Source organism: Pholis gunnellus, assembly GCF_910591455.1.
Source record: "Pholis gunnellus genome assembly, chromosome: 18".
Lineage (NCBI taxonomy): Eukaryota > Metazoa > Chordata > Actinopteri > Perciformes > Pholidae > Pholis > Pholis gunnellus.
In genome coordinates this window covers 8,719,404-8,838,765 of record NC_136545.1, presented here as the reverse complement: position 1 = coordinate 8,838,765, position 119,362 = coordinate 8,719,404, and the positions used below count along the sequence as shown (strand labels likewise).

Sequence of the window (119,362 nt, the reverse complement as noted above, 5' to 3'; positions counted from 1 at the left end):
CTCTTCTTCCTCCCATGCGGACGTCACCGGAGACGGGGTCATTACCCCGGCAGCTAAAAACAGGTCAAGTGTTGTTCCGCGATGTCGAAATGAACGACTGCAGTCCCGAAGAGAAAGAGAGGAGAGGGGGAAGAGACGGAGGGGAGCCAGAGGAGAGACCGAAGAGGACAAGTGGTGCAAAGTGCTTAAAAGAGAGTATGTCAATTAGAGAGGGAGGATTCTTTCACTCAACCGTACTCCCAACCACTCAGCCGACTCCCGTGTTTCCTCTCCATCTCTCACATTACAATTGCAACATCATGGAACAACACTTGATTGTAATTTTGAAATCACAATGAGAGTCACAAGAGGATGGGAGCTAGTCCTGAAATAGTCTTCATGCGTAGTAAGCCGAGTTATTTCAGTATCAGAAGCATCTGGGTCCAGATCATGTCTACGCAAACACTTTAGAGAGGACTAAAAGTAGCAGTTACATTTGTGCTGTTTAGTTTAAATGGATCTGTGGGTTTATTGCATCTAATTAAAGCATTTGAGTGCTTAAAGTAATACATTAGTATTTTTTTTTATAGTTGTTCACCATCGACTCATTTTTCAACAGGATTATGGAGAGATTTATAGTATTTTCAACAACAAACTAGCAATGATGTGTGTTTTTTTAAGCCATGCTAGCAGCGTGGCTCTATAGGTCGCTCTGTCCGCCACCAAGTCCAGACTGAAATATCTCAACAAATACTGGATGGATTGCCAATAAATTTGGTACAGACATCCATGCTCCCCATAGGATGAATAAGGACTCCGCTGACTTTCCATTAAGTGCCATCATCAGGTCAACATTTTAATTTGTTCAATACATTGGTTGATGACTTAATACCTGCAAAACTATTCCCATCAGCCTCAGCTGTTCTTTCTGTTTCGTGCTAAATAGCTAAAGTTAGCATGCTAACATGCTAAACTAAGATGGCATGGTAAACATTGAACCTGCTAAACATCAGCATGTTAACATTGTCAGTGCGAGCATGTCAGAATCCTGATGTTAGCATTCAGCTCAAAGTATCGCAGCCTTTCTTATTAAAAAAATAAATGAAAAACAATGTCATAATCATAGAAGTTCAAATTTCAAATTTATTAAGCTGAATTCTAACATGAAGCCATTCACGGCCTGATGTCAGTGCTGTCGCCTGAGGACATGACTGACTGTAAGCTGCGTCTGCACATCCATCAACTTCCTCAACAAGGCCCCGGAAGTTCATTCGTATCCTACGGGGCGACCTGAAACTCAACTGACGCTACAGTGCAACTATAGCGCACCACTTCTCAACTTCTGCCAGAGACACTCACATCAGAACATATAGGACCAATTGCTGCCACAAATCATTACGTACTTATATTTGGCAGAGTGCTCTGCTCCTGAGGGCTGCCTGGTGAAACTGAGCGGCAGCGCGGAGTTCAGCAGCAGAGGGAAGATAAATGAGACAATTAAACTGTGCTTGATGGCACCTCAGTGACTAATGGCTTTTCCTTCCTGCTTGTCTGAGCACAGACAAACAGTAGTAAGCAGCAAGGAGAGTGTGTGTGTGTGTGTGTGTGTGTGTGTGTGCTGCTTTGACGGACACATGCTTGTGTGTTTATGCGAGTGCGTCTCTGTGTGTGGGCGGGAGGTTTGCTGCAGGAATTTGACTGATGGAGAAACACTTGTAGACATCAAAACAATGAGAATAAGATTACCAGGTGAGACAAAAATAAATCGGTGGCTGCATAGTTTTGTATACAATTTTGTAACAATTATACCGTTTGTTTACATTTTATTACTGTCCTGACTGTCCACAAAGCGTGTGATGCGTTTGTTTTGCATCTGTGTGAAAATTGATCTCATCCTAAAACTAGGGAACTATGCATCAGAAGGGCTAAAAAGACAGCCTCACTAAACCCCTTCGCAGTGTTTTTTACCGCTCTATTAGCTGCAAATGCTAGAATGTGTGGTTAACTAGTTTTATGACCTACAGTGGAGCTAACAAAATGTCAGTTACAAGGTGGGGTTAGGGCCTACCGATTACGTGGGGCTGGCCTATATGGCCAAAAATCTGCTACCACGATAAAGGAAATGTCATATCTTGAACACCATATATAGCACCATATAATGCATTTTCTGGTAATTCAATAAATAAATAAAGTCTATATGAAATAACCACATGGTTTTGCATACTCTTGTGTGAATGTAATACTTGACAAATGTCTTTTTTCAGAGTTTATTTTCATTTGATTAAGAACTTTGGTGCAAAATAATACATTTTTCAGATACATTTGAGTCAGAATGTGCTTCTTCTGTACACTATCACAAGAAGTCGACTGTCAGTCAACTGTGCCCATAAAGATGTGCTGGGTGCATGTAACACACTTTGTTTACAGTGACTCTTATGTGTGTGTGTATGTGGGAGGGGTAGGCGGTGGGTTTTTCCTGCCTTTACTTCCTGTTGTATACCCTGTTAAAGGCCAACAGTCCACTGGGAGTGGAGAGATAGGACAGTCATGTGGTAATTAGCTCTGCTCATTAAAACTGACCCCAGGCTTTGTTCCGCCATCTGGACACACTGTCCTACCTCCTGTTAGACATGTCTGCGAGTGACCGACATTACTTCCCTTTTTCTCACCACCCTGGATGGAAAATGACCCCACCTTTTAGTCTATTGCATTTTTCTAATCCTCTACAAATGAATATGTTCCTTCATCAAACATGTGCATGACAACACAGCTGTGTTGGTTGAAGGATCCTGTAGCGCAGAACATTTTTCCCATACACCGAGCATCAGGGATACCGATGAGGCCGGGTTTGTGAGCAGACTTTAAAATGTACAAATCCCCAGAGGGTCTGAGGTCCACCAACCACAGTCTCACACAACTCCTGCAGGAAACACTGAGAAGTATCTACCGAAACACCAGACTACAGAGCTGCTTCTTTCCTCAGGCTGTAAAACTCCTCAACCCATCCTTCTTTCTCGACCGTGGCGTTTCTTCTTCTGTTGTTGTTGTGAAGCATAAAGGGACAACAACTCAACAATTCGTTGCGCAACCCTGTGTTGTAAACAAACCTTCGAGCTTTGACCTCATTCTATAATGAACTGCATCTTATTGAAATCGACATGTATGAAAGAGAGCATATGCCGCCTCTGCTCATCACATTCTTGAAATTCACTGACTTTACATTCACCAGAGGAAATTCACTAGGGGCCATTGTTTGCGGGCGCGTGGTCAGCTGATTTATAAACGTGTAGGGGTGGACCACAAGCGGGACACACAGATAGCCGGTTGAGCCTGGAATGCAAGACATATGCCATGTGAAATGCTGATCTATCCATCGAGTGACCTAAAGGTCTCAGGTTAACGCCCTACAACAGTCCACGTGTCCGAATCCAATCAACTCCTGCTACTTAAGAGAGGAGCTCCACCTGATGTCGTCCACGGTATTTCATCGTTAATCGAATGTCGTATGATTTGTTGGTATTTGATCATTCAAATATCTGACAAATCACACTAAACTATAACACAGAATCCAATACTATGACATCACTTGTGACTGTAAATCGCTCTCGCCTGTCGTGCTTTGCTGCGAGTACCGGCAGCTAACGGACAAGTGCAGGGAGAGCAGTGAGTCATACCACTCTGTTCACAAGAGCCCCATTTTCTGCCTTCATCTTGTGTGATGTATGTCTGCAAGTGCGTGTGTGTGTGTGTGTGTGAGTAAGGGAGGGGGAAACAGAGACAACGGCTGAGTGAGACAAGTAAGAAATATGCCCGTCTGCAGCATAATTCATTGTGTATAGGAGGGAGTATAGTTTGGTGTGTGTGTGAGAGAGCAGCGAAGAGAACAAAGTAGGTTTGTTGCGAAGGACAAAAGCATCTTTCTGAGACACGGGCCTATAGCGGATTACAGAGACGGCGGGCAGCATTAACAGCATAGCTCACGTTTCATACAAGTTACACACTCGAGGCCTTATTCACACTGCAGCTGAACATGTTCAAGCTCACATTGGACATGTTATTGTTGCTGGGATAAGTTAAATGAAATATTTAATACAGCATTAATATTGCTACATGTTTATATATGTAATTTAACTGTAACTGTGAAACTTTATCTTCTGTCTGCTTTTTACTGTCTATTTTTATGCTATTTTATTAAACATAAACTGGGTTTTCCTTGAGAATAGTTTCACAATATGTGTTGACTTCCAGTCTTCTCCTTTAGATGCGATGTGGGTGAAAGCAATTAGAGAACATGTTTTATTTTAGCTGCTAGCTGCTTCAAACTGTTGGTGACATCTGAAATGAATCTACTTTTAGGTTATGCACGTGAGCTATGAGCAGTTCAACCAGAAAGGTACTTTTTGTTTTTAGAAAGTGACACGAGAAGGACTTTCATAGGCCTGGAGAGGCAAAAAGTATCAAGTTCATCAAAATAATTTTAGATAAATTAAATAAACAAATCATTTTTACATTTTTTTGTTGTTTATTCTTATTCTTTTGAATCATCGGATGACTCCAAATATACTCCAAATGTCATATTCTTTACAAAAAATATAGCACACAGATTAATAAAAGAACAATGTGGTATTACAGTGGAGATAAAATACTAAGTAACGTTAAAAGAAGTTCGACACTAACCCATACGTCAAACCATTAGACAACATTAAAAAAAGGAATTGAACAATTATGCACTTACACGACTATGACAGACAAATGCAAACAATATGTATTGTAGTATAATCTGTCACTTCAATATTAACAAATACAATTATAATATATATAATTTTATGTTTCATGTGATATAGGCACAGAACAACTCTCGTTTGGTTTATGATTCATGTGCTAGAAATCATTCAGGTTACGAAGGTTATTTAAAATGTAGGCGTGCGATCTCAAACGCCTTCTGGCAACATTTACATGTGACTCAGATGGTGTGTGTATCACTGCCAACTGCTTTCAAAAATAACCAGTTTAGTGCGTGTGTGTGTGTGTGTGTGTGTGTGTGTGTGTGTGTGTGTGAGACTTGCATACTAAAGTCAGTGTCAGTATGACGAACTGTTGCTAAGCAGTGGCGGTTGCTAGGTGGTGGAAGGGGGAGGGGAGACAGGTTTGCAGTTAGGTATTGAATCTGAAGGCTTACCTCTGCGTACGTGTGTGCACGTGTGTGCACGTGTGTGCACGTGTGTGTGTGTGTGTGTGTGTTCCCTTGGATTTACGTGGTTTAAATATTGATATTGCGGAGTGGGGGGGGGGGAATGCAATTTCTACCAAACAAGCGCTGCAGTTTTGGAGGAAATTTAAATTTTTGTTCACAGTAAACTCCACCACGGGAGAAGGGACGGTGTATCTCTATTCGACCTATAAGCAGTATCTCATGTCTAAGACAGATTCAGTTGGGAAAAGAGTTTCATGTTCTGGATCTGGTGAATCTTTTTGGCCTAAATGACTCATTAAAAAAACAGACAAAAAAAAAAAATGCTGTCTAGCAGTGTCAAGATTCAGCAATAGGAGAATGATTATGAGTCATCTAGTTTGTGTTTTGTTGCAGATTCCTCAAGCAAAGCTGCCGAATATCTGGCAGAGGAACACAGAGTGAGACCAGCACACTCCTCGGCTTTCCCCAGGACGATTACTCTATCATATGCAGCGGGGGGGGGGGGGGGGGGGGGGGGGGCCTCTGCTGGCTTCCCTCTGGGGCATATTTTGCCTCGAGCTAGTTTTTAGTGCTTATATGTATTTCTTTGTCCCCCCCCCCCCCCCCCCCCCGAACTTATCAGCAGCTACATCACTAAACATACTGTGCATCCCTAGCTGGTGTCGCTCCTGTCAGATGTGGTGTGATCGAGTCGGGTAAAGGAGACGGTGGGGTGGTTGGCCGGGCGAGACACGGGCAGCCATTTGTACTCAAGGTCCTGTGATGGAGGGTCCAAACACCAGTCGTAGTTCTTTAACAGGTACATGCACGCTTCCTGGGAGCAAAACAAGAAAAGAAAGATTTTTCTGTAGAAAAATAAAAACGAAAAACTTACTTTCTGCCTGATGATATTTAGAGTGAAGAGCAGTGGGGGTGGCAGTGAAAATGTCCTAATTTTATAGCATTGCAAAGACAAAATGTTGAACCGGGAGGCACTTGGCAGAGCGAGAGCCTCCGCCAACGCTTGTAAAAAAAAAAAAAAAAAGTCAAACTTGTGAAGCTACAGCCTCCATAACACTTGTTGTGTTTGTTTGTATGTTGACTTCCAGATTTCAAAGTAGGAATGCAACGCAACACCTTTCCGCAGCCAAGTGGAAACAGAACATTAGGTCATTGGGGCTCAAACACTTTCTTGATATCTGTGCTAATTTGATCATCTAACAGAGAGTGTAGTTTTCAAATTTCCCCGATTAACATTACACTCTCATTTCCAGTCTACTATTCTACATACTAAGTGCACTCAGAGCTCCATGGCTGGCAGCATTCCCCCATTGATGGAAACCCGGCCACCGAGCAGACCAATCGCATTCACCAGTAACAGCCAGTTGCGCTGCCTCCCTCCACTTTGTGAATGAAGATTTCCCTGATAGAGGGGGAGGAGCCGGATGAATAAACAGGGATGGAGTAGGCTAAGGGAGGAAAGAAGAAGAGGGAATTGGGGAAGGATGATGATGGTGAGGGTGGGTGTGGGAGGAAGGAGGAAAGGGGAAGGATGAAGCAAGGTGGCGATGACTCACATCTCTGACCTAGATCCCTGTGGTCTCATTTTTACTCTGGTCACACCCTCTTATATATGTATGTGTGTGTGTGTGTGTGGTGGTATGTGCAAGTGGTCAGTCTGCTGAGAGCCAATCAGACACACTCCTAAGCTAGCAGACGGAGGAGCAGGGTTGACCCCGTGGGTACGGATGACATCATGTGTCTGAATTCATTCAGTGAATGTCAAAATATAATATTCATCAACATATAGGAGTGAGATAAGGAACTAGACTGGATTTAAAATATAAATAGTTATATATATATATAAATATATAGATATAGACATGCAGAATGCATAGAGAGAGAGAGATGATTGCTCATTGTCCATTTGGAGAGCGAGAGTATGAGAGCAATGTACTGCCTACCTACCTTATCCCATTCATGCCACTTTTTTAAACAATAAAAAGCAAGAAGCCGCTGGATATCTACAATCAGTAATCTAGTTTTAGATAATGAAACCTGATTGTCCTGCTGAACAATAAGGGGAGCTGAATGAGGAGAGAGAAGATCATTGAACTGCTTTGAGCATTTCACCCGGGCTCCATTCAATCAGACCCAATAATTACAAAGACTCATGTGTGTGTGTGTGTGTGGGATTGAGTCATACCTAGCATTTGCATTAACGATAGCTTTCAGTAACACATCGTGTTGCCGTTTTTGCTCTTCACTAATCTCAGACATATAGATTCTGTTTTAGTGACTGTAATCTACCAGCGTAGGTTAAATAGGTTAAGTAACGTATATTAAGTGGATTAGTTTGACTCAACGGACGTGAGCTGCTGAGATAAGCCTGTCATTAGTTGACTGGTGGAATCTGCTTCCTTCCCTCCCACAAACACACCACAACTAGCATAAGTGCATAACAGCCTTATATCCAGCTTTAGGACACGTAACGCATTTAAAACCCTTTTAAGGGTATCTAGTTTCAAAAGGAGTCACCTGGAAACACAATATTTTCAACCAAATCATGGAGCTAGCTTAATTATCTAGTTAGCTACAGGTGATAAAAACTGCAAGTCCAAATCGCCAGCCACAGGCCAGAAATGAGAAGCTTGTCTTTGTGTACCACTGTGTGAAAATCATGGACCTATTATTCAAAAATTACAAAACAATGCGATGGTAGATGCTCCCATTATCAATGTATCAATGCTATGCAAGTACACAGTAAAAGCTTACAACAGTTACTGAGTACGGTCGGGATTTGGTAAGTGTCACTTCATTGATTGTAACAAAATTATGAAATAATCCATCCTTTTATCATATGTTTTGAACCTACACAAAGGTTTGTCTGTGATAACTGAAAAGAAGAGGGAATCCTTCCATTTAGTTTCGCACGTTTCCAATTAAAACCTTGGTGATCCACCAGCTCGCTGTGGTTGTTTTCAGGTTGGCGTCACCCTCCAAGGCTCACAACACATACATAGACACAGCTGATTCCAGAGGTAACATCCCCACATGGGAAATAAATATCTGTGCCTTCCTGTCTTCACACCTGGAACATGTCTTGTTCTTGTTCTTTCCACAGGCTGTGTATGCATGCATGTGTGTGTGTGTGTGTGTGTGTGTGTCTCCTGAGTATAGGCAATGGTGGCTATGGTGAGGGCTGCCGTGGGGACTGGCAGGTGGTTTAAACAGGACAGTCTGTACCTGAGCTCTCCGTCTGTTATCACTAATAAACACACACACACACACACACACACACACACACACACACACAGCTAAGCATTTCATCATTTCCATGAGGAGTGCTCATGGTTCAGCTCTCTCTCTGTCTCTTTGTTCTTTGTTTATATGCCATATTATGTCAGTCAGACAGTTACAGTACAGTAGTTCCATCTTGGTTGCAAATGTGTTCTCCCATTAGAGAACACATTCACTCATAATGCAAAAGATTAGTGATAGTGGTTGAAATCAGTTTTTTAAATGGCTTTTTTCTCAGCTCAAGTAAGGTTTTACAAACATACAACCACAATATAAAATATAAAATTCACAATAGAAAGAGTCATAATTGAGCTCGTTTGTGAAACTGTTGACACCTCGAACTGCAGAGGTGTCTTTTAAACTGGTGGTCTATGGGGAAATGCTTTTTGGGGCACAGGCCTTTTTCACTGCAATACTGGTGAGAAAAAAATTGGAGTAGCTGCGGATCCAGTTTTTATTATGACTGCATGCAAATTACTCAACATCTCAGGATTTTTAATTCTTCATTGTGTCTGTTTTTTTCATTACACGCAACCTTCCATACATCTTTGACCTCCTTAGCTCAAAAAGAAGACAATTCTAAAGACTATGACACTGAGGAGTGGACATGTATTTATGTGTTTGTAGATGGAAGTGTGATGAGCAAAGAAATAGAGTCACCTTCAGGAAGAAATCATTAAGTTTAGTTCCAATGCAGCTTCTGGGCCCGTTGCCGAAGGAACACAGGAAGTGCTCCTGGCCTGCATTCCTGCACATACAAAAACATAGTTACATGTTAACACAGAGGGCTGTGCAATACAGTTCCATTTCAGTAGATATTGATCATTTTATTTACATTACAATCCTCATTTTTAATGAAAAGGTTGAATTTAACCACTTTATTACCTAGTTAACCACCTTACTTTGAATGTGTCAGATATAGACCGTGACTGACGACATGTTGCGTACTCCAAAGGGTGGAAGCGGCTATAGTGATAAAATAAATTATTGCCCAGGCCTCGTTACACACAAATCCAAAATGCGTGCAAAGAAATCAGAGAAGCAGAAACCAATATTCTAACAAGCTTCAATAATTGGAGGAACAAAAAACTTATAAATCCGAGTGCTAAGCCTGTATTGTTGAACAAGACAGCATTTGAATTCCATTCATAGTCTGTCCCTCGGCAGAATAATGACCACTTCATGCCTCTGTTGCGTGCATATAACAAAGCTGTCATAGAATGCGCTGTTAGCCGCGGGATGATCATCCGATGTGACATCAGATGATGATCCGATGGCGACGACATGATGGAAACATGTCATGTCTCTCAACCAATGAGATGACCTGAATGGTGGCCAGAGGTCACCGATCATATCAGTAAACCTCGTTCATTTAGAAATACGCACAGCAATGCACTGCTTGTGTTTCACTTGTAATCTGGAACATAGTAAGATACTGTCTGTTCCAGATATGTGTCTGTTCATATATTTATGGGTTTATTTGCATTTTACACTGATTTTTGGAGACTTCTATCACTGCCATCAATATTTTTAGCCATTCTATCTGCAGTGTCGGTCTGTCCACCACGTTCCTGATTGAAATATCTCAATAACTGTTACATTTATTGCTATGCAAGTAATTAGAAAATGTTAGCATGCTAACATGCTAAACTAAGATGGTGGACGTGGTATGAACGGATCCAATTCTGTCAAAGCGAGACAACATGCAGAGTCTCTAAACAAAACGGTTGAAGTCATCGACCATGTTGAATGCAATGCCTTCGTAATAAAACATTTGCAAATACAATTGTTTTTGAATATTTAAAATAAATCAATGTTTGCTAGCTTGCAGTCTTTTTTCACAGCTTTTGCGGGCACATTGCAACGCTCCTTTGCGCGTCACCCTCCACAGTCGATCAGCAGAATAGCATTAAAACCGGCGGCAGGAATGTGTAGCATGCGTGATACAAAACAAACAGGAATCTCCATAGTGCTACTAGTGGTCAGAAATTCTGAACTGAAAATGCATCTTTGAACAACACCTAGCTTGTTCCAGCTGATTTCGGGCCTCTCGAAATCTCGTTGACTAAACTGAGAGGTGGGCGATAACACAAGGCGGGCCTGAATCATTGAAACATCTCGACACGTGTCGTCGGTCTGACTCTCTTTGCCATACCTGCTGTAACATTACAATTTCTCCAAAAAAAAAAAACATAGAGATACTGGTCGTTTCCAGCCGTCAGGTTTGTCAACAGACTGCTAATGCAGGACGTTTCTCCCCATCTCACCACTAATGCATCCTGTCTTCCTGAAACCTGAGCTCTGATTAAAGGCAAACAGGAAGCATTAGTGGTGTGTGTAGTCTGGGTCCAGTGTGTGTGAGAGGCTTTGTGTGTGTGTGTGTGTGAGAGAGAGTTAGAGACAGAGAGAGAAGGGAGAATATTAGTGTTCTCTGCAGCATCTGTCTAATGGTCTAATGGTACTTCTAGGCCCATCCTGAACCAGCAAGACGTGTCGTGTACAATGCAGTAACACTGAGACAGGAAGAGAGAGAGAGGAAGTCTTACCAAGCAGTCCGGCTGAAGTCCATATTAAATATGCTCAATAGATGGGAAATAAATCAGAGAGGTATAATCTCGTGAACAGTATAATTAATTGTTCTACTCTAAAGTGTAGAGAAACGCCATGACTGAGCTCTGAGGCCGAGATGGCATATCATTCATCCAGTTAGCTTTCATAAAGAAATAGATGTGATGTTGCGCCCGTTGATGACTTTTGCCCACAATCAGCAAAACAGTTGACCAACCAGAGCTTAATAGGCGGGATTAAGAAAGAGGACATCATGTGCTTTCATAGCCAGTCAGCTATCTAGCTACATTCATGAAAGATAGCACACATCAATGCAGCCGTTTCAGTTATGTTAATGAGAAATAAGCCACCGATCAACATATTTCCATAATTCTTCCGACTGACGCTTCCATGTAAACTAAAAAGGACTTTGGTAGGAAGTATAAATCACTCAACAAACTAATTGAACTAGCTAACATGTTTAAGAATGCAATTTTTCCTATAATAAGTACTGTACCGCAAACTTTTAGTGAACTATAGAAATGACTAAAACATCCAATCTACTATCAAAACTATGGTTTGAATGAACGGAGTAATACCTACGTCTATTTGTCCATTAATACCCAGACCAAAACAAACCTCAGTTATCTTCAGGGACTTGTATTTCTCAGTATTCATACACATTTCTTGAAATGGGGAAAACTCTAAACCCGCAATACAAACCAATACTTAAGATTTGCTAATAATTTCCACTTCAAAAGAAAACTGATGCATGTCAGCGTGTATGTAGACGAGCAGGAAACCCCCTGTTCTCAGACTTATCTAAAACCAGCAACACAACCCACTGCGGTAGCTCAGATTTGTATCTGTGTTTGGTAGCGTTTCCGATTCATTTGTCTACGGGCCGGAGCTTGTGTGGGCGTCTGGCTGATAGGACGTTAACTTGCCAGCTCGACCGTTTGCTTCCAAATGGAAAAGCACACAAACACACAAGCTGACGATACAGTATGTCCTGGGACACACAGCGGACAATATACGCAATTATCGCACAAAAACACACACACACACACACACACACGCAAACAGATGATGTGGTTAAACTGTAGTTATTGTAGTTGGGCAGGACTGCAGCCATTAAATTACACGGCCAGGTGGCAAGGAAAGGAGCCAGGCAACTATCAAGGCAGACCGGAAAATAGTCTCCAGGAAGACTGACGGATGGAGATGCAGAGAAAAAGACAGGTAGGAGGAAAGAGAAACAGACCGGAAGATAAATAGAGGATTAGAAGGGTAAATACAGTCAACACGCAGAGAGACAAAAATACAGTTACATCCTGAGGGAAGTTCACTAGTTTGAGCAGCAATTAAGACACACACACACACACACACACACACACACACACGCCAAGTATACACGTATTGAATCTCCTACACCTATAATTATCTCTCAGCACCAAGTCAAGCGGGTCACAAATGCAGTATGTAGTTTCATATTCATAAAAAGGCTTAACACCTTCCTAAAACCTAGTTTTTAATAAACAACACAAACGTGAATAACTATTTGTGATAAATAGGCTGGGGAGTCATTTTTAGCGGGTGAATTCGGTGCACTAGTGAGAATTTTTGGCAGCAACAGGGTGTGTGTGTGTGTGTGTGTGTGGGACCAACTCAAAATAAACTGCAGTACTGAGGCAGTTCATTGTAATGAAGAGAGAGATCCACGGCACAGCAAAGATGGAGGAGCTACAGATCTGTGTCTGGTTAGGCTACACGGACAATTCTTGTCGACAAGAATAAGTATTTGTTGGTTTTAGTCTTCATGGGATATCGTAAGTATTTTATGGACAACATTTCAGGCCCCTACATTGTACAATTTTTTGATGGTATATTTTTTATGTTTGCTCGATTTGACATCATATTGTCTCAAGGAAAATCTCCTCTGACTCATTCGTCAACCCCATCTCATCCTGCAGAACAGGATGTACACACACACACACACACACACACACACACATACACAAGACCACACAGGGAATCCCCATTGGTAAAAACCGGTATGAGGTGGACAGTTACCATGGCAGCAGTTACCTGTCTATTCATTCATGAAGGGTTGCTTTTACGTTCACTTCAGTCCATTTTAAATGGCACCCATTACTTAGTTAGCATTGTGTTATGCACAAGCCGATCATCACATTGTCACAATAATCTGGTTTTAACTCATTTTGTCCTTTTGTTATTGTAGTGAAAGGTCACATACAATAGAGACTATTTTAGCGAATTAATGGTGTAACTATAAAGATTAGGAAGGAGGTAAAAGAACATATCTAAATATACCCGTACCTACCGTTCCACGGTCACCCAGTGGACATTTCTGTTGTAGAAAACATAAAATTACAATAGAATGGTAAACTGGTATACACGGCTAAATCCTCACATCCACAGAAAATACACTGAGACATTGAGAGTTTGTCTATAAAAAAAACCAAATCCTTCGTCATTTCTTGATGATCGTGGTCGAAGCGGCAAAACAGAGCGGATAAAAAAAAAAAAATGCTTTAACTGTTGCTATTAGACATGTGTGTGCCTGTATTTTATTTGTCTTCATTGAGTTAAACTGTCAGTTCCACTAAAAGGGATTTTATAACGGTGGATATATTTAACGGATGGGGGGGGGGGGGGGGAGCCCCACACTCAAAGACATTTCATTTTAGAGGAATCACCCTCTTTTTGTTCCGAGAGACACACACACAGAAAAAAAAAAGAAGCAAGATATGATCGTCTCTGACTCATTTTCTGTATACCATCCCACTCCACAGGGCATCATCCCCCACCCTGCACACACACACACACACACACACACACACACACACACACACACAGAGAGAGGGAATCCCTATTGGTAAAGACAGTGTCAGATGACTAGTTTCCATGGCAGCAGCTCCCTACATACATACATTCATAGATCCCCCCCCCCCCCCCCCATCTCCCCCCTCTGCTCTGTCGCCTGAATGAACAAGCATGAATGAGAATAAACAGGTGAATGGAGGAAGTGGATGAATGAAAAACGGTTGACTGTGAGAGTGAACTGGTGAAGGAGCCAGATCAGGTTACATTTTCACCAGAGCAGGTAGAGAGATAGAGAGGAGCGGCCGTATACAACCTGATTTTACAACATAGAATAATAAAGCAAACTGCAGTGTAGACCCCAAGACCAAATATATTACTAGTTAGCTTTGTGTGGAGGGATTTATACGACAAAATGAATCTGTTATTTTCATTTATTTATTTAGAGCAGACACGATTTTGGTCCCAACCTGCCCTACATTCAGGACTTATACAGCTCCAGAGATAGGAAAGGGGGCAGGATCACTGTCCAATATAAATGTAAGTATGTAAGTAAGTGTGAATACACTGTATAGTAATCATTCCATATTAGATTGAGCATCCTTTGCACTCTGCACCATTGTCTTAGTGTTTTAAAAATGTCATTGTTTTCTTTCTCTCATATTCATCAACAGCTGTCAGATCTGATGTGTTGGCCATAAACCAGCAGCCTCGTGTCACTGTTACCACTTTTAGCTTCTCTTCCTCATTTCTTCACCACTAACTCTGATAGAAATCATGCATTTTACAGAAATCTGTCCATTACCTCTTTTTCATACAGCCATCAATAGAAATGAATCCATCATCCATTTGATTTCTCTTCTGTTTAGTATAATTCATTTTTATTTCTTCTTTTGTTTTTAATGAAAATGGCGTTTCCTGCTGCATTTCCTCGACCCTTAATGTGTCAATGCACTGACAGCTTCCTCCCTCTTCCTCCATCTAATGGTCAGTGTGTTTGTGTGTGTGTGTGCATGTGTGTCAGCGTATGATACCACAGTTAACTGTTAACACAGGTAGGATGTGTGAACAGAGCTGCACACAAGACTGTATTTAATTTTTTCAACCATTTCAGGATAAGCCACTTATTATATGGACACAAAAATGTCACAGGTTCAGTTTCCAGAGATAGTAAATGAGAAAATCCCTTGAACAATAACCTGCATCATTCTGCCGCTTTTTCACGTTTTGAGAAGAAGTGACTTACTCAAAATTTAAATTTTGTTGACACGTTTGTGAAACGTTTCAACTTTATAGAGATTTTAGACTGTCGTTTGAGAAAGAGCAGATTTGCTTTGCATTATATGGTGTTACAATACCCACAGAAAGACAATATACAGCACATAATTAATCCGTTCCTCCTTGAGTCCAATTTGATGTTTGTGCCAGATGTAATTGAATTCCCTCCAGGTGTTCCTGAAGATATCGCTTTCACAAGAATGGGACAGACGTACGGTCACAGTAACCTTGACCTTTGTCCACCAACATCTAAACAGTTTATCCTCGAGTACGAGTGGACATTTGTGCCAAATTTGATAAATGACCTCCATGCGTTCCGTCGCGGCACGCTAAACTAACTTTGAAACTCCTAACTGTAAGGAGGGAGCAGCTAGGACACTTGAAGGATCACCGTGTAGGATTTAGTGACATCTAGCAGCGAGGTGGCAGATTGCAACATACTGATTCCCCCAAAACCCTCTATTCCAAGTGTGTAGGATAAACTACGCTATCAGGTGCAATTTGCGGCACAAAATTCAAGCTGCCACAAACGTGAAAGGCACCTCTCTAGAACCAGTGTTTGGTTTCTCCATTCAGGGCTACTGTAGAAACATGGCCGCGCAACATGTGCAACATGTGCAACATGGCGGGCTCCGTGGAAGAGGACCCGCCCCTTATGTAGATATGAAGGGCTCATTCTAAGCTAACGATTCCTATTTTGAGGTGATTATACCCTAACGAAAACATAATAATGAAAATGATATTCATACATTTCTGCCAGAAGATCACAATCCTACACATTGCTTCTTTAAGTCTGTTTCCGCAACGAGGTCTAAGCTTAATAAACAAAGACTTAAAGACAAATCTAAGATCCTTACTTTCCGTTCCATCTCTCTGGCAGGAAGTTGTCCGGCTCCTGGAAAACCTCGGGGTCGCGGTGGACGGAATGGCTGATATAGATCAAACCATAGTCCTTTGGGACGGAAAACCCTGCGAGCGTGGAGTCCTACACATACACAAGGGGGAGAAATCACATTGTCATATCTCATCATAATTAAATGACAAAGCGCCGAGTGAATCCTGCTTCACATCTACAACGGCTATGTATTTTAGAAATTGTGGATTTTGAAAGTAGTGACATACGACGAGAACAAAATGTGAGCTGGGAACACTGCAGTGACGCAACTTTAGGAACACGCTATTAATACCCATTTGAACCAAAATGAATGGGAGACTTCTTCAACACTGATGTTTGGCTCGAATTGTGAATTGCAGTTCCATTTTAAACAAAAGCCCCGGTGAAAGGAGCCACCTTGGGGCAAAAAGACCACTTACCCAAAGACCCAATTGTTGCCCTTTTAATTCACCTATTCACTACATCCATTAGTAGCTGCACTAATGGACTACCACAGAACAGGATCACCGTTTCCGTTTCCTCTCCCCCTCTTTCTCATTTTTCTTTCACTGCTGGAGTGGAAAATCTTTTACAATTCTCCCAGTTCTCACTGAGAGACGCCTCTGCCATTGCAGTTCATTTCTCGGTCGCACATGCACGCACGCACGCATGCACGCACTAACCCTGAAAACGATTGCATATCTTAGTTCCACCTGGATGGAGCATCTACTTTTTCCACCCAATTGTGAATACTAATAATCTCTCTCTTTCTTACACACCTACCTGCACACATAAACATCTCATCAACATCGTTTCACTCTGGATCCATGCAGCACTTGTCTCCTGCTTTTCTTTGTATTAGCATTGTGTTTGAAGTCGGCAAATTATTTGCCTGGGATAGGGGGTAACTGCTTCTGCTTGAGTTCCTTGTTAATTATTCAATATAAAAAAAATCCATGAAAGCATAGGCTAGGATTTCATGGACATCTGCCATACATCTCTACATTGAATTCAACTTAAAAAGTATAATATACAAGACTTCAGAGAGTTCCTGTCAGGATGCCATATTAGCACTTTTACAGTGGCAATTTGTTACTACCTAACTTGCAAGTCGTCGTCAAAAGAGCTACTTTTATACTAGCGACAAAAATAATCTAGTCAATTTGAGTCAGCATAGATATTCTAGTATTCTTTCCTCCCCCAATACTAACTAATCCATCTTGCAAAAACACATTATCTTTGAGTTCTTTCGTCTCTTATGTTCTCCAGAACGCCCACGCGTCGTGACCCCGCGTCCCACTGAGGCCGTTGGGAATCAAAGAGTACTGATTCGTTTCCCAGAAGTGACAAATTACTTTCCGCTCGGCCTCACAGTGCCACCAGCACACATCAATCCCACTGCCAAACCCTACACCCCCCCCCCCCCCCCCCCCCAACACACGATCATTTCCTTCCGGGAAAGCGGAGCCAATCAATAGCAGAGATGGATCAATGCCTCCGATTGAGCTGTTGCATAAGGCAGTTTGATGAGGTCATAATGATAAACACAGCCGATGCGGAAGGAGGGTGGAGGCAGCCCTCGGAGTAAGCAGCCGGCCAATCAAGAGACAGGGAGTACATTTGGGATTCTATTGGCTGACCTGATCAAACCTGAGAGCACTTGTTTTAATGAATGAAAATGGATGTTGTAACATATACAGTAGGCCAACGGGATATAACACGGTCACATGTCCAGCACACAGGTTTACTCAACAATGGATAGATAATAAGTCACCAGTTTACGAAGCAAGTGGAAATAATGGCTGCATGGAACAATTTAGAATAAACAAATGATGTACAACATAATAGAAACACCTAATAAAACAGGCCTGCAGTAAATACCAGTTCAATGAATTCCAGTTGCATGCCTCTGTAACGACATATCATGCTGCCATTAAAACGCATATGCTGCTCAATGCAAAGAAGCTCATGTGCTTCTTGTCCAGCCCCTGTATCTCTTCGTACTGTTCAGTAAACACAAGAGAGAGGACAGTGACAGCAGAGCAGACTTCCAACTATAGGAATGTGTCGCCATCTAGAGGAGAGGAGTGCAACACGGCAAACAGAATCCTAGACTACAGGAACATGAACCTATAAAAAAGCTACAACAATGACTTTCATATATCCTTGAAAGAGTACAAACATGAAAGACATTTCACACAACAGTGTATATCAGCACAGGGTTTACTTAGGAGGGAATTGAGTTACCCTGCAATGGTAAGACCTTGAAACTCTTTTTTTTAAACGGCAGCCTATTGTAAAACCTCCAAACAAAAAGGTTTTGCATAAAGATAGGATTTTTTCTTCATATTTATCACTGTAAGTTGTAAAATGCTAAAATACCATATTCAATGGGTTAAACTTATGTTTGCTCTCTATATTGCTTATAATTTTAACGATCCAGGGATTTGAAGCTACTCCTACTTTTGTACTGATTGTTAAGATGTTTAAGGCAACTATATATATATATATACACACTAAGTACAGCAGCCGAGAATGGACATGCTAGCTACTTTTTACCGTTATGTCGAGATCAAAAGTTAATTATTTCATTATCTTGAGAACTAGATAAAAAAAGATAATCAAAACATATATAAATACATAAGATACATTTTATTATGTTTACTAGAAGTATAAAACATGTTACCTTACCTTACCTGTTCTCTTATAAACTAAAAAGATAACATTTTATCAATTTGGAGATATTGCAAAGTAAAAGTGCTACATTTATACCAATAATCATATTAATCATATTAATCTTATTACCAAATGGATAGAGTCCTATTTCATTTGGATCTGAAAATCCGTCCCTATGAACAAATCTGTGATTTATAATGACTTTAGAGACGAGAAGGTCGACACCGAATCTCTCATTTAAAACACAAGATAAGAAATACCCAACACTCATTCAGTGCTTATTAATGAATAGGATGCAACCCAGTCCTACCTGATCAGCTATTCTGCGTCCACCAATGAAAGGAGGCCAAAGTCTCTGAACCTCCAGCAGCACTGTGTGCAGGTAATCAGGGTCTTCCAACGCTCGCCGACGGGTCTTCTCATGAACACGGGGAAAGGTTTTGGTTTGTAAATCATATTTAAAAGCAGAAACAACTGGGAAAGAAAAAGTTTTAATTCAAAGAAATGCCTTTTTCTGTTAGATACTCTATGTTATCAAATTCTTACGCTACAAAGCCTGTGTACATTTTGAATCACACCTACATTTGCCACCTCTGCACATCTGACTGCTTACATGATTAATGTGTACTGAAGATGTGTATTGTTTTCTTGCATCTGGTTGCTGTTTTGTCTCATCAACACACACAATGTTGTCTGTGTTCGTATACCTGTTGGTTTCCACTGAGCGCCAGTGTGAAGGAGGTGAGCAGCGACGCCAGCGCTTTGGGGATCAGAGCTGAGATGAACAGCAGGAGATGCTGGGAGGCAGAGCTGGAGTCGGGCAGCGGCAAAGAACCGAGCGTGCCGACAAAACTAGAGCCGCGGAGAGGAGAGAGCAACATTGAGATTACGGTTCCACATCAACAACATCATCAGTAATAAAAAGCATGGGAGCCATAATCAGAGATCAACAGCCTCTACTAGAGAGCTTTACGCATAAGAATATCAATGCAAAGCGCAAACGTCACCACAGTATTCAGGGGGAAGTGTTGCTGTATTTCAAAGGCATAACAAAACATATAACCTGAACCAATAGGATTTGAGAGTAGCAAAAGGTTGCGAAAGATCACCCATTAGGTGACCCAAAAGCCCGGCCGAGAGACCAAGCAGATCATCATCAAATCAAAGTTCATCATTACTCAATGTCATAAAAAAAAGGAGACAGAAGTCGGGACACTAGCCAGGCAAACAAAGAACGCAGACTTATGGAGGCAGGGATCAGACAAAACGGTGGAATGGAGTCCAAGGCTCAGGCGGAGAGTCATGCGGGCAAGCAAACAGGCCGGCAGGAAAGACGGTATTTTATTTTGAAGAACTTCCAGAAATGTACTTAATTAAGTTAGTTTAACGAATTTGTATTTAACTAAACTACATTTTTTTTGTGCAACAATCTAACAGAAACATAAGTACTGGCAAGTCTTCAGCAGACATAAACAAGAGGTAGAAGCTCTGCTTTTGAGAATGATTGTAAAATGAATACTGCTGTGTGTGTCTGTGTACAAGATAAAGATATAAAAGACAGAGAGAGACACTGACAGGGGAAATAGAGAAGCAGTGGGGTGGTTCCTTCCGTCTCTACTAGGAACTGTGTGTGTGTGTGTGTGTGTGCGATCCTGCGTTTGTGTGTATCAGACAGAGAAAAAGAGGTACAAAGACAAATGCAGTCTCACCCCTGTGTGTCATTCTCCAGTTTGTCTTTGATGATTTCCATCAGTCTGTCTCGGGCGTCCATAGCGGTGGAGAAACCCGACGACCACAGAGGAACTTTCACATTGACCGGAGCGGAGATCAGACCTGCAGGGGCACGAGAGGAGTCGGTCAGGAAAGATACAAAGAAGTGCAAAAACACACACACACAATGTATCATATTTACTGAGCTGAATTAAAAGGGGAAGTGGAAGATTTTTGCAATACTATTGTAGTATTGCAAAACAACAGAGCTGAAAAACATACGTCTGGAAAACATAAAGAAAAAAATGTCAGAGTGAGTTTGTAACAATAGCAGTGCTGCAGTTAAATAAAAGACAATTTTGGAGCAGTGTAAAGGGGTCAGGGGCACCCCTGCACTTGTGCGTCTATACTTGGCTGTATAAAGGACTGTTGGTTTTTGTGCTTTGTGTGTGTAAACAGCATATTTGTGTGCCCCTACCATGCCAGTGCTGGGTGCACAGCTGCATGATTTCCTGGAAGAGTTCAGGTTGCTCTTCTGCTCGTACGTTCAGAAAAAGGCCCAACACCAACTCTGTCCCCAAACGCTTAAAGGCAGAATACACACACTGTGGCTGGCCACTATACACACACACACACACACACACACACACACACACACACACACACACAGATCACATATCAAATAAATAAAATAAATACATATCTACCACACATCATGTTGCTGGTGTTATTGCGTATCTATATGTCTTTTATATTTTAGTTTCGCTTTTTTTTATTGATCGCAACTGCTGGCATGATCCTCTTGGCAGAGATAATGACACATGTACGTGCTTTGAGTGCTGGAGGTTTATGTGACGTGTTACCTGAGAGAGAGGTCCTTCAGACAGCGCTCACACACACTGTTGAGTGAAAGAAACACAGACAGTCACACGCACTACTCAGACCAGATGAAGTCACTAAATATGTCCTGGCAGTGCATTTTGAGACATTGTGCTCATTGTGACAATAACATAGGGCTACATTCACTTGTTATTCAAGCATTTTAAATATTATATTACACACTATGTCATTATTTTAGGGATTTTTCGCTCCATAGAACAGAGAGGCGGTCACTTCTTGCTAAAGAAGCCTTTGACTTGGACGGACACAATGTTGCAGCAATACAGACTTTTCAGGCCGTGTCACGAATGTCGTTGCCACTATTTGTATCCATTGCACAAGAGACTTAAAAAGAATGTGTAATTACACAACTAGAGTAAACATGCCAACTCAACTCAAGTCTGAAGAACCCTGTGGCTCTCCAGCTCATAAAATACATAGCAACACACATATTATACGAATGACATTCCTTTCCCTACCTGGTGATGTAATCATTAGATGATTTCAAGCAACTTCCTGTGAACAGGCTGGTGAGAGACAGACGGAGAAGACACGCCTCCTCACCTAAAACGCACAGATACAAGTTACTCGTGTTTACTGCTCCGTGAATTTGAGCATCATCAGTGCCTGCGTCTTGGAAAGAATTATTTTGTTGCTTTTTTTCTTGTCTTATTACACCTTATGTATAACATACATATCTGCCGTTTGTGTGTGCATGTGTTTACCGTTAGTGGTGACCAAGGTGTCTCCATACATGTTGGTCATCAAATCAGTCGGATCCTTCAGAAACACGTTGGACTTGTCTGAAACACACAACATCAACTTTATTACAAACACATATATATATACGTACTACACAAAACAAACCGACACACTGTGGGGGGAGATAGATGGAAGTGTAACAGTATCCAGTTTTAACGTAATAAAACACCAGGATTCAATTATGCATGAAAATCCTCTTATCAAATGCATGGGGGGGCGGGGCTAACACCTCAACACAGTGTGCTACTATATTTGTCATTTTCAGTTATACGTTCAGATTCTAACATGAGGTGTTCTTGTTCATCGTTATTAGAAAATGTAATGACATTTATACTGCACTGAGGAGTTTGGAATGTACATTTATATTTTATATTGCTCAGACTATGGCACTATACAGGTATTAAAAACAAATGTTTTGGTGTATCAGTATATAGTACTGGCACCAATATCTAAACATTTCAAATAAACGTCCTTGTTTAAAAGCTGTGTCTAATTAAAAACTTCATAATAGTTCTAGAATAAGATGCGTTGTACTTTAACGTGAGTTGAACTATATTTGATATACTTCAATCTCATTTGAATAGTTCTCCTGAAACCTCTTTTAATATGTATAACTTATGTTGACATTACAATTAGGAGAGTAATTATTATATCATAACGGTATCATGTTTCATTTTACATTGACGGGTAGCAGACTACACCCTCTCTCCCACTTCTCATGTAACATCACGAGTGTCTCCCATGATCAGACTAATCCCTGGGGTGAATTTTCCTCCAAATAAGGGGAAGTTTCCTTTTGTTCCTTTGCCTGAGAGCAGAATCTGAGGAGACAAGGTCACTGTGAGCTCACTATAAACGCTAATTCCCCTGTAAGATACATTTGCACACCAGCAAAGTGTCACATCTAACACAAATGACCAATGATTCCCTAAGCAGAGGGACTACACAATATATTAGTCAACATTGAAGTAATACTGGTGTTTGTAGTCATTGGGGATAAAACATGCAGCTTTACTGCTGAACTCCACGATGCGCGCGCTCACCTGTTGCGTCCACACACACACACACACACACACACACACATAGATACAAGTGTGTATAAACACACAACCGTGCGCAGACAACATACCGCACAGCAGCTCTCTCATCCCCTGCACGGAGCAGACGAAGGCGGTCGGTCTATTCAGCACGCGGGACTGAAACACTCTGCTCCGGTGTTTCTCGAGCCTCTTCCGGCAGAAAATCACCGGATCCCGGTAGAACTCCAGCGACTTGTCCCCGAGCACCGGCACACCGGCATTTCCTGGTAGTTTAGCCATTCAAGGTCCAACGTTGGAGACGCACTTTCGCTTGAACAAGAATGAATTGGTTCACCAGGTGGATTCAGCGTCAGTGACCCCCTTTTGACGACACAGGTCGAGCGTGAATGCCGCTGTCATCGCCCGCTAATCATTTTTTAATCCGCGTGGCTCTACCTGTGTGTCAAATTACTGCTATCTCATTGTCGTCACGGTTCTCTCTGAGGTAATCGGACGTGTCTGTAGCGCAGGGTGACGCGTTCAGGGGATGTCCGACATTTGGCCTCACATTGCCTTACTGTTTGCTCTCATTGCTACTGCTGCAGTTTCACTTCTGTTGCCAGGCTACTCTGCTACAACAGCTATGTGGTGACACCACCGTAGCGTGATCGTCTGCATAATGGGCGAGGTGGTGTTTTGGCTAATATTAAAGGGCCAGGACAGGTCATTCAGGTTTTGTTCAAGTTTGCCTCAATGCACCAATCATCACTCAGGGATTTTGTTGTTAAATTTTTGTTCTTTGTTTTGTATGAACATGTGCTTTTGCAGACCCGTGTACGTGTTCTGCTTAATCATCACTTGTTCCCAAACCAATTGACAGGACTTTGTGCACGAGACCCACATTGTTTAATATTAAATACATAACACATTCTGGAATAAATGAGCACATGAATCAATGCAGATAAAATATGAATAAGTAAAAAAAGTATGTTACATGACAGATGCAGGATTTAAATTGTAAGACGCTTTCAAGGCCAAATAATTAATATTATACTGCTGTTAATGCAACGTCTGCTGCTACTACCTCTAATAGTGCTAAGGGGCCTAAACAGATGACAGAGCAATGCAAACAAATAAATAAAAAAATAAAAGTCTTTTGTGTTTTTTGACTTAAACATGTCCACCTCCTGTGGTGAACTGATTATTGTCTCTCAGTAACAGAGGGGAAGTCTCTGTATTAGGACATTGCACCCCTGTGATAAACATGCCGGCTGGTTGAGGGGCAACAGCAAGGCATACTTTAGCATGAGGAAGTGTCCCAGCAGCCACGAGCATTGGGGGAGACGGGTGAATCCCTTGCAAGACCACTGCAAGATCCTGCTTGCCTTACCTGATAGTGAGCAGCAAGGATAGTGCAGATGCAGAAGTGTAGGTTAGTCCTTCCAGAGGCGTGGTGGACTGAGATTCGGTTATAGCAGGGTTGGGAACCCAACATGTGGGAGTGAGAGTGACGGTTGCTGTGGTAGAAATAACCTGTGTGAAAAAGGAAAACATGTAGTGTCGCAAGACTGTGACAAGACTGCATGGTATGTAACAGAATGTCAACATGGCATGGTAATTATGTTATTATTAAATGTAAATAAGCAGCATTTAGCGCAACAATCAACCAGAGTCGAACAAGATGCTTTAATACAACACGCAGGACTATCATTACATGAATATTATGTCAGTCAAACAAATATAGAATGAAACCCACAAACACGATTCTGGGCTTTAGTAAACTGTGACTCTTTCAAGCACACCGGCCCCCCTTTCACAAGCTACCGGTGCGCGCTGAGGGCAGCTACTGACACTCTTTGTCGCTCAACTGGCTATGCGCACACATTAATGCTGCTTTTACACCAACGACATTATATGTGAACATGTGGATTGCAATTAATTAAAGCAGTCATCGGCCATTTTAACGGGGTATATGAGGCCTGCTGCCAGTGCTGAAGCTTGTGCGTGGCGTGACATCATTTTCAAGTTGTTTTCTTCACCCACTCTCGTTAGCAAGGCAGTACCGGAGCATAAAGCAAAACACCAGGAAGAGCACCAGGCTTTGAAGCCAATTTCCATAAGGGCCAAACCGTGGAATTACAACTTCCGCGTCCGTATGTGACGCCATTGGCCCCCAAAATACTCCCCCCCAATAAACTTACATTGGGATAGAGAAATTAGTAACTCAGCTGATTTTTAAAATTTTTTTTTTAGGTAAATCAACTTCCCAGTGCCAACACTTAATAAAAAGCCCTTATTTAAATAACAAGTTATCCAAAGTTATTCGACCCTGTTCTTCCAGCGCCCTTGTTAAATGTATGTGGTGGACATATATAATCCATCAGCATGAACATTAACATCAGCAATATATCCTATCTTTTATTCACTGTAGAAATTCAGATTTTCTGATACCGGCTGACACCCCAACATGTGCACATGGTGAGTAGGTCTACTATCTACTGGCACTTCTTTATTTTCTTGGAAAGCACCAGTTTCAGTCCGTCAAACTGTAACTGTGAAACTGCCACACGATGGCAGCATCGATCACCTCTCTCTCAGTCTCTCTCTCTCTCTCTCTCTCACTCCCCCTCTCCCTCTCAATGGCACGAGGCGGACTGTCGTCGAGTGTCACTCATTTGCTGCTCGTGCAGATCGGACTCCTAGGGTACGCAGCAGGTTTTTTCTTTCTTTCTAGTCCTGTTTTCAGCCGTGATATGGGAGCCACCAGCACTCACTGGGGCGCCTGGAAGGGAGGAAGGGAGGCGAGGAGCCCGGCACAGGTGAGCAGGTTACATCGATTTTTATTTTTTAAAGTTTTGACAGACAGAAGACAGAAAGATAGAAACAATGTTCATGAGACAAATATCAATTATTAGAATGTTTCAGTTATGCTTTGCTGTGTGCAGTTTAACTTTAAACACACGGGTGCCTTCCAGATAATGATAATTAATGAAGTAATTTAAATTATAAACAGAACATTTTAACTAAGAATGTTTTCTCTGATTACTAACTTGAAAGAGACAGTTCACTGTGTATTGCTGCCAGCCAAGAGTTACACACTTTCCTGATCGTCACTATCTATTTATTGACACTGATGTGGCATGCAGGTGTTAGAGGTGAGTTCATCTGGTTTCCATCCTCCTCCTTGCTGATGCATCAAATGCAATACACACTTCAATTTGGCTGTTTATAGAATGTTGTAATTATCATTCACTGTATTTGACTCATTCATTCGCCCAATTATTTTTCACAGTTTAATGAATTATGATTTACAGCAGCCCACTTGAACATAAAAAAGAACGACGAGGCCTGCCTTTGAGCTACATTTGATTCTCATTTAAAATGTGTGTTTCCCCACTAAAAAGACTACTGCATTCAGTTTCATATTAAACTGTCAAAATGTTAAATAGCTTATGTGCTACTATTTCCCTCAAACCACACAAAAAATCTAAATACGAGCCGAGACCTTAACAGACAGAAATATAGTGAGCAGGTATTTTCAAGAACTTTGATACAAGTAGGCCTAGATACATGAAGGTTAGCTTTAGAGGAAACAAAGTTGATTGCTGTACAGGAGCAGAAGGTTATGGTCTCTACAGGCAGAGAACTTTGCATAAAGACAGATAACATTTTTATTTAATATTTAGTCTACATTCTAAGAAACTTGGGCCCAGAATAAGTGCTTAAACTGTAGCTGAACTTTAGTTCTTATCAATTATTTTATTAGAGGTGTGTCCATCTGAGTGTATGGATGGGTAAACATACAGTAGATATGGAGAGGAGGAGAGTTCAGGGTCAACGCAATACAAGTCAATTTAATTTAAGTCTAATATCACTAATCACAAATGTGTACAGGACTACACCCTCTGTCCCTAGACCCTCGTTTCCACGAAGGAAAAACTTTCCTCCCCAAAAAAAACCTTTATCGGGGGAAAAATGGACGAAACTGTATGTCGTCGTATGTACGGATTAACTAACATCATAAAATTACAGTATAGACCATCCAAATGGCAAATAGGATGTGGACATATATTGAAAAATTGGATCCAGGTGGATGTTAAGCAGCTTCCACGTGTCGCCAAAGAGATACTATAACCTGAGCCACAGCCAGGAGAGAGAGAGAGAAGGTCCCAGGACGGCCAATTGGCCTGCCCGGGCCGGGGGAGGAGAGAGAGAGAAAGAGAGAGAGAGAGAGAGAGAGAGAGAGAGATAGAGAGAGAGAGGGATGTGCTCGTGGGACACGAACAGCTGAGGGTTATTGAGATGCAGTGGCTTTCAGAAGTTTACATTGCTCTCGTCGTGGTTTATGGAGATTGGGCTGTAGGTTATCAAGACTGTAGGTTATCAAGAGCACCATAAAGTCTGATCTGACATGAGTAGGGAACTAATAAAGGGAAGCTAAAACTGTTGTAATATAGTTTTAGTTAAGGTTCTACCTGCAGCGTTCTGAACCATTTGAAGACTTTTAGTAGACTACCAGCATGTGGAATAGGCCTGACAACCAAATGCAACAATAATCCAAACTGGATAATACATGCAAGATTTAGGGTCAGCCGTGAATAAAAAAAAGTCCAGGTGCATCTACCTAGTCGTTGCTGGGTCTGTTGTCCCGCTGAGACCTCCACGAAAAGATTATTAAGAGTTTGTTTCACGTCAACATCTCAAAAAATGTTTGCCGGAGGTCTGGACACTTGAAAAGGTCTGCTGTTGTTCAATTATCCCGAACACAGGGAACTGATTGCTGACATTTCAGTGCTGACGTGTTGCAATTTCTCCCTCCTTGTTACTTTATAGCAGTGTCTATTAGGAACATGAGCCACACACACTCACTTATTGCTGTATCCACACAGGTGCTCAAGCACACACAAATACACACGCCATCCATCGATGCAAATGCACCTCAGCAGGGATATGCGGCTGCTGCCGCTGCTGCTGTATATTTGGCTGCTTTTCAATTGATTAATCTTTTAATTGACTGTAAACATCGTAATAGTACTGAACTACAGTAAGATAACTGCCCTAATACACTGCAGATTGCACTGTTTGCACTATGTGAGCATGTGCGTGTTTGTGCACGAGAGACAGCGAGAGAGAGAGAGAGAGAAAGAGATAGAGAGAGGGATACAAAAAGAGACAGTGAGAAGTTGTGAAAAGAGCATAATGTTCTCAGTAGAAGTGCATTGACAGTCACATGGTGTCGTATTCTAGCAAGTGAAGGTGTAGACATCAGGTGGCAAGTGCAGGAAACACCTAATGATGTGTTTTAAAGCTTTTTTTTAAACTCCTAATCTTGACCATGGGTGACCTATACGCTAAGCCTGCCTAACGCTTTGCTGAAAACAAGAGTTGAGTCTGTCAGTCTCCCACTCAATCCTGTTGTTGTGAGCAGAGAGAGAGCTTCATGAGATTCCATCCAACATGTCGTGTTACTGAAGGATGAGGCAAGTTTGAATCAAACAAGTATTGGCAAAAAGTGGATAGTGGATTAAGGGTCTCATTCACTGATCCCTCTTGAAATACTTCCCGTTTCAGTGATGTAGTCAAACATAAATCAGAAAGAAATGGCAGCTCACCATGACGACCCACAGCCCACTCCTTCTGGTCTAATTGTTTGCCTGCAGCTTTTTTGCTAAAGCACAGAGTATTACGGATATTAAGAAGAGATCATATTTAGTTAGACTGGCGTGTGTCGAAGCTATCACATGAGATGTGTTGTTTTCAAACAAGGCTGATGTAGTGGTGTCTTCCAATAGCAATTCCCGAGGCCGCTGTTCAAATCCCCTCTCTGGCGCTCGTCGCTTTCCCTTCACATGTCTCCTATTCTCAGTAAATCAAACCAGCATTAGCTTGCCAACATCTTTTTTGGCTCGTCCAGAGGTATTAAACATATCCCATGGAGTCCGCACCGTGTAATCCGTAAAACACACACCATTGGTCCTATTTTGCTTTGATATAAGAACCGATAGATCCTCATCGCTCAGCTTCCCATAAATTGTTTCCCAGGGATAAATAGTCCCAAGTGTGTAACCCCTGCCGCATCTGGGAAAGAGACAAAATAAATTGAAAGGCAATTTGTGAAAACAAGCAGTCACGGTGATTCACCATTATTAGGCCATTCATTGCATAATATGTCGAATCTGGATAAAATGCAAATCTGATTTTGATTATCTTAGGAGGAAATAAGCACCCCTGCCTCATACAGAAATTGAAAGGCTAAGAAAGACACACTTCCAGCACTGGCTGGCAGCCATAAGCAGACCGAAAGCCCTGGCCACTTCCCAGGTATGAGCATCTGCAAGTGAATCAGGGAGGTGAAATACACTGGTGTTGAGAGACGGGGAATGTACTCAAGTAACCTGCCCCGGGCAAATAAAGGTAAAACCGTCACTGAAAAAGTCATTTTGTGGAGCCCTGGTCTTTGCGTTAAACCAGAAACAGTTAACTTCTTGTCCCTGCACTGTCCTGTCCTTATTAGCCCTCCCTGTAGACATTTAGGAGAGAACCACCGCCTTCGGGCTAATTTTAGGCCGTCTGCACCAACGGCAACTCATTAGCCTGATTCCCAGGGCAAGTCAGGCCTTATTCATTATCATCAAGCTCACCTCAACCCCGAAGACACATATCCGGCTACACTTTTTGCCTCTCGCTTATCAGCGATACGTTATCGTATGGGCAGTAGTAACTGAGATAAGCTCTTTGTTTATTTCAGTTGTTGAATTAGTACGAGTATACCTTTTCTGAAGGGTGTATTATCTACTTTCTCTGGTTTGTTGATACCATGTTGTTTAATGGCTTTCTTCTTTTGACAAATAGCTACTTTGACCTTAAAGAAAAGTGATGAAAGGTAGCTCTGACAGTATTAGTTTTATTTAATTGAGTCGTAGAATCCATGCATCGTACCAGCTTAGTGAACAGGGGTTTCCCAATGGACTAATAAAATAGAGCTTTTCAAATTCTCAAGGTGAGCAACTGCTTAATGGTCAATAGGCGTCAGACCTTCTGCAGACCTTCTGAAGCTGAAACTGTGCTTCCATGTAAACCTCCTTGTGTGCTGATGCTCAGCTGTCATCCTCCAGTCGTTTGACGCTCCTCTGACATTATCTGATCTCATTGTGTATGAGCATGTTCTGGGTTCCCCAGTGGTCTATACAAATTCCTAAATGTATCCAAGCAGTGTGCTTGCCAAATGCTATCTCACACAGCAATGACCAAACACAAACAGGCTTCCAAATAACGTTTTTTTTGTGCACCAGCAGTGAAGCTAAATTGGGCCAGGAAGCGTAAAGTGGGTGAACCAACTTCCTGCCCTCTTTCTCGATCCACGCCAACCTTTAAACTCTGCCTTCATTTTTATCTCAAATACACCCCTGTAAAAGTTTGTGAATGAATCTTTCATAGTTGTGACGCTATAACTACTATAGTCTCTAGTAGTTAGATCTAAACTTTCGCTGTGTCAACCTCTTAAAGCTAGAATTACATTTCAGGCTTGTGTTAGAAATTCCTAGGTCATTGTTGACCTTCTACTTCTGCTACAAGTTACTTGATGAAGGAAGCGTTAAGAAGCAAGACAGCGTAGGGGTTTCTTTTTCTGTGGAACGACGAAGCTTGTTCTTTTTTTTTTTGTTGGATGAGGTGATGATGCGGTTTGTGGCACATCCATCTCTTCACTGGTGCTTGACAAACCTTATAGATAAACCTTTGCAGTAAAATGTCTGTGTTTCAAGAATCAAGAAATGTTTTGATGGAGTTTTATCTTTAATAATTGGACCGATATATGTTGGAAAGGTGGTCATGAAAAGCTTCAAGTTTAATACAACTGAGAATAAATGAACGAGGAGGGACTGTCAGCATTTTGACCAGCTGTTGTTTTTATTATTCATATTGTTTGTTCTTTGTCGTAAAATCTATCTCACAACGCTTTTGGCTGTTCATTTTTTTTTTTTATTGGTCGGCTTATATTTGCTTCCTTGAACGTATTTTAAGCATTATTTCCCGGCAGCGCTTATGCAGAAAGAGATATTGATTTGGACAGTGGTGCAAGGAGAAAGTGGAAAACAGCGATCAGTCCTAACTGAATCCACGGGGAAGGCAAACAGTGGGCGATGGCCCCGGGTACAGCAGGCTCTATTTCCACAACCTTCCTTTTTGAGCACACTTTGTGTGTGTGTGTGTGTGTGTGTGTGCTTCCGTGCACATGTTTGTGTGTTATTCACTTTATTCCGCAGTCATTCCCCGTTTACCACCTTCGTCCAGTGAGCTGGCACCCTTATTGTGACGAGCCCAGTGCGCTCAATTACCCGCTCACAACCCATTACCCTCACCCACACAGCTTTATTCAGAGGACACGCTCCATCCACTCAGAGCTGCATCTCGCTCCAGCCGTGCGTGCAGGAGGGCTAGTGTGTGATTTTGGCGCGTCCCAGTGAGCGCATGGAAAAACCAGCGCCTCTTCAGAATGGGAATAAATGAAGGGTTTTTGAATATTCCGTAATTGCAGATGACATTATTGCTTTGAGGTCGGGTTTGAGGTTTTGTTCAATCTCACTGAAGCAGCAGATTCATTTTGCTGCACAGCGGGTGCACGGACAATTTCTGCTCTTCAAAATGTTGACTTTTTGTTGTTTGTTTGGATTCACTTTGGTTGTTACCTTGGCAACAACTACTCTTCCTGGGGTCCATAGTAAGAAAAATAGAGAAACCACGATCACACACAGAAATAGACTGTATCATATGTATTTATAAAGTTCTGAATGTTCTTGTGCTACACACTGTTAACAACTGTGTAATCAATTAAGGGAGGCTTACTATCAGTATTTTTGACATTCATGACCGAGCTTTGAGTGTTTATAATGGCAAACACTCTTTGAAACTGTCTTTTTCATGATGTTACATAACTTGAAGAAACCAAATCTGTTTTTCAGCCGCATGCACTGGATGTTTCAAAGATTCAGTCATCTTTATTTTAGCCGCCAACTATGGTTTTTAAACTGGATAACAAATGTCTCCAGATGCTGCCCGGTCATTACACAGACTGGTAGTTAATACAAACCCACCAGATGAACCGTCCTGTTCGCACATCACATGCCACATCCACGTAGTTTTACGTGGACTCCAAGTAGACACAAAGCCAGCCAGTACAGCCAACGTCCGGATGTATTTCATCTCAAGTCTTCCTTTTCCTCGACATGTGACCCTGGTTTGAGATTGTAATGAGTTAATTCTCAGCAGACGTTGTTCAACAGGATCCCTCATTACAGCAACTATTCCAGACTTATGGCCCGAGAAGGTTGTGAGTTCAAGTCACTGCAGAAAGCTTCTAAGAGGAATAAATATCTGCTGTATAAATGTGCTTTAGGTTGAAGATGAACTGAGCCAAAGGCATTACTTAGTAGTGTGTTTTTCTGTAACAAGTATCATATGGGATAATAGAAATAATAGTAATAGTAATACTACTACTGATAACTGGACTGTGCATGAGCCTTGCCTAGCCTCTATTGGTTCCAGTAGAGAGTTTAGTGTTACATGGACTACTGAGGAGCCCTTTCGCTGCTATAACCAGAGAAGTTGTTTGTGTGTTGGTGTGGTGGCTGCTGGTGATGGGGAGTTCTTTGATGGTTTTGAATTGTGTCCCAAACCACTTGATTCTTGAGCAAACTTTACACGTCTGTCATTTCTCCAGTTCTTCTGTTTCCTGCTGCTGCTTTCAGTTAACATAGTATTATAGAGTAAAAGCTCCTTGGCTTAGTGTGTGTGTTTGTGTGTGTGTGTGTGTGTGTGTGTGAGAGAGAGAGAGAAACCGGATGGTGCTTTTTTTGCTTTTGGCTGATCATTGCTGAGTTGAACTGACAGGGGTTCTGCTTTCTGTTTTGCAGTTACGCAGTTGTAAAAAATAGTGCCAAAACACATGCGCCATCTTTCCACAAACTCCAAGTCAATCGAGATGAAGAGCATCATCAAGTGTGTGATGCATCTCTCCTAATTTAAAAAGCAATATGACATCAGTTTCAAGATCAGATTGTGTTTTCATTGATATTTAATATCGATTTGGTGACATCTGTGGTTTCTCACAGTTGTGGACGAGTGACTTACGAGCTACATCTGAACTTGTGCAGGGTGTGTGGATGGCTCTTTAAAGACACACATAATCCACACAGGACAAACATGATCCTTAAACACAAACACACTGGGCTTCTGTGTGAGGCTCCAAGTCCAGTTGGAAAAAGAAGGTTGGCGTTCAGTGTTGTTTGCGGGTCTCAACATACGGGTAAACAACACCTCCATCAGTGAGTCTTAATCATACAGCACCGTTCATTGGCAAATGTTTGAAGATGCACTTTAAAAATATTGACAGACCTAAAAGAAGAGGAGCGAGTGCCATCATCAAGTGCTAGATTCATTGTAGAAGAGACAGAGGCTGTGTTCCACATCGCAGACTAACACTATTCACACTACTTTTTACGACGCAAAATGAAATATGAAGTGCTTTCCAAATTCATACTATGCAGATTTTTTGGGTGTGTGAGAAATGCCCGGGTGTATTCTAGATTAGCAAGAATTTCTTGATATAGAGCCCAGTGGACATACTCAACTGCCCCAAAATGCATTGCAGCGCTACAGACTCAAGACGGTTTCAATAATGAACCATTAGATAAAATAAGTACGATGGAGGTGAGTGGCATTACGGTACGGTTAAAAGGAAATGTACTTTAAAAAACATATTTAATATTTAAGAATTTTGATTTGCCTCACTCACAATAGCAGCAAAGTAGACCAGAATTTCAATGCAACTCTACAGAACAGCAGCGTTTTGCTTCGGCTACACAGGCAAGTTGGAACAATTCACTTATGGCTTATGGCCTTTTCATGAGATTTCTGGTGATGTTTTATATCGTACTCATCTAACCCTAACTACGAATGATTATCAACACTGATCACCATCTAGACACCACAGCACGGCCTCGGGTGAGAGCATCTGCCCCGGCAATAGTTTGTTTAAGAGGCTGGCTCTTCTTACTCAAACAATTAAAATTACAGTAGCAGAGTCTGCTGAGCATGATACCTCTCAGTCTCCTTGGCAACTGGACCAGAGACTCCTCCTCCACGTACAAACAAAAATATGTGCATATAAACACACACACACACGGTTCAGCCCTCTCACAATCTGAGGTGTGAGATTATGTGAGAAGTACTTCCCACCTGACAGAAAACAAGCGACTGGAGAGTCGAAGATTATTTAATATGCTGAGTTCACTGAAAAACAGTGAAAGACACACTACTGTTTAATCAAAGTGATGTGATTTGCAACCTCTTGTCTTTTTTTGCATCACAGCAAACACTTGCGGGCACGTCGTCAAGCAGTCAGCATATTGCACGTTATTCTTGTTGAGATTTCTGCGCACCTGCTGGAAAATCATTGTTATGTAGTGTGGAATTGTGCTTGTGTGTTTGTGTGTGTGTGTGTTTGTGTGTGTGTGGCATAAAGTGCATAATAACCATTTCTTTGTAGATCACATTTCCCAGTGATTTTTAAATTCAGTGCCAGGAATTGATTAGAAACAGAATTACAGTGGTAGCGTTCTCCCACAGATGGAGAAAACTCAAATTAAAAACCTGATGTAAAAGTGAAAATAGCTAAAAAGCGACATCTTTCCAGGGATGTCTTTGACACAAACATAAACTTGGTCTTCAGTCAAGTAGAGTCGGGTTTTCAGACATGCATCAGGAAATGTCTCGTATCCCAAATGGCAAGTGAGCATCTTCTAATTACAGCTCACATCAGATGAGTCAGTCAGTCCTCCTACGTCGTCTGTCTGCCTGTTTGTTTGTATCTGTCTGTCTGTCTGTCTGTCTATCTACAGACATATACATGTTTTAATGTCTTGGACTTGAACTGATCTCCTTTGGTATTTGTACTTGTTACTCTTGACTTGATGTTGTTCATATCGCTGATATGTGCGTTTTTTCACTTAATTACTCTACCTATGACAAATTGAATATGTCAGCCTGTCTTGTTTTTAGCCACACAAGTGGTGTAGCTCTACGGACGCCAATGACGGTCGGTCAATCGGTTGGTCCACCACAGCAGGTCCACAGCAGGTCAAAGCTTTCATTCATACAGTCAAATATGTCAACTCTAATTTGATGGATTGGCACTACATTGGACATTCAGGGGGCCCAGACTTTGGTTTGTGAATAAAAACAGTCTCAGATGTGTGTTGTGTTTCGTCCTAACTGGCAAAATTACTACACTAACATTAAAAACCAAGCTGATAACCATATAGTAAACATTATACCTGCTGAACATTAGTGTGTTATCATTGTCATTGACATTAGCATTTAGCTCTAAGCGCCTCCGCGCCTGAGTAATCTCACAGAGGTGCTAGAATGTCTCATTAGTCTTATTTCTATTTACATTTGCAATTATGCCAGCTTCACTGAGATGATGCACGATTTAGCTTTAGTATGTATTTGTAGAGTTTTGGCCAAAATCAATAATGATGATGTTTTTGAAAACACGCCTCCCTGGACACACATCACACAAGAGAACCGCAGACTTTTTTCTTCCCATTGTTGAAATTGAGATCGAGCTAATATTTTGTCATTCCCTAGATTCCTATGTGTGAGTGACTGAGTGAGCAACGCGTACGAGGGTGGGTAGTGTTAGTTTTGTTGTCCAGGGATGATTTCTGTGTGCGAGAGGATAATGCTCGTTACAGTTTCCTCTACGGACCGTTTGAAATGCAAACAGTAATCAGTCATGTTTTTGGTGTTCTATTCAAAACTGGGTGTTGTAATGAGAATGCAAAGCTGAACAACATCCAATCTGTGCACCATTGTTGAGCCAAATTATTCATTTGACAGGCGACAGTGTAGAAATGGAGGTGGAGAGAGGGGTGCGACATGTATGACCACTTGCACCTGCCTTTAGACGTGACCAAGAACGTTTAAAGAGTACTGAACCCTTTAGTCTGAGCTTATGTATCAAGTGACTGTTGTTAAGATTGTGTATGATTGTCGTTCCCAACCTTTCTTGTGTGAAGTACCCCTGCTGCCCCGTTGGATGAGCTCAAGTATGCCTTCAACACCATCCGTCCTGTTCCAAATGTTGTGTTTTATTGAATGGGTTTCCATAAAGTGGATATTATTTAGCGCTATTAATGCAATAAAACTGCATAGCATTACAAAATGTTTCCAGGTTTATAACTGACTTATGTTGGTGTAGAGTGTCCTGTGCAAGCCGTCTGATGTAGGTGTTAGTTAACTGGTTATTACAACAGTAAATATACTAAATGATGACCAATTTGAAATCAACTTTTTTTCAAAAATATGTTTATTTTTTAAAGCATAATACAAAATGTTCAAATAACTTCACAATTGTTCCACTTAACCCCTGTGAACTGCCGAGGTACAGCCTTAAGTACATGCTCTCCTGGTTGGGAATTAAGAAAATCATAAAACATCTGTGTGGGTACTTGACCACCAAAGATGGCGGTCTGTCCATGGTCCGCATGTGTTCAGAAAAAAAGGAACTTAGTGTCTTACTGGCCCATGTAAGTGCAAATGGTATGTCTGCTCTTCAGCCAAGTACAATGAGGCTTCGGTGTTATCCTCTTGTGTTATCTCTCTGCTCTCCTCAAGACAGTGGAGCCGTCGATAGAAAAACACTTTTGTTTTGGTTTGAATTTCAGCTCAATTACACAATCCAATGAATGTTATGTATTATGTGAAGACGGGACAAGTCAGAACTGGAAAAGCCGTTGATTAGGTCAGGCCTTTTTTCTGTCTCTGGGGACCAGCGAGCAAATGGAGACCAGTCTGGCTGACCCATACTGTAACTGTTTCTTCTGAGACAAGTCAAGTGGTTATATGCCAAGATTGATGGAAGCTTATATAACAACACAAACACAATTAAAAAAAATTGTCAAGATAAAATGAAGTGACACATCAAAGCCTTACGGTCAACAGTGCATCGACACCATGTCAAAGAATTGAGAATTACTGGACTGGTCGTGACAAACTGGAATGGGTGATGTCCCTGCAGGAAGTAGGAGTTGTTGACAGGATCGCCGGCTGTCACAGTCTGTCAGATGATATTGACTGTGTAGATAAGACAAGACAGCCATCATAAAGTGGCAGAGAAAGCAGATGTTGTAATAGGTGCTTAAAGCTGATAAGGCATCTACAACTGCACTGATGAAAGGTTCTCTGCTGTTCCTCAAGAACAGATACTTACTGTAAAATGACTCAGACTATGACTCAGAGACATTTTCAACCTTTATTTGTCATTTCTGTCACGTTGGCTGATTTGAACAGAATCCTCTCAGTCAACTATATTGTAAACAGAGAGAAACTGCATGTACTTGTGTCTTTCCTTGGTGAAATATATGTTTCTTTATATTTTATGATAAATACATTTTTAGCCGTGCTAGCAGCAACTAAGTGTATCGGACGGGCCACCACTTTAACACAAAATTAAAAATAAATTCAAATAATGTTGTTAATCCTCTGACTTTTCTTCTAGCGCCACCATAAAGGTCAAAATGTGTATTTGTCAAGTACTTTATTTTATGACAAAATACCGTCAAACACACTGACAATCGTAATAGTTAATAAATCAATAAATTAAGTGAGAAGTAGGGTAATTTTCTCTTGTACAATCTGACTTCTTTTTGCAACCAGAGGACTCGCCCCTGATGGCTATCGGAAAGAATGCAAGTTGAAGTCACTTCCTCATTAGCTTTACTTTCAAGGACCCTGGCTGGCACTGTGTGCTGTGAATATAGACACAAACAGCAGTCAGTCCACGCAGAGTCGACAATGAGATCAAAATTTACTTGACAAAGACATCAATTATAATAATAATATTCACGTAAATCATTTTAGCCACATCTCACATGAGGGAGAAAGCTAAAATGTCAGAAACATCTGGCTCTGTTCTTTTTGGGTTGATTTCTGGAGTGTCCACTGATGTCCTTGGACTTACTCAGAGAGCTGTAATCATCCAAGCCAAAACATAAGAAGCTGTCTACTGATCTGGATCAGAAGTTATTGATTTGACAGAAACAAAGAGAGGCATACAGGGTGCTGGTCGATAATGACCCAGAGTCAATGCTTTAACGTCTCTCTTTGTAAAGTGAATCTCATCTCAATACCTCGGGCTGTTGTTCCTAAAATCAATATGTTGCCTACAGGGTCAGGCAGTTTGTCCCTCAATAGGGGGAACCAAGATCTGCCGAATCCCCGCTAGTCCCAGAGGAGTTGTTCTGGAGCTGACCTTTGACCTCCCTTGACAGGGGAGTAAGAAAGGAGAATTTCCCCTGTGGTACTAACTAAAGCATGGTATTATTGTTGCATTACAAAGACAAACTAACATGCTGATGGAATCTGGCAGAGACAGCTGCGGTCTGTTGCAGCCTATTTGTCTTCTAAATACTACACGCTCTCAAGCAGTAATCCAGTTTCTTATTTGGGGTTCAAATATAATCATTTTCATCAAGATGGTCAAACAAAAAGAAATCTGTCTGTACACGCAAGCTGGCTACTAGATTGCAGACTCACCGCAAGTGTGTGTGTGTGTGTGTGTGTGTGTGTGTGTGTCAACAGGGCCAAGGCATGGGGTGATGAGGACTACCCACTGCTGACCTCAATGCAGATGACCAGTGATGGCCACAACATCACCTCGACAGTAAGTCATAAATTTGTTACACAAAGAATTTTTTTTTTAATATATATATATATATATATATATATATATATATATACTATAGTTAGCCAGTTTACAAATTACAAAAAAATAAACCAGTTTAATTTCATTATTATTGCTTTGTATTTAATCTCAGTCTAAACATAAAATTAATTTTGCAACATCCCTGGCATTTCGTTCTCCCCCTCTCTCGCTATCTTGTTTCCTCTCTTTTTATCTACTATCAATACTATTAATATAATCTACCCTAAATAATCTGATATATGAGGAGTTTTTTATTTAAATGTGTTTTTATTTTTGCAGTTTGTTGGATGACATAATAAACAGAGGACAAGAACAACAGCAACAGCAGCAGGAATTCCTGAGCTTGCTGGAGACGATTGTTCTGACCATCTTTCTCTCCATTATTATCATCATGACAGTGTTTGGCAACCTGCTGGTCATGGTGGCACTCTGCAAGGATAGATATCTAAGGTGAGCCTGCTGTCATTTTTGAAATACTGGAAGCAGTAACAGTGGTCCCATCTTGGCGTTAAAGCACCGGTGAAATGAGAAGGGTCTACTTGCAGCCAGCAGAATCCATACAAAACACACACTTTAAGGTTTTCCCTGTTACCTCAACAAAAAATAAAGTGTTCACTGCCACGAAATTCACCTAAAATGTTGTGGTGTACAAAACACGTTTGATGTTGAAGTCAGATGTGACTTTAATGAGACAAGCAACACAAACAAAGAGACAAAGCCAGGGCATTTGTTTCGTGCTGTTTGTACTGAAAACACACATGTATCGTGTAATGCATTCTGGGGAAACGTTTTTTGTAAAATGACACATGGTTTGGAACGAACCCATCAAATGTCAAAGCACTCGCATTACAGAGATCCTTTCCTGAAAAATCGAGATTGGTAGCCTACCAGTGACATTTCACGACTTGCCTAAAATCTAAGTCAAACTACAAGCCTATACTAATGTTTTTGATCTATACATGAAAAGTTTTGAAAAGGCATTTAATTCAAAAAGAAATCCTCAATCCTACGAACCCACATCGGGCAGGCTTCATTTAAAACATGGAAAACAGGACACTTGCCAGTCGCTTCATATTTCTGAAAAGTCACACTGACAGCTGGCAAACTGAAAAGGAAGCACCTTTAAAGGTTAGAGCTTATTACAGTCATGGGAGACATGATGGCACAGTACAACATATATAGTACACCATGAACTTCCACTGATTTTTCGATGCGGTCTTTTTTCCCCTGCTTTCTTCTCAGAAAGAAGAAGACTAACTACTTCATTGTGTCGCTGGCATTCGCCGACTTGCTGGTTGCAGTGCTGGTGATGCCCTTTGCCGCGATCGAGCTGACCACCGGAGAGTGGCGGTACGGAGAGATCTTCTGTCTGGTCCGAACGTCCCTGGACGTCCTGTTGACCACAGCGTCCATACTGCACCTCTGCTGCATAGCGCTGGACAGGTTTGTGTGTGTGCACGAGAGACGAACGAGGGGGATTCGAACCTCATTCGTTGGCTTTCGTGTACATCATGTTTGTTGTGTGTGTGTGTGTGTGTGTGTTTTACTCCAGGTATTACGCTATCTGCTGCCAGCCGCTGGTCTACAGACACAAGATGACCCCGGTCAGAGTGGCAGTGATGCTCAGTGGCTGCTGGCTCATCCCCACTTTCATCTCCTTTCTACCCATCATGCAAAGCTGGAACGCCATCGGCATCGAGGACATTGTGAGTCCTCAGCCGGCTGAGATTGAAAATCAAAACGGGGGCTCAAAAGCAACTGCTGGCTACATTATTATTTGTATTACAATTTTATTACAGCCCCGCATAAACAAAATATACTGTTTATTTTAACAAAGTATCACACTTAACAGTTCACATACCTCCCTCAAATGCCTAAAGAGAGAGATGTTCTTTCTGTGAGGGCAGATGCAGCATACCTTTCCAACCTAATATTCTCTGTTTCTAATAACGTTTCCAATCCCTGGAACAATGACACGCTAATGCAGTGATCACAAAACAATTCCAGTCCCTGTGGAGGCTCTCTTGCTGCGAGCAAAGACAGCACTTCAACAAGCATTTCCTGCTGCTTTGGATATGTTTTGGCGTGAGGTTATTTCAGAGCTGCCTTGAAATGAGCTGCAGGACTCCCAGAGGCAGACGAGGATAGATGAATTTATTCAGCCAGAGTTAATGAAATACTCTGCTCTTTTTCTCTGTCTTTCAGTCTGGCAGCGTCCAAAGAACAATCTTTTGTTTTTAAGAGCTGGCTGGATGGCTTGAAGTCATATGTCACGGACAAAATTGCATAGGACTTGCTGTGACTTATGTCTGCGCATTTAGGCCAGGTTTTAGTGGTTTGTTTTTATCTGTTGTGTGTACATTTTTCCTCTTTGGCCGCTTGTCTTTCTCTCAAAAAATTCAGGAAATTTCCATTGCACTCTTGTTCTGCCCAAAAAGGGAATTGTTTGAAATTGTAACTTCATCTCACTCTAGCTGTCACGAAGCCACAGGAACTGATTTAATAATTGTGACACAAGTTAAACGATACTGTAAAGTATGTCATCTTTGGGGTGAACTGTCTCTGCTCCATTTCCACCAAAGACAGAATAAGACTCTGCACTCCTGGTGGCATGGTGATATGAAACTAAGGAGTCTCGTCTCTATCTTAGCTTTGAAACCTTTGAAACCAGAATTACTCAATATGTGTATTCTGTGAAAGATACCTTTTAAATGTTCCTAGGTTAGGATTTTAAGGCTTAGCTTAGTAGTTAGCCTTCCTCAAAGTTCAAAAATACTTCTACCTTTAACACCTTATCAATTATCTTGTTTGTTTCATACATACACAAACAAAAAAAATAAAGTTTTGTTAAATTTTACAAATGATTTGTTATTTTTGTGTCCGTGTTTCGTCTCCTCTCCAGATTGAGGAGAGGCGCTCCTTGGCAGGAGGCTCCAACGACACCAGCTGTGTGTTTCTGGTCAACCGCCCGTATGCCCTGATCTGCTCCACAGTGGCCTTCTACGTCCCGTTGGCTCTCATGGTCCTGGCCTACCAGCGGATCTACGTCACCGCCATGACCCATGTGCGGCAGATCGAGACACTGCAGCGGGCCGGCTCTGCTCCCGTCACTGGGACGACTCCAGTTGTCACCGTGAGGTCCTCCACTTCCTCAGATCCGTCGGAGCACTACCGCCTTAGGACAACAACGGGCTCCTCCTCCTCGGAGCACGGTCCCATAGCGAACAGCCGCATGCGCATTGAGACTAAGGCGGCAAAGACGCTGGCGGTTATAATGGGTTGTTTCTGTCTATGCTGGGCGCCATTCTTCATCACCAATGTGGTGGACCCCTTCATCCATTACTCAGTGCCCTGGCAGCTGTGGACAGCCTGGCTGTGGCTCGGGTACATTAATTCAGGGTTGAACCCTTTCCTGTACGCCTTTCTGAACCGGGCGTTTCGGAGGGCGTTTCTGGTGATTCTCTGCTGTGGGGATGAGCGGTATGCGCGGCAGGGGAGCTGCTCCTATGGACACACCCAAAGAGCGTACTCGGCTGCGTCGGTCAACGGGACGTCTATGGCACTGAGGTAAACACACGGTAAAGGCACGCCTACACCTGTCTTCGTGAATATTTGTGTTGTCTTGCTGTGCTCCGTGTTAAAAGTCCCATCAAAGAAAAAATCAGGACCTCAGGAACCAGGTCCATTTGTCTTCTCTTGCAAAGAGAGACGAATGTGCGTTTACTGTGGACTGAGCGCCAGTGGGCTGTTGGAAAGTCAGTTTTCTTTCTACATTCGTATGTTTTTGATGCACTTCACTGTAAAATTGTAAAGAGAATGACAAATTGGACTGTTATTTGTTCCTTTGGCAATCTATTTGTCACCACCCATCTAATATTAGCAACACTGTGCCCGTTTGGAGCATGTGTGCGTTGGGAGCGGGCCAATTGCTTGGCTCCCCGCCCCAGACATGCTGCCGGGAAGTGAAGAAGAGTCCGGTTGTAATATTAGTATACCCAACATCTAGCAGCAAAAGTTAACTGCAGCCAACGACCTGTAGAGCCCCCCCTCTACAGATGACATGTTCATATCCGCGAAGTCGAGAAGCTTCGCCCCTGCTTCTACAAAAAGTGCTGTTCACTAATTTATTCAAAGTCTATTCGTATTTAACACGTTGCACGTCCAAATTGTACTAAATTCGAGGGAGCACTCCACGGGGTCCACAGAAAAACAGTCACCGACTGTGAAGTAGATCGGATGAGCGGTTCTCGAGATATTCGAAGAACACCCAGAAAGACAGACAGGTAGACAGACAAATTTAGCTTCAGTCTACATCCTATGGATCATAGGTTGGTTCAATCATTGGTGGTGCATCAAAACCAGCAGCGAGACACCATACCATGGCTTGGACACAAGGCATCGTCTTATTTGAATTAAGTCATCATTTCTCATTTAGGCCATGTGTCATACTTTAATGTGTAAATAATAGAGCTGAACAGGCTGTGCCTTTTCTATAAATACATGTTCATGGCCAAAGCAGCTGTGTTGCTCTGCAGATGGAACATTTTACCAGGACAAGAAAGGAAAACTGTCCAGGAATCAGACTTGTGGTAAATTACTTTAATAGTCGAGTCATTCAATTTTGGAGCATAGTGTGTACTCATATTATAGAAATAAGATCTGCTCACGAGCTGTGTCAAATATGCTTTTCTTTCTATCGTGTCCCATCAGGAAATGTATACAGCACACATGCTGTATTTTGTGTACATAGATTTAACTTATCTTAACTTATAAGCCTGTACAGCAATAAGGAACTGGAACAGTATAAGCTGGGGAGGTGGATGGAGTAATAAGCCAGCACAGACAGTAACAACAGCATGTAGCTTGTGAAGTTATAAACCAGCAGCAGTAGTAGCAATTTCACTATCAGACCACATGCTGGGGTCATGCTAAAACCCTTTCACTCCGACATGGAAAAGTGCAATGGAAGGGTCGGAAACTCTGGCAAGATCCATCCAGCCTCTGTAAATGGAAGTGGGTTAATTCCAAGTCAGCAACTTCCGATCTAAATGCGTCCCAGTGCATCTGCTCGGGAAAACATGGGCGCCTGCAGTGAAGTGATGTCTGTATGGCAAATATCTCAGCTTCAGAAGCACCGCTTTGCTGCAGGCGTCCATGTTTTCCCGAGCAGATGCCGTAAGATGCATTTAGATCAGAAGTCGGAACTGACTTGGAATTATCGACTTCTAATTTGCAATGATTCGCAGCATCAGTCTGCAGAACCCTGAACAGAACACTAACGCTAGTTTATTTAAAGTTTCTTTTTAATATTTAATGTATCACGTGTGCAAATTGCACCAAATTGGACAAAGCACTGACTTTAAACTGTATTGCCTTTGTATTGTATTTATTGCTTTAATAAACTCCTCAGTGTGTAAAACTGACACCTAAATAAAATGCTTGCCGTCCTGAAAGTAAACCCCATGTTGCTTTAAATAATGTGAGTCATCTCAAGTCGTTTGTCACAGCGCTGTAGAGTTCTCTTGAGCTTAGAGTCTCTGAGGTGTTGAACTTCAAGGAGGACAGATTACACTTTTCCTAAATTTGTCTTATTTCGCCGATCGCAATCTTTAATTGAATGATAACGAATGATAACACAACGATAGTCCAACATTCTTTGACTTTTACAGCGTTTCTTTCTGTTGCCGTTGATGGTGGTGATTTAGTTGACGTCTGTGTTTGTGCTCCCCTTCTAGTGGGGATGATGGAGGAGGCGACCTGCTTGTGTCTGCACTGTTTAACTTTAACACAAGTACTTTACTGCTGGAGAGAAAAAGAGGCATACGCACTTACACACACAAACGCGCAGTCACACACACACACACACACACACACACAGCTGACAAATTGATGTCAAACGAGAGAGACATTCTGAAAATTTAAAAACCGTGCATGCAAAAACACACACATGCAATGCTTCGTGCACACAAGTGCAGTTTTTTTTCTTTTAGAGAGGAAGCTTGGTGACCTTATGCCTCTGCTCCAGTCACAGTGGTTTTTGTTGTAATGTGTGTTTCCGGCGTGTCTGTGTGCGTTTTTGAGGCTTTCTGCCGGCGTGTGTCGGAAACAAAAAAGGCAAACAGTTTTAACTCCAATCAGATGTCCTCTCTTAAAATCTGTCTCGGACAGAAAACAGACTCAGACAATCAGATTACAGCCAACGGGACACTGGAAAGGGAAATTACTGGAGGGATCCTGACGAGTCATTTTGTCTGTGAGCTCCAGGGTGTTTAGGCTCAGTCTGTGTGTGGATTGTGTGTGTGTGTGTGTGTGTGTGTGTCCGTGTGGGTGTTTCTCTGTAGTACAGTTTAATACAAAATCTGTCTTCTGCCTTTTTATTTATTCCTGTGTGAATGCGCTCTTGCACACACTTGACAACAATCTGTCAGTTTGTAAGACTTTGGACCCATAAAAGGCAGATTTGTTCTGTAAAGACCACCATTCATCTTCAAAGACTGCGAGCAGCCTTCCTGCATCTTATAAAACAGTTGTTTGTCCACTTCATTCCGTGGTCAGCAATAGTCTTCTAGTTTCTACTGAGGTCTGGTCACAGATAAATAACATTTGTTTCTCGGTCACTTTGGTCACTTTTAGCCATGCAGTCACCAAGTTTCACGTCTCTGCAAGTTGATTTGAATGAAAATGAACAGTTACTGCCTACAGGGAAGAAACTCAACACACAACTTGACAATAATTTGGGAAACAGTGACCAGTATAGTCCTATAAGATGTACTGTATATGAATACAAAGCTCTCTAGTTCCTATAGTTTTAGATGAATCTCATTGACGTCTGACATCATCTAATTTGAAAATGTTTTTTTTAGTAAAGAATGTGTCAATTCTGGCTTCTCTGCATTCCTGCTCTTCATGGAAGAAGCAGCGTTGCCGTTTTCCGCTGTGGAAATCTTGAGGCCGTTTTCCTGAGTGGTCCGAACAACAAACGCACGCTGTCGGACACTCACCATCAACACTATGCTCCAGCAGTGGATAGTAGACACTTGCTTGTGTTTAGAGTCATCACAAAGACTTTGTGGTGTGCCCAGTAGAGAAAGTAGAAAAGACTTTGAGACCATCTGAAGCAGGTCAACGCTGTTGAGTAAATATCGTTGCATTATCGCCCAGAGGCCTTGTGTTGCTCCAGAAGATAGTGTACAACTTCCTTTTACAGTGTTTTAGTCTTTGTTCAATTTATGAGAAAATGACCCTACTTCTCACTCGATTTATTACCTCAGCAAACATTGTAAACATCAGTTTATGGTCTCAATCGCTACTTTCAAGCCTTCTTCGATACAGCATGATGCTCAGTTGGTAAATTATGGTCCCATTTAGAGTAAAGTAGAATATAAAGCAGGGGATGCTTTAGGGCCTGGCTGCTGTGTGATTGACAGGTCGTTACCACAACGTTGTCCGATTTGTCCGTGTTTTTCCTGTCCATGAAAGTTAATTGTAACATCTTTGGTCCGTATGTAAAACCGTATATAGTCCACAAACCAAAGGGTGATGTCACAGCAATAAATTGGAACTCAACTTTTTCAACTCAAAGTTCTGAAAGATCAAACATGTTGTGGGCAGATTTGCTACTCTCACAACACAGGGCTCTCCCCGTTACTACACGCTGACATTTTAGGAATTCTGTGAGTCCTCCTCAGAGGTACAGCTTACTGTTGTTGAACATGTTGAAGATCTTGTGGTCATCTTCTGAAACAAGTTTAATCTCACTTCTCTTCTGTAGATTCTCCGTGACTCTCTCGGCTCCGTCATCTTACCTCCTTCAGAGCAGCTGACATCGGTACCTAAAACAGAGTGGGCTGAATGTGTGAGCTTCAACTCAAAAATACAAGCACGGGAGTGATTCAAACAAGAGTGAAAGGTGTAAAATGAGAGGTTGATACAGTCTCTTAATGTGCACAAATCAGACCCCAGATAATAAATGAGCTGCCTTGCTATTAGAGGCAAACCTGGACACAAGCACCTTTTAGTGCTATATAACAAAGTAGGGAAGCCAGGAAGGGATATTATGTAAAAAAAAACATTTTCCCCTTGAGTGTCAAGTGTCTGGTGAGAAAAATAACAAGCTACAACTCAAAATGTCCAACTCTTCCTGTTACAGTTAATCAACGTCAGTGTGATCCGTCCTGAGTTCACCTTCGGCTCTGCGTGGAGATCTCAAGTCCTGTTGAATTCCACAAATGCAGTGTTATCAGTCCTGTACAATCAGTGTGATTGTTATGTGGTTCAACTATCTGCCAGTTAATGCCAAAGCAAAGCGCAGCTGTTTAGCCATTTCAAAACAGCAGAGCTCGTAATCTCACTGGAGCGAAGGTTCATGAGGGAGATGACGAGTAAGATCACTCGTTTGGGTCAAGGCCCTGCCGCCATGCTCTATCAATGCCGTTTACCCGTCCGTCCTGATCCTTCTTGTTTTGATTATTATAATAAGCTAAAGCATTCAGCTCCATATATGGAAGTGAAGCGCAGCAGGAAAGAAGACAAATGAGCAATGGGTGCAAAAATGCAACGTAAAATAGCTGTTGAAACACTGAAATTTCATGAAAGTTCATTTGTTAATAAATGGATAATCAACTGTTGCTCTCACATGGTTTATCCTTCACGTCAGCAGGAGAGTGCAATCTTGCTTTTCCCAGAATGCCAGAGCCATGCAATGTCAAAATCATTAAAAAACAAAGCCCCTTTTTTTTAGAACTGCTCTTTATTGTACAGTGCTGCAGCCCATGTTTTGAGCATGTTGTGTCGACCACAGACACTTAGTTTAGACAGACAGGCCGGGGAAGTGTTAACACTCCAGTCTGTGATTTATTATGAGGCTTATATGATTTATTACTGTTTGATTGAAACCCCAAATCCCCCAGCTGCTCCTCTCTTTTTTCTTACCCAGAAGACTTTTTCGTCCCTGCCTCTCATCTCGAGCGCTGAAAAAAAGGAATTACTGTTTATCGTCATATTTTATACTACAACAAAAGAAAGTGAGAGAGTCAAATGGGAAGAATTCACATTTAAATGATAAAAAATAAGCAACATAATAAAAGTTGTTGGTGTCCTGATTGCATCAGCTGCTGTCGTTTCTCTTCCTCCTCAGTTTTAGACTCGGTTTGGATGTTCTGAACTCATCTGTGATTCTAATTGAATCTCTCCCTCGGTCTCATGGCATTGCTCTCTATAACAGAAACATGGTTTCCCTGGTGACAAATTGGACAGTAGAATGAACCCACCTGGGCACATCTGTGAGGGACAACAGACTTGTTCTTTCTTTAAAAATGATCGTGTTAGTGCACTGATTTGAAACACAGATTCCGCTCCACATTGAGTTAGCCTTTATACTTAAGGCAAATGTAAATACAGTAGAATAGAAACAATAACAAACAACAATATGTATTCAGCTATTATCTCTTTGTGCTATCAGATACTGTGTTGCATAGAACAGTAAAGGATTAAGCGCATTTACAACAGGCCTTTTGTCATGGGAGACTTGTTGAGTAGGAAAAGCACATGTGTAAATGAGGAAATGAATGATGGCTGAATCCCATTTAGCTGATTGAGTTTCAGGATCCTGCTCTAAAGCAAATGTCATTGTTGATGTCAGTAGCAACACCTGCTAACCTTACCTGCTAAGTCAATGTCCGAAGTAAAAAAAACAACACTTTTAGCTCTGGTTTTGGTCTCTACTAACTAACTTATTCGCTTATTGTGTCTGTCTTCCATTTGGTTCTGGACAGGCAGTGTAAAGTGGATTAATCAGAGCTTTTTTTTTGCTAAAATATTACCCCAAAAAAAACAAACACTATGAGAGTTGTGAGAGTGAACCAAAACAAGAGAACTGCAGGCCCCAAAAAACCAAAACAAATAGCTGAAAGATGCTAAAATGCTCCATAGAGCTGAGAGGAACTGTGGGTCTTCACCTCACCTGACTGTCTGCCTGACACAGAGATTCTGCTAAAAACAACACGGAGCAGGAAAATGAATCCTAACTTCGTTTCAGCACATTGAGACTTTGTGAGAGAACTTTGCATCAGATCTCTTGCCAGGCTTCTGATGGGGCTTACGCTATCGCGGTTTCCCATCGTTCTGTGAGCACACTCAGTCCCTCAGTGTTATCTCTGCAAATGCCGATGTTCCATTCATTTTTTCCGTCCGATGTCATCAACAACGCGAGGAAAGAGAACTACCGTATGATGATGAGTACACGGGTGTGATCACACCTGCGAACAGTCCAAGTGGCTCTGGAAATGTCAGCTTTGTTGCATTTGGTTGTGTTTGGTTGCTTTGGGTGCTGACGGCCTCATGTTGAGCAGACTAGAACTTGTTGGCAATGATCACATGACTCACAAGCAGTTGATTTACGTCCTGCCAGGTTCGAAAAACAAATGTGTCGCAACAAATCATTTTGATTTCTGCTCAAATTTTCCACGCATGAGCACCTGCTGCTAATCACACATTGCATCCATCTTCTGCTACCCATAATCCCTTGTGTTTTGAGGTTACTTCCTGTAGTTGGAGTGAATCCCATGTTCCTTCCTGCTATTTTGTTGCTTATATCTTTGGGAGAACCTCAGGGTCAGACAGCTGTGTGTCTGTATGTGGATGTATAGCGATAGGGTTAGGGTATTCATATTGATTGATTGTGAAGCAAACACAGGAAGTGATGAGTAACAGCAGTAGCTCAATGCGTCAAATGTAGCAGCACAGCAGCACAGCCACCTTTGTTCTGACTAACACATAAAGAACCGTGCAAAGCAAATCGATTTCCTCGTAAAAAACTTTGGAAACTAGTTCAGGTGAGGGCATATATACAGCTTGTATTTGATGGTGGAAAAGAAAAAGAAAAAAGTACCAAAGCACCGGGACAAGCTTTGAGAAGTTCATCCAAAACAATACAACATTTGCATGAGTCACAAGATAAGGTTAGGTTTAACGATTTGGCAAAATTTCACCCAACGAATAGGACATATTGTTAAAAAATGCAAATAAGATACAAATTATCTTTTGCAAACACGCAGACATAAAGTGTCTAAAAGAGAAGCAACGTCTCACTATCAGGTCCATCTCTGAGCAGGAAGTGAGGTGGGTTAACTTCAGTGGGATGGGGGGGGGGGGGGTCAGGTCCAAAACTCCCATCAGATCAAATAATTTGCATTTTGTCTCTAACAAAACAAGCTCTGTTTGAAGAACGGTGGGGATTTCCTTTGTTTTCCTTTAAGCCAGTGCTTGCTATATGAAGGGAGTCTGCACAGACGCACAGAGACAGCACAGTATCGCATCAGTGTATTGAAGAACCACGCTTAACAAATAGACCGATCTCAGTCCGGTGAGCTGCATAACCCTACAAAGTACGATTTAAATGTTTTTATATATCCTCTTTTTTGTTCTCCTTTCATGAGATTATAATTAGGGTTTTTCTCCTGTTTTAGAATCGTTCAGCATAGTATGACATAACTGAAAGATTAGCTGTAGATACTGAGATTCAGATTTAGAGGAAAGGACGCTCTATTTACCCTGAGTGACCAAATCAGAGAGTCAACATAAAACACTTGCCAGTAAGACGCTAATAGAAATGAGGGTGTTGTTATTTCTTGTGAGATCTGTTGGGAGATGGCGTCGGGTCACTGCATGTAAATATGTCTTCGTTCAGAATGGCTGCCACTGTATCCTCCACAGCAAAATAGCAGAAACATGAAACACAGAGGATTTTTCTGTCCTAGAAACCCAGATCATGCTCATGAAGGGGCTGCAGGACACCAGTGTGGATTCAATGCTAAAGTATCGCTGTCAGTGTAGCGATCCTAGAGCTCAGAATTCAACACATGCATGCACATTTTTCCCTGTGTGGTCAGTCATTTACATTTTCTGAGAAGCAAAGACACTCCAGCTGAGCGTCTCGGACTTGATGTTAGAGGAGGAATGAATTTTATCCTTTTATGTTTGGATTTTTTTTGTTTCGTGTGTTTGTGTACTGCGTGAATGCTCGGCCGATCCAGAGTTTGGGATTTGTTTTAGTACACTGTCTATTTATGAGCTGATGGTCTGTTGTGTCCCTCAATGTTTTCATTCCGTTTGATCTCAGGAAGAGGGAGTCGAAGTTTTGGTACAAAAAAACGTCTCTAGAAGCGAGGTGGGCCTGGATGAGAGGAGAAGATGAGCTCTTGTGCATTGACCACAGGGAGAAAAACTCATTTCAGGAAGGAGGGAGGAAGTGACATTGTTTATAGAAGTGTGTAGATAAATCTGGGTCTCTAAAAGCCTTTGATGTATAATTAATAAGGCTGAGTGTCCACAATCTAACACGTCCTCTCCATTACCACGGGAAGAAGCTCATATATCAGAGCTGAGTGGTTCTGCTTCCTGTTCCGGCTCAACACCGTTCAGGTGCTTCAACATTTTAAAACTAGTTCCAGCAAACGTGGATTTCGATTCCCAGCTGACCCGTCCGACATACAGTACCTGTCGTACTGGAGTCCTAACTGGCCCAGATTCCAGGGTGTCTTCATGAATTCACGCTGCCAATTAGCCGACGAACGTCCCTCGAGTGCCGGAGCTGTCTAAGCAATGCTTCAGTCCGTGCACGTCGTTCTATTTATGTGTGCGTGGACAAGTGTGTGTAAAGGCAGAAGGTTGTTGTTTTCAAGCATTTGGGCATTTATCAGTTTGTCAGTGATAGCATGTGTTCACCCTGAAGTTTTCCAAAGTACAATATTCCTTCTTGCTTTTGTAAATGTTCTCCGTTTGTAATTAAAACACGGGAAAAGTATCTCAATGGTGGAAATGAGTAGTTTGCTTAGAACGAGCAAAACTAGCTCCTCCAGTAATATCCTCAGCTTTCCTGTGGGAAAAACGCACCTTATCTTCCTTCCCCATCAGCGCTCCGTCCTCGCTACCTCAACCCTCCAAAACGAGGAGATAAGAGTGAAATTTGATTATTTAATGTCCCCGAAAGATATTAGCGCTAAATTAAAGGAACACAAACCTCTCCTGTATCTCGTGTCGATCCGTCTTAAGGTCACGGGTACAGATCATATGACAGGACAGCCTTGTTGTTTTGTGACATTCCAGCTTTCTATATAGTCTTGAAGCATGTATGAATACTATACAAGGACATGGTACTGAGTGCAGCTTTGACACAATTAGAAACAAAATGTGGTTCTCATAAAAAAACTAATATATTGCTAAAAAAAAAATTTTTTAAAAGAATATTATTTGTTTGTTAAATCAACAGATCATAACAGAAGCAGTACATTTACACAGAAAAAATCATCAACAGTCTGAAGCAAAAGAGACTGAGGACAATACACAGGCTGGAGAGGAAAGGGCCAACATGCACAAAAGACTGTGTAAACAAAAACTAAAGTTTCAAAAACCTCATCTGAAATGCCTGCTGTCAGTTAAAATCCTCTCTTTCCCTGAAAAGAGCTAAAAATCCCCGTACAAATCAGTTCAAGGAGTCTGAATTCCCTCCTTTCTCACGGTGTTTTCCCAAGCATGGAGCTTTTTGATGTGTGTTTTGATCTACTGTTTCAATTTGTCAGGCTGGAATTTTGCCACATATTAAACTAACTGACGGATAACTGCAAATCTGGCAGCACGTAGGCGCCAGATGCAATTATGAACAGTAAGTTGAATACATGACCTGTACTCGGCTGTTTTAAACTTGGCCTTTTTTCTGAGTGCTGCCTCTCAGGAACTCAGGCATGTTTCCAGTGAAAGATCTCGAGTGTGTGCATTGAAGAAATTGTAATAAATTGTCCTTAAAGTCATTGGATAGCATTGACAGTACAGGAGATTTGAGTTACATTTTTCTCAACTTCACTGTATCACTACCTGCATGCAATATGTTTTCTTAAATGTTCCAGTCTCAGAAATGACTAAAATGACCATGTCTTGTTTTTCAAGAATAGTTGCGGATAATGCTAAAGTTAAAGCTTAGTGACAAATACAAAACATTGCGTTTAGTGCGGCTGCTTCACAATGAGAGCCGGCTCAATGCTTTTAATGTGAAGCAGCAATAACATGAAATGATGGGTTTGCATTAGCAGTAACTTAAAGGTCCAGTGTGTAGGATTTAGCGACATCTAGTGGTGAGTTTGCAGATGGCGACCAACTGAAACTTCTCCCATGTGCCAAGCGTGTAGGAGAACTACGATGACTGACGCAAATGGTCCTATCTAGAGCCAGTGTTTTCCTTTTTCCTATTCTGGGCAACAGCAGTATATGGCGGTGCAACATGGCAGAGTTTATAAAACTATTAATATCATATTCCGTCTCTACCAAGTATCCCCCTAAATCCAACACACCAGACCTATAATTCAACTTTGACACTTCTGTGGGAGAGTTAACAGTGAAGCTGATATCTATGAGATCAAAGAAAAAACAGTAAGGGCTGGATTACACACTGCATCATAGCCTGGGAATCTCGTGAGTGAGTGAAGGCAATTTAAATCCAGTGCGGACGTGGCGGACTCCACCACTTAACCGCAATGAAAACTGCGATCTGAAGAGGTTATTACTAAATGTAAATACATTAGTTGCAGACTATAAATAGTGACAAAAATGGGGTTTCATGTCATGAATATCTAACACAAACAAGGGTTTGGAACAGCTCTGCTTTCCTCGCCGCTGCTGCTTATCGTGTCGAGAGTAGAAACAGAAACATATTTGTCAATTCCCATGAGAGAAGTTCATTTCTCCTTTCTCTCCTTCTGACCAGGAGGGAGACTTCGCTGTTCCCGACAAGTTTGTTTTACTTTTATCATAAATGGCAGCTGACACAACCTCACAAAACAATTCACAGCCATCAAACTGAAGGAAATGATGGAAAATGACCAAACTGCACAGGTATTGCAAGATAAATCCTTCTCACCTTTTCCCTTTTTCTCCAAATTGGACAGTAAAAAGCCAGACAGAAAGCAAGACAGATTGGAGGAGACACATGAGGGAAAGCTCTGCTGGGAGTTGACCACTAAACTATCTGTGGACAGAATGATGTTATACGATTGGATTTAACATGTGGGAAAACTCCAATACTCTCTTTCCCCCCATTTTTTCTAACTCTGGCAATGATCTGTTATGAGGGGCTATTCAATTTTGTTTTAATGCTACAGATAAAACTTAGAAATTGCACTTCTCGTGGTTAAAAGCTGCTATACTGAACGCCGGAGGTAAGATATGTGCACTGTATGGGACTCATTTATTAAATGTGTATATATATGTATATATTAAACCACGAGAAGTTAATCTGACACGTAGTCAAAACATCTGCTTCGGGCCATACGGATGAGATTTAAGGATCCACAAAGTGACCTGCGTCTCAACTGAGTGTAATTTGTGGTGATCAGAAGTATAAACAACAGCTTTGCTCTATGAACCGCACATTAGTGTTTTGGTCAAACTGTACTTATGAATTTAAATGTGAGTCAATCTTAAGCTGAAGGATGAAATTGAATCCAAAATGCCCCCCAGATGTGAAGGAAAGCATGAACTCTATGATGCCAAATGTAAGCATGAATTTGTTCTATGACTGAGTTAATGTGGCTTTGAGCTTCATCCCTAATAAGACGCTGCATCCGGTCTTCACACAATGGCGTGCAGGGTCAGATCTCAGGGATAAGCAGGGTTTTGTTATGCCTCATTAAATGAAAAAATAAAATTACAGGAGGGTGTATTTGAGGATTTCTTTGTGACAATTTCATTAAAATAAACTCAGTAAAATTCTAATCTTCCTCCAGGCAGTAGGGACAGCTGTTGCTGTCAGACGCTTGTTGTTGACTTTGAATTCACTCTTATAAACGTCCTTACAACTTAAGATCTTGGCTGATAATTGTCAGGTTTAGATTTTCTTTGCTCCAGTATTGATGTCTGTACAGTGCAAACAGGAACTGCTAGCAGCCAGAGCAGCACGAACATTTTCATAATGCAGATGTGCCAACATGCAAAAACACGGAGGTGTACTGAGGTTTCAGTTAGTTCAATACTCGACGAAGACTCGAAGTTGATCGTCACTAACTCATTTTTCACCTGGCTAGTCGTTCAGGGTGGAAAAAAGCTTAAATGATTTTGCACAGGTGTTGTTTTTACATTATGATCAGATACTAAAGTGTGACACTTGACAGCAGACGGAAAACCGATGAGCTAAAGTTAAGGACCGTCTCAAAATTGCATGCTAATGGAGCAAGAGAGCTTCTTCTTCTGGTGCAATCTGATCCAGATAAGAGAGGGAAGTTGAGAGTAGCTCTGCATCACACCGCTAAAGGACACTTATTGAAGGATAATTATTTAAGCAAATTCTGCATTATTTTTTTGGGTGCCTATCTAACATCTGTCCACAGATGAAAAACAGCCTTCGGGTTAACTCTGGGCTCATTTTCAATCATGTTTGTTGATGTGCTTTGTCCTTGTTAAATGACGCAGTAAATAGATGATTAATATATTGCCGTAGCAGCTTTGTGTTTCTGAAAAACAGGACATATCCAGGTTCATGTTACTTGATCAAACACGTAAAACAAAAGTGAAAATAAAGTTTAAACTTCTAATCTGTCAATCAGTCTAGATATCAGAGAATGATCCTTTTTTTCAACCCTCCTAAAACTCCTAAAAATTACATTCATATACAACTAATTAGAATGTGTTACTTTGTTTTTGAAGTCAAGAACAAAATATTTTTTATTGAGCGCATCTGTAAAATGTTCGTATTTAGTGTCTTCCACTCGTTTTCCCAAAAAGATTCACTCCTGGCAACTCAGTAACCTCTCGGTAAAGGTCAAGGGAACATTTGTGGTCTTGGTCCAATATGTAAAATCAGCTTAAGTTTATTCCAACTTGAATCTTGAATCATGTTGACCTTCTCACTACAGATTTTCTTTTTTTCTGACCTAAAGTTTCCTAATCCAAACCCCACCCGGGATGCAGGGCGTGAACCACGGCTTCTGATGACATAGTCTTGTGCTTTTTACACCCAACTATCCACCCCAGGCAACACTTCCTCCATTGGAGCAAAATGTTGCTGCAGTATACATTTCCTCCACAACAAATTTGCCAATGCAACGTACGGGGCAGGGTTACATTTTTGTGGACTCTTAATTCCATGATTATTTGTAATCCGGATGACTGTTTCCCTTAATTTCCTCCTCGGTATTATCTGATGCTGATCTTTCCCCTGGTGGCTGTTGGCAGTCTCATCCACGACTGTGTGACGGGGAGACAGACAAGAGTGTGTTTAGACTGTAAACACACTCGCTGTCCAGAAAACAGAGGAGTAAAAGTTACAGAACATTTCTGTTTATACCCCCACCCCTTTTCGCCTCCTCACCCTGAACATGCCTCCACATGGGACTGAGTGTGTGCATTAGTGTGAGTGTGTGTGTGGTCACTGTAGTCAATGGTCTGATAACAGCTATATTTACTGGGACTTCCGTTCAGGTGTGTGTTTGCTTGTTGGGGTGTGGGTGTGCGTGCGTGTGTTCTCTAGTTTTCCCATGATCATGAGGTCATACGGTCTTCACACAGAGGGACAGATTACCTAAGTCCTCCACAGTAAAGGACTTTTGCCACTTCGGGCTAGTTTAGGGTTTCCATTTGTGCATAAGGCTGTAAAACCACCAGAACATCATGGACTAACATCAATTTAGATTTTAAGTGCTTTTTGCTTCTGTTTTTCTTGAACTCGGTCAACAGACCAATGAACACACACAGCAAACACAGAACCACAAAATATTTCCCTTTTTGCTACGTTTTTATTTAAAATGTCATTTTGCCATTGTAAACTAAACTTTTTTTCCCTGTCTCCCTCCTCTTCCTCCCTCTTGGCGGAGGACTTTGCTGCCTACTTTGAGAAGAATGTAGACCGTAGTTCCCAGTGGCTCTTAACTCATTTCACATGCCTCCTTCCTCTTCTATTCCCACTGACTCTACCGCAGAAACTCTGCTCTGCTTATTTCTGCCAGCAGACTTATGAGGCAACTCTGCCTTGACCTTAACTTTTCCTCATAACCTTTTCTTACAATAACAATCGGACCTTTTTTTTATTTGATTATTTCAAACAGACATTTTGACTGTCTTTTGTTGTATTAGTTTCATTCTCATTGTGGCCAGTCCTTGTGATGATGGATTTCTTGGCATCGGAGACATTACAGCTTAACCTAACACATCATTTGTGTGTAGAGTAATCCACGTAATCGTGAGCCGGGAAGGGTGACGTAGTGTAAAGTTCAGTGAAGAACTCTCTTGTCTCTTTTTCAGATTGTCATTCCTGCCAAATCGGAGCTACAGCGACAACGGGCGCACGATGCTGGCCAACGAGCAGGAGTCCCAGGACTCTCTTGGACCACATTGAGGACGTCTTGACAGAGCTCTGACAGCATCAGCTGACGTGGGGGGGGACCTTTGAGTCCGCTCAGAGACGAAGAAGTCTTGGCCTGTGTAATCTCAACTGTCTATGAACTGACCTGAGACTGAGACTGGGATTATCTCACCTGGATAGTCACTGTATGATCCAGAATCCTCATTGGATGACTACTTGGATGATTACATGTATGTTGATGCTGTCCAGGGTCAGAGGCACTATTGCAGGCCATCGGATGAGTACAGACAGTCAGATCTGACTCTTGCTGGCTCAAAATGAGATACAACATAAAATGTAACCATATTGGTGCAGACCAAAGCACTAGTTGTACTTGCGTTCCATGGACTGAAACATTGCCAATATTTGTCCAGGTTCTCATTCTAAAACCCGGAGAACTGTTGTTCTCGGTCGGACATCAGGATCACAGGATGTGAAGATGAAGTCAGAGGTCCGGCACCACAGATCTCAGAAACCACAGCAGGCTACATGCCAAACTCTGGCTAAAACGATAAGTGAAGCTAGAGGCCTCTTCTGCTTTTAAACCTCTATTATGGCATCCCTCCATAATTATAACAGAGGTCACTGCCAGCTGGTCACGCAGGTGACTGCGGGTCTTATTCGATTTAAAGTTTATTGTCGAGCAGTTTGTATTCTTTGTCTTTTACCAGCATTGAAAGCGCTCTGAAACTGCTGAATGTAATGTCAAAAGTAGACGTGTTTTTCTATCTTTCATTTCATATTCTATTTTGAAATAGGTGTAAACAAAACACCAAAGGCCCAGGATGTGAAAACAGGAATGACAGACTTCACGGTCTTGCAGTTTTGTGATGAAATACAGCATCATAGAAAACTTCTATCATTGACCATCGTGATGAAACACTTGCCTAAACCTTTCACGGCACATAAAATATCGCTGCACTTACCTCTGGCTGAAAGTTTCACATTGTGTCGCATGTCGTTCCACAACCAGCGGTGATGTTGTGTTGGTAGTGCAGCTCTACGTCACCGCAGCGAGGGACAACGTTTATTTGCCAGCGTTTACTGCAAGGAGCGACAGAGGAATTCACTCTTTAATGTTTTGTAAATGAATAAGAATGCTTTAAAAGCACTGAAAGTACATATACATATTCAGCATACAAACAGATATACTGCCATACATGTATCTCAAAAAGTAAAAGTTTCAGGAATCTGAGGAACAAAACTATGTGGTAAGAATCATCATGAAATGTATATAAGTGCAGATAATGTGTACCGTGCATTATATGCAGAAGACACCTTGAAACAGGAAGAAGTATTTCAGATTTCACTGATGTTACATGTGGCCTGTCCACCTAATATATAGTATGTTAACGCACCGAATGTTTCTTTCCCTTGTTGGGCTCAATATGAAGCATAAGCCTATAGCTGATGGAAGGCCGAAGAGAAGGAATGATTCAGAAGATGGATACTTCTGATCCTCAAATCAAGTATCTCAATAACATTCAATATTTATTATTAAAGTAAGTAACTATCTATTTTATCATTTTGATATTTGGGCCTTTTCCTATTTTGAATTTGAAGCTTTTTTTGTATACTTCTTTATAATTTGTCAGCGGGGTTCTGCTGACTGGCCCACAACATGAACATTTTCAGAAAAGGCTGATTGATTCCCTAAAAAAAGCAGGCACTGTAGTTTTTAGGAGGGAACTGAATGGTGTACATGAAATTATCATCATAATCATTTGACTAAACTCAAACGTTTTTATGGCACATTATGTGCATTTTAGGAAGCATTCATTTCACACACAGTCTTTAAAAAAGTGAGAACAAGTTTAAAATAAAAAAGGTTTATTTCATGTTGTTCGGCACAATCACTATCTGTTGTTCTCTCCTTGAAAATGAGAATTTGCAACATTTCAGGAAGCAACATGAATATTTTCCTCACGAGACATGATAGAGCGTTCAGGCCAGGGTGAATATTACTCAAATGAAGAATTAGAGACTTGTCTGCCTCTTTAAGTTGTCTCGCGGTCCAACTGTGTTTTAAAGCAGCATTAAGTGATTTTTGACCACTAGAGGTTATTATAGGCTGAAATATCTAAATACAGCTAGAATTGTTATCAAGCTGCAGAGTGGGTTTGTCCCCCATTCACATTCCTTAATCTTATTCAAAGGCAGCTTCAAAAATGGCTCGAACCCCGATTTAACTCTCCAATGTTTGCTGCTCGGTTTATCTAAACTCTCTCTCCCTCTCTGTCTGTCACAACATGATTGGGAGATGGACACACAGAGATGTGATGCCAACTCAGCCGCCCACACTTTGTCATCGCATTTACATTTCAATTTCTCTCTGCGTCTCTGCCTCAGAAAACAACGGTTAACATCTTTCCCTTTTCATTTTCAATGCACAACCTCAACGTCCAGCTTCAAAGAGGACGAGCTGAATGAATGTCTTGTTACAAAGTGACAACCTTTACTAGTCCACTGTGCCCTGTATTTCATCCTTATTGTGTGTGATGGAGATGATGAATAAACAGACAATTTGACAACAATTTGGTGCAAATAAATTATTATGAGCTCTATCAAATGTAGCAAGTCTGTTAAGCCATGCAAATTTCTCCAGATCTTGATTGTACTGTCATATTAAGAGTTGACAGAGTAGTGTAGTTGCGGCTGATTAAACCATACATATCTGTATGGCGAACGTGTTAGCAAACAGTTGCTTCTTTAATTAAGCATCCAGTAGTTACGGAGCATCCCTATTCTTCATTCAGAGTCATGTTCCTGAACACCAGAAAACCAAAACGTTGATGTTTACATGCACAAAATATATAATTTTTCCCCTTATTACGAAAAAGACAATACTCCTACTAAGCTGTTCACTGGTCACTTTCATGTTGAAATGTAAATTCCACTAATATCCCCGTTTACATGCAGCCCTGTATATACTGCACTCTGATTAACGTAACCGGCGGTGGTAAAAAGGTAGGCGTTGCAAAAAAAGCCCAAAACATGTTAAAGTCTTTCAGAAGTTAGTAGTTTAGTTAGTAGTTATAAAAGTTTTTCTTCTTCCTGACCAGAAATGTGGGCTTTTCTTTTTCTTTTGCATCGCTGCAAACGGCTAGTTGGTTTGTGTCCAAAGCACAGAGGGAAATGCTCAATTCAGAATAAAGCCTAATTCAGAATATATAACTACATGAATATTTAACCCATATCGAATTTGGATATTATTGTCAGAATAATAGTTGAACAATAGTGTGCACATAAAAAAACATCCAAAGCCGCTTCATCCCACTGATTGCAGCAACTTTGTGGTTTCTTTTTATTTTGAAGAATATCGGAGGATGGAGATAAGTTTAAAGTTAAATCATGTCCATGCCAACTAAAACCAGACAATAACCAGCTGAGTTCGATTACATTCTAGAGTTAGATCGAGTTTTTTGTAAACTCTAAATGCACATGTCTAGATCTGTGGTGTTCAATCATGACTTTGTACTCACCCAAGTTACAAAAACATTACTTAAAACAAATACACAAGTTAATACATTTGTACAGAGAAAACTACTTATTTATCATGAACCCCAAAATCATTTGGCCGCCACCTGTAAGGCCCCAATCTCTATTTTAAGAACCACTACCCAGCACCAGTCAAATATGGTGAAAATACTCACATCTTGTCAACTGATTATTTTAAGAAAATGCATTTTTTCCCCATTTTAGGCGGCTGGACTTGACTATTTTAGTCTTTGCACGCCTTTCTGTTGATGAATTACACACATCGTATCTTGAGCTCTGGCTTCGGTAAGACAACACGAACATCAAGCACAGACTAATATTATTCTGTGTGGGCCTAAAACACATTTTTACCAATCCTTTATTGCTGTTGGCGGCGGCAGGCGGCAATTACAAAGCCCCTCGTCAGGAAGCCTATTTGGTAACAGCAAACACGATTATCCCCAATTATTCCCTCTGCCGCTGAAAAACAATCTTCACACTGTTTTGCTGGTTGATTGGTGCTGACCCCCCCCCCCCCCCCCCCCCCCCCTTCCTCCCCCTCCCCAGTCTGCTGGCCATTAACCAATCAGGGAAAATCCAGAGGAGGAATTCATTATTCTGTGAGCCCTCTCAAAACTCACTGCCTCCAACACAATCTCTCTGGGCTTACTTACTGTCTAAAGCATGAAGATCTCAAGGCTTTGCCTCATAGCACAGCAGTGCCAGACCTGGACCTGGGTTTTCTAAAAGCATCTTGGCTCCCAAGATTTTTCGGAAGTATGCGAAGTAACGCAAAAATATGCTTAACCCCATGAGACACCAATCACGTTTTGTATCCTTCTATGGGCTGCTAGAAATTAGTCCTGTTCCTGTGTGAATCCAGCCTAATCTGCTTTTCTAACAGATATGTCCACTGAAAAAAGAATGTGCTAGGATTTAAAAATGTTCCTGGGGATTTATCACTTATCTCTTCCCATGTGGAGGTAAGAGGTCAGCCTCAACATCAAAGCAGCAACCCCGAGCTGAGCCCGGTTCTGGACGGTTGCCATAGAAAAGCTCAGGGAAGCGTCTGTGAGCCGCTCATTGCCGGAGGTGCATGGGGGAGTTAAACCACACATACTTTTACCAAACGAACCAGTTAGCCCTTATCCTTCATGTCTTTTTCTCTTGTAACACCCCAAAATACCGTGTTGATAAGGCATAAATCTGACCTTTGTGTCACTTGTCCAACTTCACCCCATTGTGGCATACCAAGCCGTAATGGGCTCATTTACTGCCCTTTGAGGCCAGAGGACCAAAAACACTGGGACTTGACAGTACAGTAGGTGAGAACTGCGGTTGTAGTGCGTGGCCACAAGGAGCAACAGTGAGCCTGTTCCACACACGAAAACTAACTTTAAAGAGTGACACCAAGGTGAGATTCATGCTTTAGAAGAAGAAGTCAGACAGACCACAGAAAGAAGAAAGAAAAGAAGATAGAGAAGGGTGGTGAAGTATTTAATCTGGGTCATATATAGGCTGCCTGTTTCATTCATTCATTGATTTAATAGCACCAGGTATAGGCAGCTATAGACACAACTACGCCAACACAATAAGCCATCTGGAATGAGCACTGAGACCCACAACCTGCTTGCAAATACTGCAACCATCCTGCGTGAAGAATGTGTGAATAATGTAATTGGCACACAGAACTGCACATTGAGCGTGATCAGTTATCAGACCGCAGGGAGAAAGAAAGCAGCATCAGTTGCTGTAATGTCAACACCCTACCGCCTTATCTCCACTCTGCCACTAGATGTAGCTACAACACAAGCAACTCAAATATAATGTCTTTGTTCAGGTTGACTGTGACTTTATATTGTGGACACCATAAACAGTTTGATATGTCACAGTATAAGCACTGCTGTACAAAAAATAAAATTCAATGTAGCTGTTTTGGTTTCAGGGTCCTGGTACTGTGCAGCGTCACTCTGTCATGACTTACTGGGACACTTGAACTGAACGGAGCCATCGTTAACGTCATTAGTGACACCTGCGCTTTTCCCACCATGACAAGACGCATCAACTATCAACCAACTATAGAAATGTTTCAGTTGTGCAACACATTCAGCGAGTACAAAACCTAAACTGTCACTTATTGCTTTGCTTTTATTGTAGCATTATTTGACAACCTCTGCAGTTTTTATTGCTGATGTCAAACTCCACACTGAATCACGTTCAGTTAAAAAAAATGTACAAAAACAACAGCCTTCAGCATTGCAGTTGCATTGCAAATTGCCAAAAAAAACAAAAATGATTTAGTGCACTCATTTACACATATCAATGGCAACCGTTTCAGTCCTCAAACGTTCATCTGTGCTTTCATCTTCTGGGGTTCAGGTCACTTAAATATACCTGCCACAGGTGTAATCAATTAGCAATCAAGTCAATTGAGTAGAAGGAGGAACTTCTAAATTTGTTAGAATGGAAAGAAAGAAGGAAAGAAAGTGTCTGACATCTTCGTTTGGTGTTTAAGTTAATGATTCAGGTCTTCTTTTCTTGCTCCCTTTACTGAAGCTGTCAGTGACTGTTCATCGCCGAATAGCTGTTAAAAATTGAAGTTTAATCTTAATTAATAAGGAAGCAGTTTAATTTAGCTTATTTTTGTCTGTGAAAGCAAATGACCTTGAAAGTTGTTCCAAATTGTTGTTTACCTGGTTGATTAGCAAATAGCAAACGTTCACATTTTTTCATGCTGCTGGTAAAATTTTAACTTAAACAATGATTACTCATGGAAGATGTTTACTGCACTGCATCTTCCTGGAGCCCTGCACAGGAGTAGGCTGCATAGACATTAATGCAAACCTTTTCCATAGTCACCGCCAACGCAAAATTCAAAGTTGGTCCAAGGCACCAAACGTGTGATGTTCTGAGAAAGGTGACGAGGGCAATTAGAAGAACCTGTGAGTTTCAAGGTGAGAAACGTTTCACCTCACTGATTTGTTCCGCTGAGTCAACAGGATGCCTCTCTTTATACCTAACCTCACTCAAACACTGATACCAGGCCTTTAACTTTCTTAGAGATGATTAAAGTAAGCCACGACGTGACCGCATGGCATTTTGTGTGCGTGACTTTTCCTGCGTTACAGCTTATCTTCCTTTATTAAACATTCACGTTCCTCACAGACAATTCAAGGGGTTAATAATAAGTAGAATGAATAAACTCTCCACAGTTCTGCTGTAGGGCCCTTGTAACCCTTGGGAAATGTTGGGGGAGAAGAGAAGGTTAAGTGGTGGCGTGTCACGGGGTTATCAGAAAGTGAAGGCATTGTCTCTGTGTTTGGAGAAGGTCTAACAAGTGTATCTTTTCACAGTGTTTACAGGTTGTTTTTCTTTAATGGCTCATCCTGCTACAAAATTATTATTTTTGGTGCGTTTTCCAACCAATGTCATTGGTTGGAAAACGCACCAAAAATAATAATGTCTGGGAAAGCCCCCGTGGTGTTTATAGGTAACAACCTGCTTGGTTGGGTTCAGGAAAAGATTGTAAGTCAGAGAGATGTTACTTAAGTATAGAAGTCAACGCTTGGTTTGAAATAACTACAGGAATTGGCGTTACTTAAGTAGTAATGACCCAAATAAGTCAACAGTTGGGTTACAATAAATACGGAGGTGGCATTACTTGAGTATGGAAGTTACGTGACAATTAAGTCACCTGGGTGAAAGTGAAGGTATGGTGGCTCTTAAGCTGCCAAATGCTCCACTTTGATCACCAGCTGGACACTAACTTTGTCTGAGTTCGAGGCTGAGCAGATAGCGCTGATAAGCACTGATAAGAATGAAGCAAAAATGTGCGCCAGAAAACAAAAGTAAAGAGGCGAAAGACAATGAAACACTTCAGATAATCTTTCATATGAGGAGAAATGGAGTGATATTTATCTGTTGTTTTGTCAATGACACTGTCAATATAAGAATATTCCAGCTTTAAGTACTTGATCATAAAACCACACACATATATATATATATGTAGTATTGTAGAATTTTGCAGAAGCTTAGTCACCATGGTAATCATCATCCACTGGCAACAGTCCTCCCTCCCTCCCTCCATTTCTTCTCCTCTCTCCCCTCCCCCTTTGCTCGGCTCCAATCCGCAGACAGGAACGAGACGAGGGGGGGTGCTCCCATCATGCTTTGCAAAGGGAAGCAGGAAGAAGACGGGAGGCCGTCAGTGAGCAGACTGACAGACTGATGGTGGATGCAGAGGCACCAGTCAGGGAGTTATGGCTGATGCTGCCTCCTGTTCGCTCCTCTGGTCCTCTTTGGGTGAGTCCTTCCTCGTTTGACTTGTCAATTACAAGGACAACAGACAAACGGTGTCCAAAAATGAATTGCTGGACAGAGGATGCAGCTTGTAGACGGTGGGGCAGACAGATGATGCTGCCGGTGGATTTAAAGGAGCAGTGCAGTAATCCTCTCAGACTGAAGGGAGAGGGGTCAACAAAGGCGACAAGACAGGCGGAAAACTCCTCACATGTTCCGATTGTTCAGCTTTGTCTGCCTTTTTGTCCGTCGGAAGTGATATTCCAGTCTTACTGTGCATGGATTATGTCATGTTAACCACACAGACACACACATATACACAAAAAGAAGGCCCCTCTCCCTTGATATTTCGTTAGTGTTACATATGTGAGTCCGATCTAAACTGTAACCGACTGTATTCAAACAAGTAAACTGCAATGTTTCCACACTGACAATGATGCCATTCAGTCCAGCATATAATGCACACAGGGACACACCCACACACTTCTACAAACACACGCAGACCCACTTTTGTCTATGTTAGTGAATTTTAGTCATGATTATAAAGAAAATCAGAAGCTCTCTCCTAATAGCTGGGTTGTGCTTCTTATTAATAATAACATTACCTTACAATGTCAGTATTTACATCAGAGATAATTGACACGCCGTAGTGCACTGAAGTTAAGTCTCTGAAGTCTGAACTGGTTTGTCAATGTATATTAGTACAAAACTGGTTTGATTTATCGTAATGCACATTCTAGAAATGCTAACACGCCAAGAAACTACAGGAAGAACAACCAAACTGGGGCTCAACACATATTCAGATAAAAAGAAATGCTTTAAAGAAATGCTGTGATTTGGCATTAGAACTGGCAGAAAGAAACAGAATGTATTTCCCCAACAACTTGAAAAAGAAGGTTTTAGCAATTTTAATTATTTAGCCGAATGACAAAAGGAGCAGTGGGTTCAGTTTTGCTCTGGTTGGTTGACTATAAATCATTTAATGAGAGAATTAAACCACTTTTAAAATTATTACATGGGGGAGTTTTGTTGCTTTTTGATGTTTTAGATGCATGTTTTACACCTCTGATTATGAGCTCAGATTCCATTTTTACAAATATGATAAAAAAGAAACACTTAATATACACAGTATAGATGTAGATCAGTAGCATTACGATACAGGGTGTTGGTTATGATTCAACCTGGCAGGTACAACTCACTATTAGTTCCCCTTTTCCAAACACAACACTGATCCAATCTGAGTGCTAGAACATGTATATACAGGTTGTTCCTGGTGCCGTTCACACAGATAACAGGGGTTTATCTTCTGTTTGCTATGTAGTCCACTCTAGGATGTATGTAAACAGCATGACATGCTGACATACGGGTCTGTGCTCACGTTTGCAAAGGTGATTGCTGGCCCTGGCCACCTGCAGGGCAGATATAGTCTGTGATTCAGTAAAATATTGACTGGATTCAACCTCTTGCCCAGAGTTGCCTCCTCTACACACACATACACACAGAAACACACACAAACACACATACACACACAAATGCTTTTTAGTTGGGGCCCATTTTGACAAGCCCCACCCACTCTTGTTGACCAAGCCAATAGGGGACAGACTGAGGGTGAGCAAAGGGCTGCTCTTATCTCACTATTTGTCCAGCAGAGATCAAACTCTCCTCTCCTGTTGTTCGGCTGCTCGGATGCCATTAGAGAGAGAGAGAGAGAGAGAGAGAGAGAGACGTATAAAGAGTGGAAGAGAATGAGAAGAAGTCAAGGGCAGCCAACACGGAGCTGATTTTAAACCAGACACATCAGAGACCCGTGGTCCTGTTTGTCCCTGTGCCAGTGACTCTGCAGGTGAGTGTGTGTGGTCACACGTGAATGACTGTAACTGTGTAAGAACCACTGATGCTTTTCAAAGTTGTTTTTTAGTCCTTCTGGAAAGCATCTTAAGAGTAGTGATAATATGACTGGAGCTGGAGAGCAGAAAGGGTGCTGTTGGGAGCACAGTCTTGATCATCTGCAAGTGATAAGATGTCTACGGCAGCACACACGTTATCTCATAGGTCATTTAGGGATGTCGACAGTCATTAATTGTTGGAGTAACTACTTTTGAACAGGACGTCCTACAGTTCTGCTCTAATGCTCCAATCAGTTTCAAATTTCCCATTTCGGTTTGAGTTGATTTTTAGAGTTTTCTGCTAATAAGTTACCTGATCTTGGAAACCATTACTTACATTGGGGAGTTGTTGGTTGGTCCTTTCTTTAGCCTTGAAACTAGCCAGTTCTTACTTTTTTTTCACGAGTAATTTTCCACATGAGTCCTCTTATATCTAGTTTATTAAAGTCAAGCACGTGGGAATGTCCTTTTAGTTGTAGTCACCGTTTGTTTAATGATGTTAAAACCTGTCGACTGTTGGCTTTGCAAGTTGAGTTAAACATTAAGGGTTGGAGAATGATTTGCGTCTTTTTAAAAGCACCTGTTCTCCAAATCAACAGCAGCCACAAAGCTAATGTGGAAGTCTAAAGAGTATTGAGCTCTTGCTAAATTCTTGTGCAAATTGAACAGATTTGTATTTGGTTGTCAAGTGTTGAAACTAGCAGCTGTCCCGCTTACGTCTCGTTCGAAGACTCAGCAACTCAGGGTCTGACTGATGCTTACGGTTTTTAAAAGTCATGATATTTGTCAAAAAATGTGCATATCTTTATACTTTCGGTCACCACAATCACACCTTAATGTTTTTGTTTATATCTGCACGTGCCTAATACATAACAATTCATTATATTTCAGTTGTAGTCAACTGCAGTGGATTAAAAAAAGTTGATATTGAAGACCTTGTATGACTTGATTGATTTAAATTGGTGAATAAGGAGTCCTCTCTGAGTTTTCAGTAACAGGGGGCTGTTTAAGCTGTGAAGCCAGTTATTTTCACCCCTTTAGACTTGTAACATGACTCGATAAAAAAAGACTTCAACTTTACATGAAAGGCAAAGAAAGGAAGCTACACAGTCTATGGTAATGTCTGAGCAGGAAGCGGTGATTCCTTTATCACATGATTAAAAGGCGGATAACAGTGATTAGAAGCGGTTTAACAGCTTTGATCAAACGTTTCCAGCACTGTTCAGGGTTGACGCTGAAGTAAATCTTATTATTTGGTTCCAAAAGGTCCTCAGCGTGACTCCTGCCATGCTCAGCAGTCAATCAGGTGTGTTTCTTGAAAGAAAACCTTGTTTAGGTGGACATTTTGATGGCAGCAGTGTTGAACACAAGTATTTATTGGTCTCTTTTTGGGGGGGAATTGTTACCGGCTCATTATTTATCTCCCGAGTCTTTTATCTGTTAAAACGGTCAGGTTGGATTTATAAGACGCATATGAACACAGACTGGCCTCTGTATTGGTTTGTGCATGCAAAGTGAGCAATTATTGTCCAGCAAAGTAAAACTGCCAAGAAACAGCGGGTAGAAAAAGAAAAGACAGAAAAAAAAGCATGTTGGAACTTAAACAAATGCAACATGACAAATCTGATGTAAGTACCCATAAAATAACTCATTCCTCTATTCTTCATCCCCCCTATCATATCGGTCCGCGACAGCTGCTGGCGCTGCTACAGGAAGTCTAAATCACAGCACGTACCAGTGTTGTGATGGCAGAGGCTGATAACACATCATTTAAAGTGTTTAATGGTTTATGTGGCATGATAATCTCCGCTGAGACGCAGCTGCTTCTGCAAACAGCCAACCTCGTGAGAAAGGCTTTTCTGCAACCCGTCGATCACTAGTTTCATTCATGAGTGGCATGAAAGTGTTTTGTGGCTTTCATCTGGTCAGTTATGGTTTCTAAAAACAATTCAACCAGTTTCATGGTATACATTTCCGTGGAAACACACTGAAACTGAATTTAGACCATCGTGTAACGCTGACTCAAACAACTGCTTTAAAGTTTAAGCCCCTGATCATTCCGACCCTTTTCCTACCGGGGAAAGGGTGGGGGGGCGGGGGATGTTCAGGGGTAGATAAGAGGTCAACAGCATGTGCCACATAGAAGTGGTATACATCATCTGAAAGCTAAGAACTGAAAGATTAATTTGACATGAAGCACAAGTTCTTCTATTCATGAATCAGAAATAAATATGAAGAAATGAATTGAATTGAAATGTATTTTGAAAGTGTATGAGGGCTTAGAACATGACGATGGAAGTGTATGGTCTCGTAAGTCGTTGATACCATTTAAGATTTGGTGCTACATTTATTACCACTTGAGAATTGATTATTTATATTATCAGAAATCCCTCAAATATCACATTAGAGAGCAAGACCTGCAGGAGCACCAAAGAAAAAAATCATGCTATAATTTACAATCAAAAACTTTTTATGAGAGTTGCATTTTTATTGGTACTTTTGAATGTTTTGGTGTAATTTTTAATCACGGTGAAGCGAGCATCTCCTCTGCTTTCTCTGTCGGGGCTGAGCTCCTCCAACTACACACACACACACACACACACACACACAAAGCAAAGTCAAAGAAACCTATTTCACTCTGCTCTGTCCGAAGTCTCTCGTCCAAAATTTGATGGCAATCCGTCAAATTGCCATAGAGCTCTTTAGCTAACAGGGCTAAACATGTCCATATGTAGAGACTTTTCTATTTCCCATAAGCAGCTCCAAGATCGATTGTACGGTTTTCTTGCAGTCCATATAAAGACATTTTCTTAGCTCACCTATTGCTCTGGCATACTTTTATAATGTCCCTGTCCTCACTTAACCTCGATCAGACACATCAAAGCATGTACAGATAACCAACAAGTGGTGCGGCACTGGCAGACCTATCAGTGTAGTGAATAGTTAGTGTCAAAACATACATGCAGTTCAGGTGAAGGACTGGCAAAGATTTGGACTAAAGTGGACAAAATAACCCAACACTGTAATAATTTACAGATGCCGACAGTACTATCAAATGCTCACAACTATACGTCTTAGTCACTGATTAACCTGTGTTCTGGAAAAAAGGAGCTCATTAACAACGGACAAAATGTCAGTCCATCACCTTTGGTTGTTTTGGAAATAAGAAAGTCAACCATTTCCCTGTCTTTGTCCTGTACCTCTCCCTCCCCGCCTCTTTTTTCCTCTGATGATCTTACAGGAGCACAGCTGACCACATTATCCACCTCCCCTCCCTCTTCCTCTCACCTTGCTGCCTCCTCTTCCTCCCCAAGACCATGGAGGAGGTCACCAAGGTCACGCCACCTGTCCTGGAACGTCGGGCTCGCCAGCGCCAGCCCACGGTTTCAGTGCTCAAGTCCAAGCTGAAGCAGGGTGTGGCCTGCTCGGTGCCCAGAGTCCGATCCACCCTGACCGGGTTCTTCCCCGTTGTGCGCTGGCTGCCTAAATACAAGCTCCGCGAGTACGTCTGGGGCGATTTGATGTCCGGGGTGATCATCGGCATCATCTTGGTACCGCAGGCCATCGCCTACTGCCTGCTGGCAGGAGTGGGTCCCATCTATGGTTTATACACCTCATTTTACGCCAACATCATCTACTTCCTCATGGGGACGTCCAGACATGTCTCTGTGGGGATCTTCAGCCTCATGAGCCTCATGGTTGGACAGGTACTGCAATGGATCACAGGTGGCAAAGCAAGGAGCATACAATTTGGGTCCGTCGTGAAATGTTGATTGAAATTGTATTTATTTTAAAAAATGGTAATGAAAAAAGGATGAAGATTAAATCAAAATAATAAAGCAATTTGAATAAAATAACCCACTATGTTTTTATATTTGCAGATTTAAACGGGTAATATTTATTTTGCGCTGTAAACAATGTTAAGTTTCGAAATGAGTACATTGACATTGTTTCCAATTCTTTCCAATAGACTACTTGTCACTGGGAAGAGGTCAATTAAGATCATTGCACTTAATGCCACTGAGGATTGTATTTCTTATGTTTTAGTTAATAGATTAATTAAGACTTCTTCTAATGCAGGTGGTGTATAAGGAGATGTTCCTGGCAGGTTTTGACCTCAATGAGGACTCCACAGCGTCTGGCCCTGGTGTGTTTAATGCCACACTGGGCACTAACCTCACCGCTGGTACACTTCACACTGTGGAGCTCATGGGTCTGCAGTGTGGGAAGGAGTGTTACTCCATCAGCATCGCTGCTGCCCTCACCTTCCTGGTCGGCGTCTATCAGGTAATATATGCAGGTGCATTTTTTTTGTAGCGCTTTGGAAAATGCTTTTAGGCCCTCATTTTATTATTATCTAGTTATAGTGAAATTCTGCAAGCAGTTTCTGTGGTAGGGCGATGATAGTGATGGTGGCACGATGACAACATCATAAATGGGCAATAATGTAAAAATTAGTGTTTGAGGCCGTACTTATATTATACTTGATATTTCATTTGATAAGTGACTCACCTTTTCATTCTTATCCCTCTCGTTGTGTTCGTCTTCCTCTCCCCGCTCCACCTCCTAACCTCCTCACCAGGTCGTGATGGCCGTGCTTCGGCTCGGCTTCGTCTCTGTTTACCTCTCGGCTCCAATGCTTGATGGTTTTGCCACGGGAGCCTCTTTCACCATCCTCACCGTGCAGGCTAAATACCTGCTGGGTCTAAAGATCCCCCGTCACCAGGGCTACGGCACAGTTGTGGTCACCTGGATCAACATCTTCGCCAACATTCATGAGGCCAACCTGTGTGACCTCATCACTAGCGCCATCTGTATCTCTGTATTAGGTAAAGTTACAAACGGCTAATGATATACAACACTGTTCCTAACAACTGTCTTTGATATGGAATAACATGAGGATTTTTGTGATTGTAGTGGCGGGGAAAGAGATCCAGGAGCGCTACAAGGATCGTCTTAAGATCCCTCTGCCGACTGAGCTGATAGTTGTGGCAGGAGCTACCCTGGCCAGCCATTTTGGGGAGCTGAACAGCAATTATGGCTCCAGCGTATCCGGTCACATCCCCACGGGGTTCATTCCTCCCCAGGTGCCCAGCTTTACTCTGATGTCACGGTTGATACTGGATGCCATTCCTTTGGCAGTCATTAGGTAATGTGTAACACGTTTAACAACATGTTTGCTTGGCCTCCACGTGTGTCTGCTACATGGATTGTTAAAGATGCAATTTAGTTGCCGGATTATCGTCTGTCAGGGAAGGATACGTGCCCTCATCTGATTGCATGTCTTCAAAATTCATACAACTATGGACAGTTTGTACTCTATCTGATAAACATTTATTGGCTTATTTGAATGATGGTAACCACTCGCCAATCAGCATTTTAATATGCTTTGAAACAGTTTAAAGAGATATCAATTGAGTCTTAATTAATACGTTTTAAAGATGCAAAAGTAGTAATTTTATGGGGAAGATAAAATGCTATTTCATTTACACTTCTGTTGGACGTTTACATCAGGACAAAACAGTTCTTCACATGCGTGTAAGAGCAAAGACTAATTCACAGGCTCAATTGGTAAACCAACCTTTCATTTTATCCTGCAGTTTTGCCTTCACGGTGTCGCTGTCCGAGATGTTTGCTAAGAAAAATGGCTACACGGTTCGTCCCAACCAGGAGATGCTGGCCATCGGCTTTTGTAATATCATCCCCTCCTTCTTCCACTGTTTCACCACCAGTGCAGCGTTGGCAAAAACCATGGTGAAGGACTCAACAGGTTGCCAGACACAGGTGAATGTCCTACTTTTCTAGGAACATCACTAAAGTCTGTCCTGAGGAGCAAAACATACCGCATTGTATCTGTTCATGCTCACTATAAAACCTCTCTTTCTTCCTCGGTCTCTTTTTCTCTCCATTTCTCTGCTCCTCCATCAGATTTCCAGTCTGATAAGCGCCATGGTTGTCCTGCTCGTCCTTCTCTTCTTTGCGCCTTTCTTCTACGCCCTCCAGAAGTGTGTCCTTGCCTGTATCATCATTGTAAGCCTTCGTGGGGCACTGAGGAAGTTCATGGATGTCCCAGCTAAGTGGCGTGCCAGCCGGAACGACGGCATTGTGTGGCTGGTCACCATGTCGGCCACGGCTCTGATCAGTGTGGAGCTGGGCCTCATGGTCGGAGTATTTTTTTCCATGATCTGCATCATCTTTATGACCCAGAACCCTAAGGTGAGTAATAGACTTAATGCTGATAATGGTTTTGGAAAGCTGATACAAATGACAATAATTCCAGCATGTGAAAAGACAATTATTGGCCTTTGGTTATCTCATGATCTAATCTAATCTGATGTCCGATGCCAGGTCTCTCTCCTGGGCCGGGCCAAGGACACTGATCTCTACGAGGACTTGGACGAGTACACGAACCTTACGGCGCCGCCTCGGGTTCAGGTGTTCCGCTTCCAGGCTCCGCTGTACTACGCGAACAAGGACTCGTTCCTAAAATCCCTCTACAAAGCTGTCGGAGTTGAACCTTTCTTGGAGCTGACTAAGAGGAGAAAGGCAGAGAAGAAGGCCAGAGAGATGTCCTCAAAGCTTGGCAAGGCAAATGGGGTTAAAAACAACTCTGAGGTGGTTATAGGACTTGTACAGAGAGAACTGGCTTTCCACACAATAGTCTTAGACTGCTCGGCCATACCCTTCATTGACTCAACAGGCATGGCCACAGTTAAAGGGCTGGTCAGTGAATATAAAGAGATAAGTGTGAGCGTGCTCCTCGCCAACTGCAACACCTCAGTCATTGATGCCCTGCAGAAAGGACAATTCTTTGGGAAAAATGACAAAGACATGAGCAGCTTGCTGTTTCATACAGTTCACACGGCGGTTCTCCATGCAAACAGTACATCTGCGGCAGCAGAAAGCAGGTTAGAAGACTCTGTGGTTTAGGTATGTTATCATGATATGAGGTCAGACCATTTTGCTAGCTTAGTCTGTAAATGCTCCCTCCTAACTGTCCTCTACGGTGGCCTTACAAAAAAATAAGGAAGCACAGCATGTGGTTCAGCAAAACCTCTGTAATCCAAGCTTTGAGTCATCCAGCAGATTTTTGGATGTCATTTTTTTCAATATAGGAGACGCAGATGGAAATACCACAAAATGACAGCAGGTAATGGTAACAGGTACAAGGCCCGACGTAGTCAAACTCCCTGGTTTGTTCCTATTAAGAGCTGATTAATATCCGAGTCATAGAACACATTTGTGTCACTCTGTCAAAAGCAACGTTGACTGCAATGAAAGCTGTTTTAACTTTTTATATCACTTGAAGCCTTTGGCCAAAGTCCATAATGGCTCTGATCCAGGAGTCCAGAGTTCACACATGAAGATTCAGCCACTATTAACAGTATTTCCTGATCTTCCAACTGTGACATTGGAGCTCAAAATCATGTCTAAAGGCCAAGTTAATTAAACTCTTCCTGACTTAAAGAAGAAGCACTCGTTCGTGGCGGCAACAGAAGCTTTACGAGACCCACGAGGAGTGCTTTTTCAGCTTCGGTCTCGCACCGAGACAGCCTTGCCTATAAAACCTTGGCTCATCACAACTTGTACTCTTGCCCTGTTCTCTGGTGACCCATTAATGGCAGCTGTACCTGCTCTAGATCTGTTCTCGTAAAAATAAAGGATTTACACACGTCTGCAGTCTCTTCTTAGGTGCTTCTGAAATGTATATCTAAACTGATATGCAGCAGGTGATGCCACATACTGTACTTCGCCACTACTGGTTTGTTGAATCACATGTTTTGTGACTTACAAAATTTGAGCAGATTTATTCACTTTGTTATTAAATCACTGTTTTTCCTTAAGTCTTTTATCCTGTTGCTGCCAAGTGCAACAATTGTCTTGAAAGTACCCCACTTCATGTTATACTTAAAAAAGGATGCATTTTTACTTTTACTACTTTATCATGACGTTTTGATGAACCACCATTGTATTAATATATAGGCATTTGTGTTTGTAAAATTGAGAAACTTGACAATTTATATTTTCCTACACTTATTTTGTTATCAAACTGTTTCCATGCATTAATGGAACTTGAATCATCACATGTTTTAGATTTGTAAAAACGTGACAGTGTTGACATTCAACATTCCTACACAGTACAAACACTGCCTTAATGTTCAATACTTGAATTAAACTGATACGTTTTTAGTGAAGCGCTTGTGTCTGTGTGTCTTATTTACATTAATAACAAACATTTATCATAGCAAGGGAATATCTATTGATGACAAATGTTACTTTTTATCCTTTTCCAGGTTGAGGTGCTACAACTCTTTGCCTTTGGAGACCCTACCAGGAGCTATTGCCCCCATGGTCACACAAACCCCAATTCATTGGAGGGGACACATTTGTGTCCATTAACTCTAGAACTGCAGCCAGCAGCTGGTTAACTTAGCTTATAGTGCAAAGACTGGACATATGGGAAAGTCTGAATGTACAAAATCTGCTTTCAGTGGCAGCACCTCTTAAGCTCACTAATTAACATGTTTTATCTTCTTTGTTGAATTCGTACAGAAATTGAAGTGTAAAAATGACAATTCAGCTTTTTACAATGGGGTTATGTGCCCGAGCAGTATCTTTCCGAACCCCTTATTATAAAAGGCAAAGTGTTGTTTTTTTCACTTTGGTTTTTGTACACATTAAACTGTAAGGGGTGCATTGTCGGCCTATTTTGTTACCTATGGAGGGCCCAGGCTAGCTGTTTCCCAGTATTCAGTCTTTATGCTTTAAACTAAGCTGCTTGTTCCAACAGACATACATGAGAGTGGTATCAATCAAACGCTCAGAAAAAAGTGAATAAAAGTATTTCTCATAATGTCCAACTATTCCTTTAACAAAGCAAAACTAGTTAAACCCAGTTAAAATGAACTATAAGACAACTGTATTTTCACAATGATTTTCCGTCATTCCTGTCTCAGACACCATTTGCACAACTATTCATTACAGCATGAGGTGATTATGTGATGGTATATCATTTTCTAACATAACCATCATACTGACAAAGCCACTGTGGAAGAAAACTACAATCATTCAGGATGACAACATTGCCACCAGACAAAAGTTAAATCACAAAATTATTGTTTGTATTTTAAATAAATCTGAAACAACTGAGATAGTCTTAGTGCACAACATCCCAAGTCTCTTAATTGCATCCCTGTTTCCCCCACTTACGTCTTTTCCTTGCGTCTTAGTCCCTCCCACCAGGGATGCACTTCACACCTAAATTAAAATGTAAAGCTGCAAGTCAATTCAGTTCAGTTCATTTTTCTAAAATGAAGTACTTTATTTTAAGATGCACATTTTTTAAAAAGCTTTCTGTTATGTATTTTATTTTTTAATCCAGCCCAGATCATTTGTTATTAGAGTATGTATATGTATGTATTATAATTCACCCAGTTCAATTTCTATATTTGAAATGACAGTCAGTTGTTGACTACATACAGACGTAATACAACTGTTGGCTACTATATGGGACTAAATCATATTATTGTGATTGTAGTGACCCTGTTGCTTATCAAAAAAAGGCAGCAACACCTGCAACAAGTGACCCTCCTGATGTATTAGCCTGTGGCTAATTGACAGTGGCACTACGCCCCCAAGTGGTGGGAGATTGTACAAAACAAAATAATAACAGAATGGCTCTTACACACCGGCCCCTGATTGATTCAGGCAGCAGACAAAACAATTCTTTACAAGTTTTATATAAGGAGCCATTACATTAGAAACAAATATGTACAATTTGAAACAGTCAATTTCATAAGAGCATTCTTGTCTCAAACAGATCAGCCAAATACTGAGACTGTCTCCATCTCCTTTTTATATACAGATCACTTTTTTCAAAAAGTCCAGTGTTCAGAGCCCGGGTCCCCCACTGACTCTGTCATCCCCAGGACAATTTCCTACCGGTCACTCCCCTGCACATCCCTTCTAGGTTCTTATTTAAATACACTCAACACTTTTACACGACACTTACATCTCACTTGTTTATAGTCCTGTTATCTGATCGTTGTGCACTTTATTTTATATTTTCTGTAAATTTTAATGTTTCTACTTTGCACTGTGTTGATTGTTACGTTATGCACCTCCCGTCATGTCAAATGCCTTGTATGTTCTACATACCATGGCAATAAACGGTTCTGATTCTGAGGAAGCTCCAGCAGCACAGCAGTCCACTCAGCACTGGCAACAAACAGGTGAACCGAATGTGTGCGTCAGTGTGATTTATACAAAGAAATCTGAAAATGTGCATCAACGTTTTCTTTGAACTCTTGTTTGTGGATTGGTAACTCTTGAACCAATACTGCCCTCTATTGTTCAATTATATGAACAGCAGAAATAAGCACATGATGCGTCCTCTGCAATGATAATGGGATTGATATGGATTAGATAGATAAAGACATTAAAATCAAAGTATTCCTGAGCTATTGATTAAAGACAACCCAACAATTTAATTCCCAGCATTCTTTATTCATTCAAAATGTTTAAAAATATAATATAAATATAATTTCACATAGGCACTGAAATAAATATCTCGTAAATCAGCGCCAGTGCTTTATCATGTAAATGATATTCAAGGAAAACACAAACACGGGATAAAACAATCATGAGATGATTTTTTCTTTTCTTTTACATCACGCAGTTCATGATGAAAACTAAAAACACACTCAAAAAAGGCAAAAATAAAGTCACTTCTTTCATAGTGCCACTTCTAGCTCTGCAGCTCTGCAGCAGTAAGTATACACTCAAATTCAGAACTTGTTCCAAGCATTGAATTGTACTAAATAAAAACAACTACTGGCCTTGTTGTGTAACAGCAAAGATGTTTGATCATCGTTTTTGACCCAATACAGATTGTAACAGGAAGTGCTTATAGAGTACAAATACTCAAAAGATAATAAGGCAAAAATGTACAAACATGATTGGAACTATGCCAAAAAAGTAAAGTCTAAACATTGAAATATGCCCCATACTTTGTTCCAGGTCGCTGTAACACTTAACACTGGCCTCCTTTAAACAACAGCATCAAAACAGAAAATCACGACAATTGTGTCACACAATTAGCCTTTATGACCGACTTTATGATCAAAAGGGCTGCAAAGGTGAAATCTGATAACAATTTTGGCTTTAGCTACCTGCCTTATCAGCCACAGGTGATGACCAGTCAGACAGTTTAAGTGCTACCACTAACTGGATTGTCAGCAAGAAAAAACAAATGTGTTTTTGTTGTCTTAATTGTAAAGTTCGAGCTGTTGTTAAAGGGTTATTTCATCCATATTACGATCAACATTTTTCTCATTTCATGCAGAATCCGCTTCACGAACCACTTTCTAACAAAACATACAGTAGTCTGTGACTTTAAATACGAGCCCGGAATCATTTACCATGCTGTCAGGAGACGGATGTGGGGCGGAGCTTTTTTTCCATCCTTTGCCCTGTGATGACACATCCTGTTTACTGACCAGTTTAAACGCAACACTCTGCTAATAACTAATAATATCAAAAGAGGCTGATTGTACAGTATATTGATTAACTCTGTTGCTCTGGTATTAAGGCCGATATGACATCTTGCCTGGTGTAGCCGTAACGTACTGGATTTGGCCACCGTGAAGCGTTATTCAAAACTGCCACCTTATTTGTTCCAAAGACAAGACAGTACACACAGAAAGAAAATAATGTACTGGAGGCTAAATATGGTTTCTACAATTTCTTTGTAGATATCACAGATTGACCTTTAACTATTTGTTCGAGAGCTTCACATGCTCGAGGCGTTGAGACATTATTTATGAGTTCACAGTGTTCATAATTTCCAGTTGCCATGTTTTTGTTCTGTGCTTTCCACATTTCATCAACACTTTTCATACAATCCAACCTTGTAGGAACTGATACACAAAAAATACACAAAAAAAAAGTAATTGTTCACGCAGGCGTTCTTGTTCGATTCAACAGAATCCTCTGAGATATTTTTCAAAACTTCTGTACAAAAAACAAAATTCCTAATCTCAACCAACCATGAGATAAAAAAAATGATCACCAAGTAAAAACACCAAACCGTAGTCTGTTTCTACAAATTAATTAAAATTCCAGCTTCATGCATCTTAATGGTTAAGCGATTTCTTTTAAAGATTTAAAATATATCTACTGTTGGAGACAGTAGACTTAATGTATATACTGGCCTTTAACAGCAGCCAAACAGTAACCAAGGGCTCAGTGAACGCTAAGAGCTACCGCTAGACTCCCAGTTTTTACACCTTAGCAGCTAATAGTCACAAGCTAGTGGTTGAAAAATCTTTAGGCAGCAACTTCTAACCAGCAGCTAACTGGTAAGAAGTGGTGGAATATTAACATGAGGAGTGTAACTGATGTCTGCTAATATGTATAGCTTTTAGCCTGCAACTGGTTGCCTTTCCGTAACATCCTTGGATCGGTTCAACTTAGCCGGTGCTGGCCGGGCACGACCGGCTGTGCCTGAAGTGCATGATGTGTACGGCTGTCTGATGCCACCAGTAAAACATCACCACCACCAGTATGTGCCACACCTGGTGGCTGGCACCCAGGTAGTTCAGCTGGCCTAGAGGAGGAGGAGGAGGAGGGGGGGGAGGGGGAAAAAGGCTCTAAATACTGTACATATTGATTGTTTTTTTCCATTCTCATGCTTTCTTCACCATGTACAAGAATGAAAATATATCTTAGGAGGATAATTAATATTGTCTCGAAATAGTACCTAAACATGTCATATATCAGTCCATCCTTATATTCTTGCGTACACAGCTTCAACGGTTCACTGAGACACTTGCCTAGAGTGGTGCCATCGTTATTGTTATTAGTAGCACCTGTGATTTTTCCTGCCGTGAAAGAGACCACAGCACTGGGCATTGACTCGTTAAGTGGTAATTAAGGAAATCTGTTACAGCTGCTTGATTTTTCCAGGTCGGCAACAATACAGTGTGGGTTTTATCATGTCAAGTCTACGTGCACTACTGACTCCCACAAAAATACATTTGGATCAGTATTAAACAAATCTAATGTACTTTTTTTCCCTAATCTGTAAAATATATAAAATTATATGAAAACTGCAGTATGGATTGGTTTATTTTTTCTGTGACTTCAGCTTTAGTAGACTGAACATTTCAGATGTCCTAAACTTGCAACATGTCCACTACCTTACACACACTGAGTTTCAATGTAATTACACGTTATTCTAATATGTATTGTAGCGTTTCCTTGATATCTTTACTTCTTTAAGACCATGTCTGCAGTAGGTTTAAGGTAAACCTCAGACGTGATGACCGTTAGTGGTTTTCAGGTTGTTTCTACAGAACTACTGGGTTTCTCTTCACTGACGCAACAAAACACAATTTACACTGAAAAAAATAAATTGTCACTTTTGTTTATTCCTAGTCACACAGTGACCTCAGTGACGGAGGAGAATGACTCACCGGGGAAGTAGCGTTCAGGGATCTTGGTGACGTAGAACAAGAAGGCAGATCCAGCGATCAGGTACATCACTATCACACGGGGCAGGAACAGCTGCGCATACAACAAAAAACAAAGTTCGTATGACTGAACGTTGTATAGTCGGGGGAGGAAAGTGCTGAGATGTGCTGTTTCCTGACCTGTACAACATCAGGGCTGAATCCTCCATTGAGCCAAACCCAGTGACATGCAGGAATCACACTGATGCCGGCCACGCAGCAGAAGATCGTCGTCCGAATCCGCCGCCACTCGTTGCTGAGGTAATGAGGGTGGACCTGAGCGCAGAAGACGGCCAGGATCAGGGACAGCACCGTCAGCAGGTAGACCTGTCGCCAAAACTGCAAGACAGGAGAGAGACGGGTGAGATGCAGTCTAATCAGAGCCGGAGCATCTGGCTTCTTTATTAGCATCTGGAGAAAAAAAAACAAAGGTTGAGCGTTCCCACTTACAGCGTTACAGTAGAAAGCGTAGAAGATCCCGGGGACATAACAGCCCAGGATGCCGACAGAGATGCCCGCGTAGTCCAAAGACAGCCAGCGACGGCAAGTCTTCTCTGATCGGTGGCACGAGAACGAGTGATACCCCACAGAGCACAACATGCACACCTGCGATACAAAACACACAGTACCATTTACAGACTGGGAAACAATTGCACTCATGACATCCAACACCAATTTTTCTTATGTTTAGACCTTTTTTTATTATGATTAGTTTTGGTTTCATCAATAAATCTTCACCATTTCTGATTGTACGTCAACAAAATCCTTCAGCGACTATGATACATTAACTTAACTCAAGGAATTTTTAGGGATAGTCTAGATACTCACAATATGCACTTAAACGGACAAAGAAAGGGGTTTAAGGAGGGTGTGCGGGTCACGTGTACTACACTATATACCTACTGGAAGTGGGAATCACACTGACTTATAATCTACTACATTAACAAGTTCATCATCAGCTGCAACAAAACCTACAACATAAAGCGCGCACAGCTAACACGGAAACAATTAACACCGTCTCTGAACTACTCTACCATTGCTAATGTAGCTCTTTACAGCACAACACACTGTGTCCAGCCTTTACAACAGCTACACACAGCTTACACACCTGTGTGGGTTGAGGTGAACTGATTGCGCCTGCGGCAAGAAACGTGAACCTTCATGAATCAGTTTATTAAGCCATACATGCTTTATTTATACACAGTACAACTACTCAGATAATGCAGATGTTCATAATTAACTGACACTTGTAAACAGTTGTAAAGAATTCAAAAACATGGGACCCTGGGAGGACCGAGTAGAATAAGACAGTTATATTAAGTTTGCATTCAGTTGCATGTCTAAACGGCACAGTGAACAACTTTCTCTGATACCAGAAACTTCTCCAGAGGACCCACACACACACACGCACGCACGCACGCACCTGGAAGCAGAACAGTCCTATGACGTAGATGACGTAGTCCTCTCTTTTCGCTCCGGAGGCTGGCAGTACTGATGAGACGTCGTTGACCCCCAGAGAGAAGAAGAGCAGGAAACCAAGGAGGTGGCTCCAAATGTTCACAGTCTCATTGGACAGAGTGAAAATACTGCAACGGAAAAAGAGGGAAAACACACACCAACGAGGCCGTGAACACACTAACACGCACTAGAACGTTCATTATAACATGCAGAAGAAGCACTTCATGATATAAAAAGTATATATATATTTCCAGCATGACTCCCACCTCCTCAGGCAGAGATTGGAGGGCAGGTGGGCCCTGTAGCCGCCTGTGATGTAGGGGTTTTCTTTGAGGAAGAGGGGGATCTGTTCGTAGGTGTACAGCCTTATTCTCTGGGGTATCAGCACCGGCCAGTGCTGGTAGCTGCCCAGCTCTATGTAGTGGGCGGTCTTCAGCAGCTTCTGGGGCATCTTCAGCAGCATCGCGGTCTCAGCCACTGGCGAGCCGGGGAGAGGTTAAGGCTGAGAGAGGGGGGGAGGAAGAGGAAACCACCGGTCAAGGAGAAGGCAGCTCTGTGTAGTTCATTACTGGCCTCTTGGAACAATGTGTCAGACCGTTTCATTGTTGTCAAGCCACGTTAGCAAGTTCAATTTCCGGATAACGGCGACGCTAACCTTGACAGGCATTTTTCTGTAGCGTAGCCGGCTAAACTCATTCAAACCCGGGTTACAAAGCTCACCATTAGACGCAGTCGGACCGTCGATGTCTTTGTTCAGGCAATTCAGCCATAACCGGACGACTATTAAGCTAGCATTGCGTTAACAATGATTACATTTTTGTTGAAGAAAACAAACAAAACACATATCCTCAGCTGCTGTGTAACGCCAAACCTATCTTCTTCTTTTTGGTATTAAAGGAGGAAACGGCGCGTTACTGCCACCAACTGGTAAATGTGGAGGATTGCACCTGGAGCCAAAATAATCTTCTGATCTTTGCTGCAGAAATACCTCTTAAATCCCATGTTAAAGGCTTATAATGAGGTTTTTCCTCTCCATAAAGCTTAAGTATTAGCTTACATATCTTACAGTCTATTGTTGTTCACAGCTGTGAGCACTTCCCAGGAGATATCTCCACCAAAACTGAAATTAAAATCACGCCCTTGCTTTTTGGCAATCATTAATTACAATGCAAATTGTTTTCTGACATTATGAATGTATTTCATTTAAAAGACCAGACTTGTGGGCTACACCCCAAAGGAAATTGCATTTGTTTTTGGCTATGATGGAGGGATATAGTCACAGACTAATCACTGTATGATGAAACACAATCTCTGTTATGTTTTTTTAATGAAGTCAAATGAGAGCATGGCTGCCATGGTAGTGATCCCTCCATTCTGCCATCAGTCCTTTTAGCCTGGAATAAACAAGACCAGTCCTTCTTCTGACATACATGTAGCCATCCACCTGCAGCTAACTTTTCCTATTTTAGCCATAACATCCCAGAATTATTTCATTTCCACTTTGAGTTAAGGTTGGGAAAGCAATTTTATTCCACATAGTCTGCCATTATTATACACATTCTTTATCAACTCGTTCCAAGGCCGATGGTTAAATATTTCTAGTTTGACAGATTAGACTCCATTTAGTCATTTTGCCCACAGTTCATTTAGTATCTTCCTCATAACACATTTTACAATACTTGGGAATCTCTCTTTCCTTTTTTGACATTCTTTAGTTGTCGTAAACATTATAGTTTGTGTTTATCTGAATCGAGAAGAGAGAGTGCAATGATTCTGTCTCCTAGAACAACTGCCACACCCAAAAACAAGGCCCACATCACATAATCCATAACAGCCGTCCATGAAATGTGCTGACAAAATGACTTTGGTATGTTAATATGTCAGTGGTTTAATGTTATGACTTCATCCTCCTTAAAAGTTGAAATTAAACATACTGGGGAGCTGCAAGCATCGGTGCATCAGATCCCTGCAAACACAATGACATGTATAATTACAGAGCTAAACCACAAAATAACTCCCGGAATGTGTTGGACATCTTATATTTATGATGTATGTTTACAACATATTTCGATGTTAATGTCTTTAAACATGATGTGCTTTTGAGGACATGCTCATGTTTTGGTGTTGACGAGACGTGCTCCTAACAATCAATAAATCCTGTCTTTTTTTTCTTCTTCTTGTGAGACAAAAGAGTAGGTTTCATTTATTTCGGGGAGTAACATTTTGGATAATACTCATGCAAGGCAGCAAATCACTCTGACATACCAAGGGCGTTATGTTGGCCTGGTTATTGATTCCTTTTTCCATCTGCAACAAGTTCATTGGAACCTGATGCACTTGTTTGTTCTGAGAAGAAAAAAGACACGCATGCATTGATAATTACAGGGAGTGATTTATGAGTCAGCGAGAAATGCACTGTGATGAACCACTGCCCAAATGATCATTAAGTCTTGAAACATGGCACCCTGATAAAAACACTTTTCAAATACCAACAAGAAAAGGGATTCGTTGTTTCTATAAGAGGCTCCCTTACTTCTGTTTTAAAACCCAATAATATTTATGGGTCATATATTCTGTAGGGCAGTCATCCTGTCTGCCATTCTTTCTATTCTGTTTTTACCTCAGTCAGTCTCTATTTATGCCAGCTGCTCTGGCAACCAGAAGTCAAGTCCGAGATGAGATCTACAACACAGGAACATGTGTTTTTACTTTCAAAATAAAAGCATACTGGTGTATGACAGCGGAAAGGATTACAATTAGACAAAATAAAAAGTTATGAAGATTTTCGTGCAAGATTACATGCAATTCTATTTTTGTTTACATGACAGAAATTCATATTTACTTAGCTTTTCTTTATAAAGTATCTAATTATGATTTAATTAGATTTTTCTAATTTAATTAGATTTAATCTGTCTGATATTTTAACATTAATATTATTGTTTCATCATCCCTTATTAGCTATTCTAATAGCTTTTTTTATTGAGGGAAATTCTGTTTTCAGTACAGTTTAATCTGAAGAATCCTGAGGGAAGTTCCGTTCTGTTGACATTGCTGCTCTTCTGATCGTGTGCAGCAGCTGTGCGCCCTGCCCCGTTTATTTCATTATGACTGTGCAGTCAGGGAACCCTCGTATGCTCCTGTGCTTCCACTCAGCAGGGATCCGACATGTGAACCGCCAGGGCTGATGCTGACAAGATGATGAACACAGACTCACAGCTGCTGATTTGGGGACTTTTTTGAACAAACACACTGCTGATATGAAACGCACGGATTATGGATCTGATATGGATACGTTGCCAAATCCTACTTTGCCTAAGTGTTTGCGTTAATTCCTCGTTGCATGCTGGCGACGACGCTTCTTGTGATGGAGCGTTTGATATTTATTTTGTTTTGGACAGGTGAGGATCTGTCTGCATGCATGTGTTTTGCTGGAATGGAGCCAACCGCGCGACAGACCAATATATTAATGTCATATTTGGTACCAAAGTGCAGAGACAGCCTTGACTCAGTCCTCTCCATGTATGGCTGTGTTTACTTTTGTTCCTCTGCTGCTTCACTGCAAACTTGGACAGAGTGTATTTTCTGTTCTGACCATCAGTGTTTGATGTGTATACTTAAAGAAAGTGCAGTTTTATTGCCTTCAGAGTTCCTCTAAGTGTATGTCGTTATGAACAAACGAAGTAGATAACAGACCTTCCAACAAAAACAAATTAAAAGTGTTCTGTTTATGTCATATGCAACAACATAATTAATCGACCAAGACCCATTCTGCCGCATCAAAACTTAATTTATGCAGTTCATACAGAAGATATAAGCGATACAAATGTGTTTTGACACACCTGTGCCGTCTTCAGGGCTCAGCATGCTTGGTGTTGAATCTTGTGTTGGATATATTTGAAACTTCATGGCTGGGTGAGTGTGATTTATTGCCCCGGTGCTGCCTGTTTTTGCAGGTCAGGCAGTGTTTTTGGACATTGGGGTGAGATCTATGGATTTGTGGAGCAGCTCACCAACAGGTTTGTCAGGCAAGTAAAGTGGCTGTTGTCCCCTTTTCTTCTCTCTCCATGCCCCTCCTCTCCTCAGATTTTAGGGGTATCTATACTATAAATAGCCTCGGAAAATATTGGAATAATAAAACTTTATATATCACAGTTCAAAACCAAGAGAAAAACTGCTTTGCAGGCAAGCAGGCATATACAATGTACTTCAGTCATGTTTAAACTATTGAAAAACACACTATTTTAAACACTGGGAAGTGGTTACAGATCTTAAAATGTTAGTACAAACAGTGGTAGTGAGTAGAAAGTAGGCCATGTTTATTTTGGGCAGCAGACATCATACAAGGCCACCAACTGCTCCAAAACCCCTCTGGGTAATGGTCCAGAGGGTGTGTGTGTGTGTGTGAGAGAGAGAGAGATATCTTTAGGTTTAATAACAGGTTGCTAAATATGAAAGCAAAACATCCAGCCAGACGTGAAAGGTGGTGCTGACCACAACAGGCTGTCCTGTATCCCTTCACAGCCTGAAGGGCAGAGAAAGGAAGTAACATTGACAAGGTTAAGGGTTCAATTCCCTACAAAGTACAAACAAATACAGCTTGATGATTGTAATATTAATTTCATGATTGGTTTATTTATGTCATGTCGTGTTTTGCAACATGGTATTATCTGCTTTGTCACGTTTTGTAGAATTATGGAAAGTCATATTATATGTCTTGCTATGTATTGTCATTTCATTACAATACATTTAATTATTATATCCCATTAAAAAGTCATAATGTCTTGTCATGTTCTGTTACCATGTTGCTATGTAAATCATGTATTATTGTGGCGTGCTCGGGTTTGTCATGTTGTATAATGTTATTGGATTAGATTTAACTTCATAGCTATTTTACACAGCTGGTACCAGTACAGTACAAATGATGTGTTTTTGTACTGCAGACAGGATTCACAAGCTTCCTGTATGTGTGTGTTTCAGTCCCAGGATGAGGGTTTCCTACATAGTCTTTTCAGCCAGAGCAGTTGTAATACTGCCACTAACTGGAGACAGGTACTTAGTTTTCATTTTTAAAGTTTTCCTTCTTCTCTTTCTCTCATTCTCTCATTCTCTGCCTAACTCCCTAACCCATCTTCCTCCTCCTCCTTCTCCTCCTTCTCCTGCTCCTCATGGGAGAAACAGAATAACACAGATAACCAGATCACACAGAAACTGAGCTCTTATCAGTCTGTATTTAAACTGTGTTGTCAATGTTTTGTGATCTGGATGCGCAGGTCAAAGATAGATGAGGGTTTGGAGAAGCTGAGCCAAATCAAACCTGCCGGGGAAACGTACATGCACGAAGGCATGAAAGCGGTAGGTACACTCATCTGATTGCCCTCCAGGAACCATATTTCTAACTTACTGAAAGGGGGAATTCAATACAATTAATGTACTAAATGTGCTTAGTTAGAGTTTGTAAAATCTACTCTAAAACACTGCTGCTGGCTATGTGCCTTGTATATTTTGGTCCACTGTAAAATTCTAATAGATACAAAAATAAAAATAAATTCGATGTGTTATCAGATATTTCAAGCAGCTCCGACGGGGTCTGGCAACAGAAAGTGTCTCGGCAATCCAAAACATACAACAGTCAAAGTGTCAGTATCGTTTTAGAGCGACACGTGCACAGTGTGTGTGTGTGAGCTGCACTGAGTTTGTGTCAACTTTCACTCTTCAGGTGTCAGAGCAGATGAAGACACAGACCTCTCCGTCATCCACCATCATCATCGCTCTGACCGATGGCAAGCTGGAGGCCTACCCCTACCAACTGACTGTACAGGAGGTACTAAGCGCCTTCACTCTTCACTGAAGATAATTCAGCTCTATTTGATTTGACGACTTCATGTGCTTTGTGTTCTTTTTTCTTTATTCTTGTGTTGCAATCAAAATCAAGGTTGCCTGAGGAGACACACACACACACACACTTCTCAAATCATCTGTTGTTTTACTGAATTACGACACTCTAATAACAGTTTCAAAGAGCGTGAGAGTGTCACGTTGCGTGAAATGAGTTAGTGGCTGCATGGAAGACCACGCATCATTTATCACTATATGGTTTTATAGTAGTAAATTATGCTTCTTCCAATTTTAAATCTGGCTCATTTCAAGCCCACAGAGAACTGATCATAAACATGGGTTTTGGTGTATGTTTGGAGAAGCAGAACTTTACTCAGGACTTTCTGTGTTATGCTTCCCAGGCTGACAAAGCCAGAGGGTTTGGAGCCAGAGTGTACTGTGTCGGGGTCATGGACTTTGACCACAAACAGGTAGGAGGACCTTCACACTCTTTCAGCCTCTGACTGCCGTGCAGCACTGTGAGAAAGAACCCTTCTCTCTGTTACTGATACTGTTGGTTGTGTAAACACTGAGCTTGTATTTGTCTTTCTGTGTGTGTGTGTGTGTGTGTTGTGTCAGCGTGTGTTAGGTTTGGTTGTGGTCAGATCTTCAATAGACGAGTTGTTTTTGGCCCCCGATTTATTATCACACCTTGACCTTGTTGCTTAGTCTGTTTGAGTTCAACTGGAGCCTCCTGAGGACAGAACAGCAAGCAGCTGGCAGGGATTTGTGGTTAGAGGTTTATGCATTTGGTTTATGTAAAAACATGGAATAATGTTTGTATGGCGGCATGTTTTGAGTTGTTATATCCTCGGAGAGATTTGATTTGATTTCTTCCTGTGCAGGTATCAGGTTATTGAAAGGGAGCAACACATGTTTCATGCTGAATAAGAGCGGACCTAAATGTCTTTCACTGACTGGTTGACTGTAAGAAATACAAAGGGGGGGAAAATAAGAATAAAGCATTATCTTACAAAACACATAAATGATTGAGAACCATTGATCTGCCGTGTTTGTAGCAACAATGTTCAACAGTCAACATCAGGTCATGTGTTCTCCGTAATGAAATTTGCAGCCCAAAGAAAAAAACTGTAATTGCATTTGTTGAGAAATGTGATACTAGATCCGTTGTTGCACAACCCCCCACCCTGAGTCGTTCTTTAATCGCATCACAGTGACAGTATTGATCTGTGAAATAAAGTATTAATAAGCATAGCAGATTGGCTTCAAACTTTCATAACTCACGACTAGTAAAGTCTTCAGCAGTCATCGGGTTCAAGCGTTTCCCCTGGCCGGTTACTGCCCGAGTGCACTTTGTGGTCTGAGGAGGAAGTAATTACTTCACTCTCCAATTAAATAATGCCAGGCGAGCTTCCTGTTCTGCCATCATTACAGCAGGAGATAAAAGCTCCAGCCAGCTGTCCAGAGCTTTCATCTCCCAGAGACAGACTTTTCCTCCCTAAAAACGCTGCTGAAGCACTGAACCGAGGACCTCCCCGAAAGAGGCGGCAAGAAATGCGACGTTGTCTTTTGAATAAATTCATTTAAAATGCGGCTAAAACACTCATTCATTTTTTTGTCTCAGCTTGCTGACATAGCAGACGCCACGGAACAGGTCTTCCCGGTGCTGTCCGGGTTTCATGCCCTCAAAGACGTCGTCAACTCGGTGAGGTCAAGTCAAACGTAACGATGCACAAAAACATTCATTCGGCACACCGAGTGGGAGCGACATCAGGCTTCCACACTGATCACGTTACCGTCACCTGTGTCTCTCACGCAGATCCTGAAGCAGACGTGCGCAGACGTCTTCACAGTAGAGCCGTCGAGTGTCTGTGTGAATGGTAAGTTAGGGGGTGAAGAGTTTTTTTTGATATAATGATGCAGGAAAAATGTTTTACGGACACTCATGGTCCCCAGAGGATGATGACTTTGGTGCTCGCCTAACTTCCTTTTAGCGTGAGGGATTTTTTGATTTCTAACAGGGGTCATGTCCCAATGGGAGCAACCCATTGCCTTCAAACCATCAACCAGCACACACATGTACACCTCCCAAAGGACATCGTTGCAGGACACCTTAACCATAACTGTGGTCTTGTCTATGCTCAAATAGTTTGTTGCAGAGGTGGCTCGGTCTGGGGGTGTACTTTCAGCAGCACAGACGCTACTGAAGGATCATGGGAAAATGATAGGATTACTACAGGCAGCGGTGTGACTCTATGAACTCTAGCTCAGTGTTCCACAACTACATGTTGCTACTTGTCACTTTGATCATGAAGCTGACCCTATTCTACAGTATATAGGTTATAAATGAGTATATAATTGAGTATTGCTAACATATATGTTATGGATCCAAGACAAAACTGATAGAAGGGCGGGACTGAGAGAAAAGAAAAGTGCAATTACAAATCCATCTGCTACTTCAGCACCACAGACAGTGCCATGGATTCATCAACAACAAACAAGTAACAACCCTCAGTCGGATAAAGGATCAATAAGTCAGGCAGACAAGACTTACATATTGAACTAAACAACCGTTCTGCCTCTGAAATCTCTCTGCTACAGGGGGATGGAGAGGGGGCGGTGGCAGGTTAACAAGGGGGATGCGTTTTGGTCTTTTTGCTCATCCCTCCTCAAATCGCTCACTTTAATTAGCTCGATCACCAGATTTGCTGTTTAGTAAATGCTGTTTCTGTTTGCTGCATCTTAAGTGCCGTCCCAGCAGCGTAACGTGTCCGATGTTTCTCAGAGTCTTTCAGCGTGGTGCTGAGGGGCAGTGGCTTCAGCGGATCCAGGAGGACAGACAACATGCTCTGCGTCCTCACGGTCAATCAAAAGTCATACGGTCAGTAAATGCCACACGCTCAACACCCTCGTGACTTGTGCTTCAGAGGTCAGCTGAGATACAGTTGGCTTTTGGATGCACTTATTGTTACCCACGTTTATTTACCAATGCCCCTATGCTGCAATGCACTTTGGGATAACATCGTCTATGAAGGGGAATGCGATACGACGTGCAGATGTCTGTGCTGCTGCAGCGGAAAGTCAGAGTCACGACATCCAGAAACAAAACAGTGGCTGCTTTTTATTGACTCCAGCCAGAGAACAGAGGAGACATTGTGAGACGCAGAGGGAGGGACAACATGTTCTCTGTCTCATTAGTCTATTAACAGATCGATGTCCTCTTAATGTCAACGAGAGGCCATGAAGGGATAACACATGACTGTCCTTTTTGACTTCCAACCAGCTTGTTTTGATCTGTTCTGCTGGAATGTCTTTCTTTCATCTCTCTTTTTTTTGCAATTGCTCTGTTGCCCTGAAGTTTCATTCTGGCTGGGAATCTGAATATATATACAATTTAAAATAGTTACTGAAGGCAGCATGGCATTGCAAATTGTCAAACGTTGAAAGTATTGTTATGCTTAATGCGCATAAAAGAAATATGACAAGGTACAAAGCATCTTCTCTTTGCAAATTTGCAGTGGGTGACATTAGATGATGTTCCAACATCACCAACATGTACACTCATCCATGATCAATCAGTTAAAACGTCATAAGCACCAGCATGAATTTGTTTTGCAAGCCAAAGTGATGTGTTTTTGCTTCCATTTACAACTAAACGATATTTTTGGTCATGTTTTTGTCAGACAATCCTTTCCTTGTAGGCAGTTATTCTCACAGTTTGTCTGTCTCTCTCTCAGACCAGAAACCACAAGTAGTTCGAGACGGCTATCTGCTGTGTCCAGCTCCTGTTCTGCACGAGGTCGGACAGTAAGTCAAGTTAACACACACGCACATATGCAAAGTGTTCGTAACTGTGTCAAACTGTGAATAAGCTGTAAGCGAAAGTACAAAAAACTGAGCTTGATATCAACACAAGGTTTCACTTTAAAGGCAAAACAACTCAAACTGTAATTAAAAATCAAATTACGATGACAGTAGTCGTCACAATATAAAATCCTGGTTTTTGCTATTTAAAGTTAATGATATACAGTTGCAGTTACCCACAAAATAAACAGTAGTAGTAGAATTTATTCATCTACGCCTGAGAAACCACACTTGTGCTTAAAATAGTGACTGAAGTGTTCATTCTGCATGGTCGGTTTTCTGTCCTTTCTGTGCCGATTGGTCTCCGCCTGCTTTCTTTGTTGCGCAGCAAAACCCTTGTGATTAAAATCAGTTATCCCCAAAGGCCCGTGAGTTTGCTGAAATGACTTGTAGATATCAGAGTCGTGAGCATCTCCCTGCCCCACCAACCCTGCTCTCCCGCCGTCAATTCCAATACAGAGCCCGTATTTACCCTGAAATAGAAAAAAAAAAGACGTGCATTTTTGTGAAAGAAAAAATCCAGTTCTGGAAAGTAGTTTGGCATGAATTCATTTCATAACCTCACTGGCATGGCATTTCTCTGACAACAGGCTTATAAAGGAAGTGTTTCATCGGCCCAGCGCTTATGTGGGGCAACTTGCAATAGCGTCAAAGGAAAACTCACATGTTGCACGTCTTTTCTTCAAGTAAATTCAAAGAACTATATAATTTTCAGATCATCGTGCCTACATTTATCCCTTTCAACCCATTTCTTCCTGCAGCAGGTCGGAATTAGAAAGTCGAAAATCTGTTGCGTGTCTGTAATGGAGAGCGAGAACAATGTTTACAGTGTAACCGTCGGCAGCTCAAAGTGTTGCAGGAGCTGAAGCCGGTCCGACCAAAATATCTCTGTGGCATTTAGAGAGCGAGCCAACGCTGATTTAACTTCACCCACTTCAAACAGCGCCCTCTCTCCCCCGCCATCTGTCCCCGGTCGCCTCTCACTTTCCAATCATGTCTCATCCCACTCTGTAACGCTCCCTCCTTACTGGAACACTCGTGCACACTTAACTGACTTTCTCAGGGACGAAGACGAAACAATCTCTGTTGAGTCCAACCCTCAAACGTTGGAACCAAACAATACCGAACTGAAATGGCAAACAAGGAAATCTGGTCAAAAAAACCCGATAAGAATATGAATCGTACTTCCTTTTTCAGTGAGTCAGCGTTGGCGCTGATGTATAAGGTCAACAGGGAAACTGACGAGGTGACCAAGAAACATAGCTGTCAAACTTTGTAGTTGTTACTTAACCCCTTAATTATAAATAAATCAATAAAAAATGATATTTATCCACCATAAACACACACACACACACATGCACCCTCTCCTCATGGTCCTCACTGTATTTTCCCATCACTCTGATGGCTGAGCGAACATCACATGTAGCTGCTGATAGATTGAGTGTTGTTTTCAGTGATTCTGTCTAATAATTGCAGATCAATCGAAGTGCTGGTCAGCCTGAACAATGGACAATCCTACATCTCCAGTCCCATCACCATCTATGCTACAGCGTGTGTGAGTATCAATCATATAGCCATGCATGTAGTATCAATCATATAGTACCAAAAAAAAGAAAACCATCTTTCGTGACAGGTTGCCAGCTATATTAATAGTATCACTACAGTTTAGATTCGCTGAAGTGTGCCTTGTAGAGCAAAGGACAGTTGAGTGTGTCTGATCAGTGTGTGTTTATTGCAGTCAGATGGGATCTGGGTGCTCTGGTTGCTGTTGGCTCTGTTGCTGTTACTGGCTCTGGCTTTATTCTGGTGGTTCTGGCCGCTCTGCTGCACTGTGGTGAGTCTTCAGCCTCGATGTTTGCGTGTAGATCTCCAGTTCAGGCCTTTGTGGACGCACCGGCCACAATTCAGTGCTATTGTTAGCCCACGTGTTGCAATTTGGCCAGTGTTCCAGTCGTAACGCCTATTTATTTCTGTCCATTGACAATGTTAAGTTTATTACTTTTTCACATTATTTCTCACAGGTGATCAGAGACCCACCCCCGGCTCGCCCACCACCGCCACCTCCTGTCATTGTGAGTAGACCACAGGCTGTTGAAAAGCATGCTTCTCTCACATCACGAGCAAGTTGCTGAATTGAGATTCTGAGGCTGAAGTTTGGGTGTTACCACCTTGGCATCGACATCAAGACATGGAAAGCAGAGTAGGGGTTTCTGGCAAAACTTCACTTATTTCCAAGATGCACTGAGAGGGAAACAGAACTCTTGTAGCATAAAGAGTTAGTCCTCATGGCAGATGTGATTTGTAGAACTTGGAGGAGACCACTGCAATTTAATTAAGTCCATGCAGGCTGGGCGCTACCATGACTCAAAAGAAGTAGTGATATTTAGACTATAATGTAGAGAAAAGTTGATAATTTGAAGGTAGAAGAAGCTGAATAAATCTCTAAGGTGAGACTTTGGTGAGGCAGCATCTACTGACTGCTCATAGTGTGGTGACAGTAAATGATTATATTAAGTAGAGGGCTGACTTGCCCTTTAAATGAATCATTACAATGTTGTGTATTCTAAAATCTTAAGCCCAAAATTGGAACCAAAACTCATGGTTCTTTCAATTTATTTGTTGTTTTCAAGGAGCCAGAAGACGATCTTTCACCCAAACACAGGTGGCCTACAGTGGATGCTTCGTACTATGGAGGCAGAGGTCCTGGAGGAATCAAACGCATGGAGGTAATAGAATAAAGAAACCATAATTACAATGAATTACTGTCACACAAGTGTTGTCGAACACACACACACACACTGGTTATTGTGGAGTTCTGTGTGTGTTCAGTGTCTTTAACTATTTAGCTGCCGTGCTGCCGCTAACAGACGGGTCTGTGATGTCTGTCTTTCGTACCCCGTGGTCTGTAGGTGCGTTGGGGGCAGATGGGGTCCACAGAGGAAGGGTCACGGCTAGAGAAAGCCAAGAATGCTGTGGTCACTATGCCGGAGGGGGCGGAGGAGCCCATCATGCCTCGACCCCCACCACGATCTCCTCCAGCCTACAACCCCCCATCACAGTCCAAATGGTACACTCCCATCAAGGTGAGACAATAACCTCATTAATCACCAGACATTTGTGCACAGTGCAACGTTTCATATTGGTAGATAACTACCACTTTAAGTCTTAAATATTGATCGCTGCTGTTCACACACATGTACAAATACATGTTACGATGCCCGTGTTGTATACCGTTCTTTATCTGCATTTTTATCTCGTGTTTTTGGATTGAATGAACCTGATTTGACTTGACTTTCAGGGGCGTTTTGATGCATTGCGGGCATTACTTAGAAGGCAGTACGACAGAGTGGCAATCATGAGGCCAACGCCTCAGGACAAGGTGAGAAACCTCCCCAGTGTTTACCTCCGATACAATTCAACTCGCAGGACGAAAGAAAACACGGACGCTTATCAATTGAGAATACTTTGATCACCATTCCTTCCTGCAGGACTGTCCGCAGTCACCGAGGAACAATCAAGCTTGGGTTTGCCATAAAGTGTCACGAGTTAATTTGATTAGAAAATGGACCCGCCCTCTTGACGCCAAAGTGATTTGATGAGATAATAACAGATATTAATACAGCCCGATCTCCCCCCCCCCCACCCACCCCTCTAATTATCTACCCAACAGACAAATAACAGCTCACTGCATCAACTCAGTCGTAGTAGATTACAGTATAAATATCAACACTTCAAACACAGCTTGAATAGGCAACAAGCGAGCCAATGTTTTAGTACACTGATGAGATTTTGATGATTCTTTCTTATATTTTGTCCATCTGTATTATGTAGGTCTACTGATTGAACTGATGAAAGTGCTCTAATCCAACGCCGGCATAAACTCAAAATGTGATATTTTCCATTTTAAGCAAGAGTCAGATCAGTTAACACATGACACACGTCACCTCTGGTTTGCTTGTATTGTTTTATATCATATTCAGAATCTGCCGCTTTATGTAATAAAATCATCTGACTGTAACGTCTGGCTTGTGTTTGTCTCCAGGGCCGCTGTATTAACTTCACCAGAGTTCAGAGTCGCTGATGTTTAACCGCGAGGATCAAGACTTTTCACTTTATTCTAGTTTTGGGCCAAAGATTAGTGACATGTACACTTGTTTTGATTCAACGTGTGTTGTAAATAAATGTCTTTACTTATGGTCTGGTGTTGTTATTGCCTTTAGAGATCTATTACCTGTGAAGAACCCTCCAAAGAAAAAATGTTTTAGTTATTCAGTTTATTTGAAAGAAAAAATATAATTCTCTTTTCACAAAAAACCTTCAGTACAAGTACCCTGACCGGTAAAACAAATGATACACACACAAAAGAATACATGAGAAAACACTTGTAAAATGAGCTTTTTTTTTTAAAATACAAAAAAACAGAACAATAGCATCACGTTCACTCACAGGCAGACATTTTAACAATCACATCAAGCTCACATTATCACAGGTGAGATGAAGAGGAGGATGACGCTCCTGTTTGTATCCAAGCTGCACATATCAGACACACACATCAGTTTCTGTTTCATTCAGACCCAAAACACTTCCTTGTCAAAACATGAACTGGTGTTGTATTAACAAAACTAGCTTACCAACACAAGAGCCAGCCAGCCAGCAACAAGCTCACGGTGACACTTCAGAGAAAAAGTACATAAAATACAATTTAATACTGTATAGAAAGACGCCATAAAATAGGAGTCACCATATCCTATAGTACACAAGAGCCCACTGAAGTGCATTTGATTTAACTTGCATGATTAGCATAATGTTGCACCACCAATACGCAGTCAAAGTGCACACACATCACAACATGTTTAGCACCCAATAGCTTGCAGCGCTTTGGGAATGTTCAGCTGATGGATCGACTTGCATTTAAGGTTTTTTGACCCGGAAATAGCCGGAAATTGATGCTGTGTGCAAACCGAGAGTAAATGGAAAGGATGTGGTGCGGTTGCCGCTCGCGGTGTTGCCATTACAATCGAGCACTCAACAAGACAACACTGCAGAAAACACCACTTCTGAAAGCAGCTGATGAGCAGCTGTTACCTATAATACAAATCGATAATCGTCCTTTCAGAGTGCATCTCTCCTCTCTCCGCGGGGTCCTGGCTAAATTTAGCCAGGATGTCCTCAGAGGAGCAGTGCTGATGTTGCAAAGTAACCGATCGGGTCCACCCGGCCCTTTTACGCTTCCACACCGCACGGGTCCCTCAACAATATGTTGTCGCCATGATAGAAGTCCACTGGTAATATGAACAAAATCCACACGTTTGACTACTTCTGCAGCCGTATGAAATCCTCTTAAGTGCCTTGGACAGAGGAGCTGATGATCCAAATCAGTACTCCCGAGCTCGTCTTGGGAATCACGAGGTTCGGTACTTCTTGTGAGCTGAAAGCCTACGTGCTGCAGCATAGTATTCCGTTGATCTGTGAGAGTACGGGGCCCGGCTGCGTTGGTTCTCCAAGGGAATGTAAAAATGTGTCCGTGAGATGAGATGCAGGAACCTGTAGCTTTGAAATACCTCGTTCATTTACAGTCTGCAGAGCAGAGGAGATTGTCGCTTGTCTTAGGACCGATTCTCTCGATGCAGAAGGGAAGATCTGTGAAACAGAACACAGGTCGTCAGTTATTATGTGAGCTGATTAAATATGTTGTCTTTGAGGTGGTTTAATGTTTATTTCAGTGTGTGCACATGTGTGTGTGTGTACACCCACCTGAGAGACCTACGACTGTCTTTCTCCATGTTGTTCTCGGGTCCTTCGCTCTCATATGAGGCCAGGTGCAGCTCTGCAGCAATAAAACAAGACGAAGCCCGAGTTTGATTTGTTCTCCGACTTGGTGACTAGAGGTGGCGGCCATGCAATTTGTATATATACGATTGGATAAATACGGAGAAGATCGCGTACTGACCGTCTTCGGTGAAGACCGGCGTGGTGACGAGGTACTGGAGGATCCGGCGGTCTCTGTCGAACGGACAAATCACCTGACGCCACACCAGGAATTCGCTCACCTGCTTTGCAAGCTCCCAAAGTTTCTGTTGAGACATAAAGACAACAGCCTTTGTCAACACTGATACCAATTTAACAGATGCTTATCCAGTAAATTCACAAAGAGTAGCATTATCACACCATACTGTAAGAAGAGGATTTCAAAAAAACAGTTATCGTTTCTTAATGTCATCTCAAAAGAAATAAGAGGGAGCTGTAGTGCTCGTTATAAGCCACAAGGGGGCGGCATTACACACCTCTTGAAAAGCCTCTTCTCAAAGCCATAACTATGACTGTGGAGCAGTTACATCATTTCACAGTGAATGATCGAATCTTACTCTGTTTCAATTAGCTTTTAACAATGTTCTGTTATTTGCGATTCATCGACCAATCTCTTAAAACTGTGGACTGACCTCAAAGTTGATGTGCCCGTTGGTCAGCCTGCTGGCACAGCCTTCATTCAGGAAGTAGATGTCTTTAATGAGGAGACTGAAGAAAGGGATCACGATCTGGAGGACAGAGACAGCAGCCGGTTTGAATCTTGACATTTTACACTCGGGATAGTAGGATTTTAGTTTTTCGGTCCAGAAGACTCCCCGTGTGCCCTCTTACCTTCTCCTGGCTGCTGTGTGCCGTCTCAGACCTCTGGGTGGCGCCGCGGAGCGCCGTGCGGTAGTTGCTGAAGTTGCTGGACGGGTCCATCTGGTGCTGAGTGAGGTCAGACAGAGCCGACGTTGGTCAAACACATACATGCATGCACAAAGCTTGCGCACACTAAGAGCTGGGAGTCAACTTAAAATAAATCAAAATCTATTGAAATATACAATAAAACACATGTACCAGGGAATCACTGGTGTATGCGGATGATGTGCGCAGGTTTTCTTACCTCCAGGATTTCAAACTTGTCGGTATTGACTTTACTCCAGGTTTTCCTCAGTCTGGCAACAGGACTCATGTTCATCCCGGCTGAAAGACAAGAGAAACTATGTAAGTATTGCACATCGTTGCCCAGAATTCACCTGTCTTTTTAAAACAGTGTTGAGGGGCAGAGCTGTGTTGGATGCTTTCATTTTTTTCTGTCAAATACTCACTGATGATGGCCATGAGGGAGTTGAAATTGCCGATGTTGAAACACTCCTGAGCCACGTCAATGAAGAACTCTATGATGCGTGCTCTGTGTTTCTTCTTCACTGGCTGTAATGACAGAACACATGAGTTTTTAGAATGGAGGCCTACTGAACAACAAAAGCTTTTGGCGTGGGTTGAAACAGCGAGGGCCCACGTTATTTCTGAACTGCTCCTTTTAAGAGCAACGCACCATACAGATCTCCGTGGCCACCAGGAAACTCAGTCTGTTGAACCAGTTGACGTAGGCCTCCAGGTTACTGGTTTTACGCTTCCGGAAGAAACCCTAAAAAACAAACGGTTCGGAGATGACATGGTTAAAATGCAAGCATAAAAATGATACATGTGTTTGTGTGTTTTCTAGTTCTATACCACGTTTCTGTTAGTATTTCATTATTTGTGAGAACTGTGGTCTTGTTTGTTAGAAGTAAGAACATAAAGTGATAAATAAAGGCATTCTGGGTAGAAAAACACCGATGTGAGGCCATGATTTGAACCCAACTTAATATAACCTTATCTTTGAATGCATTCGCCTGTGTCGTAAATGCGGAAAAAAAGTCCATTACTAGCATTAATACACAACAAATGCAAATACTGAGCTAACTCCAGCCGCCGAGGAAGATATGAACGAAAGCCTCGTAAAAAGCTGGCAAGTGGATCTTCATCATTTTCTTAAGACTATCCAATAAATAATAATAATAAAAAAAAAAAAGAAATACAAGGAGGCAGCGCTGCTACTCTGCAATTTCCTTTGTCAATGGATCTTGACAGCCCTCACACCCACACAACCTGTGGCCCTGCACAGTGAAGTCTGTGACGTCTCTGCTGTTATTTCCATCTCATTTCCATCTGCTCCTGAGTCTTTGGGTTTTCTGTGAGACAATCGGTGGTGAACCTGTTTGCCGGGGGCACTTTTTATATAAATAAACATTAGAAAAGCGCTGTATAAAATAAAACTTGTGATGATGTAATCCCGCCGATTCACAGCTCTATTAACTGCTTACACAACACCAGCAGCCCACTCCACTCCAAACTTCCCCTTTACACTTCAGGACCCCTAACGCTGACTAAACCGCTCTTTTATACAAAGTGGGTCTTATGCAACTGGCGCAGCAGCGCTGAGGACTGAAATGCGGCTCGGTCACAAACAGCGGCTGAAAGCTTGTTCTCGGCGACGCTGATTGAAAGCGACCCTTCAGCTGACTCACAGGGCCACTTAGGAGGAAAAGAGCCCTACAGATACACTTAGACTTACGCATAACGGCTCTTTCATACTGTGTTTGATGCATTTTCAAAAGCTACATACAAAAAAAAACACTAATTCCCCAAATCTGCCAGCAGGATCTTTCATGTGGCTTCTAAATCAAATTGAACTGAAGCAGACCACAAATTAAATTATCAAAGAAGAACGAAAACTGAGACGCTTGAAATAGAAATGGGACTTTTCTTCATCCTTTCTTTGAGGCTGATAATAATAATAATAATAAAACGCTGTATTCTTAAAAGCTGTCTTTAAACAGAAACATCTAAATGCAGCAAGCTAAAGCTGTTAGATCCATCTATTTACTAATTCTGACTGATATCACCCATTAAATCTAGAGTAGAAAAACAGATTTATTAATTTCCTAATCATCATTTAATACTAGAGGGAAAAAGTAAACAAATGAGGTACACGTTGAATAAATGTTCTGGTCGAGAGGTTGGATATTATTATTTCGTGTCTAATTGTCTCACAGGCTCGTGTTTGGGATAATGCAAAACTGAAACTCAATGGTACCTTGTGGTTCTCCAAAGGATCCTTCCTGGCGAATGTTTGGATGAACTCCTCGGGACCAATAAAACTCAGTCTGTCCTGAAGGCGGAGAACAGGGACAGGAAACAATCAGGACAATAATAACAGCATTACATAAGAGGGAGATGATCAAGAAGAAAGGGAGATGAATAACATTATGAGAACAACAAAACTGGAGATGGTGATGGAAAAAAAAGGAGAGCTATGACTTCATGAAGGGTCATCACAGATAACAATAAAGTTACACATAAATTAAAAAAAACTACAAAGATATGCTGAATTAACCGCACATGACTGAAAGCACGTTAGCCTCATATAAAATGACAGTATTAATAAACGTTCTATTTTAAAAAAAGACCACACAAAGGGGTTTATGGGAAAACAATAAAACCAAGAAATAACAATCGTGACACTAAAATGTAATAAGTCAACACATGAGCAGGACACGACACAAAAGTAGGCAACTTAGCCGTTGAACATTTTACATGAAGCCTATAAACGTTTTCTTAAACGCTGCTTTTACACCACCAACGTAATAAATTCACTAAATAGAGATGAATAAAAAAAAAAGGCCTGTAAAGTAGTAACCGCATGTCAACACATGAAAGACATGTGAGAACATCACAGAGACACGACTGCACGTTTGCCCTCCTAATGAATGGTTGTACAGGAGACGTCGCTCCAAATAAGAGCTTCGAAATCCCCTTCTTACCAGTTCGATGTGCGTGAGCTGCTGGGCGAGGACGAAGGGGTCGTCGCACACGCTCATCACGTCGCCGCGCTGACCCGAGGCCTGTTTGCTTTTCAGGGAGGCGGGCCGCTCCGTGGCCACGGCGTTGAGCGCCGACACGGCCTCCTCGTATTGGCCGAGGGCAGACAGCCGTTTGATCAGCCGCTGGGTCATCTGCTGCATGGCTCGCCAGGAGTACTGGAAGCGCAACACGCATCGTTAGACATCAATCGATCCAGTGTATTGCAGCACATCTCATACGACAGACAGACAGATGTACTTAAAGTGTAGTTTTTCTACATCGATACTGAAAAACGGGACGTTTTCCACGGCCGATACTGGCTGACACAAAAGAACAATTAGCCGCACTAGATTTAGCACTGACCTCGTCTCCTCGGGCCACGTGGTGCGTCATGTCCTTGAGGCAGCGCATCATCCTCTCGTCCCTGAAGTCGTACGGAAACGTCTCCGTCCACTCGGTCAGCAGCTGCACCAGCTTGGGCGCCACCTCACGGAAACGGATCTAAAAAAAACAAACAGCATTTATGAATATGATCTGTCTTTCTGACACAATATGCTGCCGTTAGTTGTTCATTTGTTAACTTCGTTGTTCCCATCAAAGGTGTTCCCTTTCATTTGTATTCCCCGTGTGTCAATTTGAGCCCCTCTCTGTCTGTCTGGAAGTTTCTTGTGCTTACGTAATAGTCGATAAATATTCTCTCCGAGCAAAGAAATACAGAGGTTTGTGTGTGTGGGTGAGAGTGTGTGGCGATGTTGTGGTGGGTGTGAGTTTGTGTGGGGGAGAGAGAGTAGCTGTGTAGCTGTGTGTATGTACGTGAGTGTGTGTGTGTGTGTGTGTGTGTGTGTGTGTGTGTGTAATCCGCCCACCTTGTCCAGCAGGGCGTCTCCGGACCGCTGCTGCTCCACACACAGGTGACAAACCCTCGTCATGAGCTCGTACGGATGCAGGAAGAGGCGTGAGCTCAGCAGGAAGGTGAACACATACGACCTCTGATGACGAGGAAACACAAAAAAACGGGTTGGTACACACACACATACACACACACACTCAGGACAGCTGACATCTTTTAACACAGCTACTCTTGTTTACAACCACTAAAAGCACTTTACTGGCACTTACGTCGGGGTAGTAGTCAACTGTGGGAACCAGGTGCTGGATCAGGGCCTCGAGGGATGCTGAGACCAAACTGTTGTCGTGATAACACATCTCCCCGTAGCTAGCGGTGACGCCGTGTCCGCACCGCCGTCCTTTCGCCGCGACGGAGTTGTGGCGAGAGCACTGCTCGCTGCTGCCGCCGCTGCCGCCGCCGCTGCCGCCGCCGCTGCCGCCGCCGCTGCCGCCGCTGCTGCTGTTGTTGGTGGTGGTGTTGTTGGTGGTGGTGTTGGTGGTGTTGGTGGTGTGGCGGTACGCCCGTCCGGGACAGGAGGTGCTGTGCTGTCGGGGGCTGTGGGGCTGCGGCGAGGAGTACGGGTTCTCTGACACGGCGCCGCTGCTGTTGTAGTGGTGCTCCCTGGCGGTCGAGGAGGAGACGGAGGAGGTGCGGTACGCGCCGTGAGGCTGCGGCGTGTCGTAGGGGTTCTCCGCGGAGGAGTAGGCGCCGTTGCAGACGTTCTCCTTCGCGGGCTTGGGGGCCGCGCCGTTGTGGTACGGGCTGTGGGGCTGAGGGTGGTTGTTGTTGTTGTTGCCGTACGGAGCGCAGGAGCTGAACTTTCCAGCGTACGGCGTCGTGGGAGGCATGGTGACCTGTAGAAAAGACACAAGGTGGAGGTAAAATCAGGGAGTATATCATATGATACACATCATCAATCAACTGAGGGAATGAAGCTGTTTTGCTCCTTGATTTGCAACATTGAGCTAATACAACATTTTCACTAAAACAAAGCAATGTCCACTTGTGATCCCTTGTGTTTAAAACAGAATGTACTCACTCATGTGTGACTTGGCCTAAAATATCACATTTTTTAACAAGAGAATAGCAATTATTATAGTAAGCTCTGACAAATAACAGAATTTTGAGTTATGTTCCCTGAATGAATTATGACGTATTTCTTTCTTCATCCATCATATTGCTTATTTAAATTAGCAAACCACAAATCTATTCAATTTACACTAATTAAAAAAATCAGCAAATCTACACATTGAAAAAGCTGTAACCGGCCCATAATAACTAATGATTTTTGTTGAGTGATCTTCTGTCGATCGGCTAAGCAATCATTTCACTAATAGTTTCAGCAGCGGCATTCATTATGGTACCACGAAAGTGAAAAACAAGTTAAACAGATAGCATAGTTATAAATGATACTTTCTCTCTTCATTATGTCACCAAACACCAATTATTCACTGCTGTTGTACTGACCAGCTTCCAGTCAACGTTAGAAGTCGCTCTACTTTGACTACGCCTACAAATGTCTCCTGTAGTTCTGCTGCTATTACGCCGTGACGCGGCCTCCCTCGCTCCCTCGGAATGCGGTTGGTGTTTGAGCTGCGTCCACATGTTGTGAAAATATCTGTTTGAGCAACTTGATCACACAAAGCGGAGACTTAGAAGCGTCTGTGAAAGTAATTGCACTTAATCACATAATTTTACCCCTCCTCTGTTTACCGTTTTTGGCTTTGAATTTTGAAAGATGCCTCCTTGTGAAATTCTCTTTCCCCTAAAAGTTATTTGAAGGTAAAGTCTTTTTTACAAATAGGTTCTTTAAAGCCTACTTTTGCACTGTGTTCTGCTTTATTGTATGTGGTATTTTGTATTTTTCGCCATCAGGGCGGCATAAGGGGGGGAAAAAGAAAAATAGGCCAACAGATGGATGATCTCAAGACAGCAATGATTTTTTTTCTTTTTTTTGCCTTAATGGTGTAGATAATTGGATTTGAGGTTGGTAAGCTGATCCCAGATCACCACCAAGGCGTGCTTTAACTCTGGAGCCATCTTTATCCCGCTACTGTTGTCTGTCTAGGAACCACATGCCAGCGTAAATCGAAGCCGTACACACACATGCACGCACGCCGTGCCAGAAAACACAGCCCTGCAGGAATCCAGCCGACTTTTGTTTGTCCATCGCAGCGCCGACAAGAGGAGTGTCTGCCTGAGCCAACATCTTACACACACATACCCATGTCCACCATGGCGCCAAGCCCCATGTCGGTATAATCCAAAAACACACACACGCACACACACACACACATGTCACACATAAACAAATGATGGCTTGAGCGACACGCACACGCACACACACACTCCTGTGTACCACAGCGCCTGGCGTCCTGCCAGTGTCAACCAGTCCAGTGCCAGCCCGTCTTCTGAACTCTGTGATCTCTGCCTGCTGTTTTCCTTCTAACTCGGTTAAAAGATTAGACTGGCTTTACCTTCCTAAAGTTACAATATAACATAATCTGGAAAAGATCCGGTGGTCAAGTTGAGATAAGGCATCTACCGAGTGATATTTACACCTGTTTGGACGCCGTTCTTTGAGGCTCCAAGCCTCTTGTTTTGCATTGAAAGGTGACCTCACGCAAAAATTGGGAGAACGTGTCTAAAAACTGTTTTTCCAGACGGACTTCCTGAAAAGTTGACCCTTTTGGATCGTTTGCGGCTTTCCATGTTGCAGCACCGAAGTTTTACTCTCTCCAAATCATAGGTTGGGCTCTCCACGGACGCCTTAATGATGGTGTTTGGGAGCGTAATTCCATATTGAAAGCATTGTTTAAAAATCTCTTATTTGTAAACTTTGAAAAAGTGCAGCCTTACAAACGGGATCTCATGAAAATACAGGAGAGAGCAGAAATGTTAACGTTCTGTTCGAACATTATCCCAACAAAAAAACAAAAGGATGCAGTTTCATGCTCCTGTGCTGAAGTTCTTAAAATACTTCAGCATTGCACGCTTCATAGTGCATTTTCCCCGCCACCGGCATCCGTTTCATATTGTGACAACAAACAATATCTCCTGTTTGACAAATGGCACCGACTGCAGCGTCTGGTGCCTGGAATGCCACAACCCGGTTCATCAAAAGGTTCAAACTAATTGAACGTTTGATGGAGCTGCAGGCAAATATCATCTGCTAATGGATTTAATACCAGGCTGCTTCAAAGACACAACATCATATGAAGGTTTCAGTGAATTTGACACTGATGTGAATGCTGCCTTTTAATAGTTTTAGTGTCTTTTTCTTACCATGAAAGGAATGAATTGTTTAAGGTGCATTTGCTTTGCAGCTGGACCGGCTTCCTTCTTGGGATCCCTGCAGATACACCGAAGCATTGACGGCTTGAGACCGACGTCACTCCAGTTGGTTCCAGAAAACAACCAAAAACCAACCAAAGGGCATTTTTTTCTAACTCACACAATGTGGTTAAAAAAAAAAAAAAAAGGTACAGCCAGCAATGCTGGGACCAGTTATAACAGGAGGGGGGAGAACGAGGGGAAGGGGGGGGGGGGGACTCTTCAACAATAGAGGTATTATCTATCCTGTCATGGCATTACAACCGCACAAAGACCCCCAGGAAGAGATCACAGCACATCAGACACAACCAGCCGCTTTCACACACACACACACACACACACACACACACACACACACACACACACACACACACACACACACACACACACACACACACACACACACTCGGCTGGCCACCGTCAGGACGCATGACGCCCCGTCTCGGCACGGGATACAGGCTGGGATCATCTTCACATCCCCACTACGAATCAAGACTTTCTCATTCTTCTGTAAGGTGTGAACTCTTATTACACCTTTACAGGCGTCATCTACTGTGAGGTCATGCCCCATAAATCCGCACTTTGATTTGCCAAGTGCAATAAAGAACGGGACAGGAAGCTGTCTCAGTGACTTCGGTAAAGGAGCCTATCGAAACTCACGTATTGACATAAGCAGATATAACTTTCACGTGGCTCAAGCAGCTCTAAGGGAATACACATAAAATAGATTATGAAGCACAACAGTTTTAATCATGCGTCACGGTGTGTAAGCACCCTGCGGCTACCTTAGTCCGTCTAAATTGTCCTTACTCAACTGACCCCAGAGTGAAAGTGACCTAATAATAGCCGGCGCTGAAACCGGCTGAAACCCCCCTGACGCTTATAACCACAACAGGAGCTGAAAGGAACAAGAGAAGATTTGTTTGCAAAGACTTTTTTTTTGTGACGTCTAATCACATTCGAGGTCTTTAAGCCAGGAGCCAAGAAAACAACATTCAACAAAGTTCAGCACGTAGGTGAAAAACCGCCGGTGTGGACACATGGCGTGAGGGGAAAAGGCGCCTGATAAGAAGGACCTGTAAAGCAATTTATCAGAGCGGTAAAAGGCCGATGCATTGCTATCTTTGTTCTACTTTGCACCGTATGTACTTTGACACTAATAAGTTACGGCAGGTTATAGGCGTCTTCGTCTGGGGGAAACCCTTCACAGTCAGCCTTAATCGTGACAATAAATGAGGTTAAAGTCCAGGCTGAGCTCATAGCACTTCCTCGTGGTGTTGTCCAATCTGCACACTGGACAACTTTGCCACATACAAACAATCAGCCCTTTAAAACAGCACTGCGCAGTAAGTCCTGTACAGTAAGACGGGGCCGTGTCACCTGCACGAAAGCACGTATACGACCAAAGAAAAGCCAAGCAAGTCCATCTCTCTCTGGAGAGGGGGCTCGCTCCCTGCTGTTTAGAGGAGTTCACTGTCAAACTGTAATTTGTTACTTCCTGGAGGAGGAGAAGTGGCTATACTTGACTTAGGAATGCCATTTCGGCCACATAGGATGAATCCTTGATGCCTCAATTAGCAGTCTTATCTTGATTTTGTGAGGGTGTACCTTAAGAGCGGCCTACTGAAACCTTTAAATACTATCAGACCTGACTAACTCACCACATCTTGTTGGTAACCTTCCACTGATTCTGGTGTTGAAATACAGCTGCTGGTGGTGCATTTAATCGAACCCTCTTTGTAGTATTGGGGAGATGGTCAGGTTTTGGTGAAGGCGGGCACAGAATTTGTTCAATTACACGCAGGAAAACACCTGAATATGTGTCTCTTCTAAATCAGGGGCAATACATTTAAATCTAAAAAGACATCTGTGATATCATTGTTTTCCTCTGCATGAGTCTCATTTGATCACATGTTGTTTTAAGTTAGGGGGAAGCTGCTTACAACAAGCAAACGAATGTGACTTAAATGCAGCGTTGAAAAAATTAGTGGATGGACACAAAACGTCTCTCAGGGTTTTGATAATCGCTTCACTATTTCAGTCGATTATATAGTTAGAAACGGGAAGATTTGCAGCTTTTCTATGTGACCAGAAACTGAATACTTTGGGGTTTCTGGACTGATGGTAATAGAAAGCGAGAAATCGTTTTTTGGGCCAAACCATCAACCCATTAATCAAATCACAAACTGCAGAATTATGGATGATTAAAATAATTGTCGATGCACTTGTCTGTGTTTTCGTCTGTAAGTAAGAACATAATATTTAACTGCTGAATACAAGCATCATTCATTTTCTGCTTGTTGGCTGTTCCGAGCATAAGAACCTGCAGCCGCCTTTCTATACCCATAATCCTTTGTGTTTTGGGGTTGTTTTTCCTTCACTTTGTAAGAAGTATGAATAAACAATCCGCACCACAGTTTTCATGTTTGAGGTCTGAGACTCAAACTTTCGGGCGACCACCAGAGTTTAAGTGTCGTCATCACCAGACCAAACGAGCCAAAAGTAGAGTAAGGAGTAGAAGGGGGGGGAAAAACCTAATCCCATGGGTCAGGTGAGGCCTCCAGCCTCTGTGAAAACACAAGACGCTGGGACCCGCTGACCACTTCAAAAACCAGCACCTGCAACTACATCTGATAGACGGGCAAACAGAACCGGATACAGACCCCAGCGCTCAGATTGGCTTGAGAGATAAGTGGAATACAATTCACCCACTGCTGGTCCTGTTTTTTTTTTAATCTTTTATTCCCACACACACTGCATTCAAGCAGGCATTCCCTTGTGTGTAGGCTCCACACACACACCCACAGGGTTAGAAGTGCATGGAGGCACACACGCACCTGTCCCTTGCATGATCTGGTAGGCTAGTACAGTATTAACCTAGTGTCAGAAAGGATAAAGACCCATTATCTCCTCTGCTGCTGGGATATAATAAACCTATAAGCTCGTGTAAGGGCTTCTCTTTCACACAGATACACATGTTCTACTGCCTATAAACCGACAGAGCTCTCACACCACTGCCTCACCAAACAACACACGCATTTCACATTGAGATCGGAAGTTGGAAAACGTTGAATCAGCCGCTTTCAGATCAGTTGAAGTCCAAAAATGTCGCTTGTGTTGGTCAGACTGCCTTTGTGTTAATCATCAAATAAGGTAAACCATTAAATTTTGAGGTTTTATTCAAGCAGCCTGTCGCGCTCCTTTCAGCAAGTTAAGGGACCACTGGTGTATATATAAGTGTGCGGAGGGAATAAAGCTGTTTAAAGTCTGTTTGGCCAGAACAACACACGCTTTCTCTCGTTCTTTTTATTCTTTTCCCTACAGACACACACACACACATACACAATCTGTTAGTCTCTCTCATAACACACACAAACACAGACACACACACACCAGGCCACCATTCCTGGTCTACATTGTGGGTTTCTAACTGAGTCATAACACAGTAAAAGTAGAAGCTGACTGTGAAAATGCCCTGCTGTGTAACCACAGTCCCATCACAGGTGCCGGTGAGTAACGTTTGTGTGCGAGTCTGACAGCCAGCCTAATTATAAACTCACATGGGCGGTAAACAATAACAACAACAACAAACGTAGCTAGGAGGAAGAGAATAGAATTGAGCGGCATCCATTGGGAATGAATTGGATTTGTAAACACCACAAGGCTGAATGAAGGCTTTTGAGGTAGCATGCTTTTTTTATTTTGCTGATGAAGTTTAATTTCAGAAAATGTTGTTTGTTATTTATAAGCCACGAGATAAACCTTAATTAGGATGTAGCTACAGCATCATGGGCAACTTAGTGATGTTAATACATGAATGCGATGAAACAAAACTTTGCCAATGAATAAATAAATAATAAAAGATTGCGATTCTAAACTTTATTTCTATAAACGTGAATATGGTCTCGCAATCAACATGTGACGCGTCTCCAGGTATTATATACCAGAACTGTATCTAGTCAAAACAGTGATCTAACTCTGAGCAAGATTAAAGTTAATTGCTGCCATGAATAACCCCATCATCCACACTTACCGCTGATGTGATGCAGCTCAATGTCCCGACCGCAATATCTTTCATTGGCAGAAACAGTTGCAAAAGCGAGGAAACCGAAACTATCCGAGACTGTGAGGAATCTCCGCCGTCTGTTCACGCGCCGGGATGAAGCTGCGCGGTGCGTAATGCACGGATACAAGTCTTTCAGCAGAATGTCTGCACCGTGCTCTCCTCCATTGTGTCCGCCGCTTCTTGATATTTGAGTCAATTTGAAACCAGCAGCGCCGTAATGATCCTCAAAGCGAGGCGTATTCAAATGACTTCCATTGAGCCGGGAAAACCGGCCAATCGCTGCGCGGAGGTGGGCGCCTCTGGGGGGCCACGCGGGCCAATCGCGGCGGAGGAGACGAAAAATCGAAATCTCCGGAGAATCTGATTGGCTGGCCGGCCGTCTGTCGAATTCCTTCTTTTCAACCGCAGCAGCGAATGTTTTTGTTGGAGAGCTGGAATATGGAAGGTGTAAGGTTTCCACCCGGAATGTGTGCATGTGTGCGGTTGTAAGTTGGTCTCAGTAGCTTAAAAATCAAGCGTGTGTATAAGTATAAGCTTCCTAACTGTTTTGTTTTGTGTTTATAACATTTCATCTAGTTAAATAAGGTCATTAAGCACTGCCAGTAAAAGTTGCTTCAGGTATACAACACACAGATATGTATTAACATCCATCAAAGAAGACAATTATTCAGCTATTCTATAACTATGTGTTATTACATTGTAAGAACATGACAGCCATGTCAAATGAGCAAGAATAGACAAAAGCATATATATTGTAGCATTGTTTTTGTGCATAAAGGTAATGTGCAACAAATCATTGCTGCTGAAAATTGAAGCATTTTTTCCCTCCTTACTTGGGTTGCCATTCATTTCTGCTCTATGAAATCAGATGGCAGTGGGCGGATGCCATCTTGAAATCAGCTCCAGTATAGGTAACTCATTACAGGGGAAATTTTGTTGGCTTGAAGCTGCATTCATTCATGTATTTATTTGGTCATTTAGAGGCAGCAGGACAAACTGAAAACACATCTGATACACTATTGTCTCATAAAGTTGTTACAGCATGTTACGACATGTTAGTAAAGTGGTTACACATCCAGCAGACAAGGAGAAAATATTAGTTTTTGATTTTTTGCTTTCCACCAACTCCCGAGAAAAGTATTTAGCTGCCAAATGCTTCCCTGTGTTCACCAGCCAGTCGCTAACTTGTTATCTGTCATCCGACTCTGGGCAAGTTGCATTCAGTGGGCTTATCAGACATTCTGGGGATGAAAACTGCTGTCTGTTGTTGTCATAGAAAAGAATAATGGTGAAGAGAACGGGCCAGAGAACCAAAATAATGAGCTGAAAACCACTACATCGCTCCATAAAACTGAGGAGAACTGCAGAGTCGGATGATAATTCCATGCAGGATCGTGGCTCCTTTCATGTCACGCAGTCGTTTAAATGATTGGTGCGGCTTTAATCTTTTTTGTTGCGTTATCATGTGGTAATGCGGTAGAAAGCGGGATTAATCAAGTGTTGTTAGTTAGCATGTGTTTTCAGAGATCAAAGATCAGTTCACATATCACATAGCATACCACGCCACATACTTGTACCACTTCTACATACAGTTGTTTGTGTGTGAAGGGTGATGAACACACTCTCAAACTGCATTGGGTCATTCATACCAGACTGTGGGCTCACAGGTAATTACACCTGGTCACGGCCGTTCTCGACAGACCTGGATCTGTCACTGTTTATTGGTAAACCATTAAATTGTACCTTCGTGTATATCTATAATCACAGTTATTGACTCTCGGCTGTAGTGTGTATACTATTCAACACAGCAGGCTCCGAGGGCAACGCGTTGATTAATTTACAGGATGTTTCTTTATTTACAAGGAATGCATTGTTTGCATGTTGTTGCATTAACGTCTTTCTTTCAAGAATTAAGAAAGAAAAAAAAAACAGCTTTGACAACAGTCATTTTCTTGATACCCGATGGGGATTTGAAAGGATTTAACAACCCCACAATGTGGGAGAAATGACTCCACCCATAACACAAAGTTATCCTTAAATTGCAGTGAAAACAAGAAGATCATCTAGGTTTTCATGTAACAACAGGAATCTATGTACAGTCCTGTCCTGTTGACGTACTCTCATGCAGTCCTGGGTCTTTTGAAACAGGTTCACATTCATTCTTACTTTGGCAGAGTTTAAAAACACACCTCATCTCTCTCTCTCTCTAAATGTTTAGAATATACTCTAAATATATATACTATGCTCCCTTCAGCAGTCTAATTTCCTCTGAAATTTGGTAATTAAAGCAAGGTGGGTGCGCGCAATACCCGCCCGCACAACTGCCACTGCACCGCCACCATCCACCTCAGCAGGAGTCCAATCCTTTTCATTGCATAAACATGAAATTACATAAAACACAGCGTTAGATTTACAGCGTGGCCGGGCCCTGACGCTGTGGGCGGCGCTCAGCGCTGACGCCTCTTACATTCTGACACATCACCGTTTGAGGCAAGAATAGCTGATCTCTGAGTCTTTCAGGCTGCAGGGTTTTTCTCATTTCAATAACCCAACTCCTACGCCAGGCACCCGAGCGCACGGCTTCCGGCTGCGTAGTTCGCCCGTGCAAGCGCACGTGCACTAACTTCCGGTGATGCTTGACCTTGGCGACGCGCGGCGAGGGCCCTCGTGAGGTTTGGCCTTTCGATCGGCTGCCTGACGCCCACGACTGCCAGAGAGCTGTTGAGGAAGACTCGCTGTCAGAGTGGCAGAGCAAGGAAGTCAATGGAAATAAGATTAACCTCAACTGGCGGTCAACACCGCCGCCATTATCCAAAGATTTGCTCTATGGATGTCCTCGGCAGTTACTTAAGACCTTTAGAAAGCATTTATCACTGAATGAGTCATATAAACAAATTGTATTCTTGAAAATTCACTGTCTTTTAGTTGGACTTTAATGACTTAATTGCAGAGGTAAGGTAATGTGATGTAATAATGGAGACACGGTATAGGGGAACATCCAGCAGGATTCAAACACAGGCTTAAATTAAAAGGTGGTTTAATTGAGTTTAGGTTGTTTCTGCTTCTTGTCCGCCCACGGTGTCCAGCTAGAAGACTGAAGATCAGGAAAAGCTAATCTGCATTCCTGCGTAAATGCACAGAGCTGATGCACAGGCGTTTAGCATAAAGGCCACTTTGTTTAAGTTGTTCTGTATTTACCGGAGAGCCACTCACCATCTCGCCTGTGTCTCAGACGAGATAATGCTACAGATGTTTCTGATTTTCCCGTTGTTTATCAAAACTACAGGCACTGAAATGAGGAGAAACAATAAAAGTAGGAGTCTTGTCATTGATTCTTAGTCGCCATGCTAACATACTCTATCAGGCAAAGGTTTCCTTGATAAAACACCAAGAACAGTCAACAGTCGCCTTAGAAGGCACTGAGCAACAAAGCACCAATTGTGTGTTTGTGTTTGGGGTTACCAGTTTATTAGCTACACCTGTACTATCCAAATCAACCTGCAATACACTAGTACACTACCTCCTCATATTAAATTGGATGTAATTAATGGTTTTGTATTCACAATGGATTGTAATGGAATTCTTTTGGTTTCCTGTCCCGCTACTTTATTGCTTTGGTTCACTCTCAGCGCTCTTAATAGTGTCAATTTTGGGCGCAGCAGGCAGGCAGTTAGTAGCAGAAAAAAAAACTATAAATGCTCAGCGTGAACGCTACCTGCTCCTACAGATAAGCAGCTACCAGCTGAAGGAACATTTAACTGCAAAAGAGTCAGATATATGCCTCAGGAGTCAGACCAAAGGAAGAGCTGAAAGGAGAGGGAATATTGGACTTAAATTGATCAGGTAACAGGAAACATGACTCCACATCATCCTAATGTCGATGTGTAAATAAACAGATCATTGCTGACTAGTTTGACATATCAATTTCAAGGTGCAGTGATACGTTCTGCTGTCCACAAGTGGCCAATAAATCAATTATTGCAGGTTTAACCTTTGGTTCAGATGGTGTCAGAGAGGATTCAACAAAAATGTGGGTTTATAAACACATTCTTTAACCTATACATTTGAGAGTATTTACATTGAGTACATTACTAATAGTTAAACCAAAAATGCCCCAAATCATTATTCAAAAGCTTTGTTTCTTTTTGGATTTCCAGGAAACAGCGGCACAAAACAAATGATGTCAGCGGCCACCAGCAGCAGACGTATGTGCTGTAGTGCGTGTGGGTGGGACTACACAGTGACAGCTGGGTGAGATCATTATGGTCGGGAAAGGGGAGGGATAAGAAGGGGGGAGAACCCGAGAATCGGGGGAGGGGAGGGGAGGGGTTGGGGTATAATGGTGTTGGGGCAGAAGGGTGGGGTGGGCTTTTGTGGTGACATTCTTTACTCGGCAGAATGCGTGCATGTGTATTGGAAAAACTAAAGAGAAGAAATAATCCAGCTGCTCAATAACGCCCGACCTGCTTCCAAAAACCCCCAAAATGCTCTTTGTTCTTTTGCGTTTACGTTTTTACGGGCATGGAGTACTTGAAGAGAGAGACATGCATGAGGAGGGTTCAGGTTGAGTGGAGTAGTTGATATGTGGGATGTATATCAGGAGGGGGGTTCAGGGGGGGATCAGGGTGGGGAGAGGGAGACGGGTGACTCACGGGCTTCCAGTAAGAGGTCTGACTCAGCTACTGGAAGCCCCTTGACCCTTTCTGGAGACAATAAGTGGCAAATAATCAGTGCTTTGCTGGAGAAAAGAGAGACCCCAAAGGTCATATTATGGAGAATAACAAATGGAATATGTCTGCTCTACAGTTCTCACCACTTCAGCTTTTTCTTGGGTCACTGGAGAGACAAAAAAAAAAAAGATCCTCAGATAGATTTGACACTTTAGTCAGCCAAGTCATAAGGCCTCAGATCAGTTTTAAAGATACTTAGAAAACCACGTGCACACTTTTCCCCATTCATTTGTGCGTGCATTGTTTCGTTCCGTCACTCACGCTGCTCTGCCGTTCCTTTTGAAGTGATCCGTCTTCCTGCTAACCCATGTGACATGTGATTTGTGTTGCTATAGTGACATTAAGATGAGACAAAGGGGATCACTTTCACCCACGGCAACAGCAGCCACGTAATCACAGGAACTGCTCGTCACATGCTCCATTTATGAGTCAGGTTGGCCGACGGCTATGGACGAATCCCAACTTTTACAGCATTTAAAATCGTCCTCTTTTTGCTGTTTGTGTTGCCTTGAATGAAAGAGAACAACAGGAAGCATGCAGGTGTTTGATTACATAATGGGTGATTCAGGTATGAACGTCAGTCCTCATCTGTGTTTGCTTTCTCTTGCTGTCAAGAACAGCTATGAACAAAAAAAGAGAAGACAGAATTCAACCGGTGCAATTGCACCTTTAGTGATAATCAACTTTCCAATTGGCTCATGTTACTCGAACAAAACAAAATAACTGTTACACAATACTGCAAATTTAGGAAACAAATTGGTTTTGCCTGCTCTCTGAGTGAAGCCAAAAAGAAACCAACTCCTCATCCTCTTCTTCGTCCAGTCCTGACCCCTCCGCCTGCTCGCGTGGGACTCCTGTGATAGTTGCAGGTGATGGATGATAGTCGGACAGAGGGCCTGTTTCCTGGATGTGCCCTGAACTTCCATGTCACTCACACAGATATCCTCTGAGGATGGGAGGTAGACACGCACACATGCACACACACACACACACACACACACACACACTACACCCTACATTCTGGTAACCTTACATACCTTACATTGCCCTACATCTGCTTTACATAACAAAAGAGTCAAAGCTTAACTTTCTCTTTTGTTTCATTTGAAGGTCATTTTTTCTTTTCCTTTCTATGACTGAGACTTTTTAAGCACCCGACGCCTCTGTGCATCCATTTGATATTTCAGTACAGTGGGCATATAAAATATGATAAGTACCTGTGAAAAGACATCAAGCACCATCAGGGTAAATGTTCTGCCAAAAACTACAAACTTGCTTCCAACAAATCCATGAAAAACGTGAATGTGAGCACAGAAAATCCCAACGGAGGCTAAACCTCAGTCATGCTGTGCCGATGGCCAACTCCAGCAACATGCTCTCACTGTGCGTTTTGTCAATGGAGAGGAGAGACAATCTGTTCAATTTATTTTATTTGTGTTATGTAGGAGCTCCTTCTTTAAAATACACATTTCTTGTGCTTACATTTATCAAGACTTTTTGTTTTTTTTAAATGCAACTCTTTCTTTCCTTTCGGGAATTAACATTTGGGTTTCTGGGTGACTAAAAACACAGCCTGTAAGTAACACATGGCGACTATTAAATCGTTACCGTCACAGCTATGACTTGCACTTCTTTGGAAACTTGCACAACGATGTGTGGGTGAACATTTGCAAAAGCAAAAGTCCTTGTATAGACAGAGTTTCGTTATAACAGAGAAACTATTTTTTGTTTTTTAAAGATATTGGTATCCGTATCCGTAGATGTGGCTTTATTGTTCAGTCGTAATGATAAGTTCTGACTCTGGACCAGCTCACATCTCTCTCATCACTCCTCTGTCTCCTTGCCTCTCTTGGTCTCAATTATCCAACCTCTCATTACACTATTTACTGTCTAATTAAAGCTGACAACCCCGTGAAAAGTAAATATTTAAAAGGAATCAGTGAAACACATATTTATGAGGCTTTTTTTTAAAGACACAGCACTCTTTCCTTTCTTTCTGTTCTATAACCGTATGAAGTGTCCACTCTGCTCCTACCAAATCCTCCCAATAAAGCGTTAAACCCAATAGATGTCTGAGGTGGGATGTGAGCTGCCCACGCTCTTACTAAAAACAAAAGTAAAGATACATCTGGGAGCGAGCGCAGTCTGTGAGTGTTTTGATTTACTTCTGTAATTTCACTGCCGCTCCGGTGGTTTTACTGTAAACCACTCCTACACTGTCTGCAGATGTGGCACTGGATTTAGTGGGAGGGAATGTATGTGTACTTTGTGTGCGTGTGTGTTTTGTTTTGCATGTCCAAATCAAATTAGATTCTTTCTAAGGAATTCTGTTGGTATTTTCAAAACAAAGTTGGTCAATCACTCAGGATTTTACGGGACAGTTCAAAATGCAGCAAACCTCGTTTTTGTCTTCACTCCTTCGCAACGGCTACAATTCTGCTCTCATTAGTTGTTTGAACAATGTAACCTGAAGACACCCTCAGACATAGTACGACTGATCAATCCGGTTGGGTTTAGAGAAATTCGTCACAAACATCACTAACGTGACTTCGAAATAAGCCAACCAACTATTTTGGTTTCACAAGCGACATGAACACCGGCGTCCTGGGTGAAAGTCTCGATCTATCCCCCTCACCTTCATTCTCTGTTTTTATATTGTAAACGGCATTGCTCTTCCTCACTAGTGTCGCTCTAGCTCCGAGCATAGCATATTCACACTGATGGGTTAATATTTCAGTCAGTATACAGACTGATGGTGTGAGATCGGCGTTGTGTAAAATATAAAAAACATTGCTGAAAATACAAACCCCTCAATTTCACAAGGTTAAGTTTTCAATACAGAGGGTCCATCGGTAAAAGTGTCTTAGCTTTGCCAACCAAAATACAGTGACGTAACGTATAATGATATAATAACAATGTTTTGCCGTACTATGGCCATGGAAGATATTATTGGCTTGTGCTGTGTTCATGATAATTGCTCATCAGGACTACGTTTCAAACTCGGTGCTTGAGTCATCACGAATGAATCGCATGTAAACATAACCACTCCATGACCTCATCATTTTCCAAAAGTTGTGAATTTGACCTCTGACTCTGTATTGTTTTCTTTGCTGTTCTTGCATTATTTTCCTATAACGTCATATCTCGTTGCGGATTATTTCATGTAATTGATTCAGCAGTGAGCAAAGTGGCATTCTTTGCCCTCACCTGATCATTTCATTTGTCAGGAACACATATGTCAGTCGTTGATTTTTACACTCTGTAGTGAAGCCAATTTTCTAATCTCTGGACAATGAAGAGGCACATCTCCTATCTATTGCAAATACCTTGTTCAGCATAAAACACATTGTCATACAGTGGATAGATAGATCGTGATATCAATCAGTTGAAATCACATTTCAAAGCTTGACCAATAACTGAAGTGCAGACTGCAACTGTGTCTTAGAATCCTGATGTTTTAACAAAGAGAAGAGCAGCTGGTCACATTCCTTTCATTCCTCTACATAATAAGACGGGTGTAACATCTATATTCATCTCAGTGACCAAATGTAAACAATCAACCCCAAAACGAGAAGAATGCAAAGGAATCTAAGGGGCTTCCCGTATTTTCCTATTCATTCCGTCAAGGATCACTGGACAACAACCTTGTTTTCACACAATTGCTGTATTGTTTCTCCACATGTGTGGTGTTGTTGTGCAGGCGGATGAATTCATCGCCCAGTGGAGCTCCCAAGCAGCTAATAGTGTTTATGCTGGCTTTTGGGTGCAGGTGCACAATCGGACCCAAGGGAAGGAAATAGGGGGGGAGGGGTTTGAATGTGACACAAACAGGAAACACACTTTGTGTTCCCTCCCGCTCAGTGGTGCACCCAAAAGGTTTATTCCAAACTTTGCTCTTGTGCAATCTACTTTCTTGGCTTATCTAACGCAATATGCTCTGCCAGGAGTTTACATAACAGACACTGTTGAAAGATCTCTTATTGATCATATCTTTATCTTCACACTGAGGGAGAATTTAATGGGAGTTCTGGGGGAAAAAGCCAGTAGAAGCTCAGGAAATGCCTCTTGAAGTGAAGTGGAGCGTTGGACAGAAAGTCCGTTTTTAACATGTTCACAGTTGTTTATGGTCATATATGGTACAACTGTCCTCTTGGTCCCACTGTTGGCAATAGACCAGACAGGTCTTTTTAATGATTTCCGAGTCATTTGACTCCAAAACAAGCAAATACTGAACCTGAAGAAGTAAAACTGTCACCACCGCGGTCACAAGCAGTAGCACAAAATTGCCAGCCAATGTAAACTGGTGGATAACCGTAAATAAAAAAGCTTTCCAGCAAAGAGCAAGAAGTTATAACCATCCACAGAGCTACAAAGCTTCAAAAACAGTCGCTTCTTAGTTTAAAACCCCCTTTAAAATAAACCCCAAAAAACATATAGGTTCGATTTATTTCTTATCTCGGCACAAACGTACTCTGTTTGTTATTTCCAAACTACATTTTCAATGATTGTAACAATAATAGAGCTTGTCCTAAAATGTTTAGAATATGCTGGACCACCTTTCAACTCTCCAGGTTTATTCTCCACAGGAAGTATAATAGGACTGTGCGTACAAGGAACAGGGTGTGTTTTCCTTGTGTGTGTGTGTGTGTGTGTGTGTGTGTGTGTCCAAGTGATGTCTTACACGGTGTGGGAACAGGTCCTAACCCTGTACAGGAAAGACATTAGGAACAACATGAGATGTGGGGGAGTGGGAGGGAGACAGACCGAGGAAGGGGGTGGGGGCTTTCAGGGAAAGGAGGAAACGAAAGGAGAACACCCTCGACTTTTCATTCTCACAACAAACCCCCCCCCCCCTCCACTATCCCCCCCCCCCCCCCCCCCAGCAAGTGTGAAGTGCCCCTCCTCAACAATAAGTGCACTGCAGCGTGGCTCAACAACAAATAGTGCGTCACTAACGAGTCACGGCAAACATTCCTGCCTGTCTGCGTTTGCATGTTGTCCACTTATTCCCGCCACTTAGTCCCAGATTTGGGGGGGGGGGGGGGGGGGTGTTTTGGGACGGTTTGCTATGGGATGGTGTCTGTGTGTTCAGCTCAAAAATGTTGTTCTCCAAACAATTTGAATCCCTT

At 42.0% G+C, this 119,362-nt stretch overlaps 6 protein-coding genes across 6 annotated transcripts; 3 read left to right on the top strand and 3 right to left on the bottom strand.

Annotated features, from left to right (window-relative positions):
* Positions 1-5,804: 5,804 nt before the first annotated feature.
* On the bottom strand, positions 5,805-23,613 carry LOC306710497 (uncharacterized protein). Its single transcript, XM_079179087.1, has 11 exons — positions 23,152-23,613; positions 21,986-22,063; positions 21,740-21,824; positions 21,245-21,280; positions 20,860-20,999; positions 20,381-20,504; positions 19,379-19,523; positions 18,982-19,086; positions 15,979-16,106; positions 9,113-9,200; positions 5,805-5,987 (listed from the first exon to the last, which is right to left on the bottom strand). Exons 1-11 carry the CDS (start codon positions 23,339-23,341, stop codon positions 5,826-5,828), a joined length of 1,281 nt encoding a protein of 426 aa, XP_079035213.1. The 5' UTR covers positions 23,342-23,613; the 3' UTR covers positions 5,805-5,825.
* A 15,129-nt stretch (positions 23,614-38,742) lies between these two features.
* On the top strand, positions 38,743-57,259 carry LOC306710235 (5-hydroxytryptamine receptor 4; the record flags this gene model as incomplete). Its single annotated transcript, XM_079178653.1, has 6 exons — positions 38,743-38,765; positions 39,087-39,257; positions 40,050-40,250; positions 40,360-40,513; positions 41,710-42,374; positions 57,090-57,259. 6 exons carry the CDS (start codon positions 38,743-38,745, stop codon positions 57,181-57,183), a joined length of 1,308 nt encoding a protein of 435 aa, XP_079034779.1. The 3' UTR covers positions 57,184-57,259.
* Positions 57,260-66,676: 9,417 nt separating this feature from the next.
* Positions 66,677-74,997, top strand: slc26a1 (solute carrier family 26 member 1). The gene is made up of 8 exons (XM_079178848.1): positions 66,677-66,808; positions 70,093-70,558; positions 70,932-71,138; positions 71,434-71,680; positions 71,769-72,000; positions 72,452-72,635; positions 72,780-73,067; positions 73,200-74,997. The coding sequence occupies exons 2-8, from the start codon at positions 70,169-70,171 to the stop codon at positions 73,779-73,781; spliced, it is 2,130 nt and encodes a 709-aa protein (XP_079034974.1). The 5' UTR covers positions 66,677-66,808; positions 70,093-70,168; the 3' UTR covers positions 73,782-74,997.
* Positions 74,998-77,350: 2,353 nt separating this feature from the next.
* Positions 77,351-82,668, bottom strand: LOC306710127 (progestin and adipoQ receptor family member 3-like). Its single transcript, XM_079178521.1, has 7 exons — positions 82,541-82,668; positions 82,087-82,322; positions 81,786-81,948; positions 80,813-80,968; positions 80,504-80,701; positions 80,327-80,417; positions 77,351-79,458 (listed from the first exon to the last, which is right to left on the bottom strand). Exons 2-7 carry the CDS (start codon positions 82,281-82,283, stop codon positions 79,322-79,324), a joined length of 942 nt encoding a protein of 313 aa, XP_079034647.1. The 5' UTR covers positions 82,284-82,322; positions 82,541-82,668; the 3' UTR covers positions 77,351-79,321.
* A 2,279-nt stretch (positions 82,669-84,947) lies between these two features.
* LOC306710071 (anthrax toxin receptor 2-like) lies at positions 84,948-95,706 on the top strand. Its single transcript, XM_079178449.1, has 17 exons — positions 84,948-85,218; positions 85,774-85,845; positions 86,798-86,869; positions 87,091-87,172; positions 87,537-87,641; positions 88,057-88,125; positions 89,280-89,360; positions 89,475-89,535; positions 90,441-90,536; positions 91,393-91,462; positions 92,996-93,074; positions 93,258-93,353; positions 93,541-93,591; positions 94,150-94,245; positions 94,429-94,602; positions 94,818-94,898; positions 95,562-95,706. The coding sequence occupies exons 1-17, from the start codon at positions 85,094-85,096 to the stop codon at positions 95,598-95,600; spliced, it is 1,449 nt and encodes a 482-aa protein (XP_079034575.1). The 5' UTR covers positions 84,948-85,093; the 3' UTR covers positions 95,601-95,706.
* A 78-nt stretch (positions 95,707-95,784) lies between these two features.
* Positions 95,785-109,663, bottom strand: LOC306710110 (ras-GEF domain-containing family member 1B-B-like). The gene is made up of 14 exons (XM_079178500.1): positions 109,471-109,663; positions 102,335-102,958; positions 102,082-102,204; positions 101,579-101,716; positions 101,176-101,391; positions 100,449-100,523; positions 98,865-98,957; positions 98,638-98,740; positions 98,433-98,512; positions 98,159-98,254; positions 97,960-98,055; positions 97,470-97,593; positions 97,274-97,346; positions 95,785-97,159 (listed from the first exon to the last, which is right to left on the bottom strand). Exons 1-14 carry the CDS (start codon positions 109,513-109,515, stop codon positions 97,126-97,128), a joined length of 1,920 nt encoding a protein of 639 aa, XP_079034626.1. The 5' UTR covers positions 109,516-109,663; the 3' UTR covers positions 95,785-97,125.
* Between the last annotated feature and the right edge of the window lie 9,699 nt (positions 109,664-119,362).

What these genes read in the sequence shown, in the direction of transcription:
- LOC306710497 (XM_079179087.1), bottom strand. Translation starts at nt 23,341, where the DNA reads ATGGCTAAACTACCAGGAAATGCCGGTGTGCCGGTGCTCGGGGACAAG. An exon ending in CACCTTGGTCACCACTAACG is followed by an intron (nt 21,825 to 21,985) that starts GTAAACACATGC and finishes TGTGCGTTTTAG; the next exon opens with GTGAGGAGGCGTGTCTTCTC. An exon ending in CCAGAGAGATGGAACGGAAA is followed by an intron (nt 9,201 to 15,978) that starts GTAAGGATCTTA and finishes TTGTATGTGCAG; the next exon opens with GAATGCAGGCCAGGAGCACT.
- slc26a1 (XM_079178848.1), top strand. Translation starts at nt 70,169, where the DNA reads ATGGAGGAGGTCACCAAGGTCACGCCACCTGTCCTGGAACGTCGGGCT. An exon ending in ATTCCTTTGGCAGTCATTAG is followed by an intron (nt 72,001 to 72,451) that starts GTAATGTGTAAC and finishes TTTATCCTGCAG; the next exon opens with TTTTGCCTTCACGGTGTCGC. An exon ending in TTATGACCCAGAACCCTAAG is followed by an intron (nt 73,068 to 73,199) that starts GTGAGTAATAGA and finishes GTCCGATGCCAG; the next exon opens with GTCTCTCTCCTGGGCCGGGC.
- LOC306710127 (XM_079178521.1), bottom strand. Translation starts at nt 82,283, where the DNA reads ATGCTGCTGAAGATGCCCCAGAAGCTGCTGAAGACCGCCCACTACATA. An exon ending in TAGGACTGTTCTGCTTCCAG is followed by an intron (nt 80,969 to 81,785) that starts GTGCGTGCGTGC and finishes TTTGTATCGCAG; the next exon opens with GTGTGCATGTTGTGCTCTGT. An exon ending in ACGCTTTCTACTGTAACGCT is followed by an intron (nt 80,702 to 80,812) that starts GTAAGTGGGAAC and finishes CCTGTCTTGCAG; the next exon opens with TTTTGGCGACAGGTCTACCT.
- LOC306710071 (XM_079178449.1), top strand. Translation starts at nt 85,094, where the DNA reads ATGGATCTGATATGGATACGTTGCCAAATCCTACTTTGCCTAAGTGTT. An exon ending in TGCACGAAGGCATGAAAGCG is followed by an intron (nt 87,173 to 87,536) that starts GTAGGTACACTC and finishes TTCACTCTTCAG; the next exon opens with GTGTCAGAGCAGATGAAGAC. An exon ending in CCATCTATGCTACAGCGTGT is followed by an intron (nt 93,075 to 93,257) that starts GTGAGTATCAAT and finishes TGTTTATTGCAG; the next exon opens with TCAGATGGGATCTGGGTGCT.
- LOC306710110 (XM_079178500.1), bottom strand. Translation starts at nt 109,515, where the DNA reads ATGAAAGATATTGCGGTCGGGACATTGAGCTGCATCACATCAGCG. An exon ending in GAGACGCCCTGCTGGACAAG is followed by an intron (nt 101,717 to 102,081) that starts GTGGGCGGATTA and finishes TGTTTTTTTTAG; the next exon opens with ATCCGTTTCCGTGAGGTGGC. An exon ending in ATCCTTTGGAGAACCACAAG is followed by an intron (nt 98,958 to 100,448) that starts GTACCATTGAGT and finishes TTTGTTTTTTAG; the next exon opens with GGTTTCTTCCGGAAGCGTAA.